Source organism: Mesoplodon densirostris, chromosome 4 (assembly GCF_025265405.1).
Source record: "Mesoplodon densirostris isolate mMesDen1 chromosome 4, mMesDen1 primary haplotype, whole genome shotgun sequence".
Classification (NCBI taxonomy): Eukaryota; Metazoa; Chordata; class Mammalia; order Artiodactyla; family Ziphiidae; genus Mesoplodon; species Mesoplodon densirostris.
Window position 1 is genome coordinate 157,226,798 of NC_082664.1, and position 143,101 is coordinate 157,369,898.

Below are 143,101 nucleotides of genomic sequence, written 5' to 3' on the forward strand. Positions count from 1 at the left end.
TTAGGATGAAGGGGCATTTCCCCCTGTGGACACGGATGCCACGTCATCCTGCTCTTTGTCCTACTAAGTGGCCCTTTGGGGCCTGGCCCCAGCCTTCAAGGAGTAACAAGAAGACACCCAGCGGGAAAGAAGGGTGGGGGGAGGAGGAGAGAGAAGGAGAACAGATGCACCATCTCCCACATCCGTGTGGGATTTCCAAGTGATATTTTTAACAGATTTACTGAAATATCATGCACTGAAACCATGTTTTACAAACCATGAATCCCACAAAGGAAGGAGTCTTATCTGACTGTCACACCCCTGGAGTGTTTCACAAAACAGCAGTTAGTCCTGCTAAATGTGATGCCTTCATATATTTTCTATCTTCCTTCTTTGCATTAAAGGAAACACCCCGGTCGCCAACCCCCAAGCTGATTCCATCGCCCAGACGCAGGGGTCCTACCACCCGCAGCGGACTTGCCAACCCTTCCCTGCTGCCTGAAAAGAGGCCCCGAGTGTCCTGGCCTTGTGACCACAAGGACTGCAGCTCCGGCCTGTCTAAATGTTCTTCTTCTGCCCGTCCCAGCCTCTGAAATCTGCCCAACACTGCCCCAGACAGACTCCTCCGAAGGGGTCCAGGGCAGGCTCACAGCTCCAGGGTTTGGCTGTACAAGGAAGTCCTGGGCAGGGAGGGTGGGGAGGACGGGGCAGACAAGGCCTCCTTGGCAGTACACACCATCTTGCTCCACTATGTCTTTTGGTGGAAAGTCACAGGCCCTCACTGAGTGACACCTCCGTCCCACTTCTCCCCACCCTGAAAAGAGTAAAGGGAACCACAGGTCTGGAGGGAGGAGAGGGGGGTGTATTAATTTCAGCCCCTCACCACCCAGTACTGCAGAGGTGACAGCATGGGTCTGTCCTGGTCCCCAGGGTCAACAGCAGGGGTGTGGGGACAGCCCTGACTCCACACCCCCAGCGCGAGGACCCCAGGGGCGGCCCCCTGCAGTCTAGACGCTCGGGTTCTCTCCCCAGTCAGCACCTGCCCAGCTGCCGGCCACTCTCCCCCCATGCTTTACCCCCGCACCTGAGTTCTGCCCCCACCTGCCAGCTGCTTCTCCTCCAGCTCTCCCGATACCCTTCCTGGCCACCGCCCAGCACAGCACCCACACAAAGCCTGGCTTTCTCCCCGCTCACATCCGTCTTTCCCGTGGCCTCGGTCTAGAACATTCCCAGCCCTTACCTGTCCCTCTAGTCACAGGTCATAGCACCACTCCTGGAAGCCGGTTTGAAGGCCCTAGGGACCCTGCTGAATGCTCAAGCACGCTACCACACGCTGTGGTCAGCCTCCCTGAGCTGCGGACCCCGTGCTGGCTCGGCGACGGTGGCAGAGATGGGGTATCAAAGACACAGCAGGTGAGTAGGAGGCGGAGGACGCCAAGTCCCAGGAAAGGGGCGCAGGCCTGAGGCCGAGTCCTTGGGAAACGCCCCTGATCCTGGAAAAGAGGCTAGCGCATGGCTGGGAACAGAACACAGGGTGGCAGCTGCCCCTGCTTCACCTCCTGAAAGCTGGGGACACAAAGGAAGCTTGATTCATCACCTGGTGTGTGTGTGTGTGTGTGTGTGTATGTGCACGTGTACCTTTGTCCACACATGCATATATAGCAATGCAGAGAACAAACACGCGTCAGGGAACACCTGATTTGAAGGAGAGCTCAGGAGTCCATAAACACAGTCTAGAATCAGCCGCCTCCAGGGAAGGCTTCCAGGAGCACGTTTCATGGAAAGAAATCCGAGGACCCATTTGCTAATAAAATTGGAGTCATTCCTGGACCATCACCAGGACATAGCTAACGAGAAGTGAAAACAAGCTCCAAACACAGGGCCTCATTTTCAAAATGGAGAGTGAAGAGCAGAACAAGAACAGCCAGAGGATGGCATGTTCTAGAAAGAGAGCTGCAGCACCAGCTATACCAGTCTCTCTCCAGAATGCTTGTGGTGCAGGGGAGGGTGGTCTGGATAATCGGCCCAGGGTCTTTGGGCAAAAGTGATGAACTGCTCTTCTCTCTCTCTCTCTCTCTCTCCCTCCCCGCATTCTCCATTTCACTTTTTTTTTTTTTTTTTTTTTTTTTTTTTGCGGTACGCGGGCCTCTCACTGTTGTGGCCTCTCCCGTTGCAGAGCACAGGCTCCAGACGCGCAGGCTCAGCGGCCATGGCTCACGGGCCCAGCTGCTCCGCAGCATGTGGGATCTTCCCGGACCGGGGCACGAACCCGTGTCCCCTGCATCGGCAGGCGGACTCTCAACCACTGCGCCACCAGGGAAGCCCCCATTTCACGTTTTGGTAGAAAATTCCCATCAGATAATCCATCATCCTTTGTACTCATTCCATTTATACAAACTGCCCTCTGGTCTGCACACCAGCTCCTAATTCTTCTGCCCGCCTGGGAAGGCCCACACTGCTCGTAAGAGATCCTGTTGTATTATTTCTATGACTCCAAAACACTAGAATTTAAGAAAAAGTCTGTAAAACCCATTAAGGACCTGACAGAGAATCTCAGCATTTCCTTACTTTTTGTCTATTTTATTTGGTTCCAGGTGTCAGGAAGCTCACAGCCCAACAAGCCCCCAGTATGGTAGCCACACTGAGTGGTAATACACATGCATATTCCATTTCATCACCTAAACTTTCCACTTGCATCTGACTCACCTTACTTTGGTTGTGTCCTTTAGTTTTTTTGGTTGCTTGACTTAAAAAAAAAATCTGAGAATAAGTTGAAAAAGTTTCTGAACCCTCCACTGAGGTCAAAATCTTGGAGACAGAGTGGAAGACCAGTAGTCAAGCAGCCTGAGACCAGCATCTCTTGCGCCAGAAGCGGGCAGCCAGTGGGGGACAAAGGTTTCTGTGTGTGGCTCCAGTGGAGAGAGTCTTGGGAAGTATTAATAAATGTGTTCTAGCCAAAGAGGCCGAGGTCAGGTGAGGCAATGACAGAATGGGCTCATTCCTTGCCCACCTGGGGGCTGGGTGTGAGGCCCACAGGGTGGGGGAAGTGAGAGCTGGGATCCATTCGATTCCCTTTGTAGGAGAATCTGAGACTCTGGCCCACTGAGCAGGGCAGACCTTTATCCCCACATCCGCCCTGTGAGTGCTGACATATTGAAGATGCTATTTTGAATATTGGTACTTAACCGAATCGTCAGTAACTCCCATAGCTAGAGAACTATCTTCATGTTTCTAGTGACCAGTTACATTGTCTCCAGAATAATTTTGTCTTCCTTGCTAATAGCAGTCCTCCTTCAGGCTGTTTCCTGCCCTACTTATTGGGTCTAAACTCCTAGCCCACAGGTATTCTGAGTGAATCAGAACATGGCAGGGCAAGGTGCATCCCAGAAGGGGCTTCAAGTCCCGTGAATCAGTAATTCTGAGTTAGAATATGTTAAACACCATGGAACAGACTGCATGGGACTAACCAGGGTTTCCCAAATTTTCTTTCTTCCAGAATCTCTGGGACACAGGACACAGGAGGCACCAACCCAGCGTAAGGAAAATTAAAACAAAAAATTTTGGATGCAGGAGAAACCTTGAGATTCATGCTTATTATCTGGCATTTTATTCTCCACAGAGCAAGTCTAAATGCTAAGGTTCTCGTTGTAACCGTGAGGGAAGGAGACCCAACGCTTTCTAAAGAGCACGAGCCCACGAACAGAAATCATTCCTGAAGTGCTTGATCTTCTCTTCATTTACATTCACCATCATTATTTGTGTTCTATTTTAAGGTTAATTCATGTAAAATCACAACCAAAAAACAAACAAAAAAATCCAACCTACAGAGGGTTTTAGGAGGAGGTATTAGGAAATAGCGCCATCGAGTTTAGAAAAATATCAACAAGAAGCAACCGAGTAACTGGTTGCAAAAGCTGTTTTATTGGCTGGCTGTTTGGACAGACAGTTGGTGACATTCAGAAGTTTCAGAGAAGCTGTAGTAGAGGAAAGAGGACTTCAGGGAGTCTGAGGGAGTGGGAAAGATGTGGAAGGGGGCAATGGCAATTTTAAACATTTTTGGTGGTTATCGTAGCACAGAAGCAGGACGGCAGCTTGAGTGAGGGGCAAACTTAAGGAATGTTGTGATTTTGCTTTCTCTCTCTGGCTCTGCCTCTCTCTGTGTCTCTGTCTGTCTGTCTGTCTCTGTCTCTCTCGCCCCATCTCTCATCTCTCTGTTTTCGCTGTGCAAACTCTCTCCACCTGATGATCCAATGACCCCAGAAAGGGTCCTTCCTATGGGCTCCGGCACTAAAGGCTGGGGTGGGAGTGCCTGGAGGGCCTTCATCCTATGCCCCTCGGTGACCTGGACAGAGGAAAGGAGAGAGCCCCCTAAGTGACCTGGAGAGAAGCTCCACTGACCGGCTGCCCCCAGGGCCCTGGGGGATGAGGGTGGAGCAGGGCCATGGACTCCAGGGCAGAAGGGACTCAGATCACCTCACATGACAAAAAGATCAGCCCCGACTGCTGCAGAAATGCCTCATGATTGTGGAAATATGGCTCTAAGTGAATGGCCTATGCTGGTAAAAAGGTTTTATAGACAAAAGAATAATCTGCTCCTAAAGAGGATCAAAGGACCACGTCCTCACCAGAGAGACAGCTGGAGCTCTTAAAGTGATGCTTTCCAAACAGCATCACAGGGGAGGGGAGGGGTGTTCCCCCCAGACTCAGGACTAAGACCCCAGGGCTTCCCTGGGAACGGGCCCCCGGTCCCCATCTGGCCTGGGGTCGGCTTGGGCTCTGAGATAAGCCGAGGTCCCAATGGTGAACAGTGAGCAGCCAGAGGGAGGATGCTCGGGAGGACTCAGCTTTCCGCTGCTTGGACCTGTGACCAGGCCCCATCCTCTGTCCTTGGCTGTGGCCTGGTCAGTCACCAGACTCATGAGTTCCCTAAACCGTATGCAGCATGCAGGGGGTTGTGTGTGTGTATATATGCACATTCGGGTAGAGGAAGACATCTGTGTCTTATATGGGAATCTTAGAAGTTTTACACCCAAAAACGTTCAAAACTCCTGCTATATGCTGGCATTGCCAATCACACACGCATGGTCCATGTGTGCCCGTCTGCGAATTGGAAAAGCACTATTTTTTATAGCTTTGGTTTCGGATATTTCAGCATGTTTGCCCTTGAATGCTGGCCATGAAGCACTTCGATTCTGATACAGAAGTAAGGGAGCTTTGAGAACTTGTCGTCACATTCAAATTCAAACGTGTAAATACCATCAGGGACACAGGACTCTGTATAGACCATATGCAAATTGGTATTCAGATTTAGCATCTCACAACTAAAACATAGAATGAACATATTTAACCTGAATGTATGTACTAGTCAGGCTCCTCCAAAGAAGCAGAACCAGTGATATATATATATCCTATATATATGATATATGATATATCATATCATATATATATGATATTCCTGTGATGTATTTATATATATACATGGGGAGAGAGAAAGAGGACAAATTCACCCTTCCTCTGGCCCTCAGCGGGCTGGCTGAGCCTCACACCTCCACATCAGGGAGGGGATCTGCTTCACTCAGTTCACTGATTCAAATGTTAATCTCATTGGAAACATCCTCACCATCCCATCCAGAGACAATGTTTTGCCAGCTATCTGGGCACCCATGATCCAGCCAAGTTGACACATAAAATTAACCATCACATGGCACACTGCTAAAATCATCATAATTTCCTTTCCTAACTGGGAAATTCCTGTATAACTCGTTTTTCAACAGACAGCCATCTCTCCTATCCTCTGTTTTCTGAAATAACCGCAATTACGGAAGTTCCTCTGAAAAAACAGGTCCGTTTCTTCTACCTTATCAGCACCTGTGCTCTCCTGTTACGACAGAAGTGTTGGAATTTTGAGGAAGTCTCCATTAATCAACTTTCACCAACACAGGAGAAGGAAATAGTTGTGCTGTGAGAGGGTCCAGTGCACATCACCGATGACATTTCCTGGAGGGGTTAAAACTTTTAATGGCCACATACTTTGCAGAAATAATGAGACGGGCTTTCTTTCCTTTTTTTTTTTTTTTGAAAGTGTTTAAATATTGACTTTAATTGGTTCAGGACAACATGATTCTGCGCCAGGGTCTTGGAGGGCATCCAACTCTTTTATATATAATTTAAAGTGTAGCTGCCAGGTATAAAGCAGAATTATTTCTCAGTTTGCACAAAGACACTGAAAGACAACTGGCGGGCGGGGGGAGTTGAAGGCGGCGTTTCCTTGTTTAGCAAGTGGTTGCATTTGTTCTTGGGCTTTGTAAAGCCTAGGGAAGAAGGACAGGGAAGATGAGGCAGCGGGAAAAGGGAAGATGGTTATGCCGCTGTGCTTGTAGATTAGCTCAAAGTCAGCTCAGGGCTGGGGACAGAAGGAAACTGCCAACATGAGGGATCAGATGAGACTTTGGACCCTGGCCGATACCTTGTTGCAGCTTCTGAGACAAGGAGCAGAGAGTCCTGCAAAGCCCTGGGATGATGTTCCTGTGATGTAAATGGGTGCTCATATAAGCCACAAAAGCTCGGGGTAATTTTTTAGGCAGCAATGGAGAACTAAGGCACGTGGCATGTCCTGCTGGAGGTAAGCTGTACCCTCCACATGCCCTGCAATTCTCCCTCTTGTATCAGAGAAGCCTCTTCTAAGGCCAAAGTTAAAACAAACAAACAAACAACTCTACCACCAGTTGAAGAACTACTAAAATACATGTACTGCAAAAGAAAAAGCAGGGAGAGATGGCCATGTCTTTCCATAGTTGCTGCAGCCATCTGTATCTTACACCCTGATAGACTGAGCGATGGGTCAGAGCTCATGGGCCTAACTGGAAAGAATAAGGAATTACCTGCCTGAACCACAATGCCGCTAAAGACCTCAGCTTTTGTAAAACAGACATAACCTTAGTGGTCTGACAACTCTAAATGTTATTGTTTTTAATGAAGTATAATATTTTATTCCAAAAATAATACTTGTTCATTGGAGAAAAAGACAATACCTATAATAATAATAAGAAAGGAAATTAAAATATCTAAATTTATTTACATCTAAATTTACGTGCGTGCTCACACGCGCACACACACACACACACAGGTTCACGGTATTTCTGACCCTGCTTCTTCATTTATTAATATATCCTGAATATACTTCCATGTAAATGGATATTTATCTTCATAACCACACCAGCAATAGAAAATGACTTATATATTTGTATCAAAATTTACTTAACCCATTGTTTGGACTCTTAGTTTGTATCTATTGTTTTCTATATGACAGACAACTCGATGACAAATGGCCAATCCTCTAAATTACAAAAATATCAATTTTATAAGAAGATAAAGGCCTTTTGGCGAAAATAAAATTCAGTGTGCACCAACTTTGGAAAGTGTAGAATGCCCTAGAAAGGGATGGATGATTCTACAGCACAAATCCTGGGCCGGGGACACCTCTGGGCGGAGCTGCACAACCTGGCGCCACTCTCCTGCGCCGGGAGAGTGAAGGGCACCCCGGGGACACCTTCAAGATGCCCAGTATCTTCTCAGCATCACTCGCTCAGGCTCAACCCGTTAGAACAGGTGCTCTCAGGTTCTGCAGTCATCAGAATGCGTTGGAACTTGTTAAAAATACACCTTTTCTGGCAGCACTCCCAGAAACTGGACTTCCGTGGTTCTGGTGGAGAGGGAAAAACCAGGCCAGGCGATTCAGATGACCACGGGTGTTTAGAAGTTGCTTCACTACCTCCGGCCCAGGGCAGAGATCAGATCTCTGGCCTTGTCCACAACAGGTATTTGTTTATCTACTGCAATACATTTTTGATGCTCAGAGGGATGAACAGGAGGATAAGGCAAGAAAGAGTGCGGCTTAAGTGCGCGCACCCCCTCCCCCTCCTCTGTCCAGGGTGGCCCGCAGTAAACAGCTGTCAGCCGACCACAGGCTGCTCCGGGTGGACGGGACAGACTTGACTTAACCTATTTTCCCTTTGTATCCACCTGACCGCACATCCGTTGCGCAGGTAGTACGGGATACTGTGTCGCCCCAACTGGAACTGCTGATGCGGCCGCTTATGAAACTCTTTCCTGGGGATGACCCTACCCCAAGCTCAGCGCTGTGTGCGCTGCAAGACTGCGACCGGAGAAGCATCAGTTCGCACATCCGCGGCTGGAAACCAGCCTAGATTAAGCTCCCGGAAGGGTCGGCTCCTTGTTCATCCATCACCCAACGGACTGGACGTGAGCGCCTCAGTCCCGGAGCTCCCAGCGGAGCTGCGAGCATCAGGCTGGCGACACAGGACACCGCGGTTTCCTTCGCAAGCACTTATCGCCCCTCCAGGACTTTCCTGCCCTTCTCCCGCCCCTTCCATTCTCAGCGCTCGGCCTGGCGCCAGGTGTCGCCAGGGTCCCCGCGCGTCCTCTAAGGCCACGTTCCTTCTCCTCCTCGTGCGGCCAGAGCCTCTCTGGGGACGGAACCGGCGCTTCGTCGTCGCAGCCAGCGCCGCCCACGTTCGCCCACCGACTGGAGGATCCGATGGTGTGTCCTTCCTCCCTCACCTCAGGCCTGAGGAAAAGCTGGGGTGCCCGCGGCTCCGAACGCCGCCCCCAGAAGGAATCTTGCGGGAACGGGCATGCGCCTGCGACGGTTCAGTCCCCCCAGCTGCCGCGGGCCCGGCGCTCCCACCTGCGGCGCTCCGCACCCGCCCCCCCCCGTTTACTGCGCTCCCCGCGCGTGATGCTGCCACGCTCCCACAACTACGGTGATCCAGCCCACCTGTAGCGCCCCGCCTCCCCCCTACTCCCCCCACCTGCTGCGCTCCCCAGAGATGCTCCCACCCAGCTGCTGTGCTTTCCCCCTGACTGCCGCGCTTCCCCCTCTCGATGCTCCTCCCACCTTCGCTGCACACCCTCCTAGGGTGCTTTCCCCTCCCCAACCAGGGATGCTCCGCCCACCTGCGGTGATTTCTCCACCCACCTGCAGTGCTTCTCCTTCCCTCTGAGATGCTTCCGGCTCGTAACGCTCCTCCCACCTGCGATGCAACCCCCCCCACCAAGTGGTGCTCCCTGCAGGCCAAGCTCCTTGGCCCGCGCGGCTCCCTGAAAGCTGGCGCCCCCGGTCCCGCCTGCCCCGCCTAACCCGCGCCCCTGAGCCCGCCCTTGACCGCCCATTGGCGCGCGCCGCGCGGGCGGGGCCGGCGGTTCCAGTGGCGGCGGCGCAGGAGGGCGCAGTGCCTGCTGAGCACCCTCCCGAGCGCGATCTCCGGCCTGCTCGCCATGGGCGACCACGACGTCTCCCCGAACCCCAAGGGCTCCTTGCGAAAGTTCCTGGAGCAACTCTCCGGGGCCGGCAAAGCCATAGGCGTGCTGACCAGCGGCGGGGATGCCCAAGGTGCGCCACCACCTCCCCGGGTCCCGGGCCGGAGGCGAAGGGAGGGGACTAGGGAGAAGGGATGTGGGGGTAACCGGGAGAAAGGATGGGGGTACCTGGGAGAAAGGATGGGGGTACCGGGGAGAAAGGATGGGGGTACCGGGAAAAAGGGATGGGGAGCAGGGACCAGAGAGAAAGGATGAGGCTCCAGGGAGAAGAGATGGGGGAAGCAAAGAGAAGAGAGGAGGAGAGCGGGTACCGGGGATAAGAGAAGGGTGGGGGAGAATCCCCGCTCCCAGGAACCTCGGGGGTACCTTCCTGTGGCGGGAGGGGGTGCGGGCCGTGCAGCCTCAGAAGGAGTCACTGCGGAGTCGGGGCGGGGGGGAAGGGAGGGATATGGCAGTAGGATCCCTTACCAGGAAGGTCAGTTTTCCACCTTCACGTTTATTTTTTAAATTGCGACTGGCTACGGGGTCGCCCGGACCGCGCTCGGAGGTCATTTCTCTTCCGAGTCGTAGGATGAAGCCGGACGCCCCTCCAAAGCTTGGCTACAGCGCGGCCACTTCCGATGCCGCGGCTCCCTCCCCAGCTCCCCACCCCCAATGTCGTGGAAAAAACTGCTGGGTCCCTGAGACGCTTCTGCAACCTCGCGACCCCCGAGCGGCGCGGGCGGCCTCCCCGCTGCTGTCCGGCGGGACGCGGCGGGGGACGCACGGGGGTCCCTGCCCGGGGTTGCCCGGCGGCCCGGCACCACCTCGCGTTTCCGCTGGGAGATTTTAAAAACGGTTCTCCTCCTCTCTAATCTCTTGTCCCCTTCCGGCTCGTCACCAAACTGAAAGCTGAAATGGGTCACTGAGCCCTCCCCGCCAGCCTTCCCTGGATGGGAAGGAACAGGAAGCGGGGACTCCGGGGCGTCACCAGCCCCGCAGGCGCGGACTCCAGCAGCCGCCCCCCACCCTCAGGCGTGGAAGCTGATTGCGGGGAGAAGGGGACCCAGGCTCGGTGCCCGCGGACACACGAAGAGAATATTTCAATGTAAAGCGAGGGTGACACAGACGTGCCCCGGGTCCCTAGCGCTGGGCGCACATGGGGGCGCAGGGGTTCCCAGACGCTGGGATTTCCTGATCCCGGTGAATACCTGGGTGGGGCGAGCCAACCGCTAGAAAGTAGCAGGGCTGTGCTCAGGCGGCTGCGTCCTTGGAGCCTGAGGATCGCAGGCCGGAGACGCCTCTCGAGCTAGGTTTTGGTTTTTATTTTACCTTCTTCCTCCTGTCCCGGATGAGTTGAAAGGCCCTGATGCCTCCTTTTCACCACACACGGTGCAGGGATGCTTAAGCGTTGGGCCCGGCGCCCTCGCCTGCCGCCCACCCTGCCCGTGACTTTCCCTTCGCCCTTGAGCCGGGGGGGGGGGGGCCTGGGGGGGTGCGACAGGTGGGGCGCTGAGGTTGCAGCCCCGCCCGCCGCGGGCGCGTACGTGATGCCTGGCCAGTCACCGCCCGTGCGCCCCGCGCCCTTGACCCTGGGCACCCCGCCTGCGGCGGGCAGGAGGCGTGGGGGTCCCCGGCGAGTGGGTCCCTTGGAAGCCCCTCCCTGTCCTATTGAAGGTGGCGCTCGCGACATCAGTCACTGTCGCAGCCCCACAAGCCTGCCTTTGCGTCAGCGCGAGGCAGGGCTGGTCTAATTTGGTATTCTAGTAAAGTGGCCCCTGGTATAAACATTGAAGAGAGAAAATGTTGTGATATAAACAAGGCTGGGGTTGGGGAGGTGGCAGAGTGAAATAGATAACATCGCCCAAGTTACTTAAATGATGTGCCGGATGGGGTCTGGCGGGGTCGCGGTGGGGCTGAGAGAGGCTTCCCCGTCAAAGGGCTTCAAAAGCACGTGCCTCTGGAGACGTGGGCTAGCCCAAATTAGGAAGCATCTTGAGTGACTCTTACCCCGGTCTTGGAAAGAGTCTCTTAACCCTCCAGGCTTCAAGATCAGAGTTTCAAGGTCATTTTAGAATTAAGGTGCTCTGTCTGTTGAAAAAAATATGGGTCATTCTTTTGAGTTCCTGTCCAAAACTCTGCTCAGCTACCTGGTAGCTGGTGCAAAGGCAACTGAGGTAATGATGCAATAGACAGAACCAGCATTTTTTCTGCTACTGATACTTACCTGCTACTTCTCTCTGCAGCTTGTGAGCAGTTATGAATAATAGAGGTCAGTAAGTCCACAGCTCTTCTTGTCAGTGGAAAGGATACTTTGAGAATCAAAATTATATGAGAACGTGGCTTGGTCAGTGTATTGTCAGGTTAATGGGAGATCGCCTGATGCTCTGAACTGACACATCTGGGCGGCCCCTGGAGAGCCCACCATGGCCGGGCGTCTGGGCATTTTCCCTCAGGCAGAGCTGAGGCTGTAGCCTCCATTTCTTCTTGGACTTCATGCCAAGAGCCACCTCCTCTTTTGATCCTACCTGAGACCTGACTGAACAGTTGAATGCATTTCTTTCCAAGAAAGTTCACCTTAAGATGTGCACCCAGGGGCTGGTCTCGGCAGGCAGCAGCAGACTTACAGCCCCTTGGAGGAGGTTATTCCTAGAGATGCTCCCTGTTATACCCCTATCCTTTTACCATCTTATCTTGACTCTAAATGGTATCAGTGCTTGATTTTCCCTGAGATAAGAGAGTTTTTCTCACAGCTAATAAAGACCAAGGAGAATAATCACAAGTCTTAATTTCAGGATAGTTTTCGAATCAGATGTGAAATTATGGTAAAATTCCATGTTGAGATGACTATAGCTTCTAGTTATTGAGCTCACTTGATTTTCTAGGAGCTTATGGTTCTTATCTCCAGGCCTGATTACCTGGCTCTAAGACACACACATCCTCATTTCAGAGGTGACGAGAGAGGCTGAAGGGGAGAGAAGTAACCTCATTAAGGTGGCAGGCTCATAGGTGGCCCCATGGCAGGATTTAAATGAAGTTCTGTGAGGTCTCAGCCCCAGACACTTTTCAGTAAGCCCTGCTTTTACGGTTGTAACAACTAATTAATACTCAGAGGAGCAAAGCCTGGTTTGCTCAAAATTATGCAGATTATTTTTTATCATAACACCAGAATTTTATTTGGTAAGGCGGGTGGCATTTTCTTTCCATTTTGCAGATTAAAAAATCAAGAAGTATTTAAATAATTTGCCCCAAATCAAATATTTTTTTCTCAAATTAGAGACAAAAAAACTTAAAAGTTTTTAAAAAACTCAAGTGGAATTTAAGATTGTGCTTTACAAATTACATTGGAAAACAGGACCACTGTGTGAAATTCCTCATACTAAAAATACATAAACTATTTAATTGGTATAAAATTCCTTAATGATTTCTTCACTAAGTTAATGAAGAGGTAAATTATAATCATCTAAAACAAATAGTGAACCTAAAATTTCAGATAGATATTTAAACATGAGACAATAGCTACCCTACTTACTAGTCAAAAGAAATGGAAGATATTACATAGATTATACAGATGATTTTTACACAGCTTTGATAACAGAAAACACATTTGTACAGTAAGAGCATTGGGGTGGCTAAATTGATGTAACACCTGATACCAAAGTGATGAAATGCTTGTTTTCCAGTGGAATTTGTATAATATGATTATTGAACAAAATGAAAATCCCCCAGCTATATTCCTGAATCCCCCAGCCCTGGCCATTAAGGAAGACTATTTCTAAGACTAATTATTGTTTTTTTCATTCTTTGGGTTGCTTCCATTGTCACAAGGAACGTCTGCAAGTTTAAATTGATTTTCACTTTAACTAAAAATAAGTTCCAGGTCAGTGGACAGACTTACCATGACTAGGTATCTACCCCCAAGCAACATTATGTCATACGCCAAAAATGACTCATTGTCTTAGACACAAATTGAGGGCTTCTGGAGGGCCCAGTGCAGCTGAGAATGCACAGAAATGGACCCAGAGGGTAGACTGAACAGGAAAGCTGAGTCCTTTTTGGCCTGTGGCAAAGTAAGCATGAAGACATTGTTTACAGAAAGCTCACATAGATGGAGTCTATATAAGCCTTTCCACTAATAGGAAGAATTAGCCATAAAAAAGAATGAAATATTGCCATTTGCAGCAACATGGATGGACCTAGAGAGTATCATACTAAGTACAGTAAGTCAGACAAAGACAAATATCATATGATATCACTCATATGTGGAATCTAATTTTTTTTAATGACATAAATGAACTTATTTGCAAAACAGAAACAGATTCAGATTTAGAAAACAAACTTATGGTGACCAAAGGGGAAACGTGGAGGCGGGGGGAGGGATAAATTAGGAGTTTGGGATTAACACACTACTATATATAAAATAGACAACCAACAGGAACCTGCTGTATAGCACAGGGAACTCTACTCAATACTCTGTAATAACCTATATGGGAAAAAGAATCTGAAAAAGAATGGATATATGTATATGTATCACTGATACACTTTTCTGTACACCTGAAACTAACACAACATTGTAAATCAACTATACTCCAATAAAATTAGAAAGAAAAGAGTGACTAACATCGAGTGACCATGTGCTTAGCAGTAGGCACTAATGCTTCCACGCAGTGACTCCTGTTTCACGCATGAGCAAGTGAGCTTTGAGATGAACTGGCCAGGCCACGTGGCTGCAGTGAGAAGGGGTGGCCCAGGACATATGTCCGTTCACCAGGGTGTGCCCCAGCACAGTACGGGGCACTCAGCAGGTACCCAGATGTTTGCTGAATGTCTCCCTCCTGGGATCTCACTGAGTGTGGACCACTTCCTTCTGCAAAATGGTGGGCGACTAGATGTTCTGGCTGTCTTTTCTCATGAAGTCTTTTTTTTTTATATGCTTTTTAAAAATTAATTAACTTATTATTTAGTTTTGGTTGCATTGGGTCTTTGTTGCTGTGCGTGGGCTTTCTCTAGTTGCAGCAAGCAGGGGCTACTCTTCGTTACGGTGCACGGGCTTCTCATTGCAGTGGCTTCTCTTGTTGTGGAGCACAGGCTCTAAGCGCATGGGCTTCAATGGTTGTGGCGCTGGGGCTTTGTTGCTCCGCGGCATGTGGGATCTTCCCGGACCAGGGCTCGAACCCGTGTCCCCTGCATTGGCAGGTGGGTTTTTAACAACTGCGCTACCAGGGAAGCCCTCTCATGAAGTCATTTTGACGGATTAAGCCTTCACTAATCAAAAGCACTCTTTTTTTTTGGCCCCCCCGAGTGGCTTGCAGGATCTCAGTTCCCTGACCAGGGACTGAACCCGGGACAGGGCAGTGAAAGCCTGGAATCCTAACCACTAGGCCACCAGGGAACTCCCACACAAAAGCACTCTTTTATCTGCAGAGCTGTATCTGGGAACAACTAATGTCTCAAGATAAGAACTTGAAAACCGTCCTCAGAAATGTGAAGTACTAGTCAACCAGTACTAGTCAACTAGTCAACCAGAGCTGGGTGCTGGTTGGTTCTCCCCTGAACACATGTTTCTTGAACACAGCATCTGGGCCCCAAAACTTTGAGGGCCTGAGAGCCCAGTAAGATGAGAACAGTGGGCATCTCACCTCACACAGCTCTGGGGCCCTCCCTACCCTGGCTCTGAGCACTTACATTCTGTAATGGGATCTTTCCCACTGACAATGTAATCATTAATTTAGCAAAAATTATTGGGTCCAGGAGGCCGTGCACTAGAATGCTAGTGTTCACCCCATGGGTACCGTGGAAAATCCATGCAATTGCACCCTTTTCTAGGAGTGCAAATACCGTTGTGTGACACACTTAGATGACCTTTAGAAACTAGACACTTTGCCATCTTTCCAAAAAAGCATGTTTTCCCCCTCGTTTCCAGAACACTGAAAGCTTTGATACAGGACTCAAACCTTTTATCTGGGAGAATTGGGGCTGTTTGAACACGGATCTGATGGGGTGCCAGAAGCAGTTACAGTAGAAGTATGGGGATAGGGTAGTGACATGTTACAGGCAGACTTAAGGGCACAGATGTATACCCGCCATGATTGCAATCATGTTGGAAGGTGTCTTTGCGTAAAGAACAGATGGCTTTATGTTAAGAAAATAGCTGAGTCACCTTTTCGAGTTATTCTTTGCAGCGAGCTCTGTATGGTGGTGTATTTTATTTGTGAGAAAGCATCTTCCGGGGCCTCAGTTTCCTCCCACCCTCTCTTCCACATGTCTTCACCACCACACACTTAGGGTGTTGGGAATCACAGCCGTTGTGCTGTCAGGACAAGAGGCAGCATAGTGTGTGGCCAAGCGGCGTCCTGAGCGTGAAGGGACTTCCTTACAGGGTCTGGCTCTGCTCTGCAGTCCTGGTGGGACAGGGCCTGCGACTGTTGGTTTGCAACGCGAAGTGGAATCACGCTATCCCTGTCTTCTCCCCCGTCTTTTTTTCTCCCCTTCCCCTTCCCCCCAACCCCTTCCCCTGCCCCTAAGACAACCCTGAGTCTCAAGCAGGACCTGCTGGAGAGAAAAGGCAGCACTACTCAGGCCCAGGGAGGCCTTGCTGCCCCCGAGGGCCCTCAGCCTCCTTCTTTATCCTGGATGCAGACAGCTGCCTGAGGATCTGGCTGAGATGCAGATTCTGATTCTGTGGGTCCAGGGAAGGCCTGACAGTCACACCCGCGGTTGGCCGAGGACCTCGCTGGAGTCCTGGGTCCAGGTGGCGGTTCAGACCATCTGATGTTTCCTGTGATGGTTTTCTGGTGAGGATTCTGACGGGGAGATCAGTGAATGGAGACCCCTTGTGTAAAGGTGTGAGCAAGTGGTCGGGCCAGGGTTCTTTTGATTACGAGTGTTGAAGGCTGGCCAGGGGGACCTCGAGCTGCCATCCCTCCTTATTTTTTCAGCTCTGGTCGAATATTCTCAGGTTTTGTTTTCTCTCTCGTTAAATCGTCCCCCAGATGAGTAACAGCCTCCTCGACCTGCCTTAGGCTGACGGTGGAGCCCCTTCTCCCAGGGACGGCCCCCCCACCTGCCACGGGAGGGGGAAGGGATGACCAGCAGGAAGTAGCCAGGAGCAGGCAGGGCTGGGAGAGAGTGGCTGGGCCAGTGTGAGGGGTGGGGACGGGGCCAGGAGGGGCCACAGGGAGGACTTTGGATTTACCTCGTGTGACCTGGAAGCCACCTGGGTGCCAGCTGCCTCTGATGAGGGCAGCTTTGCGGAGAGAGGAGGGGAGGGCTGGGGAGGGGGCCCCAGCGTCCTGAGGAGCCAGACTGGGCCGTGGAGGGTGAGTTGGGGGTGGGCTGTGTTAGTGGAGCCTCAGGCTGGAGCTGGTCCCCGCAGCAGGAAGAAGGGCCAAACGAGGAGCCTAGGTGGGGACAGGCAGGTTGGCAGAAGGACATTCCTGACACAGTGTTCATACCAGTGAATAGTGGGAAAACTAGCGGAAAATCATCACAGGGAATGAGCTGCATTAGGATCCCAGATAGAATATGCATCGCTTCGCGCTGGTAGGTGTGGCAAGATAGACTCACGTTGTTGGGGGTTAAAAGCAGGTTCAAGATCAAGGGAACTGGCAGAGACAAGGCTTACGTGTGATTGTGTAATTTTAAACTAGTCACCACGTTTGGAGATGTAACAGAAACAGGTGAAATTAATTTAAGCCTCTATTTTATTCAGTCCAATGTTTCAACCCATTGTCAATTCAAAGGTGATTAATAAGCTGTTTCACATTCTTTTTTCCATCTTGAGCCTTTGAAATCCAACGTATGTCTGCCCCAGTGCGTGTTGGTGTGGTCTGTGGGGATCCCAGTGGATGGGGGTCTAGAGGGAGGGGTGTGTGAGGCGCTCAGGTTCAGACGGTCCCTCCTGTGTGTTCATGTCACAGTCAGGCGCCACGCAGGGGACCTCTGGCAGCAGTCTGGTGCCCGCAGTGGCCCTGGGCCTGCCGTAGTCCTCCTTCCCAGACGTCCAGATGGCCACTTGGCCAGCCTCCGTCGCCATCTTCCATTCTCTCCCAAATGGCGCGTCTCAAGGCGGCACACCCCCATGGCAGCCCCCAGCCCTGCTCTGCTTTCCTTCTTTCTCCTCCGCCTCTGGCTGAAATGTGTGTGTGTGTGTTGTGTGTTGTTTACTGGCTGCAACAAGCCCCACCAGGGCCACGCCTTCCCCTCTTTTGTCACTGCATTGCCCGGCAGTGCCAGCAGAGAAAAGACACCCCATCCGTGTGTCCTGGATGGACGGACAGATGAATAAATGAATGATTGAACCCGCTCAGAGATTTATGTCACTGACATCTAAGACAAGACTCGGTGATTTGGACACTGCAGGATGATGAGAAACCCCCGGTTGGTAACTGATTCACAGGGGATCCAGCATCCCGACACTTTCTCCTGAGGACGTTTTCTCCCCTCCCACACCTGAATTATTAAACAAGGAAGCTTTATGGAGAATGTCAGTAGCAAGAGCAAGATAAGGTGCGCTTTAAGTTTGTTTTCTGACCTATGCTAAGCGACCTATCCTCGCTTTGGTACAAAGGTGAAAACTCCATATAGTCAGGGAGAAACCAGTAAGAGGATTAAGCACCAGATCTTATTTTTCAAAAGGGAACTTAAATATTGAAATTAGTCAGGGAGTGGTTATGAGCACTGAGAAATAAGCAGGGGAAACAGCTCCACACGGTCATAAAGGGCTAAGTAAGGAGGTTTATTAGACTCTTCAGACCACATAGGAAGTAAAACAAAGCCCCAGTTATTTTACTGGAATCAACACAGTCCTTGTTTCTAACAAATTACTTGAAGTTTAAATTTTATCAGAGGGACTTCCTGGTGGCGCACTGATTAAGAATCCGCCTGCGAGGACAGGAATAAAGACACAGACATAGAGAATGGACTTGAGGACACGGGGAGGGGGAAGGGTAAGCTGAGATGAAGTGAGAGAGTGGCATGGACATATATATACTACCAAATGTAGAATAGATAGCTAGTGGGAAGCAGCTGCATAGCACAGGGAGATCAGCTCAGTGCTTTGCGACCACCTAGAGGGGTGGGATAAGGAGGGTGGGAGGGAGACGCAAGAGGGAGGGGATATGGGGATATACATATGCATATAGCTGATTCACTTTGTTATAAAGCAGAAACTAACCATTGTAAAGCAATTATACTCCAATAAAGATGTTAAAAAAAAAAAAAAAGAATCCACCTGCCAGTGCAGGGGACAAAGGTTTGAGCCCTGGTCTGGGAAGATCCCACATGCCGCGGAGCAACTAAGCCCGTGTGCCACAACTACTAAGCCTGCACTCTAGAGCCTGTGAGCCACAACTACTGAGCCCACCTGCCACAACTACTGAAGCCCGTGCTCCACAACAAGAGAAGCCACTGCAATGAGAAGCCTGTGCACCGCAACGAAGAGTAGCCACCGCTCACCGCAACTAGGGAAAGCCCACGTGCAGCAGTGAAGACCCAACACAGCCACAAATAAATAAATAAATAAATAAATGTTACCAGGACAGAATCTCAGGAAACCTTTGGGTCCACGGCCTCCCTGACCTCAAGGAAGAAGTTCTCTTAATGACTATCTTACGTGCATGATACTTTAGTAAGAACCTATTTGAGAATATGTCACATCAAGAAAACAATATGTCTCTTCTTCCTAGCTCACCTAAAGTAATTTTCTCACATTTTCCACTTAGCTGCTCCCTGGTTCTTTCAAGATTTGTTTATTTTTGGTTCCCGTAGCAAGTCTGCACATTCCCTGAGGACGAGGGTTTTAATTTTTGCAAGTGAAGAAGAGGATACTTTCCAAATACTAAGATTCTTTCCTGGTGGCAGGATGATGGTTTCCCATGGAAACAATTATGGAAGTTGTTTGAACTCCTGAGCCTGCCTGCCAAAACAAAACCAAAAACAAAAGGAAGGAACCCAACTATGTCTGAACGTTTATTGAAAACAGCAGCTGGAGTGCCCTGTGCTCTCTGTGGACAGTCCAGGACAGGACAGCATCCAACAGAACCAGAAAATCGGCCCTGCTCACCCAGGAGGCCCTCAGACCCCAAATCATATGTCTGAATCCCAGTCGCGTGTGTCAAAGAGGCTGTCGGTGAAAACTGGCCTCTCCTGTGTCCTTGGTTTCTGTCCTCTGGGCCCTTCCTTGAAAGCACCCAGCTGTGGGCCCAGCACCAGATAGCAGCTCTGTCCCGTTCTTCCCAAATTCAAGTGGAGAGCCGGCCCCTCCCCAAACAATTACACAAGAACTGGGCCCTCATGGGCATTTTTTTCTCCAAGTTTCCTTCCTACTAGAGGGAATTATAATGGCTTTTAAGTTAAAATAAAAGGAAGAATAGGGTTTACACTCCAGCTTTGCCTTTTACAAGTTTTGTTCCCCCGGCTGTTAATTTATCCACTTAGAGCCTGACTTCCTCATCTCCCAGGAGGACCCAGGCCCCGCACGCTTTCTGGGAGCATTAGCTCAGGTGCTCAGAGCACTCAGCCCTGTTTACCACTGAGAACAGCTCCTCTCAGGCCCCAATCAGAAGGCGGCCAGCTCCGTGCCGCCCGTGACAGCAGCAGGTGTAGCCAAGTTACCTTAACGACCCTGGTATAAAAGCCTTGGGGGGTGGGCGCTGAGGCTCAGACGTGCGGAGCCTCCTCTCCTGGGAAGTTGGGAGAAATACGGTGCTCAGGACCCTCCCTGACCTGGGAACACCCCACCCCCCCACCCCCACCCCCGGCCTGCTGCAGGCTGAGGGGGGACCAGCCCTGAGGGCCGCTTTCCCAGGTGAGTCCAGGTCAACCCCATGGGGCGGGGGAGGTGTTCAGGCCCCAGGCCTGCTGTGAAGGTGGTCAGAACTTTCAGGCAGGGGTCACCCTGGGCACGTTTTTCTTCCACACGGGGACCCCTGGGGTCACCTCTGGATTCTGTCCCACTTGTCTCCTTCTGCCGTTTTTTCTCCACTTGCACTTTCTAAAATCCCCCAACTCCTCTTTGTTCATGCCTTTATGAAAGCTTCCCCGCCCCCCGCCAGAAATGAGGTCTTCAGAAGCTCGTGGGCGAGGGCGGGGGCCAGGGAGTCGGCGTTACCCGTGCGCTTGCATCCTGGCGATGGAGGGTTGGTAGGGCTCCAGCGTTTGGTGGTCAGTCTCTCGATTCCAGGGCCACAGAATGAAGTCCTAGAATCGTGGGGTTCGTGGGAAGGGGCCGAGAGGAGCTCGTTTATCCGTTCGGTTAAGGCTGAGGCTGCCTGTATGAGATGCAGGTGTGTCGCCCAGGTGGGAGCCATGAAGACCGGTGAGGAAAGGCCGGTGGGGGAGCCTTCCTGGAGGTGCAGGAGCCCCGTCCCTCCTGGAGGTTGAGAGAGGGCGGCTCCGGGACGCGGTGGCAGTTCTGGGGGAGCTGCAGTCCTGACTTGTAGACGGGGCGTCCAGGTGGGACTGAGCAGGTAGGAAGAGCCCGGGGGGCTGGAGATCTCACCTGAAGAGCTTGGTTTTACGAGCACAGGCCCTGGGGAATCCAGGGAGGAACGTGGGCGTTTTTGAGTTTGAGAAAGAGAATGCTGATGCTAACATAGAAAACATCTCAAAAAACTGTGTGAGATTACAGCTGGCACAAGGAGAGCGCGTCTACAGGGTGTATACACTGGGCTCCAAAGGGGCGGCCATGGGAAAGCAAGACACGGCCTCACCTGTGTTTTTTGTGGGTTTTTTTTTGCGATACACGGGCCTCACCGCTTCGGCCTCTCCCGTTGCGGAGCACAGGCTCCAGACGCGCAGGCTCAGCGGCCATGGCTCACGGGCCCAGCTGCTCCGCGTCATGCGGGACCCTCCTGGACCGGGGCATGAACCCGCGTCCCCGGCATCAGCAGGCGGACTCTCAACCACTGCGCCACCAGGGAAGCCCTGTGTTTGTTTTTTTAACCGTGTTTTTCAGAGTTTTAGATTTTAGAGCAAAACCGAGAGGAAGGTCCAGAGATTCCCCTCTATCTTCTGCCCCCACCCATGCAGACCCCCCCATCAACACCCCCACCAGATGGTGCATTTGTTATAACTGATGACCCTACATGGACATGTCATCCTCACCCAGAGTCCATAGTTGATATTTTAGGGTTCACTCTTGGTGTTGCCCATTCTGTGGGTTTGGACAAATGTATAACGAGGTGTATCTGTTATTATAACGCCATACAGAGCAGTTTCACTGCCCTGAAAATCCTCTGTGATCCACCTGTTGATCCCCCCTCCTCTGCCTGTTCATCCCCCTCCCCCAACCACCATTGATTTTTTTTTTTACTGTCTCCACAGCTTTGCCTTTTCCGACATATGTAATTTTTTTAATAAGAAGAATACATTTATAAATTACTTGTATGATAACAAAAGAGGAAAAGCTGCTTGACTCATTCTGGCCATAACGTGAATAATGTTAGAGGGAGATAGTGGATTCAGGGGAAATTTGGGGAGGGAAATGTCAGTTTTATGAGCAGGAGCTGTGGAGGGTATCAGGAGTATCCAGCTTGTGCGAGAGTGAAAAGTTTTGCTGATCTGAGTGAGAGAATACAGGAAAAGGAGGAGAAGGTGATGCAGGTGAAATGATTTATTGCATCTTGAAATGCTGAGTTTGAGGGTGCGAGAGACAGCCACCAATTAATCAGTAGGTCATTAAAATCCTTCGTGTAGGGCTTCCCTGGTGGCACAGTGTTTGAGAGTCCGCCTGCCGATGCAGGGGACACGGGTTCATGCCTCGGTCCGGGACGATCCCACATGCCGCAGAGCGGCTGGGCCCGTGAGCCATGGCCGCAAAGCGGCACGTCCGGAGCCTGTGTTCCGCAACGGGAGAGGCCACAACAGTGAGAGGCCTGCGTACTGAGAAGAAGAAAAAAAAAAATCCTTCGTGTAATAAACTAGGTTTGAACATGAAGTGGTGAGACTACCAAATACATAATGTCTACGTGTGCATAGATGTTAGATAGACATTTAACATGGATTTATTTCCAGCTTTTCCGGCTCCGTGAACACTGTAGCCTTGCAAAATTGTCACCTTTCAGAGGCAACAATCTCATTCCAGATTTCCAACCTGGCTCAATGTAATTGGAAAATTTGTAACCATCTTCTGAGCAGGTTTACCATCCAAATACATACAAATTTAATCTCCTTGTCTGTGGAGTATATTCCCTGGGACCCAAGGTGCCTTCATTTGTTTATTTACTTACCAGAAGTACCACTTACTGTATGGTCCACGTTCTCCAACACCTTTAGTCCTGAAGTTTGTTCCCAAAATTTAAATTTACAAAGGAGGCAGATTGGAACTATTGGGGGCCCAGGAGCAGTTAGGCTGGATGCCCAGGTGCTGCATATTCTGAGGCTCAGGGCTGCATCCCTAACGAGGGGAATGATCCTCCCTTCTCACTGCTCTCCTGATGGCCTTGCTCATCAGCGGATATGATGATACAGGGTTTTACAGATGTGAAATTCTGACCTGTTCACGTAGGTCTAGACTTATGGTCCATCGCACAGTTGGCTGCCCCAAAACGGCGCTTCAGTGGAAAGCAAAATGGGGTGTAGCAGTTTTATACAAGGATACATTGCACTTTTAACTTCCTTCAAGGCCCTCTGGGGAAGTGTGGAAAATGGCCTAGATTTATCTTGATTAGGTATTATTTATAGTATACTGGTTTAATTTGATCTTTCTTTTAATAAAATGGCATGACTTATATTTAAGGCCACTGACTAAATTATTTTCTTTTACACTAGTAGCTGGTAATAATTTTTCATCTCCTCCCCAGACCAATGGCATTTTCAGGCCTATTTTCTTTGAATTTGGCTACCTATAAACAAACATCTCTCCTCTTTGTTTTGCAATTGGATGGAATCAACCTACGAATTCACACCAAATTGAGGTCGCTCATATTCCGAGTGTGTTTACAGCGATGTTCTAAACAAACAGTGCTCCAGGCTCTGTTCATCTGTGGACTAGGCCACAACATGCTGGTCCCTGACTTGTACTTTTTTCTCTTTCTCCCTGCACTAATCTTGGAGGTCTGTGTTGTGACCACTTTTCATAGGAGGGGCCGTCCGAGAGGTTACACGGTTTTCCCACCATCACAGCTAATTAAATGGCATCACTAGATTCTCCCCAGCCGCCTCAATAACTACTGTCCCTATTCATTTACAGGTATGAACGCTGCTGTCCGAGCTGTCGTGCGCATGGGAATATACGTGGGAGCCAAAGTGTACTTTATCTACGAGGTCAGTGTCACGTCCCCTTCCCGCTTTCTCTGACTCTCGCTGGCTCAATGTAATTTGAAAATTTGTAAGTGAGTATGAGGAATCGCTGCCTCATACTCACTTGGGGGCCTCACGCCTGCCTGGGGCTGCTGACTGCAGGCGAGAGGCAGCAAGTGACAGGCACACTTGGCTACCAATAGGGGAGCCCAGGTACCAGGAGAGGTTACACCCCCGGTCTAGATGCACATCTGTGAGATTTGTATTAGGGAACAAGGGAAGAAAGGTGATGAGATGGGGCTCAAAATGCCATTTTGATATCCACCTAGTGTTCTTGTAGGATTAATGATATCAAACTGGTTGTATTTATTTGTAGTTCTCATTCCTTATAGAAGTGATATAGTCACTAAAAATGGGGGCTGAATTTAAATAAACATTAAGCTGAATGGGGGTAGAGCGACCACTTTGGGCTTTTCATCATTAATGTAAAACCCAGACCACCTCCCTAGTATCTATGCCTTAACTTCAAAATGAAGCATCTGAAAGCAAACAGATGGCCCATTATCTCCTGCTTTTGAGGTCCTGGCAGCTTAGAAGTAAGTTGTGTTTGGAGGGAAGGCACCCATACAGCTTGGACCACATGATTTGTTTCAAAAACTATTAGAAAAAATAACATATTTAGTTTTTAAATTTATAAAACAGAATAAAGCTTAAAAATGGAAATAAGAGAATCATTTTTTTAATTGCTTATTTCTTCCAAAATCACTGTTAGTGTTTTATTCTGATACTTCCCAGTGTAATACATGTGAAATACTGGAAGGAAATATATACATTATTAGCACCATAGCAAATGTATTTTGTATACTATGTTTTTTACCTGCCAGTATGTTATGACAATTTTGTATGTGTTAACGTACATTCCACAACTATCGCGTTAAATGTCTGTGTAAAATACCATCAACCTGATGTCTCATCATTTACCTGACCTCTCAGCTACTTGATCCTTGCATTCCTATGCCACCAGAAATATTTAGGTCACTGCCCATTTTTCAACTATCCTAACACAGCAAGCTCTAGATTTAATATTTGAAGCTGTTCTATGCTTTGTATCGTTGCTGTGATCCCAGGATACGGCATCTGCCGAGTTAAAAGGGGTGGTCGTCCTAACGGGTCTCAGTGTGTCTCGCCCAAGTGATTTCTTTGTTCCATCCCAGGCCCACGCCGGGCACACAGGTGGCACCAACCCTGCCAGTTCTGTGTGTGCGGCCCACCTTGCTGAAAGCTGGCCGGGGCTCCAGAATCTGTTTACTGAGTCATTTTCTCTACTTGAGAAGTAGCTGCTCACAGATTTTGCTCGTTGGTCCAAATGACCATGTGTTTCTCCTTTGCGGGAAAGATGGTTTTTCCTGGGCTTAGGTTTGCTTTTTATCTTTTTATTTATTTATTTTATTTATTTATTTTTATTCAAACAGAAAGTCACAAAAATTATAATCATCCTCATCAGTTCACTCAGTCCCATGTAATTAATTTTTTTTCATCTTGATCTTTTGTTAGCACTTTTATGAATTCATCAGTTTTCCATTAGAGTTCTGAAAATGCTTACTCATTCAGTTCAGCAGTATAGTCAGTTACCAGAAACCTGTACTTGTCATAGTCTTTTCCATGAATTCCTTGAAAAAAAAAACCCTTTTATAGGAACATTTTTGCGAAAGCATCAGAGTACACCCAGAACTGTCTGTAAATGACAAAAGACTTAAAACTGACCACGGTTAAAGATTTGATGAAAGTTCTTAATAATGCAATTGACAAGGAAATTTAGTTTTCTGAGATATACAAATTTATTTCTGAGATATACATTTTAAAGTAATAACTAGAATTATGACTTATAACATTATACCAGAACATACAAGATTTTTAGAAATTTCATGTAATGTCTGAAATTTTTATATTAACATATTTCCATAGAAATAACCCAAAGAAAGTTTAGTATTAGTTGTTTATTTTTTTGTTTGTTTGTTTGTTTTTGCGGTACATGGGCCTCTCACTGTTGTGGCCTCTCCTGTTGCGGAGAACAGGTTCCGGACGTGCAGGCCTAGCGGCCATGGCTCACGGGCCCAGCCGCTCCGTGGCATGTGGGATCTTCCTGGACCGAGGCACGAACCCGTGTCCCCTGCATCGGCAGGTGGACTCTCAAACACTGCGCCACCAGGGAAGCCCCTATTTGTTTTTTTATACTGCAGGTTCTTATTAGTCATCAGTTTTATACACATCACTGTATACATGTCAATCCCAATCGCCCAATTCAACACACCACCATCCCCACCCACCGCGGTTTTCCCCCCTTGGTGTCCATACGTTTGTTCTCTACATCTGTGTCTCAACTTCTGCCCTGCAAACCGGTTCATCTGTAACATTTTTCTAGGTTCCACATACGTGCGTTAATATACGATATTTGTTTCTCTCTTTCTGACTTACTTCACTCTGTATGACAGTCTCTAGATCCATCCACGTCTCAACAAATAACTCAATTTCATTCCTTTCTATGGATGAGTAATATTTTGTTGCATATATGTACCACATATTCTTTATCCATTCATCTGTCGATGGGCATTTAGGTTGCTTCCATGTCCTAGCTATTGTAAATAGTGCTGCAATGAACATTGGGGTGCATGTGTGTTTTTGAATTGTGGTTTTCTCTGGGTATATGCCCAGTAGTGAGATTGCTGGATCATATGGTAATTCTATTTTTAGTTTTTTGAGGAAACTCCATACTGTTCTCCATAGTGGCTGTATCAATTTACATTCCCACCAACAGTGCAAGAGGGTTCCCTTTTCTCCACACCCTCTCCAGCATTGGTTGTTTGTAGATTTTCTGATGATGCCCATTCTAACTGGTGAGAGGAGAGACCTCACTGTAGTTTTGATTTACATTTCTCTAATAATGAGTGATGTTGAGCAGCTTTTCATTTTCTTCTTGGCCATTTGTATGTCTTCTTTGGAGAAATGTCTATTTAGGTCTCCTGCCCATTTTTGGATTGAGTTGTTTGTTTCTTTAATATTGAGCTGCATGAGCTGTTTATATATTTTGGAGATTAATCCTTTGTCGTTGACTCATTTGCGAATATTTTCTCCCATTCTGAGGGTTGTCTTTTGGTCTTGTTTATGGTTTCCTTTGCTGTGCAAAAGCTTTGAAGTTTCATTAGGTCCCATTAGTTTATTTTTGTTTTTATTTCCATTTCTCTAGGAGGTGGATCAAAAAAGATCTTGCGATTTATGTCAAAGAGTGTTCTTCCTATATTTTCCTCTAAGAGTTTTATAGTGTCCTTTCTTACATTTAGGTCTCGAATCCATTTTGAGTTTATTTTTGTGTATGGTGTTAGAGAGTGTTCTAATTTCATTCTTTTACATGTAGCTGTCCAGTTTTCCCAGCACCACTTATTGAAGAGACTGTCTTTTCTCCATTGTATATCTTTGCCTCCTTTGTCATAGATTAGTTGACCATAGGTGCGTGGGTTTATCTCTGGGCTTTCTATCTTGTCCCATTGATCTATGTTTCTGTTTTTGTGCCAGTACCATATTGTCTTGAATACTGTAGCTTTGTAGTAGAGTCTGAAGTCAGGGAGTCTGATTCTTCCAGCTCCATTTTTTTCCCTCAAGACTGCTTTGGCTATTCAGGGTCTTTTGGGTTTCCATACAAATTTTAAGATGATTTGTTCTAGTTCTGTAAAAAATGCCATTGGTAGTTTGATAGAGATTGCATTGAATCTGTAGATTGCTTTGGGTAGTATAGTCATTTTCACAGTATTGATTCTTCCCATCCAAGAACATGGTATAATCTCTCCATCTGTTGGTATCATCTTTAATTTCTTTCATCAGTGTCTTATAGTTTTCTGCATACAGGTCTTTTGTCTCCCTAGGTAGGTTTATTCCTAGGTATTTTATTCTTTTTGTTGCAATGGTAAATGGGAGTGTTTCCTTAATTTCTCTTTCACATTTTTCATCATTAGTGTATAGGAATGCAAGAGGTTTCTGTGCATTAATTTTGTATCCTGCTACTTTACCAAATTCATTGATTAGTTCTAGTAGTTTTCTGGTGGCATCTTTAGGATTCTCTATGTATAGTATCATGTCATCTGCAAACTGGCAGTTTTACTTCTTCTTTTCCAATTTGTATTCCTTTTATTTCTTTTTCTTCTCTGATGGCCGTGGCTAGGGCTTCCAAAACTATGTTGAATAATAGTGGTGAGAGTGCACATCCTTGTCTCGTTCCTGATCTTAGAGGAAATGCATTCAGTTTTTCACCATTGAGAATGATGTTTGCTGTGGGTTTGTCATATATGGCCTTAATTATGTTGAGGTAGGTTCCCTCTATGCCCACTTTCTGGAGAGTTTTTACCATAAATGGGTGTTGGATTTTGTCAAAAGCTTTTTCTGCATCTATTGAGGAGATCATATGGTTTTTCTTCAATTTGTTAATATGGTGTATCACATTGATTGATTTGCGTATATTGAAGAATCCTTGCATCCCTGGGATAAATCCCACTTGATTGTGATGTATGATCCTTTTAATGTGCTGTTGGTTTCTGTTTGCTAGTATTTTGTTGAGGATTTCTGCATCTATATTCATCAGTGATATTGGTCTGTAATTTTCTTTTTTTTGTAGTATCTTTGTCTGGTTTTGGTATCAGGGTGATGGTGGCCTCATAGAATGAGTTTGGGAGTGTTCCTTCCTCTACAATTTTTTGGAAGAGTTTGAGAAGGATGGGTGTTAGCTCTTCTCTAAATGTTTGATAGAATTCACCTGTGAAGCCATCTGGTCCTGGATTTTTGTTTGTTGGAAGATTTTTAATCACACTTCCAATTTCATTACTTATGATTGGTCTGTTCATATTTTCTGTTTCTTCCTGGTTCAGTCTTGGAAGGTTATACCTTTCTAAGAATTTGTCCATTTCTTACAGGTTGTTCATTTTATTGGCATAGAGTTGCTTGTAGTAGTCTCTTAGGATGCTTTGTATTTCTTCAGTGTCTGTTGTAACTTCTCCTTTTTCATTTCTACTTTTATTGATTTGAGTCCTCTCCCTCTTTTTCTTGCTGAGTCTGGCTAATGGTTTATCAATTTTGTTTATCTTCTCAAAGAACCAGCTTTTAGTTTTATTGATCTTTGCTATTGTTTTCTTTGTTTCTATTTCATTTATTTCCCCTCTGGTCTTTATGATTTCTTTCCTTCTAACTTTGGGTTTTGTTTGTTTTGCTTTCTCTAGTTCCTTTAGTAGTAAGGTTAGATTGTTTACTTGAGATGTTTCTTGTTTCTTGAGGTAGGCTCGTATAGCTATAAACTTCCCTCTTAGAACTGCTTTTGCTGCTTCCTATAGGTTTTGGATCGTCGTGTTTTCATTGTCATTTGTCTCTAGGTATTTTTTGATTTCCTCTTTGATTTCTTCAGTGATCTCTTGGATATTTAGTAACGTATTGTTTAGCCTCCACGTGTTTGTGTTTTTTACGGTTTTTTCCCTGTAATTGATTTCTAATCTCATAACGTTGTGGTCAGAAAAGATGCTTGATATGATTTCAATTTTCTTAAATTTACTGAGGCTTGATTTGTGACCCAGGATGTGATCTATCCTGGAGATAGTTCCATGCACACTTGAGAAGAAAGTGTAATCTGCTGTTTTTTGGATGGAATGTCTTATAAATATCAATTAAGTCTATTTGGTCTATTGTGTCATTTAAAGCTTCTGTTTCCTTATTTATTTTCTTTTTGGATGATCTGTTCATTGTAAGTGAGGTGTTAAAGTCCCCCAGTATTACTGTGTTACTGTTGGTTTCCTCTTTTATAGCTATTAGCAGTTGCCTTATGTATTGAGGTGCTCCTATTTTGGGTGCATATATATTTATAATTGTTGTATCTTCTTCTTGGATTGATCCCTTGATCATTATGTAGTGTCCTTCCTTGTCTCTTGTAACATTCTTTATTTTAAAGTCTACTTTATCTGATATGAGTATTGCTACTCCAGCTTTCTTTCGATTTCCGTTTACATGGAATATCTTTTTCCATCCCCTCACTTTCAGTTTGTATGTGTCCCTAGGTCTGAAGTGGGTCTCTTGTAGACAGCATATATATGGGTCATGTTTTTGTATCCATTCAGCCAGCCTGTGTCTTTTGGTTGGAACATTTAATCCATTCATGTTTAAGGTAATTATCAATATGTATGTTCCTATGACCATTTTCTTAATTGTTTTGGGTTTGTTTTTGTAGATCCTTTTCTTCTGTTGTGTTTCTCACTTAGAGAAGTTCCTTTAGCATTTGTTGTAGTGCTGAATTCTCTTAGCTTTTGCTTGTCTGTAAAGCTTTTGATTTCTCCATTGAATCTGAATGAGATCCTTGCCAGGTAGAGTAATCTTGGTTGTAGGTTCTTCCCTTTCATCACTTTAAGTATATCATGCCACTCCCTTCTGGCTTGTAGAGTTTCTGCTGAGAAATCAGCTGTTAACCTTATGGGAGTTCCCTTGTATGTTATTTGTCATTTTTCCCTTGCTGCTTTCAAAAATTTTGTCTTTAATTTTTGTCAATTTGATTACTAGGTGTCTCGGCATGTTTCTCCTTGGGTTTATACTGTATGGGACTTGCTGCACTTCCTGGACTTGAGTGGCTATTTCCTTTCCCATGTTAGGGAAGTTTTCGACTATAATGTCTTCAAATATTTTCTCATGTCCTTTCTCTCCGTCTTCTCCTTCTGGGACCCCTATAATGCAAATGTTGTTGCGTTTAATGTTGTCCCAGAGGTCTCTTAGGCTGTCTTCATTTCTTTTCATTCTTTTTCTTTATTCTTTTCCTTGGCAGTGAATTCCACCATTCTGTCTTCCAGGTCACTTATCCGTTCTTCTGCCTCAGTTATTCTGCTATTGATTCCTTCTAGTGTAGTTTTCATTTCAGTTATTGTATTGTTCACCTCTGTTTGTATGTTCTTTAGTTCTTCTAGGTCTTTGTTAAACATTTCTTGCATCTTCTCGACCTTTGCCTCCATTGTTTTTCCGTGGTCCTGGATCATCTTCACTATCATTCTGAATTCTTTTTCTGGAAGGTTTCCTATCTCCACTTCATTTAATTGTTTTTCTGGGGTTTTATCTTGTTTCTTCATCTGGTACATAGCCGTCTGCCTTTTCATCTCGTCTATCTTTCTGTGAATGTGGTTTTTGTTCCACAGGCTTCAGGTTTGTATTTCTTCTTCCTTCTGCTCTCTGCCCTCTGGTAGATGAGGCTATCTAAGAGGTTTGATGGGAGGGACTGGTGGTGGGTAGAGCTGACTGTTGCTCTGGTTGGCAGAGCTCAGTAAAACTTTAATCCACTGGACTGGTAATGGGTGGGGCTGGGTTCCCTCCCTGTTGGTTGTTTGGCTAATGGCGGACTCTGGGAGGGCTCACACCAAGGAGTACTTCCCAGAACCTCTGCTGCCAGTGTCCTTGTCCCCACGGTGAGCCACAGCCCCCCCCACCCCCCGCCTCTGCAGGAGGCCCTCCAACACTAGCAGGTAGGTCTGGTTCAGTCTCCCCTGGGGTCACTGCTCCTGCCCCTGGGTCCCAGTGCGCACACTACTTTTTGTGTGCCCTCCAAGAGTGGAGTCTCTGTTTCCCCCAGTCCTGTCAAAGTCCTGCAATCAATTCCCACTAGGCTTCGAAGTCTGGTTCTCTAGGAATTCCTCCTCCCGTTGCCGGACCCCCAGGTTGGGAAGCCTGACGTGGGGCTTAGAACCTTCACTCCAGTGGGTGGACTTCTGTGGTATAAGTGTTCTCCAGTCTGTGAGTCACTCACCCAGCAGTTATGGGATTTGATTTTACTGGGATTGTGCCCCTCCTACTGTCTCATGTGGCTTCTCCTTTGTCTTTGGATGTGGGGTATCTTTTTTGGTGAGTTCCAGTGTCTTTCTGTTGATGATTATCCAGCAGCTAGTTGTGATTTTGGTTTTCTCACAAGAGGGAGTGAGAGCACGTCCTTCTACTCCACCATCTTGGTTCCTTCTCCTGGTTTGCTTTTTAAAACTGTTTCTGTGGGCTTGGGGTTTGTATTCACCTGATTTGGACAATGTTGAAACAGTGGGTCTTATCAAAGCCTTTCTAGAGCTATAGTTTGGTCATTTTCTATTGGGATGTGTTTAGGGTCAAATTGCCCTCGTGCCTGTGTGTCCTGGGCCTCACCTGGCAGGCATGGCCCCACCACTGACATGGAGGGAGCACGTTAGCCGCCGTGATGAGCTTTCATACCTTGCTTCTTCCCCTTTCTCTGACCTTGAAGCTGATTCTTTTCCTGCTGCTACTGGAGAGTGTGCCTGGCATAGAGTTTCCTCTGCCTTTTTGTTTTATTTTACTTGGGGAGGGGTTGCTCTGCTTTAGAAACTGAGAGAAGGCACCCCAGGCTGGCCTGATGAGTGAACGTGCTTTAAACATCTGAGGGTGGAGCACCCTTAGATCAGGCTTTTGTGTTCCGAGTAATAAAAGGCTTTCAGACTCACAGTAGACGAATGTCCTTAGGCTTCCGGTTTGCAGCCTGTTCCCCAGGAAACCTTTGATCACCCAGCCCACTGCCCGTCTTGTTGCCTCCCTGGCAGGGGTGCAGTTCCTTCCCTTCAGTGACTCACTTGATCTTCAAGACCACCTTGCAGGTCCGGGAGGGAAGGGAAGGAAGTCGGTTGAGTTACTTCATTGAAGAACCGGACTGGTTGTGGGTGGTTCAGTTTCTCTGTGTCACTCCTCGGCACTGGCAGGGCTGAGATGGGAGCTCACACTCCCATCAAACCAGTGATGGGGTGCATGTCTCACCCCCAGACACTGGTGCCTTGGAGACAGTTTTTGATCGGCCCATTATTAGGGGGCTGGTGATGCCACTGGCATCTCGTGGGCCAGGGATGCTGCTCAGCATGCCACATCGCGCGGCATGCGTCAGGGATGCCGAGAGTTGGTGATGCCCTGCCTGAAACCAAGGGCCGCATCTGTGTCTGGCATGAAAGTCGGTGGGACGGGTGGGGGGGTGGGGATTCTGTGGGTACTGGAACCAATGTAGTGCCTGGTCAACTTTACATCATCTTTCTCAGATCAAAGAGTTTTGTTGTTTTTGTTTTGTTTTGGTTTTAGTTTTTTATTGGCACTGTGTCCTGAGGCTGTGTCTGTATTCTGGGGACATTTTGATGTATTTTGGCTCATACCTACCAGACTTTGCACATTTCAAAATGAAGGAATTGAGGGGGGATGTATCATGTGGGCCTGAGCCTACCAACACTTGGACTCCCTTTTAAGAACATTTGGACTCACTTTGGAGAAATCTCGACACAGAGAAGCTAGATTTATTCCCATGTTGCCAACCAGAAAGGGCTCCTGGGCCCACTTTACTCATGGGTAATGGGGATCTTATTCCTGATGTCCTGGGGCCACACTCTTCACCTCCTCTCAGGATGAGAGTGAGTGGGGGTGAGGGGTCGGTCGGCTGGTGGGAGCCCCGCTTCCTGCCCTCCTTCAGGTGGGCCACAAGGCGTCCTGAGTCTGAACAGATAGACCCCCTTTAAGGGAGCAGGGAATTCTGTGGTTCCTCTGTCAGGAAGATGCCAAAGAGAACCCTTGTGTGGAGCAGCATCGGAGTGATTCTGATTCTCATAATAACTGCTTTATGGGCATCTCAGGGCATCCAGCTGAGCACAGCCTTTGTGGGTCGGCCCTAGGAATGGTCAGAACTTTGAGGTTCGTGTGTTCTGGAGGAAAATAGAAACAGCCTAGAGGTGGACACAGTTGAACCGAAATCACCTGTTAGGAGGTGATGCTGTGCTTCTCATGACACCCCTCCCCCACCCCAAAAAGAGAGTGATTCTAGTGAACGGGGTCTGTTGTTTACGTCCCCATGGAAGGGGGTCCTCAGTGTCACCCTTGCCTCAGGGCTCACTCAACCCAGGGCCTGGGCACTGACAGTATCAACATTATCTCCCTAAATCCAGTCATCCCTTCACTACAGGTGTAACGACTCTGCATCTGTAATTCCGGAATCCAAAAATCTCTAAAATCTGCCAGTTTTTCCCGAACTCATTTGGGCAGCAATCCTTGGTGGAGCTGCGTGTAACCCAGACTCGCCCTCTAGTGTGACTGTCCCCGGGGCGGCAGAGCGGGGAGGAGGGGAATGGGGAGGCTTGTTCACGCTGCTGACAGTGCCAGGTGACATGTAATGTCCATACTGCTTCTTAAAATCCCAGCCTTCCAAATTCTGGCACACCTCCCGACCCTAGGGTTTGGGGAAGCGATTGTGGACCCACATATGTAGCCAGTGGCTGGGAATCAACACGTTAACCTTCTGGCCCAGCTTCCTCGTCTGTCTGGTGAAAATCATATTTGCACTTGGAAAAAATCTGTGCACAAACTGGGCAAGGGGGCCATGATGCTACAGGTGCCTTCGACTCCTCTGGTTGTTGCCAGGCACAGAACTGGGGGCTCAGGTGAATCACTTCCCTGTGGACCGTCTCAGGACTGTGGATGTCCACATGTCTGCAGTCTGGGTCACGTCCCATCGGGCATGGCTTCCTTCCTGGCCGCAGCAGTGTTGGCACCTGCAGCTGGAGGATCTGGGGGGTGCAGGTGCTGGGCTGTGCACCCTGGTTAGAGCCTCTGCCCACCGGAAGCCAGGACCACCCCCGAGCCCACAGCAGTGACAGCCAGAAATGTCTCCAGACGTCAGCAGGTGTCCTCTAGTTGGGGACCACCATCCTATACCCACTGGGGCTCAAATTTAGAAGACGTTTGGTTTTGTGTGTGTGTGTTTTTTTAAAGAATCTTTTGGTAATTTATCCAACACATTTGTCCATGCCTAGTCTAGTTTCTAAGTTCAGCTAGAGCTTTCCAGGTTACCAACACCAAACCAGTTAAACAGGTCAGCATCAATTATTTAAATGGAGGTTTTTTTTTTTGCTTTTTCTTGAGTAGAAAGCATGTGGGAAGCATATTGATCGGAAGACACTGGTATTTCTGCTAAAGGTCTGGCACGGGATTTGTTCTGTCTGACTGCCACCGGGCCTGCTGTGAATCTGGGACAAGTCTACGTGTGATACATGCCAGCCTTTGGGGGCCATTCCGGGCAGGGATGGGGCAGGGTGTGGATTAACCCATTCTTTCCACCTACCAAGCTAGTTATAGATTTATTTCTGTTTTTTCCTTTTAAGATAGGGGTTTTCCTTAGAAACTTACAGGTGCCTTCAGCTTCTTGGAGACAGTGAGGGTGAGTACATTACATACCTTTTGCAAAAGACTGTGCTCAGGGTGGACTGTCCTAGGTTTAGGTGGATGAGAAGCAGGGTGGGGAGAGTCCTTAAGTTACCTGCTGCTCTGATCTCGGCTACAGAAAGAGTCTAGATGTGTTTCATTTAATATGCAGGTTCAACATCCTATTAAGTGCAGATTTTCCTGCAGATTAAAAGAAGTCGTTATTCTTATTATAGCTCTTTAACTATGACTAACTTAAAAGTCTTTCCTCTTTAAAATAACTCTTAACAGCTTGGCCCTCCTCAAGCCCAGCATTTGTGAATATCAGGCCCACCCATCGTCACCTATTGAAGAAAGGCTAGGAGTTAGAGCATCACTTTCAGCAGCTAACCTTCTTATTACAAACAACACATTCTAGATGGGTGAGGTGAGTCAGGACTTCCTACTGTAAAAGAACAGGGACATCAGAACAAGATTGGGAGCTAATGTTCTGGTCTCCTTGGCTGTCACAGGAGGTCCAGTGAGTGGCTTTCTCACGGGAGCCCTGGGTCCCTCAGTCTCTGGAGTCTGAGCTGTACTTGGTCAGGGCCCTGAGCATCCCGGCCTGGCATCCTACGATGATGAGCAAGCTTTAGTTGTCAGTTAATAGACTGGTACCCTGTCTCCCTTCCTTGCCTCTGTTTGCCACAAAGGCACGTTATTTTTCTTCTTGTATATGGTGAACTGCCCGCTTTCACAATTTTTCAAGTGAGAAATGTCACATTGTGGCCAAACGACAACAAAAACTCACTTTCCCAGCCAGGGCAGCGTGGGCCGTCCTGCCCAGAAGCTGAGGTTCCGCTCTTCTTCTTTTTTTTTTTTTTTTTGAATTTTATTTTATTTATTTTTTATACAGCATGTTCTTATTAGTTATCTCTTTTATACATATTAGTGTATATATCTCAATCCTAGTCTCCCAGTTCATCCCACCACCACCTCCGCTCTTCTGTGGGAACCCCCGGGCTTGTCCCTGCAGGGGATTCGAGCAGGAGGGAGGGAGGGAGACGCAGGTGGCTTTGCTGGGTGTCCTGTGATCCTGGGGTGTGGGCAGGACAGATGGTAAAGCCACCCCCCCGCACAGAGAGCAGGTTAGAAGGTCAACTTTGGGGACGTGTCTGGCTTTGTCACCCCTTTGCTCTCGCCTGCGGTCACCACCCTCACCACCCCCAATAGTTCTGTGAAGGCCAAGAGAGTGACCAGAATCACGTTGTCTCATTTCCTTGAGGTTTTACACGTACCATTTCTGCATTTTAACTTCTTTTTTTTTTTTTTTTTTTTTTTTTGCGGTATGTGGGCCTCTCATTGTTGTGGTCTCTCCCGTTGCGAAGCACAGGCTCCGGACGCGCAGGCTCAGCAGCCATGGCTCACGGGCCCAGCCGCTCCGCGGCATGTGGGATCTTCCCGGACTGGGGCACGAACCCGTGTCCCCTGCATCGGCAGGCGGACTCTCAACCACTGCGCCACCAGGGAAGCCCCATTTTAACTTCTTTAAAGACAGAACTCCTTAACCACTAACCGCCCATCTAAAAATAGTAACAGTGATGCCGGAAGGTATATGTAGAAGCTTCGCTGTGCAGCTGGGAGAGAGACGGTGCCGCCTGGCCCTTTGGCTGATGTGCCCCTTGCTGGTTTGTTTGAGTTCTTTAATTCACAAAAGGTGGATGACCTGGGGAATGCAGGGCGAGACCTACCTTCTAGGCGGCAGGCTGGCTTGTGCACTCCTGGAAGAGTGAACTGTTACGGCCCTGAGCACCCTTTTTACCTGCATATGCCTGCCCCCTGCCAGGTCCAGCTGAATCCTTCCTGTGTGATCTGGCTTGATCCTCACACCTTCAACATCTGCCTTGGGCTTAGACCACCTAGTTCTAGGTACCGTTTTAGTGCCCAAGTTGCAAAAAAGATCATCTCCCTCCCTGCCTCTTCCCTGCCAGCTGATACCACTAATTAAGTACATAATTCACTGTGAGCTAAGAGGGCTGGCTTATGCGACTGGCTTTATCCTGCTGTGACTTTCGGTTTATAACCTACCAGGAACTGTGTATTATGAGCTTTGGCTTAAAGAAATCTAATAGCACCAGAGGGCTCAATAAATCATTGGGTTTCCAAAAGCACAAAGTTCAGGGCTGTACCATGACTCATAGTGTTGTAACCCATTCAGAAGTTTGGAGTTGACAAAGTCTCACCAAGGACAAACCCAAAGGCATTTTCCCCAAAGCTGGGAAATCAGCGATCAGGAGTGACTTGGTTCCCTGGACCAGAGCGTCTGTGCATTTAGAACCTAGTGGGGGCCGAGCAGGCTCTGGGTGAGGGAGGAAGTGTGTGATCTGAGGTTCTGCGCGTGAGTCTCCTATGCGCTGAATAAACTCATGATTTCCAAACCTTGAAAACCATCAACACGGAGAGCTGTCACCGCCTGTCTCTCCTGCACCCACACCTGGCTCAGCACAATGTACTTACTAACCCTTGAGCAGTTCAGAGCCAACCCCTCTATGTGCTGGCTCTTAAATCCTATAAGCAAAAAGTTTATTTATTAAGGAATTAACTTGGAAAAGCTTCATTCTGTAGGAAACAAACACAGGTATTTACTTGGAACCCCTGGAAATGTTTCTGAATGTCAGTGATAACACACTTCAAAAGTGTTTTCTAGATACTGTTATCTTTTTAGCGATTGTTTCCTCTGGTCCTTGGAATGCTTGACATTCAAACAGAGTTGCTGACTGAAGAATCCAGGATTCGGGAAAAGCATCACTAAGTTGAGAAGACATGGGGACCCATCCGACACTTTTCTGAAACAAAAAAGCCAAGACTGAACGGAGCAGAAGCATCTTACCTGGCTTCAGCGCAAGAACTGGCCTTAAGGCTTCTGTATTTAATTCAGCTAATTCAGTGGGCTATAAGTAGAAAGGACTAGAGGTGGGCTATTAGACTTCGTCTCTTTGAAAGTAATCAGAAAAATGGAGGCAAAGTTGCCATCAGGCGGAGTTAAAATACCAGTAGTTTTCTTTCACCTTCACCTTTGTCTTCAATTGGTATATATTGCAAATATCTTTTTTAAGTTTTATTAAGGTATAATCGATATACAAAGGACTGTACATAGTAAATATGTACGGTTTGAGTCTGGACAAATGCAAACACTAGTGATACCATAATTATATATAGATATATACCTCCCAGAAAAAATGAAAATAAGATAAATTAAAAAATTTTTAAAGCCAACTTTGTTATAGCATAAAACTGTAATTTCTCTCTCAGAAAAAAATAAAAATGAAATAAATTAAAAATAATTTTTTTTTAAAAAGCCAACTTTGCCATAGCACAAGATCGTAATTTCCCTCTGGGGCTTTAATTTTAAACAATACACCTGAGATTTCTTGTAAGAGAAAGCCACCCACAGGTGGACTCACTCTTACCCTATTTAGAACAGATTTAACGAATGCCTATAAATACCCCTACATGTGGCAGCGTCTCCTACATAATCATTTGGGAGACTGTGCCTGTTTTGCTCAAAACAATTCCAGACAAGAAGTCAAGATGTTTTCAGAGCCTCTGGCATGTTCTTAGACGGATCAGCGCTGGATTTGATACAACCAGCCTAGGGTCTCCTGGGGTCACCTTATGAACCAGGACCAACGAGACAGTGTTACTTTTAGTCCAAAACTAAGTGTGGCTTCCAAGGTTTTATGGTTTGCCTTTCTTGTGTGAATCATAGAACTGGCTCGGAAGGCAGATCCTGAAACAGAATTTGAGAAAGTATTTTGGGCTCTGGCTGCGTCAGAATGAGTGTTCAACCTTCTAAGGAAACTTGAAAAATCTCCTCTGAATTTATAAATCGTGGTACATTTGTGTAAATCTAGTCTCCCTCACTTAGTAACATCTTCTATGTTAGCAAAAGACAACTTAAAACTGTAATTGGTAGTGATTCTTCAGATGTACCATGGGCCTAACAACTTCACAAATTACAAAGTGAGTCATTTCCTATGACCCAGCCCATGGGCGTAATAGAGAGCTGCTTTGAGTGCATCACTGGCAAAATCATCCACTTTCTTAGTCACTTTCTTTATTGTATGTATTTAGGCTACACGAAAGAAGCAGATTCTTTCTGGAGAACGTTTTACTTCTCAGAATAAGCGTTATGGTTTGTAGAACGATGTGCCATGTTCTCAGTGTAGGAGCAAAGGGATTTGCAAATGTTTTTATTAAATCCGTATTTAAAGTCTCAGAAATGATCAAGGGAAAGGAAATGTTTCCATTCCCCACAGGGCAGGTATTGAGCAGCTAACCGTCCGCGGTGCTTGGCTGAGGAGCAGGTGCTGCAGGAATCATCTAGAAGTTGCTGCTGTCACCTGCACGGCTGACACAGCCCCTCGGCAGTCCCTGACCCTGTAGCTATGTCGACGTCATCTTTATAAGCATCCTTGTAAGAGACTAGGGGACTGGTTCCCTAGTCTCTTTATTTACCTAGGTCCGAGTGTGTAGAAATCTCCCCGGTGGCTATCAGTGTGAGGGCATTAGAAGATTTTCACTATCTGTTTTGTCACAGCCTTCGGGTCAGCTCAGTTCCCCATCCTGCTCCGCCAGAGTCGGTCTGGGTTTGTGCCGGCTGTTTGGACTGAATTACCATCAAGTTTCCTCTCGTTCTCAGAAGCACTTGGGTTTGGATGATTGAACATCACCCCTCCCCGCAGTGTGCATGTCAGCACAGCAGTCGAGGGTCTGAAACTTGGCCCCAGGCCCCGGGGCTGCTCGCCTTCTCCTTCCCTGCCTCCCAGGCATCTTAGAAATGAAAGTCCACTGACTGTGGTTTGTTCAGTTGCCCTGTGCACGCAGGGTGAGCATCATTCCCACCAGAGGCCTGGGAGTCTGGAGGAGGGAGAGGTCGTTGAAAGGGCAGCCCTAAGGCCACATTCTCCCTCTCTCTCCCGTCTAACCTCTGCCAGTATCTCTGATCCGTGTCACCTGTCACCTACGGTCGGTTATCTGTCCACCACTGTCTAGCTGCCTATCATCTGTCTGTCTACCTATTTTTAATATTCTGTGGAAAGAAGCTCCCTGGGGGCCACTTAGAAGAGGAGAGGACCTTGTTTTGCGCCCGCTCCTAGAGCGGCAGGGTGGTCTGTGGGCCAGCCTGTCCCAGGTAGCTTACATGCCGGGATGCAACTTAAACTACACCTCTGATAAGCACTCCCTCTCGGGGGGATGGGGGTGCTGGATCACATCACACTCACGCTTGTCACCCTTGCCCTCCACGGTAACAGCCATACCAGGCTCAGTACTTTAAATGGAACAGGCTAAAAATGTACACCGTCTACGGTTTCCAGAAAGAAGGGAGATGGGGACAAAAAGATAAAAGTGATCTTAGAGTTGGACCAAGATGTGTCTGGAGGAAGTTCCACTGCTTCTCCATGAAGGCCAGGCTGTGGGAGTCCCTGTCCCAGCCCGTCCTGAGGCCGAGGGAGCATCTGTCACATGTGTAGCACTAGACTGTACACACACACATGGGTATAGATGTATTTCTATACAATATTGATATTATATGTATTGTATTGTAATTAATATAATGTGTGTAATATAATTATACTGTATATAATGAATGATATTTATTATATATAATGTATCAATATATAAATACATATGTGCATGTGTGTGTAGTCTTGTGTTAATATGTGTGACAGCTAGGAAAGGGAAAGAGCATGGAATCAAATAGAAAAGGGAGAACCTGAGAGCAGGTTCATTTATAGAATGTACAAAAGTTTATGATATATAATATGTGTATATTATATATGAAATATATAAATAATAAATGTCTATAATCTAGTGTTAGGTTTTATAACATAGTGTTATACGTAAGAATTATAATGTCATATATCATATATAATATGTATTATATTTTGTTGGAAATCTTACACTTATAAATATGCAAATTAAGCACCCATAAAGGTGGCTGCACTGTTGATTAATTTTTGCTCCGTACTCCATGGGCTGTTTCATCTTTAAAAATCTATATTCCTTTTTTTCCTTCCCTCTTGACTTCCACTAGGCAGGAGGTAGGAATCCACAACAATAATCTATTATGATAAACTTTTCTAAATGGCTAATGCCTATTCCTTTTCAGGGGTAAATGCCCTGGAAGGTGAGTCACATAGATAGAGATGCAAATGAACATTTCTGTCATTCCTTTTTTTTTTTTTTTTTTTAAGTATTTATTTATTTATTTGGCCATGCCAAGTCTTAGCTGTGGCACAGGATCATTCTTGATCTTGTACAATCTGTGGGGAGAATGAGATGCGTTTAGAGTTGAAATGTAATTGTCTTTGGTCAAATGTGCATCGCCGTCCAGATTCACTCAGGGTCTCCCCTCAGTGTAGTAAACTGGCACTAGTTGGAAGGTAAGGCAGATGAGGATGGGGTGACATCCAGCTGTGCTTTTAGACCGTACTTCATGTGTGTGGAGAGTCGCAGATTACCCCGCAGATGCTTTCCTGTACGCGGTGTGATTGACACCACTGCTCTCCGTGAGTTTGTGTTGAGTCACCAACAGTGTTAGGGTAAATACGTCCCTTTTCAATCTCTCAAGAGCCAGTAGACACCAGGCAAACTATCTGACTCCCTGTGCTACTCTGGATGAGTCTGGCTGGAAATTCCCAGTGTTGGAGTTGAAACTTAAGAGGCTTTCCCACAATGTACCACTTGGAAAGAGCACTAATATTACACTGTGTCTTCTCACCATTGGGCTCTTAGGAATTTGGATGCATTGTCATCGGAGTTTCCATTTTATGTAACTCATGGATCAATTAATGTCTCAACACAGTTGAACCCAGTCTTAAAAAGATGTTCCTTCCCTCCCCCAGGGTTACCAGGGCCTGGTGGATGGTGGCAGCAACATTGTGGAAGCCGACTGGGAAAGTGTCTCCAGCATCCTGCAAGTGGTACGTGCTGAGCTTCCATCCTGCTTCTTTCTCTGAGTAACACTTCGGTTTGAAACCTCTTGTGCTTATGCTCCAGTAATACCTACAATAGATTAAAGTGCTGCCTGGCATCATTCTTATCTACTCGCATGGAAAGAAAACATTCTTAATTTGCCATTTAATTAAAATTTTTAAGCTCTACATCATGCACACTGACGAATTATCCTTGCAAGAAAAAGTTACATGTGGTGGCTAGTGGCACTTGAAGGGGGGTTCTGGTATCTTTTTTTAGAGCAGATTAACGTTGAGGCAGTTTTGGTTTGTTGGTGCTGTGTGTTTAGTGGCAAATCTCCTTGCCTGTTGGGTTTGGGGAGTCATTTGGCATCAGTGTAACAAAGCATGGGAAAGATCCCGACCGGCAGCCTCCAGGGGCTGTGGCTTTAGTGGGAACACAGCATCCCTGTTCTGCCCCGACCCAGACAGGGCTGATGTCCTTGGTGTGCACAAGGATGAAGTAATTACCACTTCAGGCGAAACAGTTGCTCACGTGGAACTTCAAGGAACCTCTTGCCTGAATATTTCATGCCTAATAAATTCCTGGAACAATGTAGCTTAGTGAAGACTCCAAGTCAGTTGAGAAATAAAGAGATTCCATGGAAGGAATGGATTTCATGAGAAGCTCTTTACTTGCGATTAGATCTTTTGAAATGTATGTATTCATGTGTGACTCATGTTGAGTATTTTTTTAATTGAAAGCAAAGAGATCGGTCCCATTCCCTCTGAAGGTGCTAGTGCAACAGAAGAAGGGATGAAAAAATATGGCATATAGATATAAATGGAATATTATTTGGCCACAGAAGAGGAAGTCTGGCAATGTATGACAACACTGAGGACATTATGTTACATGAAACAAGCCAGACACAGAGAGACAAACCCTGCATGATCTCACTAATACGTGGATCTAAAAAAGGCAAACTCAAGAGAAACAGAGTAGAATGGTGGTTGCCAGGGACTGAGGGGGTTGCAGAAGTGCTGATCAAAGGACACAAGCTTCCAGTTATAAGATGAATAAGTTCTGGATCTAATGTACAGCGTGGTGACTGTAGTTAACACTACCGTATTATATACTTGCAAGATGCTAAGAGAGTAATGTTCTCACCACACACACACACACACACACACACACGTAACCAGATGAGGTGATGGAGGTGTTAATTAGTTTGATCATGGTGATCATTTCACAATGTGCACCAGTATTGAGTTATCATGTTCTATACCTTTAAAAATATTAACCATGCTGTATTATATATTTAAAAGTTCTCACCACAAAAAGGTAGCTGTGTGGATTGGTAGATGTATTAACTAACCTTATGGTGGTCATCATTTCACAATATATACATGTATCAAATCATCACAGTGTGCACCTTAAACTTACAAGTGTTGTATGTCAATTGCATCTCAGTAAAGCTGGGGTGCGGGGGCGGATGCTAGTCGGGTGTGAGTTGAAATGCCGGTCACAGACTCCTAAGTCTGCACTTGAGGCTTTTTGCTCTACTGCTCCTGGGAAGAGCCTGAAGGAAAGTTGGACAACCATGGATACTTAGGTAGAGTAATATTTGCAAAAAGTCAGGACATTGTCATCTGAATTCCAGCCAGGAAACCCACGTGTGAGGAGAGCATTTCCACTCTGCTATGGTGATTGTGAAGAAAGATAGGAAATACAAGTATGGTTGGTGTGTGTGTGTTTGTGTGTGTGTGTGTGAGAAAGAGAGAGAGAGAGAGAGAGAGAGAGAGAAGGAGAGGGAGGGAGGGAGAGAGAGAGAGAGAGACCGGTGTCCACTTCTTTGCAACCCACTCGGTCCTGGGTTTCATTCCTGGGGCCCTGTCCATGTTATCTCCTCAATGTTCATGGGTTGCTGACTTCCCGTTGATAGAAATTATGTGACCCTCTAATCGCTCTTGGTCAAATCAAAGTCCAGAGGACTGGCTTATCTTTGTTCTGCACCCTGCACTTTCTACCCAGGCTTCCCAGTGCTGTGCCAGGTCCTGACGTCACCCCTGTCACATTGACCGTCTTCATTAACCCAGGATCACTTCTGCTGATGGGCAGCTTGCTTTATGAAGCAGGCATGCACTTGGAACGTCATGCACAAACTGAAGTTTTATCAGTGTGTGCAGCGTTTGTGTAAAGGCATCCTGCATTTTTCTAAATACAACTAGGGATCCTTTGCTTTTGAAAAACAAAGTATGAAAAACCATGATTTCTCGCTCCCAGAAGTTTGGATAATCCAACTAAGATTTAACCTTGAAAAAGGGGTGTGGGCAGGGAGGGGTGGGGCAGATCTCGTGCAAAACTAAATCCCTTTGGCTCACAGATTTCTATTTTGCTGGCACTTGTGGGGAGCCCTGACTAACAGAAGGGGAGTCTTATTACCTGGGGCCGCTGGACACGGTGCTTCTCTGGCTGCGGCTGTTGACCGGCCTTGGGCCCTTCTTAGGCTCAGAGAGTGTGCGGGGTCCAGCCCTCCCTGTGCTGCGCAGCTTCCCCACGGGACGGCTGTTGTTCCCTTGCAGACTCCGCTCCACGCATTTAGCTGATGGCTGCCGTTCCTCCTTGTTTCCGTCCCCTACTCTGTTCCCCTTGGGAGTGGTGCAGCGTCTTTAGCCATTGAATTCTGGGACAGAGCTAAAAATGGGAAAACTCTGAACTTTCACAGCTGATCGATTCAAAAGCTGAAAAGGAGGGAAACCTATGCTTTGGAAGTCCTGTGCACTCACATGTACCAATCTGTCCATCTTTCTGTCCAAATGGGAGGAAATAGATAAACACGGTTTTCTTTCTTTTCCAGGGAGGGACCATTATTGGCAGCGCCCGTTGCAAGGACTTCCGTTCTCGGGAAGGCCGCCTGAAGGCTGCTCATAACTTGGTTCAGCTGGGCATCACCAACCTGTGTGTGATCGGCGGGGACGGGAGTCTCACCGGGGCCAATATCTTCCGGAAGGAGTGGAGTGGGCTGCTGGAGGAGCTGGCCCGGGAGGGTGTGTCTCTGTCTCCACATACATTACTCTCGTGGGGCTCTGTGTCCCCCCCATTCGTCTCCCCATCCCCTCAGAGAGCTTTGAGTTCATACATTCTGCCTGCTTAACCGTCGCAGAGGTATTTGCTGCTGGTGGCGAGGCAGATCTTACAGTCGCCACCTCAGCACTTATATTCGTGCCTCAAATAATGACAGTAACGATAATAAGAATAACATTGGTTCCGCCACCCTACGTGCCTGGCACGGCTCCACTTTTGACATAGGTGGCTTTGTGCACTGCTCGTGACAACCATCTGAGAGGGTTTGTATCGATCCCCTCTTTACAGAGGAGGGTCAGGGGCTCGAGGCGAAGCCAAACAGCCATGAGTGTGGCTCCGGCTCACACCTGCCCTCAGACGCCCGTGGCTGCCCCCCCAACAGCTCCCCTGGGGTCTTTCTATCAGTTGTTGCAAGACTTGAATTTAGATGGTAGCGACCTGCTGCTGGATGGTCCTTTATCGTAGGAAAGGATTTTCGAGAAACCTATATATTCTGTTTTTTGTCTTTTAAACATGTTGTTACAAAATTCCACTTTAATATAAAATATAGCCAGTGGAAGCAAATTGAACTAATAGCAACCTTGTGAAAAGCATAAACTTGCACTAAAGCGATGACCCCAAGTTCTGTGACGTCTGTTTGGGGAATGGAGAGGGGCTGTCAGACGCCAGCAGCAAAGGACCTAACGATGTCTCTGCACCGTGCTCTGGTGTAAGGCAGGCGCGTGGAGTGGTAACTCAGGAGAGGGATAGCTGCCTTCCCCTTGACCTTGACCTTTCTGGTCCCATTTAAGCAGCTCTACCATCACCGGTGGTCTTTCCTGAGAGCGCTAAGTAGATCTCTACCAACTAATTAGCCCCCATGGGCCTGTAAGGAGTCAATATACCAGTTGTACAATATTCTTTCAGACTTAGATCTGGGGTGGTGACGTGTTTTATTGGGAGCCAGGCCGTTTTCCAAGGCCGTTGCCAGACAGAAGTCAGATTGTATCCACCGACTGCAGCGTGTGATCCTTCCTTCCTTTAATTTTTACACCTGGGTCGGTGCTCTTGTCTGGGTGTCAAATGACTGCTCCTATCTTGTCCTCAGCTCCACCTTTGTGTGGCTTTTCTCTCCGTCAGTATGCAGGATCAGGTCGCGTACAGATCTGATGCAGTGGGCAGGAAACCCGTGTCGAAGCGTGCATTCCCCCCTCCCCGTGTCATCCTGGGCATGCGGCTTGTCCCCCCACAGGCAAGATCAACACGGAGGAGGTGCAGAAGCATGGGTACCTCAACGTGGTGGGGATGGTGGGCTCCATTGACAATGACTTCTGCGGCACCGACATGACCATCGGCACGGACTCTGCCCTGCACCGCATCATCGAGGTGGTGGACGCCATCATGACGACCGCCCAGAGGTAGTGGCTGTGGGAACCCGGCGGGCGGGCAGGCAGCCCTGGGCTTGAGGCATGGGCTGCGGAGACCTCAGTGCCCACTCTGGAAGGTTCCACAAGTCTTGTCACTTGATATTAGAAACAGTTTTGTATTGGTTTACTTTTTATTTTCAATTTTCAAAAGTCACTGCTTCCCAATTGTAAAAGAAAAACGTGTTCATTGGAGAGAATTTAGAAGAAAGAAAAAGACAAAGTCAGCATTACATAAAGTCCCACCCAAAGCTCTCCTGCAGGAATCACAGAAAGTAAAGCCCCGAGTTTGCACAGCTGTCATCAGAGCTGGGCGAGCATCCCGCCTGTTCCGCTTCTCACCTGTGGATTTCCCAGCATGTAGATGAGGCAGAGACCTTCTGTCTCCGTGCTGTAGACTCACGGCAGAACCTTTACCGTAATGCCTTCTGTGGAGCCCTTGGGTTTCCGAAGCACTTTCACAAAAGCCACGTGAGAGAGAAAATGGAACACGTGCCTCCATTTCGTGGATGAGGCACTTGCCACTGTCTCAGGGCCACGCCTGGTGGAACTGTGACCGGTGGCAAACCATGTCCCCTTCGGGTTCCCAGGGTCACTCGTGGCGTTTAGTTTCCCATTTGTGGAAAGGCTGTGGTCCCCGGGTGTGGACCTGACTCTGTGACTGTCGTGTCCTGCCTTGCTGCGGGCGGTCTCCAACCCACGGTTGTGGCCCGAGAAGCAGCTGACGCTGCCCAGCAGAGCCGTTGTCTTGGGAAGAGCACATACAAATGTTCTGGTAGTGTGAGCGTGTCTGGCACAAGCACACCTGCTATAAAACACAACCGGGAGGTGCTGCTCGCTGCCGCAGCCCCTTTGCTCGAAAGAGCTTGAAACACACTCACAATAGCATTTGTTTGTGTAGAAAGTGGGTCATTTGTGGGGCAGCTCAGGTACCTGCTGTAAATACAAAGCAGACTTTTCTGTTTGCTCTCCCTGCTCTTCCCGGTGGTGCTAAGTGGATGTTTCCTTTATCTCTTTTCCAGCCACCAGAGGACCTTCGTCCTGGAAGTCATGGGGAGGCACTGCGGGTATGTACGTGCGGATGCGGCTGGGACGGAGAGGACCCCTAGCACAGTCCCTGCGGAGCCCTGCACCCTAGCATGAAGGTGCCAGGAAGGGTTCCCGAGGAGCCAGCGGCGTCCTGTCCGCCAGGGCTGGCCCTGAGCTCGGGGTGCCCGGCGCAGCCCCATGAGGTCATTGCTGTCTCCGTGCAGGTACCTGGCCCTGGTGAGTGCGCTGGCCTGTGGGGCCGACTGGGTGTTCCTTCCAGAGTCTCCACCAGAAGAAGGTTGGCAGGAAAACATGTGCATCAAACTCTCAGAGGTAAACCCACATTTTGCCTGTCTTAACTACCAGCGATTCTGGTTGCGCTGCCCCAGCCATGATTTGCGGTGGCCGTTAGCATGTTCGGTTTGGACGGAGTTTTAGACGGGTGACAGCTTTCTGCCCAAAGTGGCTTCAGGCTGGTTGCTGGGGGCTTCGACTCCTTACGCGTCCATCCACCTCCCACTGTTGCAAAGAGTGATTTGAGGGAAAACAACTGACGTTTTTGTGTTTCTCGCGCAAAGCAGCAGCTACAACTGTAAAGCGGAGGTGAGGTGAGAGCCCAGGGTCTGGGGAACATGGTGCCTCCCTGACCCCACGTAACAGGGACAGGAGACCTGTGTGTTGACTCCATCCGAATCCCCCATCTTGCCGTGTGGCACACGTGGTGACAGCTCCTTCTGTGGGGTCCCCACCATGCTGGCCTTGCTGTGGGTTGGCTTGCTGTCTCCTCTGAGCCAGGCTTTTCCTTCCTTCTTTCTGTCTGTGGGTTGGGCTTGTGTTTCACTCCGTGGATTATCAGTGTCGGGAGATTTCCTCTAGTTAAGGCTTCTAACTAAGGCATGCGAGGCCTCGTAGAAAACAACGGTTGGCATTCGGGACAGAAATCCCAATGCTTGTGGAATTTCCCTTCTCTTATTTTCATAGCCATCTTATCGCTGTTCCATAGACAAAATAGTAAACGTATGGCAGAGGCTAATTATCGTTGCATTCAGCAAACACATAAGCGTTGCATACAACCAGGACCCACGTTTCATAAGATATGGCCATTGCCTTCAAAGTGATAGGTTCCAAGAAAGGAATTCCAGCAACAAACCAGATAAGCTTTGCTGACCCAGAACCCCTGTAAGAAACTGCTGGTAAAGCTGTCCTTTTACTGGGAAGAATCATGCACCCTTTTGAGGCTGGAGCTCTAGGCTGCAGCAGGCCAGGGGCACGTCCCAGGGATGACTGTGACCATTGAAGTAACAAACGAGTTCATTATCTCTTGGTTCTGACCTGGGGACCTGGGCGGCATGCTGTGCCGGCCAGCTGGTGTGGGAAGGTACGTGGCTGGTTGCAGGAGTCGGGCACTGGCCCTCCTGTTAGGCAGGTCCTTCATCGTGGTGCTGAGGGCATCTGCGTAATTGCTATTCCACGGGACATTACTTGAGGGACGTGCCTGTCCCTGCATCTGTCCCGTCTCCTCCCGAGTCCCTGCCCTCGTTGACGATGACACTGCACAGGCCAAGGTCTAACGCCCTCAGAGAGCCGGAAGCACCCCGGCTGTGAGGAAGCGCCTGGCTGGTCAGAAGATCAGCAGTGAGGCCGTGGGGCTGATGTTTAGGTTTCTCCATTATTTCTGTAACTGTATGGTCTTCTCTGCAGACCTCCTTGAGTTTCGGACATTGTAAAGTGCCCCGTCAGCTAGGACGTGTTTGGATCCCCCCTTAAGCGTTGGCAGAGTTAGGACTAATGGCTTGAGCTCACTTGGGTGGAAACACTTGACATTGTAGTGCCTGTCATTAATTTTTATCGGTTATCAGTGTAGCACTGTGAGAGTTTCTCTAAACACCTTACCAGATAATTGGCCCAGGAAGCAAGCCCCAGAGCATCCCCCAATCATGGGCGTTTCGGTATAAAGTTGGAAAGGACTCAGGGGCATCAGAAGTCCCAGGGCTGGATCCTGGCTCTGCCAACCACGGGGCAAACGATGTTTGGACAGACGACCTTCCCTTCATGTCCTAAGTTCCTCAGCTGTAACTCGGGGTCATGATGCTGCTCCTTAGAGATTTTGTGAGGATTCAGTGAATGAGTGACTCCATCCGGGTGGGGGACCAGGAGGCAGTCAATGAACTACACAGACAAGCTGGCTTGTCTTCCCACCTGAGTAGATAGGTGACCCCATTATTTTTTTATAAATTTATTTATTTATCTTTTGCTGCGTTGGGTCTTCGTTGCTGTGCCGGGGCTTTCTCTAGTTGCAGCGAGCAGGGGCTACTCTTTGTTGCAGTGCAAGGGCTTCTCATTGCGGTGGCTTCTCTTATTGTGGAGCATGGGCTCTAGGTATGTGGGCTTCAGTAGTTGTGGCTCATGGGCTTCAGTAGCTGTGGCTCGCGGGCTCTAGAGCGCAGGCTCAGTAGTTGTGGCGCATGGGCTTAGTTGCTCCGCGGCATGTGGGAACTTCCCGGACCAGGGCTTGAACCCGCGTCCCCTTCATTGGCAGGCGGATTCTTAACCACTGTGCCACGAGGGATGACCCCGACCCCATTATTTTTTTTTTAGCCGCTTTGGAATAGTGTATTGTATGGATGAAGTATGGCTATTTGGCCAATTCCATATTTGTGGACCAGTCATTACTTCCATTTTTGCTGTTTCAAGTGATGCTAAAATAATCATTCTTGTTGTCGTATCTTTATACCTTTTAGAAAGTACTCTGATTAATAAGTTCTTCAAAGTGTAGCACATTTTGGGACTTCCCTGGTGGTCTAGTGGTTAAGACTCTGACCTTTCACTGCAGGGGGCACTGGTTCGATCCCTGGTTGGGGAACTAAGATCCCGCATGCCACGTGGTGTGGCCAAAAAAAAAAAAAAAAAAAAGTGTAGCACATTTAGTATCTATCATAAACCAACAAGACAGTATGTGTGTTTGTGATGCAGGACGGGCCGAGCCCCCTTGGCTGACATCCTCAGGTGCTGCCCACTCTGGGCTCACCGCCCCACACAGCTCACACCCCCCAAAGGAGGGTCCTTGACTGGGGACTTGAGGGAGAACAGACTCCCTGAGAGTGATTTGGGCATCACAGGATGCTGGCCGGGAGCCCGGGAGCACCGCGGCCCCCAGTGTTGGACGCTGCCAGCCTGGCTGTTCCTGCAGGGCGGCTCCGACCCCGCCTGGGCCCCGCATTCCCCTCTGTGCCCCTCCTGCCCAGGCCTGGGGCTGGCGCTGCCCATCACAAAGGCAAGAACCGGTTTTTAAGCACTGATTTTTATTCGCCCTTATGTCTGTAACTGTCTGGTCTTACGTGCAGACCTCCTTGGGGTGAGGTGGCAGGGAGCTCTGCCTTCCAGGGGTGGTTCTCAGGCCTGGTTTGCAGTAGAGAGCCCCCTCCCCGGAGAGCCCAGCCTCGGAGCTCATCGCCGTCCGGGGGTCCGGGTCCAAGGCAGCGGGGGCCGGCCTCCGCCTGTGGTGATGTCACAGCAGCTTCTGCGTCTGCAGGCCTGTCCCCCTTGCTCAGCTGGGGCACCATGACCTGCCTGTGTCCTTAGGAACCACCATGTGTGAAATCAGGTGACCGTTTCTCCCTGGAGAGAGGCCAGTTCAGGTGGGGCAGGGGCCCCCGTTGTGTCGTTAAGAATGGTTTAGGCATTTGAGGATTTCACCTTTTGTTTCCTTAGAACCGAGCCCGGAAAAAAAGACTGAACATCCTCATTGTGGCCGAAGGAGCCATCGACACCCAAAACAAACCCATCACCTCTGAGCAAATCAAGGAGGTGAGTGTCTCAGGCTTCTCACCTCCCGAGCCTGTCTAGAAACGGGAGATTTAGACACCCTGGGCAGGGCGGGAGTCTGGAACTATGCGCTATTGTTTAAATATTTTTTGTTCTTCTTGGTCGTTAAAAATATTTTCGTAATGACTCATAACTTTATTAGCATCAGAATCATACAGCTCCTGGCTTCTGGTGAGCCCCTGCCTCTGGAATACTGTTGGGAATATTCCCAAAGGCCCCGGGCTCCCGCGACAGAGACGGAGGAAATGCGATTGGGTGGGGTTAGAAGGTTCCAGCTCTGGGTCGTGGCTGCCCAGGAGCTAGGAGGTCAGCAGAGTTCCCTCTCCCACCGGAGCATCAGCTGAGCATGGCCTTACTCACAGAGAAAGCCGCTCGGCTGGCCTTAGTCACTGCTCCTCCGCCCTGCATGGAGGCTGACCCCTCAGTCCTGTTGCCCGAGTCCTGTTGGGCTTGGTTGACGGGTGCCGGCTTGTCTGGCCCAGGAGGGATCTGCTGTGCTCCCCAGTTGCCCAGGTAACTGGGCAGGTTCTGGACACAGTGCTGGGGAGACAGACTCAGGCTCTGATGGAAGCTGCCCGTCAGGGCAAAGCATATCATCACCTTGGCTTTGCAAGTTGGTTTCTCTGATGCCTTTTACATATTTATTCCCTGACCAGCTTTTCACCTGATTATCAAAATATCTGTGAAAGTCATCTGCCAGTATTTATAGAAGTAATCAATACAGTCAGGGCAAAGATATTCCTTCCTACTTAATTGAAGTTGAGATTGGATTGTGGAATATTAGAGCCAAAAGGGACCATGGAATTCCTGTGACCCAGCCCCATCATTTTTATAAAGTAAATGAGGGCCAGTCAAGACAGGTAGCCTGTCCCAGCCACCTGGCTGGGTTCACCCGGGCCCTGGACTGAGGGGACACTTTGATTTTACTGTGTCATGCTTTTCAAATACAACCTTACAAATTCAAGGTGATTTCAGGGAAATGTTTATATTTTTACAAAGTATATGCTTGAAATACAAGCTGTAGAAACAGTGATTTTAAAAAATCGTGTTACTTATATTCACTTGCGAGGTAGGAGCACAAAGGTTTTATTTGATGATAAAAGTATTCTTTAAAAAATATTAATTTCAGCAAGCCGTTAAACATTCAGGAAGTGAAATTTAGAAACTAGAACATTCTTCAACATAGATGTGTAGAAAGGGGAGAGAGAACTTCCCCTGCTCCCAACCCCCATCCCTAGAACAAGCTGATGTGCCCGGCCATGTCCTGTGCTTCCCCTCAGCTCGTGGTCACACAGCTGGGTTATGACACTCGGGTGACCATCCTTGGACACGTGCAGAGAGGTGGGACGCCTTCAGCCTTTGACAGGATTTTGGTAAGTGAGGCTGGAAATGGTCAGGCATCGTCACAAGGAAAGGAACACTTCTGGGATTGCAAAGGGACCAGTTTGCTAAGAAGACTAGGTGAGCTTGAGTAGAGCCATCGGTAAAGGGCGTGTCTGCCCACAGCGACGGGTGGCTTGTCCCTAGGGTGCTATGACCCGTAGTCTCATAGGGAGACCTGCTAGCCGAGGGGGTTTCCTAGGCCCCTGGTGACCCAGACACTGAGAGACCCTGCTAAACGTGGGGGACAAACCCAGAAGGTGGAAAGGGGGTGTCCACGGGCAGGTTTCTAGAAATGGACCCAGGGACCACAGAGACCCAGAGTCCAATTCTCGGTTTCCTGCTCCGCTCGCCTCTGACCGCCCCGCCCCCCAGCGCGCCGGTTCCTAGCGGAGTTGATCTCTTCGTTGGAGGTGGGTTAGAAGTCAGCGGGAAGGGCTCTGGGTAACTAACGGGGACTCAGTGCAGGAGAAGCGAGGGGGCCTTGAGGACGGAGGAGCTGAGAACAGGGCTGGGCCCGTCTGAACGAGGGGGACCTCTGTGGGCGCCGGGCTGGTCTCCGGGCGGGCCCGGGGCCAGCTCCGACCATCGTGATCTCATTACCAGGCCAGCCGCATGGGGGTGGAGGCCGTGGTCGCCCTCCTCCAGGCCACCCCCGAGACCCCGGCCTGCGTGGTGTCGCTGAGCGGGAACCAGGCAGTGCGGCTGCCGCTGATGGAATGCGTGCAGATGGTGAGTGCGGGGCCGGGCCCCGCCCAGCACGGGGTGGGAGGTGGGAGGGGAACCTCCCCCAGCACGGGCAGACAGCCTTCCCTGGGACCCAGGGCCCCCTCCCCGGGCCCGTGACACCGAGCACGCAGGCCCCCTCCGCGAGTCTAGTTTGCCGGGAGGGGGTGTCCTCGGGGTGCCTGGGCGCTTCCTGTGGGCGGGTCAGGCCGGAGACGGCTCTGCAGGGACCGCGGGGGGATTCTCGGGGTGGGGAGGGCACCATCCAGCCTCTCCAGGGTCAGCTGCTCCCGCCCTCCCGTCCCCGAGGCCCTCACACCTGTGATGTGACACGGGGATGGCCGACTCGGGGGGACCCCAACGTGCGCCGCCTACTCTGGGTGTGGAGCGCAGGCCGGTGGCTGCAGGGAAGCGGGGGATGGTTTTCCAGTTGACCGTCCAGTAGCTGCGGTGGCCGTGGAGTTGTGTTAGGAATTGTTACCATTTTTTATTTTGCAAAGTCTATTCACGACTCTCATTTTATGTGGTCTTCCCAGTGGCTCTGAGGTGTATTTTATAACATGTACAGAGAGGTAATTAAGTAATTAAGTCACAGGACTTGTTGAAAGTAACCCCTTAGAAACATACTTCCCAAAAGCTGATGGCAGTAAAGGAAGTCTCTGCGTGTGTGTGCATGTGTGTGCACGTGTGTATGAGTGTGTGTGCACGTGTGTGGACTGTGAGGCTGTGGCTCAAAAGAACAGAACGTGGAATGATGAGCAGTTTATTGTGAGCACATTTCTTCTGTCCAGTGTCTCTGTCTGTTTTGAGACAGGCAGCCAGTAGGTACCACTAGCTTGTAGGTACCACTAGCTTGTCCTTGAACCACCGTACGTCGTGGTGCCTCAGCCAGACCGTTCACAAGGCCCCAGCCAGCCCCTCACTGACCACTGCTTGCCAGGTGTTTTCCTAAGGGCCTGGCAGCGTTCACCACCACAATGACATGGAAGTAGAGGCATTTTTCTCACCACACAGAGGAGGAAACTGAAGCTCAGAGCGATGGATGACTTGCCTGGGATCCTGAGGTTGAAGGGGGAGGGGGCCGGTGCTGGTCCCGAAGCGCTCTACCCCCCGGGACAGTCCGCCCCCCGCCCCTGGCACAGCGTCACCTGCGTCCTCCGCTCCCCGGAGACAGGGGTGGTTCTGTTTGTTCTTTCCTCACCAGCGTCAAATGGGGATTTTTCAGAGCCTGGCCTGGGAGATCCGCTTCCTTCCGGCCTCTCTCTCATGGGCCGGAATCCCTAAGATTTCAGGACCCGCTTACTCTGGCAAAGCCAGTGGTCCCACCTCGTCCTTTTCTACGAAGCAGCCTGGGTGGGCGGCCTAGGCTTCCCCCCGTAGCCAGGCAGTGCAGGCTCGCTGACCCCAGGCTGCCGGCTACAAGGTTGGACGTGAAGGGACCCGGATGCAAGGACCAAGCTGGTTCCAGGTCCCTAGCCTGGATCTGAGGATGCACCGTCTTGACATGTTCTTTCTTCCTTTTGTTATTTCCTTAAAGACCCAGGAAGTACAAAAGGCCATGGATGAGAGGAGATTTAAGGACGCTGTGCAACTCCGAGGAAGGTGAGTCTTCTGAAAAAACCTGTTTTGCTGGGAGCCTTTGTTCGTCAGGCCTGGTGTTAGAATGTGCCTCCAGGCGGTGCTTGTTCTGTATCAACATAAGAAGTCAGAAATTAAGACAGTATGCAGTCAAGGCATTATTCCTAAAGGTCATGGTCGGGTGACTAATTACAGAGAAATTTATTTTTTGGCAGGGTGGTGGGGGGCAGGTCGTTTAGAAGCTGATGAAATTAGGATAGAGAGTGGCATGTGGCTGCTAGCATTTGGGGAAAGAAACTTGCTGCATCCTAAACGCCCCTGCCCCTCAGCCCCTTATAGCACATCCATTCCAGTCACTGGGAACACGTGAGGCTGCCTTCCCTGAGAGCCCGGACACAAAGCTGGCACCTGCGGGCCATCTGCGTCCAGCACAAGCGTCCTCTGAGGCCCCTTCTCCCCAGATGAGCCCATACTGCTCCGTCCACATTCTAACCTTTGGTCTGACACCGTCCTTTTCTTCTAGGAGCTTCGAGAACAACCTGAACACCTACAAGCGGCTCGCCATCAAGCTGCCGGACTCCCAGATCCCTAAGGTAGGCGACATTGTGGTGCGCCACGTCCCCGCCTCCGGCAATGCCTGGGTCCTCCTCTGGCCTGGGTGCCCTTCTGCCCTGGCCAGTTCGGGTCTTGGCTCCCAGGAGACCACCCCGCGCCCCGCCGACCCTTTCCTCCTGCCTCCTCCCACCTGGGCGACTCGGCTTTTCAGTTCGGGCGCCTGGGCCCCGCACTCAGCCCGTTCGCTCCGGCTCCAGGGTGCAGCGGTGCGAGCTGTATCCGCCGCGGTCCGCACACACCCACACGCCCCCTCCTCCCGACTTACAGAGCAACTGCAATGTGGGCGTCGTGAACGTGGGTGCGCCCGCCGCCGGCATGAATGCGGCCGTGCGCGCGGCCGTGCGCGTGGGCATCGCCGACGGACACAAGATGTTCGCTGTGTACGACGGCTTTGAGGGCTTCGCCAAAGGCCAGGTGAGTCCCGGGGGCGCCTGGCGAGGGAGGTCCTTGCTGAGAAGGCAGATTCCGGATTTCTCAAAGGTGGTAGGGAGGGCCTCTCTGGGGTCCGAGGACCCGGGCATTAGGTGGGAAGGGGGGCACGTGCGCACGAGGCTGCCGTGAGGTGTGCATGGGATGCCGTGGGTGATGCGCAAGGCCCGTGCGCTGAGCGCCCACTCCGATAAAAACCTAGGGAAACGATTAACTGCTTGAGTGCTTACTGAATACACTTACTGCTCCTCCGCGATTTACTTATTATGTTAACCCATTTAAATCTCTCAAAAATCTAAGATATTATCCCCATTTTCCTAATGAGAAAGCTGGGGCACCGAGACTTAATTCACAAGACCAAGGTCATAGGATGCAGGGTGCTAAACACGTTGGGGAGGCTGCAGACGCTACGCTCTTAGCCGGGTGTTTCCTGGTCCCCTCTCACCCGAGGTTTCAGTTCTGCGGTTTGTTACCTGTGGTCCAGGAATATTAAATGGAAAATTCCAGAATAGACAATCTGTACGTTTTAAATTGCGTGTCGCTGTGAGTAGCGGGATGAAATCCCCAAGTGTCAGCTCTGTTCTACCGGGACATGAATCATCCTCTTGTCCAGGGTACCTGCCCGTTAGTCACTTGGTGATCAGATCAACCCTCATGGTATGGCAGTGCTTAAGTTCAGGTGATCCTTACTTTACTTAATAGTGTCCCCAAAGTGCAAGACGGGTAATGCTGGCAGTTTGGATATTCTTTTACTGCACCTATTTATAAATTAATTTTTATCCTAGGCATGTATGTATAGGGAAAGATGGGTATGTAGGGTTCCAGCATCGCTGGGGGTCTTGGAACATACTCCCTGCAGATAAGGGGGGCGACTGTGTTTATACACCCAGTGACTCAGCAGCTACTTACTGAGTTCTTAGGCTGTGGAACCAAATTAGTGAAGAACGCAGACAAGACTCCCTGCATCTCAGGGAGGGAGATGACAGAGGTAAAAATCAGTGGAGTGAACTCTCCAGCATATCAGAACGTGACTGGGGCTAAAAAGACGCAGGGGAGGAGGTTGGAGTGCCATGGGCATCTTCACTGAGGCCCTCCAGCCAGTGCTGCTGGGAGGTGACCCCTGACCAACGTGTGAGGGGCTGAGCAAGTGCCCTTGGGGACACCGGACCTTGGTTCCCGGCAGGGCGGGCGGTGCAAAGGCCCTGAGCTGTTGGGGGGTTGGGTGGGAGGGGCTCACGTGACTGCAGCAGACGGGCGAGGGGGAAGGAGGAAGGGGGTGAGGGAAAAGGAGGCGAGGGCCGGAGGGTTTGTAGGTGATCCTAAGGGGTCTGTCTGGCCTTTGCTTTGAAAAGACAGGAGGGTTTGGAGCAGGGGCGTGGTGCATTCTGACAGATTTCCATAGGAGGCAGGAGTGGGGAAACAGGAGAGTAGTTGGGGGACTTCTGCAATAGCCCAGGCAGGATGCGGGCGGCTTGGTCCAATCTGGCGACGCCGGAGTCCGTGGGAAGTCTTCCATGGTCTGGGTGCATTTTGAAGGCCTGGCCAATAGGATTTGCTCTAGTACTAAGTATACACAAGTGTGAAGAAAGGAGGCAGGAATGAGTTGCAACTGATGGACATGGGAGATCTGAGAGGCGCTGGGACTTGGATGGAGTGGGAGGTGCCCGGTGAGCAGGTGGCACCCCGTGCGGGGCCTTCAGGAGACCTGGGCAAAGATGCGTGTTTGGAGGCCGGTGATATTCCAAACTGTGGCCGCCCCGGGGGGAAGGGAAAGCGTTTTGCTGTTATGGCTGTGGGGTGTTGTGCAGACACCTAGTGGCCATTTATCGGTGCCTGTAGGTGGTTCTCAATTTTTAAGAAGCGTTTTTTAATCTTAGTTTAATTAAGAAAACTGTAATATTAATTTTTCTTTTACTTCGCAATGGTCGGATTTGGCTAACTAAAGCATGCCTCTGATAGGCATGGCGGGGAATAAGATGCAGGGTCCTTCCTACATGCGGGGGGCTTTGCCTGTCCATGTTCCTAGTTGTTGAGCCTTAGAAAATCTGGTTCAGGCCGCAGCTCATTCAGCCTTGAAATGAAAGCCGTTTCCTAACATTTCTCAAATCCTTACAGACACGAAGCCTGTCAGAGGTGCAGACCTCTGAGCTGTTTTGAAAGCTCTCTAATTCCTTTTTCTTTTTCGCTACAGCTGTTTCTTTCTGTTTGCACATTAGGTAAAAGAAATTGGCTGGGCAGATGTCGGCGGCTGGACCGGCCAAGGCGGCTCCATTCTTGGGACAAAACGGTAATTCTCCTGTCTTGATTCTGACCTGAACGTTCTTGCAGGGAGCAGCTGGTGCAGATGCTGCTGCTTTAAGTTCCCGTAAAGGAACCCAGGAGGAATTGGTTCACGTCCTGGCTCCGGTCCGGGAGGGACCTGGGTTGTGTTATGGGGAGTTGATGAGATGTAGCCTGAAAAAGAGATGAAGCAGGGGACCTGGGAATGGCTTCCTCTGATAATTCCTTGTTTCCATTGATTGGACGAACCCAGTGGTGGCAGAAACTCATCTCGCTTGAGGTGATGCAGACAGGGATGTCTGAGCTGCGGTGACCTTGCTGTGTAGACAGGATTGATGGTGGCTCAGTGTCGTGGGGACTGCAGGCCTGAGCCGCCAGGTCCCCACAGCTGGAGGGGAGGACCTGGGGGGCTCCACACAGAACCACACGTTTCTGAAGTGCAGCCGCTTCTGTTCTCGGGCACAGCCGGGGATGGGGTGTGTTCCCGAGGCGCTGATTTAATACGAAGCTGTTTCTTCTCTGATCTCAGGGTGCAGCCATCACTATGGGGCACATGTTAATGTGGAAAGGAAGTAGTTGGTACTTAAGCCTAACGAGTGTTGCACTCCATGTGAGTGTTAGCCTGTTTGTTGTCCAGGGGAATCGTCCCAGCCTCTGTCCTGCTGTGGAGCTGGGTGCCCACGTCGCCCAGGAATCTGTGGAGCTGGCCTAGTTCTCCAAAGCTCTTTTGGTCCCGTCACCCCCCAGCACCCTCGGGGGGGCGGTGTTCGGACAGCGGAGCTCCAGTTAGGAGCCAGGGCCCTATAGGCTGCCTCCTAGGCCTCTTGCGACCAACTGTAATGCCTCAGCGTAGTCGGCTTCACGAGCCCCACCCCGGGGCTGCTCTGGGGTGGTTGGAGGGGCCAGCTGGCAGCGTATTCTCACGATGCTCAGACGCTGGGAGGGACCCTGTAGTCGACATCATGACCACTCATGTGCCCTGGCCACCCAGGCCCTATGACTTCTCTACATCCACCCCAAGTATAAACCCCTGATTCCCCAGACAGCACAAGGGGAAGATCGGGGTGGGTGCTGGTCTCAGGATGGGGCACGGCTGACTATCGTTTGTCTCTTCCACTTGCCGGCCGTGTTTGAACAGGTGGTAAAACGGGACAACATGAGCAGGTGTGTGTGGAGGTGACTTTAAGTGAGCTTAGATGGGGTAAGGTACATGTACTCTGTACGTGACTCAAAACTGGAAGTTTCCATCCAATTATTGCTGTGAACACTTGAAAGCTTTTGTGGTTCATTTTTTTTTCCTAACCAGGCAGCAGGGTTCTTTGAGATCCAGGTGTTGGACAGCTGCAAAGTTTCTTCCCCTTTTCTTTGGAAAAGACCCTCTTTTGAGACCTAACTGCTAGCCGCTCTGCCGCGTGTGGTCCCCCAGCCCCTCTGTCTGCCAGCAGCGTGGACGAGGGAGCGGACATCCCCCTGCCCCTCGGTGCCGTGCAGCTCAGCCTCAGAGGGTGGGGCACAAAGGGGGTCCTGCCTGACCGCCCCTCCCTTGAACCATCCCCAGCACCCTTCCCGGGAAGTACCTGAAGGACATCGCCGCTCAGATGCGCACCCATAGCATCAACGCGCTCTTGGTCATCGGTGGATTCGAGGTACGTTCTGCTCCCCTGCTGGCTGGCTAGCGCTGTTGGTTTGAGTGGGGACCCCGTGCCGGCTCCCGTAAGCATCGTGCCGTCTGTCCCTCGGTGTGACCGGGGGTCATGCAGCCTCGGGCCCAGCGGCCACTGAGTAATGGTGATGCAGAGAATGAGAGGTGGCCGCCCTCGGGGACAGACACTGGCCCAGCTATGTAAAGGGACTCAATCGGGAAGCGAAAGCTCGACTCCACGTCTAGGGTCCGTCCGCTCAGGGAGTTCTCACCTCTGTCGAGTCTGTAGAGCTGACCTTCTCTCTTGAACTGGAAGCCCACTGGCTCTTCGGAGAGGGGGGCAGTGATGGGGCCAGGTCATTATCTTTTAACTACATGTTGGACTGTCCACCTTCATTTTTGATATTCAGCCGAGATCAGTCCCATGATGACCTTTCTGTTTCCTTTAAAGAAAATGTGAGAACCTCAAACAGTCAGACTCTCACCCGTGAGCGGTTTAGTCTCACCCTGACGGGACGATGCCCGCAGCCTCACCTTGGGTGCAGCGCTGCCCGTGATGGCGATGCGTTTCCCTCCCTACCCCCGTCCCATCCCCACAACCGCACACACCCACCTGCAGGCCTACCTGGGGCTGCTGGAGCTCTCTGCCGCCCGGGAGAAGCACAAGGAGTTCTGCATCCCCATGGTCATGGTTCCCGCCACCGTCTCCAACAACGTGCCCGGCTCCGATTTCAGCATCGGGGCAGACACCGCCCTCAACACCATCACCGACGTGAGTGCTGGCAGCAGAGCAGGGGCCGCGGACACTAACCCAGGGCGCCTGGCCCGCTTTTATCTACCTGTGCACTCGAGGCAGAGCCAGGGCGCTAGGGTGGTTTGTTGAAAAGTTAAAAAAAAGAAAAAAAAAAGGTCCAGTGGTTAAGACTCCGCGCTTCCAATGCAGGGAACGCGGGTTCGATCCCTGGTGGGGAACTAAGATCCCACATGCTGACGCAGCCAGAAAAAAAGAAAGTCTGACAATCACTGATTCGGCTTCCAAAGATCTTTTGCCACCGTTTTCCTGTGCCGCGGCCAGAGTGACATCATCTGTAGCGCGGGTAGTTTTGGGTCACAGTGATGTGGATATTCATTTAAATGCCTTTTTTTTTTTTTTTGCTGAGCTAAATTTACCAAAAGCCTAAAACACATTATTGTGATAAATCCTGGGTCCACTGGCCCGTGCTTTGATATTCGAGGGTAGAAGCTGGACTAAAGATTTTATAATTTTATTCATTGACCTGAATCCTCTTTTAAACAATCGTATTATTTTTGGTTTCGGCCGATAGCCTCATCCTCATCTTCCCCTTTGTGGACTGGGATGCTAAAGCACATCTAAAATAATATTGATGTTATTTGAATGTGTTTTTGTTTTTTTGTTTGTTTTAGCCAAAAGGCCATAACAGAACGTAGAAATACCTCTTAATCATCGTATTTGTAAATCATGCTTGGGAAATCACATTGGAGTTTGAAGATCAGTATCCAACAGAGAATGCATCACTCCCTTTTTTAAAAAATTCGGCATCTAAAATTTTTCACTAAATTCTCACATTTTATTTTCCTTGCAAGACGTAGATCTTGTGACTGTTTCTCTAAGCATTTTTCCTTAAACCCATGGCATCAAATCTGTCTCTATGGTGCTCGTAGATAAAAGAAAAGCTTTTCAAATAGAATTTACCTGGTAAGCAATGCTTGTTTCTTGCTTTGCTGAGCCTCTTAAACTTTCCGCAGTGTCTTTACTAAAAAGCCCTCCAGTGTCGCCCGTGTCCCCACGCTGGACCTCCTGACTCACGTCCCCGCCCTCTTGCCTGCTGCTGCTTGTGCCTCCCCGGTGACACCGTCTGTGCTTTCGCTGCTGTGGGACTCATTCAGCTCCTCATCAGTGCTCAAGCTCTGAGTTGAAAGGTCATGTCTGTCGCAAAATGAATGTCGTCACAGTGTTACTGCTTCTCCTGCATAGCTGGATCTGAATCTGCTCACTCCACGCTTGCAGTAGAAGCAACGGAAGTTCATTTCCTACTTGTCACCTAACTAGACCCCCTTGGGGTGGCGGGGACCCTGGGAGTGGTCGTTGGTGGGTCCTGGCCAAGGTCGGTGCTCCCCCGCCCTGTGATGTTTCACGCACCCTGAGGCAGGACGGGATTCTCCCACTTTATAATTCCAGGCTCCTCTGCTCCAAAGCATGGTTTTTCCAGGTGATGAAGATTTCTTACGTGTGTTGTTGAGAATTTGAAAACCAGAATAAGCTCAGGGAAAATTCCAAATGATCCATCCTGCTTCCCTTCAGGGGATTTTGAGATGATTACGCGATCCTTTACATTCAGGATTTTATTCATTCAAGTTTCTCGGAGCCAGGCTCACAGTTGTAAAGTGGGCAATGCCTGTCCGTGACTGGGCCAGGGCCGTCCTTACAAGGTAGGTGGAAGTGATGCTCCGAGGGCCTAAGTAGGGTGTCTTGTCCTGGTTCATGAGGATGGTCAGGGGGTGGTCAGGATGACCCTCCCCAGGCCTGCTCAGTGGATCCTGGAGCTGGGGGCACAGAAGGCCGGGCTGGCGTGTTGAAGTCGCTGGGTTTCTCCCAGGGTTGTGTGTGTTAAGCCACAGTGAGGCTGAGTCTCTTAGGAGGCCTGGGTTCGGACTGGACCTCGGCTGGGCCGGACACTTGCAAGAAGTGGGGCAGCAGGCAGGACCGTGCTGGGGGAGGGGCCCGAGGTGGCCAGAATGTCCCCAGGGCCCAGGGTGAGGACCCCGAGGTGGCCTCACGTGGTCAGCTGTCACATCCTCTGGACCCTTAACCCCTGCGCTCATGTCAGCTCCTCCTTGTCAGCCTGTGCGCTGAGCTTACAGACATGTCACCCGAAACAGATCCCCGGGGGATTTAATGCCTCGTAAGGTCCTGGCGTCTCTGGGGCGGAGTTATCGCCTCAGGGCAGGTTTTTAGGGACTCCACGGGGTGAGGCTGTGCGTTGCGTCTACTCCTCAGAACCAGCTCACTCGTTCCCTTCAGAAGCACAGCTGAAGCGACCTCGGTGCTTCCCGGGCCCCGGGAGGTGGCCGTGGCTGCAGCTCTGCTGGTGGCCCTGAATTACGTCGGTGTGGGTGGCTCAGCGTCGGCCCCAGGACCTCGGGCTCACGTCCTGGACAGGGTTTGTCCCGGGCCCCCAGTGTCCCTCCCGTTTTCTTGGAGATCAGAGGAAAAGCAGGGGAGTGATGGTGACCAGAGGGTGGAGAGTACCTGCCGGTGTAGAGCCGCCGTCAGACTTCAAGGTGCTGGCGCCCCTGTCCGCCCCCTACGCCGTGCGCCCCCTGACCCAGAGTATCCCGGGGGCGGGGGTTCAAACAGCCCAGGAGTCCGTCTACCTGTGGGGCTCACGTCTGGGTCTGGGCGGCCCTGCAGTGGTCCTGAGCTGCGCTGGGCGGAGGAGGGTCCGTGTAGGGAGTGGGAGCCAGGCCGGGTGGAGGGAGCAAGAGGCGGGTGAGCAACCCTCATGGAGCCCCTCACCTTCCTCCCGGCCACTCCCTGGACTCACCAACTGCGGGTCCTCCATGCACGAGTCCTTGGGCTGCAGCCGCCCAAAACCCGGCCTGTTTGGGACTCTAGGGAATGGAGGGAGGGAGGAGTAGGGGGTGGGCAGAGAGCACAGCCCTCCGGGAGGCCGGGGTCCATCCTGCCTGTGAATTTTCCTGCAGAAGGCACCCCGAAGTGGTTTTAGGCGGGAGGAATAAAGACGGAGAGGGCAGAGGCCCATCGTGCACACGTTCTGCTGAGCATCTGGCCGTGTTTGCAGCTGTGGCTTCAGGACACGCGTCACTAATGAGCCACTTTGACTAACACTGAGGTGGGAGATCCGGACCCCAGACCTGTGCTTGAGAAGGCCCGCTTCTCTGACATCTGAGCACAACAGTTTCCCCTCTTCCACCCCATGTCCCTCACTTCGGAGTCTCCCCTCTGCACCCCATTTCCCCCCACTTCGGAGTCTCCCCTCTGCACCCCATTTCCCCCCACTTCGGAGTCTCACCTCCTGCCTTCCATGTCCCCCCACTTCTGAGTCTCCGCTATGCACCCATTTCCCCACACTTCTGAGTCTCCCCTCTGCACACCATGTCCCCCCACATCTGAGTCTCCCCTCCTGCAACCCTTGTCCATCCACCACTGGTTCCCCCCTCCTGCACCCCAGCCCCACACATGAGTCGCCCCTGCAGCACTCCATGTCCCCCGACTTCTGAGTCTGCCCTATGCACCCATCTCCCCCCTCTTCTGAGTCTCCCCTCCTGCACCCCAGGCCCTCTACTTCTGAGTCTCCCCTCCTGCACACCATGTCACCCCACTTCTAAGTCTCCCCTCCTGCACACCATGTCACCCCACTTCTGAGTCTCCCCTATGCACCCATCTCCCCCCACTTCTCAGTCTCCCCTCCTGCACCCCAGGCCCCCATACTTCTGAGTTTCCCCTCCCGTACTCCATGTCCCCCCACTTCTGACTCTCCCTCATGCACCCCATCTCCCCCCACTTCTGAGTCTCCCCTCCTCCCTTCCATGTCCCCCCACTTCTGAGTCTCCACTCCTGCATCCCAGGCCCCGCCACTTCTGAGTCTCCCCTCCTGCACCCCATCTCCCCCCACTTCTGAGTCTCCCCTTCTGCCTTCCATGTCCCCTCACTTCTGAGTCTCCCCTCCTGCCTTCCATGTCCCCCCACTTCTGAGTCTCCCCTCTTGCACTCCTTGTCACCCCACTTCTGACTCTCCCTTATGCACCCCATGTCCTTATGCACCCCATGTCCCCCCACTTCTGAGTCTCCCTTCCTGCACCCCATATCCCTCCACTGCTGGGTCTGCTCTCCTGCAGCCCATGTCCCACCACATCTGAGCCTCCCTTCCTGCACCCCATGACCCCATGGCTGGGTACCCCTTATTGCCCCCCAGCCTTCCCTATTCTGATTCTCCCCTCCTATACTCCATGTCCCCACACTGATGGGTCCCCTCTCCTGCAACCCAGGCACCCCTACTTCTGTGTCTGCCGTCCTGTACCCCATGTCCCACCACTTCTGAGTCTCCCCTCCTGCACTTCCGGCCCCCCTCCTTCAGAGTCTCCCTTTCTGCGCCCCATTTCCCCCGACTTCTGAGTGTCTCCTCCCACACTGCATGTATCCCACTGCTGGGTCCCCCTCCTGCACCCCAGGCCCCCCGACTTCTGAGTCTCCCCTGCTGCATTCCATGTCCCCCACTACTGGGTACCCCCTCCTGCACACCAGTCACCCTACTTCTGCGTCACCCCTCTTGCAGTCCAGGCCCCCCTACTTACGAGTTTCCCCTCCACACATGTCCCCCCACTTCTGATTCTACCCTCTGTACTCCAGTCCCCCCACTGCTGGCTCCCGCCTCCTGCACTCTGGGCCCCCTACATCTGCGTCTCCCCTCCTGCACCCCATCTCCCCCCACTTCTGAGTCTTCCCTCCTCCCTTCCATGTCCCCCCACTTCTGAGTCTCCCCTCCTGCACTCCATGTCCCCCCACTTCTGACTCTCCCTTATGCACCCCATCTCCCCCCAGTTCTGAGTCTCCCGTCATGCCCTCCAGGTCCCCCCACTTCTGAGTCTCCCCTCCTGCAAGCATGTCCCCCCACTTCTGAGTCTCCCATATGCACCCATCTCCCCCTACTTCTGAGTCTCCCCTCGTGCCCTCCATGTCCCCCGACTTCTGACTCTCCCTTATGCACCCCATCTCCCCCCATTTCTGTCTCCCCTCCTGCACTCCATATCCCCCCACTTCTGAGTCTCCCCTATGCACCCCATCTCCCCCCACTTCTGTGTCTCCCCTCCTGCACTCCATGTCCCCCCACTTCTGAGTCTCCCCTCGTGCCCTCCATGTTCCCCCACTTTGGACTCTCCCTTATGCACCCCATCTCCCCCCACTTCTTTTTTCCCCCACTTCTGAGTCTCCCCTCTTGCACTTCATGTCCCCCCACTTCTGACTCTCCCTTATGCACCCCATGTCCCCCCACTTCTGAGTCTTCCCTCCTGCACTCCATCTCCTCCCACTTATGAGTCTCCCCTCCTACACTCCATCTCCCCCCACTTCTGAGTCCTCCCTCCTGCACTCCATGTCCCCCTACTTCTGAGTCTCCCCTCCCGCACTCCATGTCCACCCACTTCTGACTCTCCCTCATGCACCCCATCTCCCCCCACTTCTGAGTCTCCCTTATGCACCCCAGGCCCCACTACTTCTGAGTTTCCCCTCTGGCACACCATGTCACCCCACTCCTGAGTCTCCCCTATGCACCCATGTCCCCCCACTTCTGAGTCTCCCTTCCTGCACCCTAGGCCCCCCTACTTCTGAGTTTCCCCTCCTGCACACCATGTCACCCCACTTCTGAGTCTCCGCTATGCACCCATCTCCCCCCACTTCTGAGTCTCCCCTCCTGCCTTCCATCTCCCCCAACTTCTGAGTCTCCCCTCCTGCACTCCATGTTCCCCACTTCTGAGTCTCCCCTATGCACCCATCTCCCCCCTCTTCTGAGTCTCCCCTCCTGCGACCCAGGCCCCCTATTTCTGAGTCTCCCCTCCTGCACAACATGTCACCCCATTTCTGAGTCTCCCCTCCTGCACACCATGTCACCCCACTTCTGAGTCTCCCCTATGCACCCATCTCCCCCCACTTCTGAGTCTCCCCTCCTGCACCCCAGGACCCCCTTCTTCTGAGTTTCCCCTCCCACACGCTATGTCCCCCCACTTCTGACTCTCCCTCATGCACCCCATCTCCCCCCACTTCTGAGTCGCCCCTCCTCCCTTCCATGTCCCCCCACTTCTGAGTCTCCACTCCTGCATCCCAGGCCCCCCCATTTCTGAGTCTCCCCTCCTGCACCCCATCTGCCCCCACTTCTGAGTCTCCCCTTCTGTCTTCCATGTCCCCCCACTTCTGAGTCTCCCCTGTTGCACTCCATGTCACCCCACTTCTGACTCTCCCTTATGCACCCCATCTCCCCCCACTTCTGAGTCTCCCCTCTTGCACTCCTTGTCACCCCACTTCTGACTCTCCCTTATGCACCCCATCTCCCCCCACTTCTGAGTCTCCCCTCCTGCACCCCAGGCCCCCCCTACTTCTGAGTTTCCCCTCCCACACTCCATGTCCCCCCACTTCTGACTCTCCCTCATGCACCCCATCTTCCCCCACTTCTGAGTCTCCCCTCCTCCCTTCCATGTCCCCCCACTTCTGAGTCTCCATTCCTGCATCCTAGGCTCCCCCACTTCTGAGTCTCCCCTCCTGCACCCCATCTCCCCCCACTTCTGAATCTCCCCTTCTGTCTTCCATGTCCCCCCACTTCTGAGTCTCCCCTCCTGCCTTCCAAGTCCCCCCACTTCTGAGTCTCCCCTCTTGCACTCCATGTCACCCCACTTCTGACTCTCCCTTATGCACCCCATCTCCCCCCACTTCTGAGTCTCCCCTCTTGCACTCCTTGTCACCCCACTTCTGACTCTCCCTTATGCACCCCATGTCCTTATGCACCCCATGTCCCCCCACTTCTGAGTCTCCCTTCCTGCACCCCATGTCCCTCCACTGCTGGGTCTGCTCTCCTGCAGCCCATGTCCCACCACGTCTGAGCCTCCCTTCCTGCACCCCATGACCCCATTGCTGGGTACCCCTTATTGCCCCCCAGCCTTCCCTATTCTGATTCTCCCCTCTTATACTCCATGTCCCCACACTGATGGGTCCCCTCTCCTGCAACCCAGGCACCCCTACTTCTGTGTCTGCCGTCCTGTACCCCATGTCCCACCACTTCTGAGTCTCCCCTCCTGCACTTCCGGCCCCCCTCCTTCAGAGTCTGCCTTTCTGCGCCCCATTTCCCCCGACTTCTGAGTGTCTCCTCCCACATTGCATGTATCCCACTGCTGGGTCCCCCTCCTGCACCCCAGGCCCCCCGACTTCTGAGTCTCCCCTGCTGCACTCCATGTCCCCCACTACTGGGTACCCCCTCCTGCACACCAGTCACCCCACTTCTGCGTCACCCCTCTTGCAGTCCAGGCCCCCCTACTTACGAGATTCCCCTCCACACATGTCCCCCCACTTCTGATTCTACCCTCTGTACTCCAGTCCCCCCACTGCTGGCTCCCGCCTCCTGCACTCTGGGCCCCCTATGCGTCTCCGCTACTGCACCCCATCGCCCCCCACTTCTGAGTCTCCCCTCTTCCCTTCCATGTCCCCCCACTTCTGAGTCTCCCCTCCTGCACTCCATGTCCCCCCACTTCTGACTCTCCCTTATGCACCCCATCTCCCCCCACTTCTGAGTCTCCCCTCCTGCCTTCCATGTCCCCCCACTTGTGAGTTTCCCCTCCTGCACTCCATCTCCCCCCACTTCTGAGTCTCCCCTATTCACCCATCTCCCCCCACTTCTGAGTCTCCCGTCATGCCCTCCATGTCCCCCCACTTCTGACTCTCCCTTATGCACCCCATCTCCCCCCACTTCTGAGTCTCCCCTCCTGCCTTCCATGTCCCCCCACTTGTGAGTCTCCCCTCTTGCAGTCCATCTCCCCCCACTTCTGAGTCTCCCATCATGCCCTCCATGTCCCCCCACTTCTGACTCTCCCTTATGCACCCCATCTCCCCCCACTTCTGAGTCTCCCCTCCTGCCTTCCATGTCCCCCAACTTCTGAGTCTCCCGTCATGCCCTCCATGTCCCCCCACGTCTGACTCTCCCTTATGCACCCCATCTCCCCCCAGTTCTGAGTCTCCCCTCGTGCCCTCCCTGTCCCCCCACTTCTGAGTCTCCCCTCCTGCACACCATGTCACCCCACTTCTGAGTCTCCCCTATTCACCCATCTCCCTCCACTTCTGAGTCTCCCCTCGTGCCCTCCATGTCCCCCCACTTCTGACTCTCCCTTATCCACCCCATCACCCCCCACTTTTGAGTCTCCCCTCGTACCCTCCATGTCCCCCCACTTCTGAGTCTCCCCTCCTGCCTTCCATGTCCCCCCACTTCTGAGTTTCCCCTCCTGCACCCCATCTCCCCCCACTTCTGAGTCTCCCCTCCTGCCTTCCATGTCCCCCCACTTCTGAGTCTCCCCTCCTGCACTCCATCTCCCTCCACTTCTGAGTCTCCCCTCCTGCACTCCATGTCCCCCCACTTCTGAGTCTCGCCTCCTGCACTCTATGTCCCCACACTTCTGACTCTCCCTCATGTACCCCATCTCCCCCCACTTCTGAGTCTCCCCTCCTCCCTTCCATGTCCCCCCACTTCTGAGTCTCCCCTCCTGCACTCCTTGTCCCCCCACTTCTGACTCTCCCTTATGCACCCCATCTCCCCCACTTCTGAGTCTCCCGTCCTACCTTCCATGTACCCTGACTTCTGACTCTCCCTTATGCACCCCATCTCCCCCCACTTCTGAGTCTCCACTCCTGCCTTCCATGTCCCCCCACTTCTGAGTCTCCCCTCCTGCACTCCATCTCCCCCCACTTCTGAGTCTCCCCTCCTGCCTTCCATGTCCCCCCACTTCTGAGTCTCCCCTCATGCCCTCCATGTCCCCCCACTTCTGACTCTCCCTTATGCACCCCATCTCCCCCCACTTCTGAGTCTCCCCTCGTGCCCTCCATGTCCCCCCACTTCTGAGTCTCCCCTCATGCCCTCCATGTCCCCCCACTTCTGACTCTCCCTTATGCACCCCATCTCTCCCCACTTCTGAGTCTCCCCTCGTGCCCTCCATGTCCCCCCACTTCTGAGTCTCCCCTCATGCCCTCCATGTCCCCCCACTTCTGACTCTCCCTTATGCACCCCATCTCTCCCCACTTCTGAGTCTCCCCTCGTGCCCTCCATGTCCCCCCACTTTTGACTCTCCCTTATGCACCCCATCTCCCCCCACTTCTGAGTCTCCCCTCCTGCACTCCATCTCCCCCCACTTCTGAGTCTCCCCTCCTGCACTCCATTTCCCACCACTTCTGAGTCTCCCCTCCTGCACTCCATGTCCCCCCACTTCTGACTCTCCCTCATGTACCCCATCTCCCCCCAGTTCTGCGTCTCCCCTCCTCCCTTCCATGTCCTCCCACTTCTGAGTCTCCCCTCCTGCACTCCTTGTCCCCCCACTTCTGACTCTCCCTTATGCACCCCATCTCCCCCACTTCTGAGTCTCCCATCCTACCTTCCATGTACCCTGACTTCTGACTCTCCCTTATGCACCCCATCTCCCCCCACTTCTGAGTCTCCCCTCCTGCCTTCCATGTCCCCCCACTTCTGAGTCTCCCCTCCTTCTCCACATCTCCCCCCACTTCTGAGTCTCCCCTCCTGCACTCCATCTCCCCCCACTTCTGAGTCTCCCCTATTCACCCATCTCCCCCCACTTCTGAGTCTCCCGTCATGCCCTCCATGTCCCCCCACTTCTGACTCTCCCTTATGCACCCCATCTCCCCCCACTTCTGAGTCTCCCCTCCTGCCTTCCATGTCCCCCCACTTGTGAGTCTCCCCTCTTGCAGTCCATCTCCCCCCACTTCTGAGTCTCCCATCATGCCCTCCATGTCCCCCCACTTCTGACTCTCCCTTATGCACCCCATCTCCCCCCACTTCTGAGTCTCCCCTCCTGCCTTCCATGTCCCCCAACTTCTGAGTCTCCCGTCATGCCCTCCATGTCCCCCCACTTCTGACTCTCCCTTATGCACCCCATCTCCCCCAGTTCTGAGTCTCCCCTCGTGCCCTCCCTGTCACCCCACTTCTGAGTCTCCCCTATTCACCCATCTCCCTCCACATCTGAGTCTCCCCTCGTGCCCTCCATGTCCCCCCACTTCTGACTCTCCCTTATGCACCCCATCTCCCCCCAATTCTGAGTCTCCCCTCCTGCCTTCCATGTCCCCCCACTTCTGAGTCTCCCCTCCTGCACTCCATCTCCCTCCACTTCTGAGTCTCCCCTCCTGCACTCCATGTCCCCCCACTTCTGAGTCTCCCCTCCTGCACTCTATGTCCCCCCACTTCTGACTCTCCCTCATGTACCCCATCTCCCCCCACTTCTGAGTCTCCCCTCCTCCCTTCCATGTCCCCCCACTTCTGAGTCTCCCCTCCTGCACTCCATGTCCCCCCACTTCTGACTCTCCCTTATGCACCCCATCTCCCCCACTTCTGAGTCTCCCGTCCCACCTTCCATGTACCCTGACTTCTGACTCTCCCTTATGCACCCCATCTCCCCCCACTTCTGAGTCTCCACTCCTGCCTTCCATGTCCCCCCAATTTGAGTCTCCCCTCCTGCACTCCATCTCCCCCCACATCTGAGTCTCCCCTCCTGCCTTCCATGTCCCCCCACTTCTGAGTTTCCCCTCCTGCACCCCATCTCCCCCCACTTCTGAGTCTCCCCTCGTGCCCTCCATCTCCCCCAACTTCTGAGTCTCCCCTCCTGCCTTCCATGTCCCCCCACTTCTGAGTCTCCCCTCCTGCACTCCATGTCCCCCCACTTCTGAGTCTCCCCTCCTGCCCTCCATGTCCCCCCATTCTCTACTCTCCCTTATGCACCCCATCTCCCCCCACTTCTGAGTCTCCCCTATTCACCCATCTCCCCCCACTTCTGAGTCTCCCGTCATGCCCTCCATGTCCCCCCACTTCTGACTCTCCCTTATGCACCCCATCTCCCCCAACTTCTGAGTCTCCCCTCCTGCCTTCCATGTCCCCCAACTTCTGACTGTCCCTTATGCACCCCATCTCCCCCCAGTTCTGAGTCTCCCCTTGTGCCCCCCAGGTCCCCCCACGTTTGAGTCTCCCCTCCTGCAAGCATATCACCCCACTTCTGAGTCTCCCCTATGCACCCATCTCCCCCTACTTCTGAATCTCCCCTCATGCCCTCCCTGTCCCCCCACTTCTGAGTCTCCCCTCCTGCACACCATGTCACCCCACTTCTGAGTCTCCCCTATTCACCCATCTCCCTCCACTTCTGAGTCTCCCCTCGTGCCCTCCATGTCCCCCGACTTCTGACTCTCCACTATGCACCCATCTCCCCCCACTTCTGAGTCTCCCCTCCTGCACACCATGTCACCCCACTTCTGAGTCTCCCCTATGCACCCATCTCCCCCCACTTCTGAGTCTCCCCTCCTGCCTTCCATGTCCGCCCACTTCTGTCTCTCTCTTCCTGCACCCCAGGCCCCCCTACTTCTTATTGTCCCCTCCTGCACACCATGTCACCCCACTCCTGAGTCTCCCCTATGCACCCATGTCCCCCCACTTTTGAGTCTCCCTTCCTGCACCCTAGGCGCCCCTACTTCTGAGTTTCCCCTCCTGCACCCCATGTCACCCCACTTCTGAGTCTCCCCTATGCACCCATCTCCCCCCACTTCTGAGTCTCCCCTCCTGCACACCATGTCCCCCCACTTCTGAGTCTCCCCTCCTGCCTTCCATGTCCGCCCACTTCTCTCTCTCTCTTCCTGCACCCCCGGACCCCCTACTTCTTATTGTCCCCTCCTGCACACCATGTCACCCCACTCCTGAGTCTCCCCTATGCACCCATGTCCCCCCACTTCTGAGTCTCCCTTCCTGCACCCTAGGCCCCCCTACTTCTGATGTTCCCCTCCTGCACACCATGTCACCCCACTTCTGAGTCTCCGCTATGCACCTATCTCCCCCCACTTCTGAGTCTCCCCTCCTGCCTTCCATCTCCCCCAACTTCTGAGTCTCCCCTCCTGCACTCCATGTTCCCCACTTCTGAGTCTCCCCTATGCACCCATCTCCCCCCTCTTCTGAGTCTCCCCTCCTGCGCCCCAGGCCCCCTATTTCTGAGTCTCTCCTCCTGCACACCATGTCACCCCACTTCTGAGTCTCCGCTATGCACTTATCTCCCCCCACTTCTGACTCTCCCTTATGCACCCCATCTCCCCCCACTTCTGAGTCTCCCCTCTTGCACTCCTTGTCACCCCACTTCTGACTCTCCCTTATGCACCCCATGTCCCCCCACTTCTGAGTCTCCCTTCCTGCACCCCATGTCCCTCCACTGCTGGGTCTGCTCTCCTGCAGCCCATGTCCCACCACGTCTGAGCCTCCCTTCCTGCACCCCATGACCCCATGGCTGGGTACCCCTTATTGCCCCCCAGCCTTCCCTATTCTGATTCTCCCCTCCTATACTCCATGTCCCCACACTGATGGGTCCCCTCTCCTGCAACCCAGGCACCCCTACTTCTGTGTCTGCCATCCTGTACCCCATGTCCCACCACTTCTGAGTCTCCCCTCCTGCACTTCCGGCCCCCCTCCTTCAGAGTCTGCCTTTCTGCGCCCCATTTCCCCCGACTTCTGAGTGTCTCCTCCCACACTGCATGTATCCCACTGCTGGGTCCCCCTCCTACACCCCAGGCCCCCCGACTTCTGAGTCTCCCCTGCTGCACTCCATGTCCCCCACTACTGGCTACCCCCTCCTTCACACCAGTCACTCCACTTCTGCGTCACCCCTCTTGCAGTCCAGACCCCCCTACTTACGAGTTTCCCCTCCACACATGTCCCCCCACTTCTGATTCTACCCTCTGTACTCCAGTCCACCCACTACAGGCTCCTGCCTCCTGCACTCTGGGCCCCCTACATCTGCGTCTCCCCTCCTGCACCCCATCTCCCCCCACTTCTGAGTCTCCCCTCCTCCCTTCCATGTCCCCCCACTTCTGAGTCTCCCCTCCTGCACTCCATGTCCCCCCACTTCTGACTCTCCCTTATGCACCCCATCTCCCCCCAGTTCTGAGTCTCCCGTCGTGCCCTCCAGGTCCCCCCACTTCTGAGTCTCCCCTCCAGCCTTCCATTTCCCCCCACTTCTGACTCTCCCTTATGCACCCCATCTCCCCCCAGTTCTGAGTCTCCCCTTGTGCCCTCCAGGTCCCCGCACTTCTGAGTCTCCCCTCCTGCAAGCATGTCACCCCACTTCTGAGTCTCCCCTGTGCACCCATTTCCCCCTACTTCTGAGTCTCCCCTCGTGCCCTCCATGTCCCCCGACTTCTGACTCTCCCTTATGCACCCCATCTCCCCCCACTTCTGTCTCCCCTCCTTGACTCCATGTCCCCGCACTTCTGAGTCTCCTCTTTGCACCACATCTCCCCCCACTTCTGTGTCTCCCCTCCTGCACTCCATGTCCCCCCACTTCTGAGTCACCCCTCGTGCCCTCCACTTTCCCCCACTTCTGACTTTCCCTATGCACCCATCTCCACCCACAACTGAGTCTTCCCTTATGCCCTCCATGTCCCCCCGACTTCTGAGTCTCCCTTATGCACCCCATATCCCCGCAGTTCGGAGTCTCCCCTCCTGCCTTCCATGTCCCCCCACTTCTGAGTCTCCCCTCCTGCACACCATGTCACCACATTTCTGAGTCTCCCCTATGCACCCATCTCCCCACACTTCTGAGTCTCCCGTCGTACCTTCCACGTCCCCCCACTTTGGACTCTCACTTATGCAGCCCATCTCCCACTACTTTTTTTTCCCCCCACTTCTGAGTCTCCCCTCCTGCCTTCCATGTTCCCCCACTTCTGAGTCTCCCCTCCTGCACACCATGTCACCCCACTTCTGATTCTCCCCTATGCACCCATCTCCCCGCACTTCTGAGTCTCCCCTCCTGCACACCATGTCACCCCACTTCTGATTCTCCCCTATGCACCCATCTCCCCCCACTTCTGAGTCTCCCCTCCTGCACACCATGGCACCCCACTTCTGAGTCTCCCCTATGCACTCATCTCCCCCCACTTCTGAGTCTCCCGTCGTGCCCTCCATGTCCCCCCACTTCTTACTGTCCCTTATGCACCCCATCTCCCCCCACTTCTGAGTCTCCCGTCCTGCACCCCATGCCCCCCTACTTCTGAGTTTCCCCTCTGGCACACCATGTCACCCCACTTCTGTGTCTCCCCTATGCACCTATCTCCCCCCACCTGAGTCTCCCCTCCTACCTTCCATGTCCCCCCACTTCTCTCTGTCCCTTATGCACCCCATCTCCCCCCACTTCTGAGTCTCCCGTCCTACCTTCCATGTACCCTGACTTCTGACTCTCCCTTATGCACCCCATCTCCCCCCAGTTCTGAGTGTCCTCTTCTGCCCTCCAGGTCCCCGCACTTCTGAATCTCCCCTCCTGCAAGCATGTCACCCCACTTCTGAGTCTCCCCTATGCACCCATCTCCCCCTACTTCTGAGTCTCCCCTTGTGCCCTCCATGTCCCCTGACTTCTTACTCTCACTTATGCACCCCATCTCCCCCCACTTCTGTGTCTCCCCTCCTGCACTCCATGTCCCCCCACTACTGAGTCACCCCTCGTGCCCTCAATGTTCCCCCACTTCTGACTCTCCCTATGCACCCATCTCCCCCCACTTCTGAGTCTTTCCTTGTGCGCTCCATGTCCCCCCACTTCTGAGTCTCCCCTCCTGCCTTCCATGTCCCCCCACTTCTGAGTCTCCCTTATGCACCCCATATCCCCGCAGTTCGGAGTCTCCCCTCCTGCCTTCCATGTCCCCCCACTTCTGAGTCTCCCCTCCTGCACACCATGTCACCACATTTCTGAGTCTCCCCTATGCACCCATCTCCCCCCACTTTTGAGTATCCCGTCGTACCTTCCATGTCCCCCCTCTTTGGACTCTCACTTATGCACCCCATCTCCCCCTACTTCTTTTTTTCCCCCCCACTTCTGAGTCTCCCCTCCTGCCTTCCATGTTCCCACACTTCTGAGTCTCCCTTCCTGCACCCCAGGCCCCCCTACTTCTTAGTGTCCCCTCCTGCACACCATGTCACCCCACTTCTGATTCTCCCCTATGCACCCATCTCCCCCCACTTCTGAGTCTCCCTTCGTGCCCTCCATGTCCCCCCACTTCTGAGTCTCCCCTCCTGCAAGCATGTCACCCCACTTCTGAGTCTACCCTATGCACCCATCTCCCCCTACTTCTGATTCTCCCCTCGTGCCCTCCATGTCCCCCGACTTCTGACTCTCCCTTATGCTCCCGATCTCCCCCCACTTCTGTGTCTCCTCCTGCACTCCATGTCCCCCCACTTCTGAGTCTCCCGTATGCACCCATCTCCCCCTACTTCTGAGTCTCCCCTCGTGCCCTCCATGTCCCCCGACTTCTGACTCTCCCTTATGCACCCCATCTCCCCCCACTTTTGTCTCCCCTCCTGCAGTCCATGTCCCCCCACTTCTGAGTCTCCCCTGTGCACCCCATCTTCCCCCACTTCTGTGTCTCCCCTCCTGCACTCCATGTTCCCCCAATTCTGACTCTCCCTATGCACCCATCTCCCCCCACTTGTGAGTCTCCCCTATTTACCCATCTCCCCACTTCTTAGTCTCCCCTCGTGCCCATGTCCCCCCACTTCTGACTCTCCCTTATGCACCCTATATCCCCCCACTTCTGAGTCTCCCCTCCTGCCTTCCATGTCCCCTCAATTCTGAGACTCCCCTCCTGCACTCCATGTCCCCCCACTTCTGAGTCTCCCCTCCTGCACTGCATGTCCCCCCACTTCTGACTCTCCCTTATGCACCCCATCTCCCCCCACTTCTGAGTCTCCCCTCCTGCCTTCCATGTCCCCCCACTTCTGAGTCTCCCCTCCTGTACTCCATGTCCCCCCACTTCTGACTCTCCCTTATGCACCCCATCTCCCTCCACTTCTGAGTCTCCCCTCCTCCCTTCCATGTCCCCCCACTTCAGAGTCTCCCCTCCTGTATTCCATGTCCTCCCACTTCTGACTCTCCCTTATGAACCCCATCTCCCCCCACTTCTGAATCTCCCCTCCTGCCTTCCATGTCCCCCCACTTCTGAGTCTCCCCTCCTTCTCCACATCTCCCCCCACTTCTGAGTCTCCCCTCCTGCACTCCATCTCCCCCCACTTCTGAATCTTCCATCCTGCACCCCATCTCCCCTCACTTCTGATTCTCCCCTCCTGCCTTCTATGTCCGCCCCCTTCTGAGTCTCCCTTCTTGCACCCCAGGCCCCCCTACTTCTTATTGTCCCCTCCTGTACACCATGTCACCCCACTTCTGAGTCTCCCCTATGCACACATCTCCCCCCACTTCTGAGTCTCCCTTCCTGCACCCTAGGCCCCCCTGCCTCTGAGTTTCCCCTCCTGCACACCATGTCACCCCACTTTTGAGCCTCCCCTATGCACCCATCTCCCCCCACTTCTGAGTCTCCCCTCCTGCCTTCCATCTCCCCCCACTTCTGAGTCTCCCCTCCTGCACTCCATATCCCCCCACTTCTGAGTCTCCGCTCTGCACCCCATATCCCCCCACTTCTGATTCTCCCCTATGCACCCCATCTCCCCCCACTTGAGTCTCCCCTCTTGCCTTCCATGTTCCCCCACTTCTGATTCTCCCTTCCTGCACCCGAAGCCCCCCTACTTCTTAGTGTCCCCTCCTGCACACCATGTCACCCCACTTCTGATTCTCCCCTATGCAGCCATCTCCCCCCACTTCTGAGTCTCCCCTCGTGCCCTCCATGTCCCCCCACTTCTGACTCTCCCTTATGCACCCCATCTCCCCCCACTTCTGAATCTCCCCTCGTGCCCTCCATGTCCCCCCACTTCTGACTCTCCCTTATGCACCCCATCTCCCCCCACTTCTGAGTCTCCCCTCCTGCACCCCATCTTCCTCCACTTCTGAGTCTCCGCTCTGCACCCCATATCCCCCCACTTCTGAGTCTCCCCTCCTGCACCCCATGTCCCCCCAGTGCTGTGTCCCCCCTCCGGTACTGCAGGCCCCTTAATTCTGAGTCTCCCCTCCACCGCAGTTCCCCCACTTCTGAGTCTCCCCTACTGCACCCCAGTCCCCCCACTTCTGAGTCTCCCCTCCTGCACTCCATTACCCTCCACTACTGTGTCCCCCCTTTTGCACCCCATATGCCCCCTGCTGAGTCTCCCCTCCTGCACCCCATGTCCCCGCACTTCTGAGTCTCTCCTCTGCACTCCATGCCCCCCCATTGTTGGGTCCCTCTTGCTGCACCCCATGTCACTGCACTTCTGGGTCCCCCTACTGTACCCCAAGTCCCCCCACTTCTGATTCTCCCCTCTTGCACCCCAGGCCCCCCACTTCTGAGTCTCCCCTCCTGCACCCCGTGTCCCACACTTCTTAATCTCCTTTAACCCCTTGGATGCAGGTTACCTCTGACCCTGTACCCACCCTGCTTCATGCTCTCCACAGCTCGCTGGTGCGGTTGAAGGAGCACGATAGCTACCCTGACTTTTGTGTCCCCTTTTGCATGGTGCCTGCCACCATTAGCAACAACGTCCCAGGCACAGACCTGAGCGTGGGCTTTGAAATCGGCCTGAATGTGGTCACGGAGGTAAGAGCTTCCGTGTTTGCCGTCGTGGTTTGTTTGCCACAAGTAGACAGCCCATCAGGTGGAACCCGTAAGGTTTGTCTTTCCTCCTTAAGGAGAAACGGAAGGGGGACCCCATCCGATCTTCCAGGACAAATGAGCCCAGTTTATCATCAGCTCAAGTTTGCATCACTTCCCACCCAGCTTCTGTGTCTCTCGGGGTGGGGGAGGGGTCAGTGCCGACTGTGCCACTGTGCCGACTAAAAATAGGCTGTTCCATGGGTGCTCTGGGTGATCCCTGTTCCTGCACCCTTGGAGGTGCCTCCCAGTGTGGTGAGGCTGCTGCCAGGTGACGAGCTGGCCGCATGGTCCGCTGGAGGACACGGGACATGGAGCAGGTTGGGGCGGGGGAGTCCAGCCGACTGCGGGCCACGGGGAGGAGACGCCCTTCCTCATGGTGTGAGTGCGCTGCCCTCGGGGGCTTCACCCGCAGCCCCTCCCCTCCGCATCCCAGTGGGGGTCCAGCAGCTCAGGTGTCACCCGCGCTCTGTCTGCAGGGCCAGCACCTCCGAGCCCCGTCCACCTGGCTTCTGCTCTGGGGCGTGTCCTGCCCCATCGAGCCCCCCACCCCCGCAGAGGTTCAGAGCCCTCTGTGCTGGAGGGTTCTTGTGCTCAGCTGGGCACAGACCCCTGGGAATGAGCAGTTCAGTGCAGGCTCTGACTGCAAGGCAGGGAGGCCGTCACCAGGATCTCTGCCATCCAGGCCCACGGGTACATCTGGGGCATTCTGCTCCCCAAGATGGGGGCTCCGTGGGCCCAGCACGTAGCCTCTCCACTTCCATCAGGTAGCCCTGGCCATGGATGCTGGGGGGGGGGGCGGGCATAACCCCCCCACTCCTCCGCAGGGCATTGTCTGCACCTCCAGACGCCTGCACGCACTGTCACCCTCCCACCCCTACTTGGCACGTGTCACCCACCACCCGACCTCAGCCGCCTGTGCCTTGTGGATGGGAACCCCCAAGGGGGTGCGTAACTGGGCACCGAGGTGTCCTCGTGCCCGAGATCATGGGCTCTTTCCCATCTTAACACCCTTCCAAGCGCCACCTCATCTTTTCACATTGGGCTTTATGTTTACCACACCCATGTGGCAAAATGTGAGCAGTTCTGGGACTTTGAATAACTTGAGGATTTTCCTCCAGTGGAGAATTCCCGGGTATTTTTCTTGGGTATAATCCTCTGTCCCCGCCAGAGGGCGCCAGCGCTGGGCGAGAGGGGACGTTCCCGCAGTGGCCATGGCGGCAGGGCTGGTCCGCGCCGGGCAGGGGCGTCGGCCCTCCTGGATGCCCTCCTCTCACCCCAGAAGTCAGAGCCAGCCGGCCCTGGGCCCTGTACCACCCACCAGGGACTGGGGCGCGCGGTCCCGCGGCCTCTTCTGTGTCAGCCCTGCTCTCAGCAATTGGCTGAGACGCTGCCGGGAGGACTTGCTATTTTTAGATCAAGTGAACTCAAGCCTCAGACACAACCTGGGTGAATGAGAGAGTTGACAGGCGTTTAAGCGCCTGGCTCCCCAGGGCTCCCAGCCGCCCAGGCCGTGTCAGCTGCCAGGCGCCCGCGGTTGCCCGCGGTTGGCTCCCTCTTCGCGGTCCGAGTCGGGGCCGAGACGCAGGTACTCGGCTCGGAGGAGAGGGGCTTTGCCGTCAGGTGGTTACAGTGCTGCTCTCTGCGTTAGGGACAGTGACTCTCCGCCTTCAGTGTCAGGCTGGGTCAGGAAAGGAACCCACATGACCTGCAGCTCTGGGAGGGGCCTGTGCACCCCCCAGCCCTGAATTCCTCTGAGACAAAGACCAGGAAGGGAGGTTTAAGTGCTCGAAGGCCACGTAAAGGAGCCCGTGGAAACCCTCCCGCCCCCTGTGACCCCCGCACTGCCGGGAACCCGCATCCCCGCCTAAGTACCGGGAAGACAAGATGGGTGGGTCGCGTTGATGCGATTTCTTCTTCGTATCCTGGCTCCTGGAGAACGCAGAGCTGTCCACCGGCTGAAGCGCGCACTGCATTTTGATTAAATCAATCTACCTATTTGGGGAGGGTGATGATCCATCAAACACATTGAAAGTATAGTGAGGAATGATGGAAGGGAGCCTGTGTTTGTTCATCAAGACGCTCCTTCACGTCTAACCCGAAGCACTGGAGTGAGGACCTCCACACTGGTGGTGGTATACTTTGGTGCACAAACCTCTTTTCCCCGAAATGTGACCCCTGGTCTCCCAAGCCCCCAGCCCCCATTTAAGATTACACTCTGGTCTCAGAGCTGTTCGGACTGATTTAGGGAACCCTGTACGGTTACCCGTGACTGGTTGATGGATGGGGCAGGATGCTGCCTGCTTTTCTTTGATTGTCAGACACTGAGCGCTGACTGTGCGATTCCTGTCTTCATGGGATTCGCAGTCTTGCGAGGAAGGCACCCCACCCCCGAATCAGAGAATTACTGAGTTGCAGAAACCTGCACTGTGGTGACTTCTGTGGAGAGAGGCCTCGAGGTGTCACCAGAGCCCCTGGCAGAGGGGACCTGCAGTCCTGGTGACCACGCATCCTGGATTTCATTCCCACATGAGGGCTCGGTCTCAGGTTCCAGGCACGAGGCCCTGGGTGTCTTTGGGGGCCGCAGTCCAGCCCCCACGAGCAGGGCATGAGAGGCCCCTGGAGCAGGTGGCAGGGGGACTGGTGTGATGCTCCTGAAGGGCTGAGCGAGGCGAGATGTGGACATGAGCGTGTGTGGTGGACAGACCAGGGCAGGGCCTTGCAGGCTCCCCCGAGAGAGGACGGTGGCTGGACGGGTTTCTGTATCCCCGAGGGCCCGGTGCAGGTGTTTCCTTGGGGCGGGGAGGGACGGCCATCTGTGTATCGGCGAGTCTTCCAGGGGCAGGTCTGGAACCATCGTCCGGCTCTGGGGAGAGGTGCCCCACGGGAAGTAGTCCAGGAATAGACTGAGGACAGCCAGATCCAAGCGTCCACGGGGCTTTCCAGGAGAAAATAAAGGGATTTGCCCGCTGCCCGAGCCCGACAAGCCCCGCAGCGCAGCCCTGCGAGGCCGCAGGCAGAGGGTGCAGGGGCCCCAGAGCACCGACCGAGGTCAGGGCCGGGCTGTGGGGTGGTGTCCCACGTGGCCTGTGTCCTTCTGTGCAGACGTGTGACCGCATCAAGCAGTCGGCCAGCGGGACCAAGCGCCGCGTCTTCATCATCGAGACCATGGGGGGCTACTGCGGCTACCTGGCCAACATGGGGGGGCTGGCTGCCGGCGCTGATGCCGCCTACATCTTCGAGGAGCCTTTCGACATCCGGGACCTGCAGGTACGTGGACACAGGGCCGGGGGCGCTGATGCCTGATGGGTCGACAGAGGCGCTGGTGATGCGCCAGGTTCTGGCACCCACCCCCCCCTCCACTGATGGCGCTCACGCCAGTGAGGCGTTAGGGCTCTGTCCGCGGTGACAGGGTAACAGCAGGAACAGACACATTTCAGGGCACCTGCTGCTCTTTAACCCAAGCTTGTAAGTTTCTGTCTCTTACACTTTTGTCTACGAAGCAGTTATTGCCCTTCCTGGGAAGGCCCCACACCCACAGGGATGCGGACGTGTTCAGGGGGCCCGGTGCTTTGCCGGCTGATGGCTACGGATGTCCAGGCTGTGGGGTACACACAAGGCCAGAGCTCGGGTGTCCCTGTGGGGCTGAGTGGGGCAAAATGTGCAGTAGCTGGAGGACAGCACCCCTGCCTGGAGGAGCCCCTCGTCCCCAGGGACTGCAGGATGTAATGAGGGCTGCCCGGTGCCCACCGGGGAGGCTTGACCAGGCAGGGACACAGCAAAGTAGGTGTTTTCAGCTAAAACCAGGACAGGAAATACACTCACTGCCTGCAGCGTGCTTCTTTCTAAAAACGTTTGCTTTTGTGTCACTCTCTCCCTTTCTTGCACATTTCCTTTCTCAAGACACAACAGTCCTTCCTTAGAAAATCTGTGCACCGATTTGACTCTCTAGGTTTCTCCTGGCCTGAAAATGCTTGGTAGGCAGTTTTACGAGTTTCTGTATAAAGTCAGGTAACAGGTGTTTTCCTCTGAGACTGAAAACACTGTCATGGAAATGGATCAGGAGCCGTGGAGGAAAGTAGCAGCTCTAGGCGAGTACATGGAATACACACACTGATGTGTTCAAGGGAAGTCGTTCACCTGGGCATCTCCCATGGACGCCATGCGTGGCACTCAGTGACACCCCCCTCCCCCTGCCGTGGCTGTGGGCTGCTGGGTTACAGGTTCCCTGGCATTTGTCACTAGCTGATACGTCACTCGTCTGCTGTCCTCTCCGCTACGAGGTGAACTCGGAGCAGCTGCCCCGACTTCCCCGCTGCCACTGTCACAGGGCCGGACAGCACCCGGCACACAGTAGGCGTTTAATAAGTGTCCTAAGGGAACACTCTTTCCTAGTCCAACGTGGAGCACCTGACGGAGAAGATGAAGACCACCATCCAGAGGGGACTCGTGCTCAGGTAAGGGACCTCTGGCTGCCCCCAGCTGAGCCCCGGCTGCTCAGAAAGAACCCGCTTCGCCTAACCCCCCGCGAGCGGCCACTTCTCTGCACGATCTTGCTCTGAATCCTGGAGAAATGAGCGGAGTCACTGTGCTGCTTTGTGTTCAGACTTGCAGGCATTTAAATAATCGGATGGTAATTTTTCAAAATTCATTTTTGCTGTGTAGTCAGTTTTCTTGTTTAAGATTCTGCAAGTCGTTTCTTTAGCTAAGCCGGTGACCTTGACAGAGAAGGCCGTGTGCAGCGGCGGGCAGGATGGGAGCGAGCTGCCATGTGTTTCAGGAACGAGAGCTGCAGTGTGAACTACACCACCGACTTCATCTACCAGCTCTACTCAGAGGAGGGCAAGGGGGTGTTCGACTGCAGGAAGAACGTGCTGGGTCACATGCAGCAGGTGGGCCGTGGGCTAGGGAGGTGGCCAGGTGCCTGTGACTTTTCTCAGATGGGTGTCCTCCTTTAGCCATTTTGGAAAGAAATGTGTATTCATGGGTAAATTCCAAGATGCTTAAAATCAACATCTGACCTGTGTTATTGTTACACCAGATATCACCAGCCTCAGGAATCCTTTCCACTGTTTTGTGATATTTGGGCAGATGGGCTTTTTAAGGAAAACCATCCACTTTCATATAAATAGTGACACCAGTTGAGTGGACAGACGTTCAAATTAAGTACTTGATTCAGTTTCAGGCCTTATTATCCATTTAAATTGGAATCTCAGATGATACTTCTTTGAGATTTGCATCAAATTGGAGCGATTTGGGAAGAATCTTGGGGTACACATATAAATGCACCCAGACAAGGCAGGTGGCAGGCGTGGAGGGACCTGGTCCCCTAACAGCAGGCCTGTCCATCACCACCACTCAGTCCTGTGTCTTAGGAACTTGTAAGGGCCCATTAATGCACTGAATCCCCTGAAACTACATGATGGACTGGTGGGCGTGTGTGCGCCTTTGTGAAAGTGAGCCCCCAGAGTTGATCAGATTCTTAAAGGAACTGTGACCACCCCTCCCCACCCCCCGTAACCTACCCCAAAACAAGGTTAAGGAATCCTGCTAAAGATTGTAAAATAACAAAGATGCTCGTTGACCAGTTGGTTGATTAAAAGCCTCCTCCTTGGGGAAGCACGGAGATGCCTGATGGGCTGGGCTTTGGCTGCAGGAGTTATGGGGTTTGTTTTGGTTTGTTTGGTCCCAGCCATATAGAAGGAGATAGCAATATGCAACAAAACCCCCCAAACCCATATTTACAAACTTGAGTCTCTCAGAAATGTGATGTGAATTTTGTTAGTCATTTTAATTTCTATTCCATTTTAAAAAACTAACAGCCAGAAAGGTGTCGCTGTGTAACTAACATTCAGGTAATTCTAACCACCAACAGGGTGGAGCGCCTTCTCCATTTGATAGAAACTTTGGAACCAAAATTTCCGCCAGAGCCATGCAGTGGATCAGCATGAAGCTGAAGGAGCCGGCGGGGAGAGGTACCAAGTGGGCAGCGGGGCGGCCGCAGCGCTGGGGGGGCTGTGCTCTGGGCCCCCGTTTCTCCCTGGCTTCCACCCGGCCTTGGACTGCACGGGACAGAACCAGCTCTCACTCAACTCTGGCTGCTGCTTAAGACTCAGGTTATAATTAGGAATAAAGTAATTAACGAAACAAAATGCTCATTACTGAGGGAGGCATTCCAGTCATGTGGCAACATCTGTCTTCCCTTAATGGAAAACTGCCAGCTCGTGAGGGCTCCGCTAGCAAGACCCCAGATGGGAGCTTTCCTGGCTGTGTTTCTTTGCCTCGTGGATGCTCTGAACTGGCTTTTACTTAAGATACTTGGCTTCTTCATTGATTCCTTACGGCCTCTCTTTTTGGACAAAATGACAGGATGGGGAGGTGCCTGGACTGTGTCCTCCTTGGTGGGTCCTCCCGCCACGCCACTTTTGACTCTGTCCCACTGGCAGCAACCTCGGGATTTGGTGATATAATTCCCCGGCTCTCCTTCAGGGTTTGACTTCGTAGGATTAAACCTTCAAAGGCTCTGGTTTTGTGGTTTAGGTGAGAGAAGCAGAGGGCGTTTCCCTGTAGGGCCGGCCATCGCTGTGGCCCACCCTTGCCCTCCCGCCACCAGGGACCCGGCCCAACCAGGGCCTCTGGGTCCTGCCCTGACCCAGGAGTGGGCCGGTTCTCCAGACCAGTCTCACCCACCCCAGGCTCGCCTGTGGGGCACGATCCCCTCCCTCCCTGGGCCACACCTGATGAATCCGTCACCCTTTGAAGTATTGCTGTGATGCTGGGTGGGACTGAGACAGGCCCCCACTCCAGTGGCTGTAAGTGGCTAAACCTCTAGGTTATGAGGGAAATGCCAGGCCCTTCCTGCCTATGGATCATTCTTGTTTATTCTGTTACTGCTTCATGTTATCTGATGATTTGTTTTGTCTATATCATTTCTTAGGATTTAAAAATATTTTGATTATTTTAGAGGAATTTTTAATATAAGGAAGTCCATATTTTATATTGTCAAAGTCACATGTTGCAGACGTGTGTCTCCCATGTGTGGCAAACCCTGTCATTATCTTTTAATGAGGTGCTTTTTAATTTTTTTAACATTCTTTTTTTTTTTTTTGGCTGCACTGGGTCTTAGCTGCGGCACACGGGCTTCTCTCTAGTTGTGGTGTGCGGGTTTTCTCTCTCTAGTTGTGACGCGTGGGTTCCAGGGTGCGTGGGCTCTGTAGTTTGCGGCATGCAGCACAAGCTCGGAAGTTGTGGCGCCTGGGCTTAGCTGCCCTGTGGCGTGTGGGAACCTAGTTCCCCCACCAGGGATCGAACCCGTGTCCCCTGCATTGGAAGGCAGATTCTCTACCACTGGACCACCAGGGAAATCCCAAGTGCTCTTAATGTACCCAATTTTTTTAACTTTGTCTTTGAAAATTTGAGCTTTTTGTGTTACTAAAATATTCACCTTTTACATTTAGTTCTTTAATCCACTTGAACTGATATGCAGTTTAAAGTGTAATATTTTCCATGTGTACAGTTATTTGAGTGCCAGTCATTGAAAAATCCATTTTTTTCCCCACCCTGCAGTATAAACTCCATCATAGACCAGGTATCCAAAAACTTAAGGCACTATTTCTGGATTGTTAGGTTGATGTTTTGGCATTCAGTTACTGATCCGTGCCAATGTTCCAGTTTTGTGAACAATTACTAATACCTAGTAGGGCAAGTCCTACCTGGGCCTTCTTCCAGTTTTGGCTATTCCTGGCCCTTTGTGTCAAGGTCAATCAATTCTGTTGGATTTTTTTTGGGGGGGGGGGTTACATTTAAATAATGAATCTTTTGGAGGAAGAATTGACATTTTTAAAGTACTGAACTTCTAACTCATGAACATTTAATCTCCATATATTTAGGCCTTTTGTTATCTTATTAAAGCAGTTTTACATAAAGATCTTGCATAACTTTTGATGTTTATTCCTTAGTGAGTTTAAAAATAAATTATTGTATGGGACTTCCCCGGTGGTGCAGTGGTTAAGAATCCCCCTACCAACGCAGGGGACACAGGTTCAATCCGTGGTCTGGGAAGTTCCCACATGCTGCGGAGCAACTAAGCCTGTGCACCATGACTACTGAGCCTGCACTCTAGAGCCTGTGAGCCACAACTACTGAGCCCAGGTGCCACAACTACTGAGCCCGTGCACCTACAGCCCGTGCTTTGCAACGAGAGGCCACCGCAATGAGAAGCCCACGTGCAACAACAAAAAGTAGCCCCTGCTCGCCGCAACTAAGGAAAGCCTGTGAGCAGCAATGAAGACCCAATGCAGCCAAAAATAAATTAAAAACATATTATTGCAAATGGTATTAGTTTCTTATAGCTGGTGTACAGAAACACAACTCATTTTTGTACACTGATTTTTGCAATCCGTAACTTTCTACACACTCTTAATTCTAGTAATTATTTGTAGATACAATTTTTTTCTCTTGGTTTTTATTATCCACACATATGGCATATGTATACGACCTTTTGGTTTTTTCCTTGATACCGTTTGTGGGTGTTTGTGTTCCCTCCAGAGAAATCCTGACATAGTGACAGCAGAACTCCTGTCCTGTTCTCGACCCTAATGGCACAAGGAACACCTTCAATGTTTCATGACTGAGGATTCTTACTAATATTTAACTGAAGTCTTTCTGTCTGCAACTTATTATTTGCTGATGGTCTTTGATCGTTACTGGACACCTCTGATGTTCATTAAGTAGTTTTTCAGTCGTGAAGGCTATGATAACACTTTTGCGTCGAATGAGACGGTCACTTGAAGTTCCTTCAGCCAACTTGCTAGTGCTAAGGCCACCCCGCCTTCCTGGGGTGCGCCCCTGACGCCCCCGGCTGTGCACGCTCTTCTCACCGCAGGCTGGCCCCATGCGCGCTGTCCCTGTCAATTGTAGGGGTGGGCAGCCTTGTTCTAGCGTCTAAGAGGCTGGTGGGGGGGGTTCCCCGGCGAGAGCATTTCTAAGGCAAGTTTTGTTTTGATTTTTGGATGTTTGCTAAACCTCTACCTGCATCCCAGCTCTGCTTTCTGTGCAGGGAAAGCTGACGGCTGAATTTCTTCAGGGTTTATAGACGTGCTGGTGTTTGTTCCTTGAACCTTTCATCTTCTACGAAATTATACATTTATCTAAGTTTTCAGAAGATTCAGCATGAAAACCTTCATAATCCCCTCTTCTCTCTTCAGTGCCTGCAGCCCTCGTCCTCCCTTCACTCCAGACGGTGGTTATTTGTGCCGATACCTTGACTTCACCCCCTCAATTTCTTACATCATTTTTCTGTCTTATAGGAAAAAGATTTGTAAGTGATGATTCCGTCTGTGTGCTGGGAATAAGCAAAAGAAACCTGGTCTTCCAGCCCGTGGCCGAGCTGAAGGGGGAGACGGACTTCGAGTAAGTGCACGGGGCCCTGTGGGAAGGGAGGGGGAGAGAGGCCCACTGGGTTGGGGGCCCAGGCCCTGCTCAGCCACCCATCCCCCTCCCGCAGGCACAGGATCCCCAAGGAGCAGTGGTGGCTGAAGCTGCGGCCCCTCATGAAGATCCTGGCCAAGTACAAGGCCAGCTTCGAGGTGTCGGATGCGGGCCCGCTGGAGCCCGTGCAGCCCCGCGGGCCCGAGGAGCCTGCCACCATCTAGACGCCCCACCTGCCCATTTTGTAACGTTTAAGTTATTTATGAGCACTTTACGCGAGCATCGTCCAAGTGAACCCTGAGCGCGGCCCGCCTTCCCCGTCCCCTGGCCCCCAGCACGGGGTGTCAGCTGTGCTGTCTTGTGTGTCCTGCTTCACAAACTGCGGATCCCGCAGAATTAAACGTTTGCTAAAAGCCAATCACGGTGCCCGGTTTCTTTGTTTTCTAAGCGGGACTTGAAAACCTCAGGGTGTGTGAGCTGCTCTCAGGGTTTTGTCGGCAGATACAGGCACACATTTTCTAGGGAACTGGGGAGCCAGGAGACAGGCAAGGACAGAGGCACCCGGAGGAAAGAGGTGACACTCTGACGGGAGGGCACGTGGGTGACTCGCCCAGTGCACCAGGAGGGCCCTGGACCAGGGCGCCAGGTAAGGTGATCCCCCCGGGGGGGTGGGGGTGGACGCGCACCTGAGTCTTTAGACATGAGCTCCTCTGCCCCTGCTGTGCGCCTGCAGGAGGCGGAGGAGGGGATTCAGTTCCTTTCAAGGCAGGGCGGGCAGTTTCCTTTCTGTCCAACAGCCTGACGGGGTGGAGGAGTCAGATCCCGGAGTCAAAGGTGATGCCAGCCCCACGTCCTCCAGGCACGTCCACCGCACCCGCCGCCCCGCGGCCCCACCACCGGGGTGAGTGGAAAGCAGACGTTGGGACACCTCTGTCCCTTTGCTCGTGCATTTCTCCATAAAGGCCCTAAAAACTGCTTTAACAAAAAGTGATTTAAAATGATAATGACTATAAAGCACAGGCAGGTCAGAGTCACCTTTTATTTTTAAAATACATGTTCTAGGATTAATAGGTAAAATAAGCATTCATAGCACTAGGAAGTCTTAAAAACTATAATCTGTGCATCTCTGGCACTTAGTGCATGATTATTTCAATTAATTTCTTTGTGATCACTCTATTTCCTTCTTCAAGACAGAAGAGTTTTCGTCTGGCTTGCCAGGCAATACCTTAGGCAAAATCATAAGAATGATATATACATATATATGATCACATATACATATGATCAAGAGTTTTGCAAAAAAAATAATAAAGGCCAGAAAAGCACAGAGCTCAGTGTCAGGAGGCCTAAGGCTGGGCCAAATCCCATGGAGTCAGGGTCATTTGCTACCTAACTATCCACGACGGGTCCTTGGTGATGCTTGCATTGTCTGGTCCGAGCAGAGCTATGCCATGTGTGCTGCTCCCGGCGCCCAGGTACCTGCAGGTGGACGGGTGGGGGTCACCCAGGCAGCAGTGGGGGGCGCAGGGTCTGGGCACTAAACCACCTGGCACCTACTCACCTGTTGCTCACATCAACCAGATCTTCGTGGCGGACAGCAAAGAGCTGCTCGCGGTGCGCCTGCTTCGCCTCATCCGAGAGGCCATACAGGAAGCAGTCCAGGCCTGAGTGAGCACAAGTGACAGGATGGAGGGGCATGTGGCTACCTTGGCCCTTTACAGCCTGTTTCCACCAAAGGTCACACCGCTGCCCATCACGCGCCCGCAGCGCGCTCTCCTCCCGACTCGGCTGAGACGCATAGTCTCATGGAGGCTGGGAGGGCCCGAGCCGCGTGGCAGGGGGTCCCGGCTGTTGACACCACCACAGCTCGAGGCACGTTACCTACGCCAGATACCTTTGTCTGAAGGAGCCACCGGAGCGTCCACGGCGGCGAAGACAGAGAGCTTTGCCTCGTTGATGTCCTGCTGCGTGAACCTCCCAGACTTGGCCCAGTCGACGGCCTTCAGGAAGGACTGCAGCGTCTCCGTGGAATGCGGGTCCCTGGAGACCCAAGGAGTCAGGCTCACATGTTTGGCAGAAAACGTATAGGGGACACCCAGGCACGACTTCAGTTCTTCCATGCTTCGGGGTTGTTAATGCTGTTTTAACAGTCCAGACAACCCAGTACTCTGGAAATTGACATGTGGCCACACAAGCCACCGACACTCTCCCTGCAGACCTCGCCTGTGACCCGCACTTCTCCACCTGATCACTGACTACACCGCTGTAACCCAGGAGAGCCGGGGGACCGGCCGGAAGGAACAGAAGACGCTCATAAGATGCACCCAGACAGCGCAATGATCACCCCTCAGAGGCGAGTTTCCGGGGTCTTCCCCTGAACAGAAAGAGCTCCAAGGCCCCTCATTCACACGTGCATGTGGTCCTGAGGGCGACTTGTGGGAAACGCCTTGTTTTTCATGTCCCTCGAGACCCACAGCCCCCACATGACCACATCAGCCCATGTCACGGGACGTGAAGCGGTCGGGGGCAGAGAGAAACCCTCGGTCCCTGAGGTGCCAGAAAGGCAGCAGGGCCACAGAACAGAGACGTAAAAGGGTAGAACAGTCTGGCCCTGAAGACCTAGCCCCGGAGAGCTTCCAGGTCATCTCCTTACACACCCTGGTTACCAAACCCCAGAGCTATTTTCTGTCCCCTCCCGCTATCCCTAAGGCCTGCAGCTGAAAGGACCTTGCTGGGTGGGGTTACACGCCGGCCCAGCAACGACAGGGGAAGCGTTTTTCTGAAGTTTGCTCTGCGTGTGAGGACACCGGGGCCAGACAGCCCAATTCACCTGTACGAGTAGAGTGTGAAGATCCCGCCGTAGCTGAGTCTGGCGCCTCCACCATAAGCACCGCCTTTTTCTCGAATCTCCGTGTGCAAGAATTTAGCTGTCATCAAGCGTGCCAGGATCTTGAGACTGAAAAGATGAAAAAAACGTGAGTTAAGAACAACGCGGCTGGCAGGGCAGTACTGAATATATAACACAGAGTAACCCAAGACGATGGCAAGTGTGTCTGAGTAAGAACAAAATTAGAACCAAGTAAAGCGACACATACATCATGACCTTTTTTTAATTTTAAAATAGAAGCTAAGAGAAAAATGTGAGGAAGATGAACTTTCAGAGGCTTGGGTGACGGGGGTGGGACAGGAACGTCCCTCCTGCTTGACCTGCCGCGGCACACAGAACGTTTAGCAGTGAGTGGTTTCCATGATACAGGCGAACGTGTGGCCCATCACTTACTTAAACCCCCTGCGTCAGCCTGTGCGCTCATGTGTGTACACACGCGGCGTCCCTCCCTCAGAAAACACTCCAACAGCGTGAGCTTCTATCGGGTCCCACGTCCCCATGACTTCCATCGTGAGCAGTGACAGCTGCTGCCCCAGCGCAGCCGAGGTGGTTCCGGAAAGACAGCAGCCAGGCCGACCCGACGGGGGCCTCGCCCGCTCATGCCCACCCCCCCGCCCGACTGGTCTTTTCTACAACAGAGCAGGCGGCACAGGCAGAGGGGACGCGAGTGGAGGAGCGAACCCGAGGCTCCAGGAGAGGGTGGGGACCCCGTGCAGACAGGCCCTGATCCCCAACAGGGACGGAGGTCCACCCTCCACGCATCTTTTTTCAGAAACTTCTGTTATTTCTGTTACGTAAGGTAAATTATAAAATACAAAAGAATGGAAAAAACACCTATGATCCCAGCACCCAGGAGTAGGTACCTCTTGTTTTTGTTTCTGAACCTACATCTTTCTATTCAATATAGAAACATGTTCCTACTCCTGATGGCCTGGCAGAGCGCGTTTGATTCCTGTAAACACGGAAACAAGCTGACGGAAAAGCAGAGCTGTGATGACACTTCCCAAAGACACCCTTTCCCGTGAGCCCGGCAGCAGCGCCATGCTCCGGAGCTGCTCCGCACCCACCATCAAGCGTCCCGGCGGCGCCCCTCCCCCTCGCACCTGGCGTGGGCCGGGGCCGTGTACGGGGCGGTCCGGATGCACTCGGCTACGTAGTTGACCGGGAACGGGAGCAGGAAGTGCGTCTTCATCGGGCAGGGCTTGAAGGTGGGGTCCTGGGGGCAGAGGCTGTCACCACGTGTGGCCCAGGGGCCAGCTGGGCAGGTGCCCCCAAGTACCCAGCCCCCCACACTGCGACGCCCTGGGCGGCACCAGCCACGTCCCCACACGTAACAGCCAGGCGCTGATGACCTCGTCCCGCACAACTTCACCTCAGAGCTGAGGTGAAGTATACTACCCCCAACCCAGACTCCCCTGGGACCATCTTATGCCACGCCATTCCCAGGGCAGTGTGTGTGACCTTGCTCAGTCACTCCCCCGGGACAAGCCAGGCCAGCCACCAGAGCTCAGGGGCAGCAGGGTGCACAGGAGGGGAGGTGACCCCCATGTGGCAGTGATGTTTAAACGCAGGTGGACTGAACACGAGGCGTCCATACAGACAGCACCTGGCGGTCCTACCCGACGATGCCCAGCTGGTGACAGAAGGGCCCACGGATGCGCAGCAGGCAGGGCATTAAGCAGAAGGGACTCACCGTCACCAGCTTCCTCGTGACTGGGGAGTGCCTGCCAGGTCCCTTAGGTGCAGATTTCTGAAAGTAAAATGTTTCCCAGAGAAATGAGAAAATGCCCAAGCTCACGTGGGCAGGTAAGGTACGTTCCAGGAAGTGCACAGAGCTCACGACAAGCGTCAGGGTACATCTGATCTGCTCGAGGCTTCAAGCTCTGAGGCTGCTGCATCCCCAGCTCAAGTGGTCCTGCAAACAGGAGACTTCACTGCAAGGCCCAAGTGGCTACCGGGGAGCACAGGATCGAAGGCCAAACTACAGGGTTTGGATTCACTGGCCCCGCGGGCAGGCAGGGGACACCACCTCACCTCCACCACATGTGGGTGCACAGGCTTCCGCTCCTTCTTACTCCGGCTGAGGGTCCTGAGGAAGTTATCCACCGAATTCTCCACCTGAGACATTTGCTGGGGAGTAGCATTCACGGAACATCTGTTTAAAAAAGTCTACGTGCAGAAAACCATTACTATGAAAAATAAAAATGTTACATTTTGCATAATTAAAACAAAAAATGAATCACATACAAAATAATGCTCAAAAGTGTAAAAACGTTTACATGTAAACGTAAAAACAAAAACTGAATAAAACAGCAGCCAAACAAGGCACCACTACAGCCGTCTTCCTTCACCACATGTTTTCCAGGTACGAAAAAGCCTGTCCCTTATCTCAGTGTGTTCCAGACAATAAATAGCCAGTTCCGCTAAGCTCTGTGCTCTCCTGAGAACGAGGAGGATGCAGAGACTAGATCTCCAACAGTGCCTTCAGGGCTACAGTATCAGAGGACTGAAAACGCAATTATTGTCTGGAACAGAATGAACCGGTCATTAAAGTTGGAAAGTGTAAGTAGGCAAAGAACTGCCTCGCTCCCAAAAAACATTTCTCTGTGGCTCTTCGGAACTCTACAGAATCACAGATACCATCATACATACAGTACACTGACAAACTGTATCCTTTTTGGTTTTGGCCATAAATCCTAAGTCTATTTTGGTTGAAATAACAGGTACCATGACAACACCACTGTGTTCTAGGCTCTAGACCAACTGCTTTGCAAACATGCTCTCCTTCCTTGCCCTAAATCTGCAAAGGACTGTTTTATGGAGGAAACAGAGAAGGTCCCTGTGGTTAAGTTCCCCGAGATGCCAGCCGTGAGTGCACAGGCAGCCCAAGAACTAACTGGGCGCCGGCTCTGCTGGCCAGAGGCCCCCAACCTCCTGCTGCCCAGATGGTCCAGGAGGGCCTGCTAGTGACTCCCAAGAACTGCCGGGCCAAGGTCCGGGGCGTGTTCCACGGACGGAGCTGCAAAGCTCAGCTAAGGCGGCGGTGCTGGCGGAGAGGCAGGTGCTACCAGCTCAACAGCCGTCGTCCTCTTTTAAGTCTCGCTCGTGTCGCAACCTGAGCTGAAGGCCGACCACGTGCAGAGGCTGGTGTTCACCCCAAACTGGTGCACAATTACTCTCACAAGAACCTCTGCGCTTTCACCGTGGCCTCGGGCAAGAGGACCTCGGCGGGGTCTCGCTGAGGCTCATTTACGGAACGTCGGCTGTTGAGTCATGCAGCAGGGAGTCCACCTGTGGCTCCAGGTTAAAGCAGCCTGCCCTCCTCCCCACCTCCCAGGACACTTGTTCAACTTCTGTATAAAACAGCTCTTTCACAGTTAGAACATCTGGAGTCTAGAACGATTCTGTAGCCTCCACCAAGCGTTTTCTAAAAAGCATCTAAAACTACACGTGGTGACACAGGATGAGGATGGAATCTTTGCTTAGAAACAAACTGCAGCCCCACCTGAAGTTATCACAGTTCAAAAGATGCTTCTTAATGCGCGGGAGCTTCCTCAGGATGGGCTTGATGTCCGTCATCTCTGCGATTCTCTTCATGAGCCTCACCTAAGCCAGAGAACCGACAGGTAGAGATAGACGCGCCTTGGCTTGGACCAGACTTCCCTGACATGGTGTCCCGTGGGGACATGGGGTGGGGCGGCGGCAGGGCCAGGTTCTGTGCCCACGGGGGACGCACACTTGCTCCGCTGGGGGTGGGGGAGGGGCTGCAGGCTGGAAGGAGGAGGGTGAGCGAAAAAACTTTTTCCCCATGAAACCTGGCCAGTTTGAGTTAGCCTTTCTGAGACGTGAACAATCTATTACGAGCCCCGGAGACCCAGCCGCCCCTGAGCGCGTCACCTGGTCCATCCCCCCGAAGGTCTCCTGCAGGTCCCCCGCGGGCGCCAGCGTCCTGCCCGCCCTGATGGACGCGTAAAGGTGGCCTGCGTCGGGGACCCCGTTGGACAGCTCCTGAGCTGTCATCTTCACCAGCACTCGGAAGTGCTCCTCGTCCTCGAAGCGGGGGCTGTGGAGAAAGAAAAGGCAGTAAATGAGACCCAGTCATGCCCCCTTCAACAGCAGGGAAATTTGCTAAGTGTAGGTTCTTAGATGATATAAACCGTCCCTGGAGATGTCATGAGTCCACAGGAGTCACAGGGGGAAAGAAACCAACAACCAACAAAGGCATGTAGCTTCCGCTCTCAGGACCCGGCAGACTCGGGTCTCTGGCATGTCCGGGGATTTACGTCTACTTACTTGTTAAAGATTTCACTCCACAGATGCATCATGTCTGGTAGGTTTCTATCGAGGCAGAAAGATGAAAAGAGCACACCCTATATAAATCATGACAGAAGAAAAAGAATAAGAAATTATGATGTAATTTAAAAGACGCCGGAGAAGCCAACCCTCACCACCCTGAGCTGAGGAAATGGCTACCTGCTCGTAGGTGTCGAGGTGCGAGTCATCAGGGAGCACATGGGGGGTGGCAGCCAGGCCCCCCGTCTTCAGGTCCACCTGCTGGGCCAGCTCCCTGTAGTCGAGGCTGCCGCAGCCCAGCCTGTGCAGGGAGAGCACAGAGTCACCGGGGCGGGCCGGGTTCCCATGTGGCATGTCCCCCCAACCACCGCCTGCCAGCCCAGCAGCTGCTCCCGCCTCCCCCGCAAACTCTGCAGCCTGCAGCCGCTCTGGTCAGGTAGTCTTAGGGGTGAAATCTGAAGAATGAGCCTTAAGAAAAAAAAAGTCACTTCAACTTCTTTTGGAGGAAACATTCTAATCGCTGTTCCTAATGTAAGAACTAATTCAAGCCAAGGTGATGACTGAGTTTTTCCTGAATCCACGTTGCCGTGGAAGGGCAGGCGGTGGGAGCCATACTGATAAAAGGGCAGAGAACTCGGGAAAGGTTCACCTCCTCCGGGGGTGACCCCAGGCCTATGCGTCATATTTAAAGGCTTACATTTTCTGATGAAAATAATCATCTCTTCATAATCTTAAAAAGAACTCAGTTGTTGAGATATAGCTATACCTGTAATACCTTGCGCTCTACATTTATAAATATTTTAATGTACTGTATTTTAGTAAGAAAGTATGATTACCATAAGGAAAATTCTCAACAAATATACCATCCACCTTTCTTTTTTTTTTTTTTTTTTTTTTTGCGGTATGCGGGCCTCTCACTGTTGTGGCCTCCCCCGTTGCGGAGCACAGGCTCCGGACGCGCAGGCTCCGGACGCGCAGGCTCAGCGGCCATGGCTCACGGGCCCAGCCGCTCCGCGGCATATGGGATCCTCCCAGACCGGGGCACGAACCCGTATCCCCTGCATCGGCAGGCGGACTCTCAACCACTTGCGCCACCAGGGAGGCCCCATCCACCTTTCTGTAACATTACTGGATTTGAAAATTAAAATGACTCACTGAAAATTGATTACTGATACATTGAAACAACACACACAGAAAACATCCACTAATAAATTTGCAATGACATGCAGAGTTCTATAAATGCGTATCTTCGCCCCAGAAGGAGCCCCTTACTTGGTGAGGACGTTGCAGAAGAGGGGCACATAGGGCCGGAGCTCCTCGGGCAGGGTGTTCAGACTCGAGAAGGCTCTGAAGTAGATCACGCCGTTGGTGGGCTGTGTGCAGTACTGGACGGGTGTGTCCCCAGCTGCAGGAGCAAAGGCACCTCTTTATAATTTTTACCAGTAAAGTTTTAACCATGTAACCATCATTTAATATTTTTAAAATGCTAAAGCTTTTCAAGGATGGGGGTTTACATTTTATATTAGCAAAAAAACACTATTCATTTGCCATAATTCAGACAAATTTCCCTCTTGTACTTTCATCACAACAAAAGCTGAAAATCTTCAACGCTAAGTAACCCTTGTGCTTCTTGAAAAACGAGAGCAGAGTATGAACGTTCTTGGGGTTTTCTAAACACCCCACAGTCCAGCTGCAGTCCAGCTGCCCTCCCCACCTGCACCCAGACCCTCCTTGGGTATCGGCAGGGACTCTGGCAGGCCACTCCCACAACAGGTGACCTCACTTTCACCCACCCCAAACGCAACTCACCCCCTAACAAGTCCTGTCCCCAAACCCGAGGACCCTCATGCCCCACAGCACACTGGAACCCACCCCGCTCGACACCCCAGGCCTCTGTGGCCCCAGTTCCCTCACAACTGTGTGTTCTACTTTTTATATCCCGAGCGCAGTGCCCTGAACCAGCGGAGGAACTAAGGCATCTGCTGACGACGAATTACTTCACTGATTCCTTCCTTGAACACAATGAACTTCACTGATAAACCAAACCTGAGGGGGTTAAACGATCAGTGGGACGTGAACCTCGCTTCCCAGAAGCCTGGGCCAAAAAAGAGGTTTCATTTACATGCGCAAATGAATACATCAGGTGTGGTAAACCGGACAGGCCCCGGGACAACAGACATGCCACACAAGTCAAAGGGATGCTTGCACACAGCCTGAATCCTAAACTAGATGCGGGAACCAGTGAAGGTGTAAGGCTGTCGTCAGACCTGCTCAGGAAGGAGCAGCAAAGTCACATCACGGCCATATAGAGAAACGTCAGCACCACAGGGCACGTCTCCTGTGTCCAGCAGAAGTGAGTGACGGGCGCAGATGTGGGGGGATGCCAGGAAGGAGCGGCTGCCACCCACTCCGTGCCCACAGTGCAACACCTAGTGCTGTGGGCCTCTGGACCCTGGCTGGGCTAAGGAGCGGGCGTGGGCAAGGGGCCCAGAGGACGCCCGTGCCCTTGAGAACTGCATGAACACACACACAGCGGAACCTGAGGCCTCCCCGCCCCCAGAGGCGGCTCAGCCCTGTCGGACCCACCCAGGGAAAAACACACGCAGGCCCTCGAGTCCACATCTGCCGTCGCTGAGCTGGACTAGGAACGGGGCTTGAACGTCCTGTGAAGACACCCACTGGTGACTCTCCCCAAGGCGCAGCCTAACCCCCAGCCGGGGCACCAAGACCCGCCACTGACCTGCCAGAGCTACCTCCACCTCCGTGAACGGGATGCGGGGCTCGATGTCCGACACCTTCAACGCGGGCAGACACGACACGTCCTGAGGTTGGCTTTGCTGAGCCTGTAATTCCAAACCTAAGAGGGGAATGAACATCCAGGACGATACTTAGAAGGTCTTACTCGGTTCAGCTCCTATTTATTAACTTACATTAAGACTCAGCCTCTCCCATGCCAAGCGTGGGGAGCCCGTCAGCACTGGGGTTCAGAGGTTTCCCAGGAAACCAGATTTAGAAGCATAATAACCAGCTCGGCAGGCAGCTCTCTTCCTAATTCTCATTCTCAGCGATTTAAGAGAACGATTTTGCTGGGGAAAGGGGGGAGCAGTTTGCTCTAGCAGTTTCCTCTCTGCCCCCAACCAAAATTTTCTACTAGAGACTGAACTAGTGGATTGAAACTAACTTTTGTGCTTGTTTATTCTTATGTCATTTTCACAAACCTCAGCAATACGCTTGTGTAATCACATAAAGTTCACAAATTACAAAAATGGAAAAAATACCTTTTCTGGGCCTGATCAGAGGGTAGATGCCCCTTTTGTACAGACTGGGCAGCCCATGGGGAGGGGCCCCAGGCTGTAGCTGGGGGATGTCACGGGGTAAAGTCAGTGCTCCCGCTGTCACCTCACCCCCCACGCCCGCCTCCCCGAGTCCCCAGCACCGGGTCCCCGAGCCCGCAGAGGGGTTTCAGCGCAGCTGTTCCCGGGCACCCACCTGTGCCCCGTGGAGGCCTGAGGACCTGGCTCCCCAGGCTCTGAGGAACCCCCTGCACTTTCAAGGCCCCCCCACCTGGCCCTCTCCCCGCAGTCAAGCAGAGCACCCCAACGCCACCCTCAGACGCTTCCTCGTTCTCTGCGTTTGGCCTCCTGCCCTTGTCCTGGAGAACACGCCCAGCGGCCCCGGCTCAGCTCCTCCTGTCAGGATGCTGCTCCTCTGGTGGGGGCGGGATGCAGATGCATCAGGGCAGCAGAGGCTTCGAGCACTGTCCTCCACCAGACACGGGCTCCCAACGGCCCAGCCCCGCCCCTTCACACAATACACACAGACTCCCAAACTGGAAGATTGTTTGATGTTTCCAATAAATTAATCTCCCATTCCCACTTCTCATTGGTGTTCATCTCCAGATTGGACCCTGACTCACTGATTCTTTGCACTGAAGTCCACACTCAAGACTTACTGACCTAACGGTAAATGCTCTAGCACTGTGTCCTCCCTAAGGGACTGTGCAGTGATCTGGAAGACAGAAAGACGCTCTTTAACCAGGCCCTGCATTCCTTCACATGCACCTCCACGGCCAGGCCAGACGCCTGACAACTCAGCGAATGCACGGTCTGTGCTGAGGCATGGAATTACCCTCTGTGCCACAAATGGCTATAAGCACAGACGGAAGATGGGTGGGACCACATCAAACTAAAAAGCTTCTGACAGCAAAGGAAACTGTCAACATGAAAAGGCATGTACACAGTGGGAGAGAAAACTTGCAAATCAAATATTATCTGGTAAGGGGCTAATATCCAAAATATTTAACGAACTCAATAGCAAAATACAAACGATCCAACTAAAAAATGGGCTGAGGACCTAAATAGGCATTTCTCCAAAGAAGCACACAGATGGCCAACAGCTATAGGAAAAGGTGCTCAACATCACTCATCAGGGAAATGCAAATCAAAACACATGAGACATCACCTCACACCTGTCAGAATAGCTATAATAAAAAAGACAAGAGATAACAACTGTTGGTGAGGATGTGGAGAAAAGGGAACCCTTGTGCACTGCTCGTGGGAATGTAAATTGGTGCAGCTACTATGGTGGTTCCTCAAAATATTAAAACTAGAACTACCATATGACCCAGCAGTCCTACTCCTGGTTATTTATCTGAAGAAAATAAAAACACTAATTTGAAAAGATATACGCACACCAATATTCACAGCAGTACTATTTACAACAGCCAAGATATGGAAACAAACTAAATGTCCACTGACGGATGAATGGGTAAAAAAAAGATGCGATACACACACACAAACACACACACAGTGGAACACTACTCAGTCACGAAGGAGGAAATGCTGCAATTTGCAACAATGTGGATGAACCTTGAGAGTATTATGCTTAGTGAAATAAGTCAGATAGAGAAAAATAAATACCTACGATCTCACTTATAGGTGCAATCTACAAAACAAAAACACAAAAAAGCAAGCTCATATATACAGAGAACAGACTGGTGGTTGTGGTGGGGCGGGGAGGAGAAATGGATTAAGGGGTCAAAGCTACAAGTTTGCAGTTCTAAGTAATCCCTGAGGGTGTAATGTACAGCACTGTTACTAAAGTCAGTAATACTGTATTGAGATTTTAAAATTGCTAAGACGATAAAATTTTAAAGTTCTCATCACAAGACAAAAAACTCTACATGTGGTGACAGATGATAACTAGACTAATTGTGGTGACCATCTCACAATATACAAATACATCAAATCAGTGTGTCGTACATCTGAAAACTAATACATTATGTCAGTTATTCTTCAATTAAAAAAAAACTTAAAAAAAGGAAGATGGAACTTCTCAATTGGCACTCACAAAACACAAGTTTATCATATTAATCACAATTAGCATGTTAAATTTATGGAAGACATTTGTAGCAACATGGATGGACTTTGAGATTATCATATTAAGTGAAGTCAGACAAAGAAAGACAAGTATCAAATGATATTACTTATATGTGCAATCTAAAATATGATACAAATGAACTTATTTACAAAACAGACAGACAGAAAACAAACTTCTGGTTACCAAAGGGAAAGGGAAGAGGGATAAATTAGCAGTTTGTGATTAGCATACACACTACTATATATAAAACAGATAAACAACAAGGTCCTACTGTATAGCACAGGGAACATATTCAATATTTTATAATAGATTGGTTCAAGATGGCAGAGTAGAAGGACGTGCGCTCACTCCCTCTTGCGAGAGCACCGGAATCACAACTAACTGCTGAACAATCATTGACAGGAAGACACTGGACTCAACAAAAAAGATACCCCACATCCAAAGACAAAGGAGAAGCCACAATGAGATGGTAGGAGATGGTAGGAGGGATGGTAGACAGTAAAATCAAATCCCATAACTGGTGGGTGGGTGACTCACAGACTGGAGAACACTTCTACCACAGAAGTCCACCCACTGGAGTGAAGGTTCTGAGCCCCACGTCAGGCTTCCCAACCTGGGGGTCCGGCAACGGGAGGAGGAATTCCAAGAGAATCAGACTTTGAAAGCTAGCGGGATCTGACTGCAGGACTTCGACAAGACTGGGGGAAACAGAGACTCCACTACTGGAGGGCACACACATAGTAGTGTGTGTATCGGGACCCAGGGGAAGGAGCAGTGACGCCACAGGAGACTGAGCCAGACCTACCTGCTAGTGTTGGAGAGCCTCCTGCAGAGGCGGGGGGTGGCTGTGTCTCACCCTGAGGACAAGGACACTGGCAGCAGAATTTCTGGGAAGCAATCCTTGGTGTGAGCCCTCCCAGAGTCCGCCATTAGCCCCACCAAAGAGCCGGTAGGCTCCAGTGTTGGGCAGCTTCAGGCCAAACAACCAACAGGGAGGGAACCCAGCCCCACCCATCAGCAGACAATCGGATTAAAGTTTTACTGAGCTCTGCCCACCAGAGCAACACCCAGTTCTACCCACCACCAGTCCCTCCCATCAGGAAACTTGCACAAGCCTCTCAGACAGCCTCATCCACCAGAGGGCAGAAAGCAGAAGCAAGAAGAACTACAATCCTGTAGCCTGCGGAAGAAAAACCACATCCACAAAAAGACAGACAAAATGAAAAGGTAGAGGACTTTGTACCAGATGAAGGAACAAGATAAAACCCCAGAAAAACAACTAGATAGGCAACCTTCCAGAAAAAGAATTCAGAATAATGATAGTGAAGATGATCCAGGACCTTGGGAAAACGAATGGAGACAAAGATTGAGAAGATGCAAGAAATATTTAACAAACACCAAGAAGAATTAAAGATCAAACAAAAAGACATGAACAATACAATAACAAATGAAAAATACACTAGAAGGAATCAACAGCAGAATAACCGAGGCAGAAGAACGGATAAGTGACCTGGAAGATAGAATGGTGGAATTCACTGCCGAGGAACAGAATAAAGAAAAAAGAATGAAAAGAAATAAAGACAGCCTAAGACCTCTGGGACAACATTAAATGCAACAACATTTGCATTATAGGGGTCCCAGAAGGAGAAGAGAGAGAGAAAGGACATGAGAAAATATTTGAAGAGATTATAGTCGAAACTTCCCTAACTTGGGAAAGGAAACAGCCACCCAAGTCCAGGAAGTGCAGAGAGTCCCAGGCAGGATAAACCCAAGGAGAAACACAACCAGACACCTAGTAATGAAATTGACAAAAATTAAAGACAAAGAAAAATTATTGAAACCAACAGGGGAAAAACGACAAATAACATACAAGGGAACTCCCATAAGGTTAACAGCTAATTTCTCAGCAGAAACTACAACCCAGAAGGGAGTGGCATGATATATTTAAAGTGATGAAAGGGAAGAACCTACAGCCAAGGTTACTCTACCAGGCAAGGATCTCATTCAGATTCGATGGAGAAATCAAAAGCTTTACAGACAAGCAAAAGCTAAGAGAATTCAGCACCACCAACCAGCTCTACAACAAATGCTAAAGGAACTTCTCTAAGTGGGAAACACAAGAGAAGAAAAGGATCTACAAAAACCAACCCAAAACAATTAAGAAAATGGTCATAGAAACATACATATCGATAACTACCTTAAAAGTGAATGGATTAAATGCTCCAAGCAAAAGACACAGGCTCGTTGAATGGATACAAAAACAAGACGCATATATATGCTGTCTACAAGAGACCCACTTCAGACCTAGGGACACATAAAGACTGAAAGTGAGGGGATGGAAAAAGATATTCCATGCAAACAGAAATCAAAAGAAAGCTGGAGTAGCAATACTCATATCAGATAAAATAGACTTTGAAATAAAGAATGTTACAAGAGACAAAGAAGGACACTACATAATGATCAAGGGATCAATCCAATAAGAAGATGTAACAATTATAAATATATATGCACCCAACATAGGAGCACCTCAATACGTAAGGCAACTGCTAAGAGCTCTAAAAGAGGAAATCGACAGTAACACAATAATAGTAGGGGACTTACTTACCCCAACGGACAGATCATCCAAACAGAAAATTAACAAGGAACACAAGCTTTAAATGACACAATAGACCAGATAGATTTAATTGATATTTATAGGACAGTCCATCCAATAGAAGATTACACGTTCTTCTCAAGTGCGCACGGAACATTCTCCAGGATAGATCACATCTTGGGTCACAAATCAAGCCTCAGTAAATTTTAAAAAATTGAAATCATATCAAGCATCTTTTCTGACCACAATGCTATGAGGTTAGAGATCAATTACAGGCAACAAAACGGTAAAAAACACAAACACATGGAGGTTAAACAATACATTACTAAATAACCAAGAAATCACTGAAGAAATCAAAAAATACCCAGAGAGAAATTACAATGAAAACACAATGATCCAAAACCTATGAGATGCAGCAAAAGCAGTTCTAAGAAGGAAGTTTATAGCAATACAAGCTTACCTCAAGAAACAAGAAAAATTTCAAATAAACAATCTAACGTTACACCTAAAGGGACTAGAGAAAGAACAAACAAAACCCAAAGTTAGTAGAAGGAAAGAAATCATAAAGATCAGAGCAGAAATAAATGAAATAGAAACAAAGAAAACAATAGCAAACATCCATGGAAATAAAAGCTGTTCTTTGAGAAGATAAACAAAATTGATAAACCATTAGGCAGACTCATCAAGAAAACGAGGAAGAGGACTCAAATCAATAAAATTAGAAATGAAAAAGAAGTCACAACAGACATCGCAGAAATACAAAGCATCCTAAGAGACTACTACAAGCGACTCTATGCCAATAAAATGGACAGCCTAGAAGAAACAGACAAATTCTTAGAAAGGTATAACCTTCCAAGACTGAAGCATGAAGAAAAAGAAAATATGAACAGACCAATCACAAGTAATGAAATTGAAACTGTGATTAAAAATCTTCCAACAAACAGAAGTCCAGGACCAGATGGCTTCACAGGTGAATTCTGTCAAACATTTAGAGAAGAGCTAACACCCATCCTTCTCAAACCCTTCCAATAAACTGCAGAGGAAGGAACACTCCCAAACTCATTCTATGAGGCCACCACCACCCTGATAGCAAAACCAGACAAAGATACTACAAAAAAATAAAATTACAGACCAATATCACTGATCAATATAAATGCAAAATTCCTCAATAAAATACTAGGAAACACAATCCAACAACACATTAAAAGGATCACACACCATGATCAAGTGGGGTTTATCCCAGGGACGCAAGTATTCCTCAATACACGCAAATCAATCAATGTGATACACCATATTAAGATATTGAAGAAGAAAATCCATATGATCATCTCAATAGATGCAGAAAAAGCTTTTTGACAAAATTCAACACCCATTTATGATAAAAACTCTCCAGAAAGTGGGTATAGAGGAAACGTACCTCAACATAATTAAGGCCATATGACAGACCCACAGCAAACATCATTCTCAATGGTGAAAACCTGAAAGCATTCCTCTAAGGTCAGGAACAAGACAAGGATGTCCACTCTCGCCACTATTATTCAACATAGTTTTGGAAGTCCTAGCCATGGCAATCAGAGAAGAAAAAGAAATAAAAGGAATACAAATTGGAAAAGAAGAAGTAAAACTGTCACTGTCTGTAGATGACATGATACTCTACAGAGAGAATCCTAAAGATGCCACCAGAAAACTACTAGAGCTCATCAATGAATCTGTTAAAAGTTGCAGGATACAAAATTAATGCACAGAAATCTCTTGCATTTGTATACACTAACGATGAAAAATGGCAAAGAGAAATTAAGGAAACACTCCCATTTACCATAGCAACAAAAAGAATAAAATACCTAGGAATAAACCTACCTAGGGAGACAAAAGACCTGTATGCAGAAAACTATAAGACACTGATGAAAGAAATTAAAAATGACACAAACAGATGGAGGGATATACCATGTTCTTGGATGGGAAGAATCAATATTGTGAAAATGACTCTACTACCCAAAGCAATCTACAGAGTCAATGCAATCCCTATCAAACTACCAATGGCATTTTTTACAGAACTAGAACAAAAAATCTTAAAATTTGTACGGAGATACAAAAGACTCTGAATAGCCAAAGCAGTCTTGAGGGAAAAAAACTGAGCTGAAGGAATCAGACTCCCTGACTTCAGACTATACTACGAAGCTACAGTAATCAAGACAATATGGTACTGGCACAAAAACAGAAATACAGATCAATGAAACGGGATAGAAAGCCCAGAGACAAATCCATGCACCTATGGTCAACTAATCTTTGACAAAGGAGGCAAGGATATACAATGGAGAAAACACAGTCTCTTCAATAAGTGGTGCTGGGAAAACTGGACAGCTACATGTGAAAGAATGAAATTAGAACACTCTCTAACACCATACACAAAAATAAACTCAAAATGGATTAGAGACCTAAATGTGACTGGACACTATAAAACTCTTAGAGGAAAACATAGGAAGAACACTCTGACATAAATCACAGCAAGATCTTTTTTGATCCACCTCCTAAAGGAAATAAAAACAAAAAGAAACAAAGGAGACCTAATGAAACTTAAAAGCTTTTGCAAAGCAAAGGAAGCTGCAAACAAGACGAAAAGAAAACTCTCAGAATGGGAGAAAATATTTGCAAATGAATCAACGGACAAAGGATTAATCTCCAAAATATATAAATAGCTCATGCAACTCAATATTAAACAAACAAACAACCCAATCCAAAAATGGGCAGAAGACCTAAACAGACATTCCTCCAAAGACATACAGATGGCCAAGAAGCACATGGAAAGCTGCTCAACATCACTAATTATTAGAGAAATGCAAATCAAAACTACAGTGACGTATCACCTCACACCAGTTAGAATGGGCATCATCAGAAAATCTACAAACAACAAATGCTGGGGAGTGTGTGGAGAAAAGCAAACCCTCTTGAACTGTTGGTGGGAATGTAAATTGATATAGCCACTATGGAGAATAGTATGGAGGTTCCTTAAAAAACTAAAAATAGAATTACCATATGACCCAGCAATCCCACTACTGGGCATATACCCAGAGAAACCATAATTCAAAAAGACACATGCACCCCAATGTTCATTGCAGCACTATTTACAATAGCCAGGTCAAGGAAGCAACCTAAATGCCCATCGACAGACGAATGGATAAAGAAGATGTGGTACATATATACAATGGAGTATTACTCAGCCATAGAAAGGAATGAAATTTGTAGAGATGTGGATGGATCTAGAGACTGTCATACAGAGTGAAGTCAGAAAGAGCAAAACAAATATCGTATATTAACGCATATATGTGGAGCCTAGTAAAATGGTACAGATGAACCGGTTTGCAGGGAAGAAATAGAGACACAGATGTGGAGTACAAACGCACGGACACCAAGGTGGGAAAGTGGTGGGGGGTGGTGAGGTGTGACGTGACGAACTGGGAGATAGGGACCGACATATGTACACTAATACGTATAAAATAGATAACTAATAAGAAACTGCTGTATAAAAAAATAATATTTTATAATAAACTATAACGGAAAAACATCTGAAAAAGAACCTATAGCTATATCTGAATCACTTTGCTGTACACCAGAAACGAACACAACAGTGTAAATCAACTATACTTCAATTAAAAAAAAATGTATGCAAGAGCTTAAAGTAACTAACTCTTTGTATGTCTAAAGAAGAATTCAGAGATTATAAATAGGTTATAAGTTGACATTAATTGTGTCTTTACAAAATTATATCACCTCCAACTTAGCATGATCAAAGGGAATTACTTACTTTTCACTTAAAGTCATATCCACCTCCTGACAAGCCTGATAAATTCTTCATGTAATCCCAGCCAACTTTTTTTTTTGGGGGGGGGAGTTGGGGGATGTATATGTATTTGTGTGTACTGTGTGTATGCGTATATATATTAATAGACTTCATTAATACATAAGTCACATACGATAAAATTCACAACTTTAAAGATACAACCCAATGGATTCTGACAAAGGTATCATGATGCAGAAGGTGCCATCACCCCAGAAGGTTCCCCGCAGGTGAGCCCCACTGTGCTCCCGGACTCACTGGCCTCTGTCAGTAGAGCATCGCCATTTCTAGGGCTTCAGGTAAATGAACCTGTTCCACAGGTATTCCTTTGTGCACTTAGCACAATGCTTTGAGACTCGTGGATATTGAGTGTTATCAGTATTTTGGTCCCCCTTATGGCTGAGCAGCATTTCACTGTGTGGATATTTCACAGTATTTCCCTGTGTGGACACCATGTGGGTGGAAATGAGGCTGGCTCAAGTTCCATGTGGACCGATGCTTTCACTTCTCTTGGGTAAACGCTCAGGAGTAGGACCACCGGGCTTTACAGGCAGTGCAGGTTAGCACTGGAAGATACCACAGACCCGTTTCTGTGCTCATAGCGCCTGCACCACAGGGAGTGGGGTGGAGGGGGGGGGTTCCATGAGGAGCTCAAGGCCTGTGTCGCCCCCGAGACCTGCCTCTCCTGAACCCACAGCTCACACTGTCCACAGGGCCCGTTTGCAGTTAACTATGTACTGCAACACAACACACATTTAGTAGCCTATTACAGCCCCTGGTATAGAAAAGGCATTTGTAAAATCTGTGAATTAATAAACCTTATAAAGCCACCTCTTTTCCAGTATGCCTGCCTTTCCTGCTGAATCACAGGGTGGATTTTCTAAAAACAGGGTCAATCCTACTGGGGTTGAACCCACTGCACCAAACAGAGAACTCCATAGGCAACCAACAGAGGACTGTTGGCTGAAACGACACTTATCCCTAAACAGCACAGTGGAGTTGGGTGAATGTGAGGGAATTACCAGGCCTGACCTTTTTCATAGATCTGCTGCTTGTCTTCCGGTGAAAGAGAGTTGATCTTTTGCTTCAGTTTTTCTGTTTCCAGCTGCATTTGTTTCTCGGAATACTTGTCGTCTGGTTTCATTGATAAAGTCAACTTATGCTGATTATTCTGCAACAAAAAAGCCAAATTAAAACAAGATTTTATCATGTCCAGCACCGAGTCAGCCTTGAGCAGGGTGGTCTCGGGGCCCTGCAGTTCCATTTTCCCATTTCACACAGTCACGACAACAGAACTCGCCCCAAAGGGCTGTGTGTGGAGAGCCTGTGAGCCACACGCAATCCTCGAGGTCCATGTGCTCTGCGGGGACCACGTGTTCCACACAGGCCGGTGCTGTTACACGACCACTGTGGTTACTACGTCTTAACCACAAACGTGTTGACATTCAACATTCCCTTTACACGTTAGTTGTACAAAGAAACCGCTTGCACTTTTTAGTATTATAAACCTTTGGCTTTAATCTAAATGGAAAATAACGTAGAATAAAGGAATTTAATTTTTATCTAGTCTTCATTATACTGTTAACTTCTCAAAGGCTGGGACTAAATTCTGCACTCAGTATTTTATAAATTATGAGGACAAAACAGATATTGCCCTAACGTGAAAATAAATGTTAGGTGACTTAATGTGCCCCTGATTTACGCAGCCACTAGAAACACACGCATGCAAAAGGCTCACCTGTGGCACTACACAGAGTGGGAGAGTTACAGCACGACAAGCACTTCATGTGAAATAACTCGTAACTCAAGAGAGACTGCTGGCCGAATGGCCCCAAATGCTGGTGCACAGGAACGTGGCTTCCACTCATGGCAGGATGGTGTCGTCCCCCCACCCCCCGACCCCCGGGGCAAGGGAGGTGGATGACATTCTGTCCTATCAGTGACCATCCACCAAGGAACACACACCAAGCACAAAAGCCCACAAATCTGTGGAGACAAACAAGCGAGCACCAGAAGACGCCTTGGTAAAAACAACCAGAACATTTACACATTTAGGCGACTCTTCTCGTATTCTATATATCCTATTACCAAAACACGACAAAAACACGGGCAGATGTTTTGTTATACACATACCTACATGCATTCATATGTAAAAAAACACATGCACATATTTATATAAAACCAACCTAAGAATCTGGAAAATTGAATTTTTAAAGCTAATATGACCATTTACAATTTTAATTAGTAAGTAAGAAATTATGTCACCTGCTTATTAGCAGAAATGGACTTACACAATGTAGATTATATTCCTAATGTTTCCTTCATTGTTATAAAATTCAACTTCAAAACTACAGACATAAATCCTCCAAGTTTCTTACCTTAAAATACTGTTTTACTTTTTCTTGCAAAAACTTTGGATTTTCCTCCAGGCACTTCCGGAACCGAGCCACCTGACTCCCGAGCTTGAGGAGCTCCACGGGGTCCCCATCGTGATTCCAGCAGGAAGCTACGTACTGCAACGGGGGTCACAACATGTGGCATGTTACCTGTGAACTCTGCGTTGGTTCAGCAAACATCCAAGCCTATCTTTTCATTAAGACTCAGTTTCTATATTTAAAAATACCACAGATGACTGTTCATGACAAAAATTAAGTCATTCTTTGGCTAGAAGAAGGAAAACTAAACTCATTCTATGTGAGTTTTTTTCCTAACAAATTAAAAAGCACAGGTTCAAAAATTACTTTTTGGAAAATATAATTACTAATAGTTATCATAAATACCTATCCGTTTAAAGCACTCTTCATAAATCTATTAAAAAATAAGACATTGGAAAGCTAATGAAGTAAGCTAGTAAAAAGACAAGCCAATGTATTATTAAAATTAAATTAACAGTAATTTTATATCCGATCCGAAACACCGTAACTTTCAAGGTTCAAATGAAAGGTGCTGTGAATAACAATCTATATTTTCGAGAACCACTAATTATAAAGGTAACAAAAAAAAGAGAAATGAGGTGTTTAAGCAATACACACAGACGTCAGGGCGAGTCCAAAGCTGACAGACTGGTGCTTCATCTGTATCTCAATTTTATGAAGTAAGGCTTCAATTCGATCATCTTCAAATCCTTTCCTATAGAAACACCAAGAACTCAGATGTTGAGAAGAAATCCATGTTTCTGAACAAGGCAGCTCCCATGAAGAAGCATGTGTTCTGTGACGTAAAGTGCCCCCTGCACTCAGGAGGGGGGACTCCAGCCCAGCCCCACAGACACCGCACGTACTCGATGATGTCATCCAGTGTCCTATCCACGAGGTCCTGGACTGTCTGAATGTCCTTCTCTGCAATACCCTGCAGGCCCACGCTGAAGTAGGCCTCCCGCGTGCAGCCATTGTAACTGGGATACAAAAGCAGGTAATGCGTTAGAATCTGTACAGCCTCCATCACTCGTTTATAAGATGCTCTACTGAGATCAAATCCTCTACAGGACACAGGCAAGGACTCCCCCATGAGAAAGCCAGTTAAGCAGCATCCTTGGGTATTTGCTGCTCAGATACAACTGGTCACATTTACATTCATGCCCTTGTAACATTTCTAAAAATCACAATTTATATTTTAGATTTAAGGCAGAATAAATCTAGAGAGTTTTACAAAATCTTAAGACTTCAAAGAATATTTAATGGCCTGATTTTTAAAACAGGCAGCAGTATGCCATTCTGAGATCTTGGAAGAGCTACCTTGTTGGGTTTTGTTTGGTTTTCTTTGCCAAATGTCCCCTGCAGGGGACACAAACAGCTTGTCCTGGAACCTTAGCTGGGTCGGGAAGAGGGCCGTCCTGTGACTATGGAATGTGGAGCATCTACACCCGACCCCCGCCCATGAGCTGCCAGTTGTAACAACCTAAAATGTGTCCAGACATTGTGAAATGTCAAAATTGCCCCTAATCGTGGACTAATGATCTGATCTGATAATAAAACGTACCCAACGTCAGGGGAAAAGTCTGTGCCGAGTCCAGATTCAATGAGGGCTTTGTAGAAGGGGGAGTTGGGGCCACTGATCAAGAGTGAAGACAGAAGGTTCAACGTGAAGGCTTCAAATGTGTCAGTGATGCTTCATTTATAAAAACGGGAGGGGGGAGGAAAAAACGGGAAATGGTTGGCCCTTATAAATGTTTTCAAAATTATTAAAATCACTACTAAATTGATACTTCTTTCCCCCCAAAACTGAAATTCTACTGGAAATTCTTGCATTTCAACCTCTATTTTAACAGTTACGTGGGTAAAGAGAGTATTTTTTGATATTCAAAGCTCTCATATGCTGGGATTCTGGGGCTTCCAAACCCTGAGGCTAACAGAGCTGCACATCACATGCTATCGCACGACAGGGTTGCCCAGCACTCTGACATGCACTGTTTCAGTATAACCGCACCGCCCACACGCAGATGCGACACACACAGGAAACGGGGCCATTCGGTCAGGCTGTGCAGCTGCAGAGGGCAGACACCGACAGCGCGGCAGGACCCCTTCCTGCCCACACGCCCTGCGGGCCCAGGCCTCTGGGATTACAGTCTCGTGTGAACAATGTTCTTTCAAGGCCACAGTTCACAGTGCTCTTCTCACGCGCAGAGGCATCCCCGACCCCAACACTAAACCCAAACCATCCCAGACGTTGTTAAAAACACCCCACACCTAACACTGCTGGACTCCCAAATTCTTGCCGTCCACTCACTTACGCCCAAGTGCAGTCCTCCGCCCCCGACCTCCCAGCTACCCCGTCCCCACTGGGTCGGCAGCATGAGCTCCACGCACACTCACTCTGGCAAGAGGAAGCTGATACTGATGGTCGTCTGCCCTGAGGAGCCCGCAGCCAGCGAGGCCGGGGCACACGTGGTCTGGAACTCCCTCTGGAAGAGGACAGAGCATGTGTGAAGGGCTTCAAACCAGCACAGGTTACCTGATGTGTAAAACGGTCCACGGGATACTCTTCACTAGATTAACTTTCCTCCCAAACACATAACTGCTCTTCAGGCTTGAGAAGCTGTTACGTACATGGCACAGCCCACGGCTTCTGAAAACCCTATTAACACACGCCCGCGCCTCCGTCCCCGTATCTGACGGGCCTGGTGACACTGATGTCTCTGGGCCCGGCACTTACAGGCTTATCCCAAGGCTTCTGGGCCGGCACCGCGGTACATGGCTTGATTCTCTGAAATTTACTCAGTGCTTCTTCATGAATTTGTTTCAGATGCTGTTCTAGCGGAAAATTACCATAAGTGAAGAACCTGAAATTTTGAGGGAATACCCTAGTTTATTTTAGGTTAAAAGATTAGAAATCAACACAGACGGCTTTGTATGAACTGGAGGGTGTGCAGGACATGACAGCCGATAACGAGCCAGTTTCCACGCTGAAGTGAACTTCATACAGGAACACCTTTTTTCACTTAACCACAAACAACAAAGAGGCTTTTGCTCTTTTTACAAGATGTGGTTCAAACAAAACACAAATTGTACAAAACGGATTAATTAAATGTACTCTGGCAAAAACTGCTCTTCATTTTGAATCTACTATAAAGGTGTTTCAAAAACCAAATAAGTGGCACATTAAAATACTGAAGACCTCAGCTACAGTAACACAATAATCCACCTAAGGCTACCAAACAAAATTTAATTCACTAACTTCAAACTTAGGCTACAAGTTTCAGGTCACACATGTTTTTAAGACAACATATTATTCATCGGGGATAAAGAGGACAATGACAGACTGCATCTTTGTAATAGAATGCTGTGTGAGCTACGCTTAAGGGCTAGGGAAGTAGCAACCTAAAGATCCCGTCACATCTCCCACTCGGAATTTAGAATGTGATAATCCAGTGGCAACAAGCACCCCTGGTGCCGTCTAAACACAGTCTCTATATGCCCGTCTGCATTTAGCTCCAAACTCCCTAGAGAAAAGGCCAGCTACGGACTGGGGGCAGGATGAGCCTGGATTTGGGGCTGGGGCAGAAACCAGTGAAGTTACTGAAGACTAAAGACCTTCAGAAAGACAGGATGACTGTCAAGGAACTTCCTTAGGCCACAGTGGGGCAAATCTGAGCATTAAAAAAATTTATTTTAATTTCACTTGATCACACCTTAAATATACACATATATGAAAACGTTTCCATGAGGTTGTAACGATATTTTAAAAACTGAAATAATTCAAACAAGACTAAAAAGAAGTCCTTTCTGTCATCACTGCAGGAGTGCCCACCCCCACACCTGGACAGCCGGGGGAAGCCTCACTCCCACTGCCCACCCCCCGCCTCTCCCGGGAGAACTGTGCTTCAGGGTAAACTCTTCTTTACAGAAACCCAGCCAATAAATATAGAAGAAATTACAGAATTCTTCAGAAAATTTGCAAACCCTATCACAGGAACTGCTCCAGGCAACAATTATCACTGAACACGAGAGCCGCTCCCAGGCCGTGAGGAGCCTGAATATTCTCGGGGCCAGCACGCCACCCCAGCAGACGGCCTGGGTCCACAGGGGGAGCGGGCTTTCAGTGGAGCGAGGTCGTCATCACCATCCCACCAGCCCTGGCATCCCCGCTGGGTGCCGCAGGCACGCAGGCATCACCCACGAGGGTGCAGGCAGTCTCTGGACCCACGTCCAGCTCTCAGGAAACACAGGAGCACGTCCGCCGATACCAGAGAAGCGGCGAGACACCCCAGGAGGCGAGAAAGTCAAGAGGGGGCCTGGTCCATGAGAATGAGGAGGGGGCACTGTCCCACTAGAAAGGGTGCTTAGGAGACACGGCGGGGAAAGGCAGTTTGTGGGCCTTATCTGATCAAACATTTCGGGAACAACTGGAAAATCAATTTGGGCTGAGGTATAGGTGGTTTAAATCAATTATTTTTTATTTTGTTAAACGTGAAAATGGTAGTATCTTATGTAAAAGAACATCCTCGAACATATCTGCATGTATCTACATGTACCTACTACGTACACGTCCAAAGGATGAAGCTATGCGGTAAGTGTACGGAGTTCGTTTTTCTACTCTACACGCTCCTGGATGCTTTAGACTTTTCATAATTTAAATTTAAGAATTTTGCACTTAAAATAATCTTGCAAGTATGACTTTACGTGAACGCCTAATGTATCTGCAAACACGGCTATTAGCGTTTTATTATTAACGGTATCTTACATAAGCAATCTATCAGGAAGTAAATCTCTGATGTTTACTGATGCAGCCGCCACTTCGGGGGCACCTCTCCAGCGTCCGTGTCAGCCTGCGAGGAGGACCTGCCAGCCTCCCGTCACCCGCTCAGCACAAAGCTGAGCCGCAGAGGAGGTGGGCGCGCAGGCTGGGCCCTCAGCGTGCTGGGTGTGTGAGAGTTACGGCTGCAGACCTGAAGGAGTGTCTACACGCACACAATTGTTAAGCAAACCTTTCCAAGCCGAACTGAAGAGAAGCGTGACAGTGCAAGGAAAGCAAACACCTGGCACCGAACTTCACAAGGCAGTCACCTGGCGTTGCTGGGATGGTAGTGTGTGGCATGGAACTGTCTGAGCTGCTCCCACGTGAGGTCCGGGATGCACAAGGGGTCCCCTCCGGAGACCACTGAGTACGTGTGGTCGGGAAGCAGGCGGCTCTGAACGTGCTGCGAGAACATCCTCTCGTTATCTGTCTTCAAGTAAAAGTACACGTGTACGTGAAGACCAACGCAGGGACTGTTCGTGTAATTCAACAAATCAGCCACGTCCTGGGAGCACACCCACCAATATCCCACAAGGACAACCGTTCTCGTGGTACAGGAGGACGCCCACCGATGCATCTTTCAGCCATGAAGTGATGTTAATTAAGGTGTGTACGGTTTGTTCAGGCGTGGTGCTACCACACACTTTAAAGCCCTACAGTAAAGTGTACACGTAACTTTTACACGCACCGGGAGCCAAAAATCCCTGTGACCCGCCTGACTGAGACGTTCACTCTATGCAGTGGTCTTTACTGATACCTTGATTTGTAATTAAATCTGTAAACCCCACCGTATACTCAGGCAAGAGAGAGTGGAAAAGACACTCGGGATCGTCAGAAACGCGGTCTTCACCTGGCTGACGCCCTGCAGGTCACAGGTCACTGTGGCTCCCACATCACAGCTGGGAACTGCTGTCCAGCTCACCATCCTGCAGTCCCTGCTCACGGCACTGTGCCCGCTAATTCCTGTTCTCACAGTGAGGAAACTGTGACATGGGGAGGACGCCAACTAACTACCAAGCCTATTTGTACTTCAACACTTCATACAGTAAGATAATCTAGCCCAACATGAAAAAGAAAAACACTCACAAACGCTCCCTTCATTTCGTTAAAGACGACTCCTTTGAAGACCAAGGGCGTCTGGGGGTCATTGGGATCCTCATGTTCTAGTCGCCATCCTTCCTGACTAAAGAGTAACAAACAATTACATGGGGACGGTGACTCTATCACTAAGGTAAAGATCAATTAACCAATCACAACATACCAGAAATCCAGTTCCCGCAAGCAAGGGAAGAAGGCTGCATCCAAATACACGGATAGGAGGTTCCGGAAGTCCTTGGGGTTTTGTGTAGAAAATGGGTACAGGGTGTAATCACTAGCTGGACACAATGAAGAGGGCGATTTTAAATACAGCAGTTCCCGCAGGACTCCTCCACCTCAGCCCCGTCTCAGCCTCACGGCAGGCCTGACCCGGCAGGGGCACAGAACCAGCAGCGCCCACTCTGGGCGGCAGGTCTGGTGCCGGGGTCACCGTGGGCCCAGAGGACGGCCTGGCCCATGGAGCGCCCACCGCGTGTGCTCAGCCGCCCCCGTCGCCAGCCCGTCACTGCCCGGCTTCCTGCAGTCACCACCCAGACACCGGCACCACCACCGCTAACCTAAGCTCCCGAGGCTGAGCTTTCTACCTTTACTCCCCAAAGAAAATGGCTATCACCTTTTCCACACAAAACTCAGACACATTTTTCCTAAACTCCAGGTTTTATAATCAACCACAATTTGGCTTTCCCAAATGATTAAGCTTCTAACGTCCTCCAGACAGGGAATGGGAAATCTACCCCAGTCTCCTGAGTGCCAACACCCCAACCCTCCCGCAATCTCAGAAACTGCAGGAAGGCAGGTTGCGTCCCCAGACCGCGTCTCACCCGTGAAGGCGTTCATGAACGTAGACAGCGACCTGTTCAGCATCTTGAAGAAGGGGTCCCGGCAGGGGTACCTCTGAGAGCCGCACAGGACCGTGTGCTCCAGGACGTGCGGGGCACCGCTGCTGTCCACGGGGGTGGTGCGGAACTGCACGCTGCGGGGACAGGGCCCACCCCCGGTCAGCCGCCGCCCGGCCGTGGGGAGCAGCGGAGGGAAACCCCTCCACTCTCCCTGTGAACTGCTGAAGGTGCAGTAGATGCTCAAAGCAGAGCGTCCAGATCGAGACCTCAGGACGCAGCACACACCTGAACAGGTTGTTTCTGTCCTCTCTGGCCAGGTGCAAGTGCCGTGCTCCCGTGCTGTCATGGCTGAGTTTCACGGCGGTCAGGGACAGCTCAGGAACAGACGTTACCTGAACCAACGAGGAAAACAGGGACGACTCAACTCGGCTGGAAAGGCGTCCACGACGGTGACAGTGCATCCCTGGCTGTGGGACCAGCTCGCCTGCCTGAGGCTAAGGCAGTACTGGCAGGAGCCACCATGTGCAGAGCCCACAGGCCAGGAGGGCAGGACCCGGGGCTGAGGACAAGGCACACCGTCTCTCCTCAATGCTGCTGGCTAGGGATTTCCTGACTGCGCCACAGGTAACGCTGGGGAGCAAGCATTCCCACCCCATCAGGGCGATGAGACGGTTTGCTAAGACCACAGAGCCTGGACTGAGACCCCTTCTGTCACACCAGGCCGCCCCGAAGGAGATCAGGCTTTCGCCGGGAATGTCTGTGGTGTCTCTCGCACACCTCATCTCCGGGGATGCTCAGAACAGCCCCGCCAGGAGGTAAACCCGGGGATGGACCTGAGCCTGGGGCAGCTGAAGGATGCTCTTGGGGCTAAACTTTGCCTCTACTGGTTTATGAGTTCCTGGCGGTGAGCTGGGGCTATCACCATTTACGTGTCCCTGGTGGGAGGGTCCATGACGGTACACATCACTCCTCACGGAGGCAAACCCGTTCTCCCCCCGCTGGAGGCTGTGTATGCGTGCGTGCCCCCGTAACTTCCACTGTCCTCGGTACTAAAGCAACTGTGTCAAGGCCCCTCTCCTTCAACCGCAGCACCGCGTCATCGTAACCACCACACAGCCGTGAGAGTGACTTGTCTTCGCTGACAACTTACTGGCAGGGCAGAGATGAGAACTCGGGTGTCCTGAGCCTGCTCTGGGGGCCCTGCCACAAAAGCTATGTGCTTCAAGTGTTCTACTGATGCCCACGTAAGCTATACCTATGAAATCATTTATGTCTCGAAATGATTTATACCTCAGAGTTCACAACTGTGCTTTGTAAGATGTGATCAATGAACTTAAAACCAGTCTGCCTCATCAACAGCTTTCACAGTAACTGTTTCTAAAAAGCATGATAGCTTACCATAAACTAAGTTTCTACAAAACTTGAAACATAAAGGAAAAGAATCAGCCTCTGAACAAGGCATTATTAACCACAACTGTACTAGAAATCCCAAGTCCCCTGAGAAGTCTTTAGAGGCCTCACAAATGCTCTCGCCCACAGCCATGAACCCCTCTAAGTGGCTCAAAGCTCCTGGACCCTGCCTTGAACACTCCCTGTCCCTGTGCTGGGCCCGCTCCCGTTTCCTGGAGACAGATGGCGGCTCTCCTTTCCTGCTCCGCAAACCCGTCCCCACCCAGCGCCCAGCAGCCCCCTCTCTTGCGTCTTCCTCTTGCTCTCTGCACCTCAGCAAGCTGTTCCTTGTCCTGCAGCTGCACACGTGTCCTTCTGACTGGGAGCTGCTTGCCTCTGTTCTCCTTAGAGTGTCAAGCACAGTGTGAAACCAGCAACCAGTCAATTATATGATGTGCATTGTTTTCAATTATAGCGTTAAAGAAAAAAACAATGTGAAAGTTTAAGCCAAACAAAGCAATAACCAAATAAAACCCATTTTACATAAACTTAAGTACCTACAGGCCCACAATCTCTTTTCTATAATCCTGAAACCCAAATGGCTCAAAAACAGAAAGATTTTGCCTAAGTTTGGAGCAAACTCAGCCGATGGTGAAACTTGACCTGAATAGATGTGGGGCCTTCAGTCTTCATTACCGGTCACGACTGATGCAGAAACAAAAATGCGTTCATTTACTTTCCGAGCTCTGAAAAGATGTGAGGCGTCTAGGGGTTCAGGGGAGGGGTTAGGGATCTGTACTCATTTAAGAGTCAGAAAATCCCTTCATTTGCAAACTCTGCTCCTTTGAGCACGGGGCCTGGGGACACAGATGAAAACCCCCTGCGGTCTCCGCTCTGGGACCTGACACAGGAAGAGCGCACAGGGCCTACCTGGCTGACAGTGAAGCCGTGGATCTTCTCTCCGACCCGGTACCGCAGCAGCGCCCTCTCACAGGCCATGGTGCTCGCCCACCTCCATGCTCCGAGGCTGCCGCTGCTATGTTTTAGGAAAGTAATCAAAGTTACATGATTTGCAGGGAGATTAGCTAACACAATTCAGCAACATAATGAAAACGCTGTCATGGGATAAAGAATTCAAAGAAAAATGAAAACCTGCAGCTTCTAAACACATTCCAGGAAATTTCCATTAAAGTTCTTTCAGTTTTATCTCAACTCATGCAACGTCAACTAATAAATAAATGTTGAAAACCTTTTATTTGTACATGTCCATAAATAACTATAATACAATTATGACACCCATTTCCCTTGTGTAAAAAACAACTCATGTCAAAATCACAGTATCCCAATAAACTCAGTCTACAATGAAGTCCCATTACGTACCTACCAAATGGGTGAAAACCAAGAAGTCTAGTTATTACCAGGGACTCACACACAGCCACTGGGTGGGCACACTGAATGGAGACTGCGGAAGAACACTGGCCTTATTCAGATTAGCAGTTCATTCCCCTGGATGTATGTGCCCTGGAGACCTGCGCTCATGCCCTGGTGCCCGCACCCGTACGTGTACAAACACACACACACACGCATACACCATTCCCAAGAGTCCCAAACCCCAGCGGCCCAGATGTCCAGCAACAGAGAACACATAAATTGTGGACTATTCAGTTGATAAACTTAGTCCTAAGAATGAATGGACTACAACTGTATGTATCAAAGATGTGGGCACATGATGCTAAACCAAAAAAAATTACAAAGGACAGACACAATATTAATCTAAACAGGTACTGTTCAATCAGGTAACGCTGTATCATGGGAGTATAGGTGGATGGTAAAAACACAAAGAAAAATAAGGAGGTTATTTCTGTAAACCAGAAGGGCGATTTCATTTAAGAGGGAGGAGAATTATGACGTATGATGGATGGGTAAGGGGTAATCTTAAACTGGGTAATGGTGACACAGCTTATTTTTAAATAATTTTTCTCTCAACTGCATTATACGCTTTATGGTGTTTTCTACATTAACGATGTATCCCCAAAATATTTCTTTTATATAAGATAAGCACAGAATACACTGACTCATTCAATATCAGGCAATAGTACGAGATGTTCTATAAACAACCAACACTTCCCTCCCCGATTTAGCCACTCTTAGAATTATGAGATAGAGGATTTAAACCCAAAACACTAATAAGGGCAGCCCAACAACAGACAACCCCCTGCTCCCTCCCCTGGGCTAACAGCAGCTAAACTCCACCACAAACTCAACAAGATTCTGTGAATTAGCGTGAAATTAAACAACTCATCTTCCTTTAAAACGTAAAATGTTGCGGTATTTTACAAACTCAACAAGATCCTGTGAATTAGCATGAAACTAAATTCATCTTTGTTTAAAAAGTAAAATATTGTCCTATTTTACAAACTCAAAACAAATGATACTCATTCATGGTTTGCAGCTAAACACACTCTTTTTCCATAAACCTTCTCATTAAACACAAACCTCCTCCACTCCCCGAGCCGCCACTCTCATCAAGGCCGCAGGTAAGTAAGCGCAGCTGCGGAGCCTGAGGCCTCCCTGCCCACAACTACACACAGGGAAATGGAGTTAACGCCTAATTAGACCCGTAACTGCCGCCTATTTTTATTCTCGCATTAAAATCCACACCAACGACAATCTTCACCTCAAAAACCCCGACAACCTGCACGCAGGCCCACCGCTCTGGGAGGCCCGGAGTGAGCGGGGTCAGGCCAGGTCCTCGACGGCTGTACCCCAGTCTTTCCTGGCTGCAGCACCCCAACCCTGGTAACTGGACAGGAACTCCGTTTCTCTGGGGGGAGGCCACTGGAGGGGCTGCTCTGCCATCCCGATGGGCTCTCGGAGCAGGAGGTCCCGGGCGAGGGGCCCCGGGGTGCACAAGCCACCAGACGAGGGAGCCGGGGATGCGGGACGCCACAGCAGAGGGGCCCCGGGGTGCCGGAGCCCCCAGGCAGTGACCCCGGGAGCCCCAGAACAAGGTGCTGAGGTGCGGCACCCCGGACCAGAGAGAGACCCCGAGGCCTAGAGCGCCCGCCCGCCGGGCTCCCGGCGCCCTCGCCGCCCACCTTCCCTCCCCGCTTCACTTTCCCCCCCCCTTCCTCGCTCCCAACAAACTTCCCCCTTTCCTCCTCCCCGCCCCCCGCCGCCTCTTACCGGCCACTCAGCCTCCACAGAGGCATCCTGGACCTCCACCCGTTGCGCCACATGGCTTCTGACTAGCGCACCGCCGGCCGTGACCCCACTTAACCCCACGCACGGCGCGGGGCGGGACGAGCCGGCCGCCACCCTATTGGCCAGCGCGCAGGGCGACGGCTCCTCCAATAGGCTGGCGAGGAAGGGGGCGGGCCCCGCTGCGGCGGGGCGGGACTCGAGGGCGGGGAGGGCGAGGCGACGGAGGGGCGGGGCTGAGAGCCACGGGCAGGCGTAGGGAGGGGCGGGGCCTGCGCAGGGGAGGGGCGGGCGTGTGCAGGGGAGGGGCGGACTTACGCTGAGCCAGGTGAATTGCGTGGTCCTCTGGCCACAGGTGGGCGCTGGTCTCCGGAATGGAGGTTGTGCGTGCAGGCGTCCATTAGCAGGTCTCCGGCAGTGAAGTGAGAAGGGCGTCCAGCTTCAGGCTCCTGTCGGGTGCCCTAGCCCCGGGCTGTGTAGCTTCGTGGATAAGGTTCGAGGACTGCATCACCTGCTTTCCACGGCCACGACTCCATGATGTCATGCTCTTACTTACGAACGGTCCCAACCAGAATATCCCCAGCAAACCGCAGGGCAGCTCCCCACCGGCACTTCGTGCCTGGGGGGACTACACACGTGGACTACTCGAACCTCAGGGATTGTCTCCAGGAGGGCAGAGCATGAGTGGGTGGGCCGGCAGGCGGCTGTGGGCTGTCAAGAGCATTTGGGATTAAACACACCTGGGCACGGTATGGGAGGGACTTGGAAGAATGCAGGACCCGAGTCTGACCTCAGTTTCTCAGAGCTTTTGTTTCCTCCATTCTCTCGACTCCCGCATCCCACCCACCCCCTCCCCCATCCCACGACTTCAAAGGGACTCATATCTCCCTGCCCCTTCCTTCCTCCAGGCTCTAAAGAAAGAACGCTAAGTAGACAGGTGCAATTGATTTGCACACGAAACGCTTTGACAGCAACGTAAAGGGTAATAAGGCAAGAAAAAGTCACCAAAGCCTACAAAAACCTCTCCACAATGCAGAGGATTCTGCAGTTAACCAGTTATTCAGTGAAGAATCCAGCTGAACCAGGACAAACAGGGTAATGATGAGAAGGTACGGACACAAACATACTCTGTGCAAATACCTTTCCTCCGATTAGAATTTGGGTAATAAATGTTAGACCCACAACATCTCTGTGATCTTGGGGGAGACAGTTGGGTGTTATTAACCCTGCTGTGATTGTGCAGGAAACTGAGGCACTGGAAGGTTCTAGAATTTTGATCTCTGAAGAATAAATGCTACAGAAATCCAGTAATTGCCACTTAGTAGAACGTTTCCACAGGATAAACCTCACTGATGGCTGACCCACACATACACACTAAGAATTGATACATAATTATTTTGACCAGCACCAACATAATATTAACATTCATATGTAATCTCAATTTACATTAACACAACTCTTTGCAAGGTAGAAAAGAAACATCAAAAATTGTCTATGCAATATCCTGTGTTACCAAAAAAAATCCTATGTTATAATGAAACGTTGTGCTAGTAAGATTAGCAAGTGAGCATTCTCAGAATAGACTGTGCCTGGGACACAGAAAGGCAATCAAGTGAATATCGGAGTGTCATGTGTAGAATTGTGTCTCCCCAAAAAGATATGTTGAAGTCCTAACCCCCAGAACCTCAAAATGTGGCCTCATTCAGAAATAGGGTTTGTACTGAAGTAAACAAGTTAAAATGATAATCCAATATGACTGGTGTCCTTTTAAAAGGGGATAGTTAGGCACCTTGACACACACAGAAAAAGACCACGTGAAGATGAAGGCAAAGATGCTTCTACAAGCCAAGGTACCCAAGGATTACCAGCAACACCAGAAGCTGGGGGAGAGCTATGAAGAGATTCTCCCTCACAGCCTCAAAATGAACCAATCTGCCAACACCTTGATCTCCAAATTCTGGACTCCGGAATGATGAGACAGTAAGTTTCTGCTGTGCTAAGCCACCCAGTTTGTGGTACTTTGTCACAAAGCCCTAGCAAACTAAGAACCAAGATGTCAAAAGTTCTTTTACCTCCAGAAGAAAAATATGAAGTAGTTTAACTGAATATGTTGTTTTCCAGGATTGCGTGTCATCGATAAAATGCATGCTTTTGCAAATCCCTTATTTCTGAATCCTTCATAAACAGCAATCAAGTGATGACTGCTGGAAATGCAAAGTAAGTGTCTGCAAAGTTGGCATGAAGGAAAGGTATAAAATGTCAACAGACTCAGTGCTGATAACATGAAATAAGGGGAAACAGCCTCAGACTAAAACCCAAACTGCAATCCTAGCACTCTTTATTTTTTTTCACTCAATAAATGTTTATTCTGCGTCACCTGTTTGCAACCACTGAACATTTCTACCAATAAGTTTGCATAAAGCATTTCATCTTTCTGTTGAGCTTCTAAAAACGGGATGGTCTGTAAAGAGAAAGAGGTCCCAATTTTCCCCCAGTTGACTTTCAACCTTAAGGTCCTATAGTTTTGTCATCTTAGGTCTTAATTTTGACGTTGGTCACACACTGACTTCAGCCTTCTGTTTTATTTTGTCTGTTTAAAATGACCCATTCAGAAATTCACATAATTTGGCAGATTTTGATTTCATTTCTACTTCTAGGTACATTCCCTGATGTTCACCTCTGATGCACATCACCTCTTCCCCTGAAACTAGTTTAACTTTGGGTGTTTTAAGTAGTTGTTTTAGAAAACCTAAGATGTTGTTGAGATTCCTCTTGGCTAAAATCCTTAATAATAATACTTAATAAAAAAACTTTACAAATTTACATATAACTATGAGACAAAAAGGCCAGGATTAATGGTTAAGAAAAGGTACATTAAAATAACAATGAGGTATTATCTATCAAATGTAACAGTTTGATAAAACTCAAGGCTAGTGAGGTTTGTGAAGTTACAGGGATCAGGTATTTTTATGCTCTGGGAGCTATACTATATATATTTACCTTTTGGAAAGCACTTTGGCATCATTTATACATATTTTAAATGCATGTACTCATCCACCAGAAATTTCACTTCATGAAAATTACCCTACAGCTATATTCTCACATGGGCACAATAATGTATAAATAAAGATGTTCCCTGCAGCACTGTCTGACTACAACAAATATTGAACAATACAAGTCTACCAAGAGGAGTTTTCTTAAAGTTTTTTTATTTATTATTTTTTTGGCGGTACGCGGGCCTCTCCCTGTTGTGGCCTCTCCCGTTGCGGAACACAGGCTCCGGACGCGCAAGATCAACAGCCATGGCTCACAGGCCCAGCCGCTCCGCGGCATGTGGGATCTTCCTGGACCGGGGCACGAACCCGTGTCCCCTGCATCGGCAGGCGGACTCTCAACCACTGTGCCACCAGGGAAGCCCCAAGAGGAGTTTTCTTAAATAAAATGTAACACATTTATATAAATACTACACAGATAGTAGAAATAGTGATATGCATTATCTTTCATATATCTATATCTACATCTATCTATCTATCTATCTAGCACAAATCAGTAAAAAAAAAAAATCCGGATGCATGCTGAAGCTCTCACTTGAGTGGGGAAAATATACTTGCATTTGAGTGGAATGAGCCAAAGGAGATCTTAATTGTGAACCTAATATAACACTTTAACAAAAGGCATTTAACAAAGACCTAAATAAAGGGCAAGAGGTTCTGTTTCCATGGACAGGAAGCTCAGTATGATAAGGATGTCATTCCCCTCCAAAAATGCAATGCAATTCTGATAAAAATCCCAACAGATTATGAGCACAAGGTGATCCTAAGATAGAGATGAAGGAGAAAAGGCTAAAGAACAGGCAAAGCAATTTTGAAGCACAGTGTGGGAAACTTATTTTAGCAGGAATTTTTTAAAGTCTTATTAAGGACTTTTAGACGTATTAAGTCTACAAAGCTATAGCAAATAAGATAATGTGTATTAACACAGAGGGAGAGAGAGGCAAAGAGGCTGAAGGAATCTAGAAAAAGCCAGGAACAGACACCTAGAATAGGTCACTGGAGAACAGATTCAATAAATCTTGTAAATTACATGGGGAAAAAGTGGAATTGCTACTTCAAATCACTTTGTACATACCTCAAGGCCACAGTGATATTATACTTCTAAGGACTTAAAAGTTTTACTTTTCTCACTTATGATTTTAATACATGTAGTTTGAATTTTGTTTCTGCTCCCTGTAATAGAAAAATCCTGAAGATTAAAATGCCCGTAGAATGAGTCATTAGGTTGGCCCCCTGACTCATGGTGCAATTTTAAGTTGGAGTCGAAGCAGAGAAAGGACCTTCCCTCCCACCCCATCATCCTCAGCATGCATGCACTGATGCCTGAAATAACGCAGTGGGAGAAAATTATGTTCCAAATTCAGCAAAATGCTTAAAATTCAATACCCATTTTCTCAAAATCACACTGAGAGTGAATGACTTTTCTTGACCACGTGTAAGGAACATGACTGACAGGGGATACAGAAAGAATGTCAAAGGATATGGGAAAAGGGTTCATCGCCAGGTGGAAATGAGAAAATGAAGAGGGAAAAAATTATAACCTAGAAACTGCCAAAAACAACATTTATTCTCTTCAAATGTTTCTTTTCTAAGGGTAGCCATTACTCAAATTTTAATTGTTTTATATGTTTCAGATGTTTTAACAGCAACTCAAAAGCTACTGTTTCTTTGTGAACGATTTGGTAACTTGCGAAACTAAACCACGGTTTACTCAGTTGGTTACCACACAGAACCATCCAGTTCAAGGCTCCATGTCTGACCTTTTATCTGCTCCATGGTCATGAATTACTTGCTTTATGTGATAAATCATTTTACAATACTTGTAACACTTTATAATAATTTTGTAATCGGTTTCCAAGGTAGGAGTGCAATGTGTTCATAATCACTCTCTTGCTGGATAAAAATTTTTTGAGCTCCTAGGACAGGCTACGTACTTTTCTGCTGCTAAACTTTGGGTAAATTTTTAGAAATTACCTCTTCAGGCAGAGATTAAAGACATGGCCCCTACTTTTATGGGACCTTTGGTCTAGCTAGGCTAAAATCAAGGTGTCAGCAGGGGTGTGTTTCCTCTGGAGGCTTTGGGGAGAATCCTTTTTCTTGCCTGTTCCAGCTTCTAGAGGATGCCCACATTCCTTGACTCATGGCACCTTCTTTTCAACTTCAAAGGCGGCAATGGCTGGTCCAAGTCTTTCTTCTGATGCCATTTCTCTGGATCTGATGCTTCTGCCTCCCTTTTCCCTATCTAAACACCCTTGTAATTACACTGGGCCCACCCAGACAATCCAAAATAATCTCTTTTTTTTTTTTTTTTTTTTTGCGGTACGCGGGCCTCTCACTGTTGTGGCCTCTCCCGCTGCGGAGCACAGGCTCCGGACGCGCAGGCTCAGCGGCCATGGCTCCCGGGCCCAGGCGCTCCGCGGCATGTGGGATCTTCCCGGACCGGGGCACGAACCCGTGTCCCCTGCATCGGCAGGAGGACTCTCAACCACTGCGCCACCAGGGAAGCCCTAATCTCCTTATTTTAAGGTCATCTGATTGGCAACCTTAATTCCCCCTTGCCACAAATCACAACAGACTCACAGGTTCCAGGGATTGCGAAGTGGCATGTTTTGGGGCCATTATGCTACCTACTACAATGTTAAAATAAATCACCTCCTATATTATGAAATGCCAGAAGTCTTTAAAAACAAAATATTTAGTTGTAAAAATTAATGCCTTACTAATCTGTTGTTGATATATGAGAACAAAATTGTCGGGTTTCTATTCCTAAAAAGAGACAGTCTGTTGATATCCATTCACTCTTTTTTGTTTTTCCCCGGAGCTTCTTTCTTGACCTTATTTACTGGTCAAAATCATTATTTCATGAAACAAATGTGAAGTTTATTCCAAAATTGTTGTTTGTTTCAGCAAAACATTCTACAATATTCTAGCTTACTTGTATGAAGGGGGAATTTTAACACACCAGAAATAGAAAAAAATATATTGTAATTGAATTTTCACACATCACTTTTTGGAGCTTTGATACAAGTATCTGTCAGAGAAAGAACAGATGAGTACTATTGCAGGTTGGAGGACGGAAAAGAATACGCATGATAGCATTTATACAGCATTTTAATGTATTATTGTTTGTGGCAGTGAAATAAATATTCATAGTGAGATGGCTTTTTACTGGAAACAAGCCAGAGGCAACAGCATACTTATACAATAAAAAGCTCAATGGGGGAAAAGCTGTTTTTAATTAATTCTCAATTGGTCCTGTTTTAAACTCAGAGACCATATCATCATTCAAGTAGATTGATTTCAACAGATCTCTTAACGTACTAATCATTACAATTGCTTTTGTATCAATAATATTGATAATGTTATCTATATTATCAATTTGGGAACTGATAATTATCAAATATTAAATAATATCAAATTTGGGGAATACTGATAATATTCCCAAAGTGGGAAGAGCAGAACCGGTCTTATTTCTAATGTGAGGGTCTTTAGGGCACCTGAATTTGAAAATACAAAGTTGGGAAGGACTACATTCCAATATGAAATCCACATCCAAGGAGAGGGAGAACTAAGGCTCAGCGACTGGAGCAGAAGGAAGTTGGTCAGAGGCAAAGCACAGGCTGCTGAGGGATTTTGGCATGTCCTTCTCCACTGTGCTGCTTCCCCGCAAGTGTATGGTGTGCAGGGGAGGGGGGAATCTGGTCCTAAGAGATAAGCTGGAAGCAGATTCTGTCCGCTGTGACTCATGGGCCCACTTCTATCCTTGTGTTCTTGTCTAATGTATTTCTAGGGAAACTAAAAGTTGGACTATCCATTTGTGATCATTTAGTAGTGCTTTGAAAGTGGACAATGACCCAAGTCACCACAGATTAAACAGACAGGAGTTTATATTCTAACTGATTTTAGCTTCTGCTGGACCCATCTTTTGTCTATGGTTATGAGATGCTGTTAGAAGCTGAATTGTGTCCCCCCCCACCCATGCATATTGTAATGCCCTGACCCCCCCCCGGGACCTCGGTATGTAACTGTGCTTAGAGATGGGGTCTTTAATGAGGAGATTAACATAAAATTGTTTAGGGTGGGTGGGACCTAATCCAAGTTGACTGGTATCCTTAAAAGATGAAGACACAGACACACACAGAGGGACGACCATGTGAGGACACAGGGAGAAAGCGTCTACAGGCCAAGAAGAGAGACCTCCAGAGAAACCAGCCCTGCCGACACCTTGATCTCGAACTTCCAGCCTCCAGGACTGAGACAATGAATGACTGTTGTTTAAGACCCCAGGGTGTTGTATTTGTCCCCCTGCGACCCTAGAAAACCAGCATAGATGGCTACTGCTCAAGAGGGGAAAGACAGATTGATCTCAGGGACCCAGAATACTGTGTCCAGAAATAGACCCAGAATATATGAAATTTCATATACGATAAAAGAAGCATTTTAAATCATTGAGGAAAAGATTGTTTAAGAAATGAAGTTGAGATAAATCAGTTCAATACTGACCCATTCTTTACACCAAAAGAGATTCCAGATAGGTCAATGCGTTTAATATAAAAAGGGCTCATAAAAACATAAAAGATGAGTAAATGTAAAACATAATTTAGGAATTATTTATAAGTATGGTATAAAAATCCAGAATCCATAAAGAAAAAAACTAGTATATTTGTCAGTAAAAATTCGCAAATATTTGTGCAACAAAAGTATCATTACAAACAAAAGAGCAACAAACCATTAAAAAAATTTGCAAATCTCATGAGAGAAAAAGGCCTCAGTATACAAATAATTCTTACAAATCTCTTAGAAAAATGCCAATCAAAAAATTGGGAGAGTTGGTTCAAAAACAGAATTACAAATGACCAACAAAAAAGAAAGACCCTCAGTCTCAGAACTAAGAAAATTAAAATGTGAAACCATTTTTAGCCAATCCAGTTGGCAAAGATTTAAGGTTTGAAAACGGTCGCTATCTCGAGTTAACTCCTCCCACATAATTTGGTGGGAATATCAATTGCTAAGAATATTTTAGAGCAGTACTTGGCATGTTACTCAAATGGTAAAATAATACACATTCCTGAGAGTGGCGGTTTTACCTCTCACAGCTTACTACGTGCATATATTCACGAAAGATTGTGGAAAAATATACGTGCAGGGAAGCTGTAAATGCAGATACGCCTAAATGTCCTCCAACAGGTTATTTTATGTTCCTCTAATGGAACTTCCATCAAGATCCTGCTGGGGGGGAGTGGGGGGCGTGTCATCTCCCTGACATGGGACAGACACTCTCCTACAGATTCTTGGGAGACAGGAAAACCCATTCAATATCCTCCTACGATAACAATGGGGCAGGGCTTCCTGTGCCCGCAGGACAAGATGGCCAATCCACTGTGTTATGTAAACATCGCAACTTGTGAAAAGTATCTTTACTTTTTTAAATTAACTTTTAATTGTGACAAAATATACATAACCTAAAATTGACCATTTTAACCACTTTTAAGTGTACATTATGTGGCATTAAGTACACGCACACTGTGTGTAACCATCACCACCATCCATCTCCAGGACTTTTTCATATTCCCCCAATTGAAACTCTGTCCCCATTAAATAGCGACTCCCAATTCTCCCTCCCCCAGCCACTGGTACCCACCATCTACTTCTGTCTCTATGATCTTGATGACTCTGAGTACCTCATATGAATGAAATCATACAATACTCATCCCTCTGCATCTGGCTTATTGTAATCAGCATTATGTCCTCAGGGTTCATCCATGTTGTAGAATGTCACGATTTCCTTCCTTTTTTTTTTTTTTTTGCGGTATGCGGGCCTCTCACTGTTGTGGCCTCTCCTGTTGCAGAGCACAGGCTCCGGACGTGCAGGCTCAGCGACCATGGCTCACGGGCCCAGCCGCTCCGCGGCATATGGGATCTTCCCGGATCGGGGCACGAACCCGTGTCCCCTGCATCGGCAGGCGGACTCTCAACCACTGCGCCACCAGGGAAGCCCTCCTTCCTTTTTAAGGCTAATAATTGTCAGTATTTACATTATTTTGTTTATCCACTACTCTGTCCATGGATACTTGGGTTGCTTCCACCTTTGGTTATCGTGAATAACACTGCTGTGAACATGGGTATGCAAATATCTGTTTGAGTCTCTGCTCTCAACTCTTTGGGGTACGTGCCCAGAAGTAGAATTGCTGGACTGTATGGTAATTCTATTTTTAATTTTCTGAGAAACCACCAGTATGATCCTTTTTAAAAATAAAAATGTTTAAAATAAAAATATAGGAACAGACACAGACCTCAAAGCAATCAAAAACGTCTGGAAGCATACAAATCCATGAATAATGGTTATCTAAAAGTAGACGTGAAATGTGGGGATCAGAGAACATTTTCCTTTCAATTTACACCTTTCTGAACTGGGTTTTTTTTTTTCAGAACTGTATATTACTTCAGTAATAACAATGAATAAGAATGTGTACAATTGCCATCGATATGCTTTCCAACAGATTAATAGAAAACATTAAACAGAAAAGCCTCAGGCTTCTACCCAGCTCCTTTCCTGGCTGAATTTAAGGTATGCTGCTCACAGCTTCTGATTTTCTGCATTAATTTTTCCGGGAAAGAATGATATTCATTCATTTGTCTGGGGGCTCCTTGAAGGCAGGGGTGGTGCATAATTTATATTCATGTCACCCGTGCCTAATGCCATTTCTAGAACGTGGACAGCACTTAGTGTTTTCTGTTGTTAGTGGCTGTTTTGGCCAATCCCTGAGAACATCACCTGGGCTGTGAGTAATTCCTACCTCTACAGCCTCTGCTTTGCAGAGGAGATCATTTCTCCTCTGTCGCTCACTTTCTCTCTCCTGTTTCCCTTCAGACAGAAAAGAGGCATCTTTGTGCCTCAATTCTATCATGTGGCCTTTACTCCCATAAGAGTTCTTCATCTGACTTCAACCTGCATAAAATATAATTTCCATCAAATTGCTGAGGATTATCCTTTAAGTTGAGAGGAAGTTGTTGTATTGAATAGTTTCGTAGTTAGAAACGTCTGGATTTAGATCTCTGTCCTACCACTTGGAGCCATTTGGCCTTCAGCACATGACCTAAATTCTTTAAATTTCAATTTTCTGTAATAGATAATATCACCTACCGCATAGAAAATATACAATACTTACCATAGTGTCTTTTTCATAGTAGGAACGGAATAAATGGTACTGTAAAAGGTTTAAAGTTGACATTACCAATTACTACCATTATAATGATAATCATCATTCTAATCATCTAACTTACTCTAAACAGATTTCTTAAAGGGTCTACTCCTTAGTAAAGAAATGTCACTTTAAAATACATAAAAACAGAACACAAGAGTTTATAATCTGTTGTTTCTTCACAAATGATAAACAGATTTCTTAGCTTGAAAATATTTAAATTGGAAATTGATATTTTAGAGATTGTTTCAATTAACTCAGAAGAATAGATTACCTTGGACTTGTCAGGATGTATGATTAGCCCTTTAACTCACATCATGTAAAACTACTCCCCTTTGTGAAATGAAACGGGGGCTGATCATAATAGAATTCATCTCACGGGATTTAGCTAAAATTTAAGGAGATAATGTATCTGAAGCACTCATCAAAGTGTCCCACAAATAGTTCTCATAATAATTTTATTTATCACTCTGATAAAAAGAGTAAAGCTGTTCACCGTTCATTGTTTCCACCCTTTCTTCCAGCACTTCTGTTTCTCAGGACATTATCCACTTAATAAGTACCTTTACCAAAGCTTCTGAATTATTCTCTCACACTACAGCTATGCTGTTAATTGTGTGATACTACAGAAGGGCATACTTAGAAAACTATCCAGAATCAGTACATTTTTTTCCCACTAGGAATAAATATGTAATTTTCCCTACTAATTCCATCACATGAACCATCATGCTCATTGTTGTGTTTATTATTCATTTGTATCAGATAATCTAACCATTGAATTAAAGTATCTCATTTAGATTTTTCTCTTTTTCAACATAAATTATATATAAATGATTTAAACAGATTCTGGCATTTAGAAGACATTTTGAATATTCAAATTCTTAGAATATTATAAGGGGAACATTAAACCTAATATTCAGAGAAAACAATACATGTTAAGGGTGAACCAGGTGAGCCTGCTGTCTTGGTTGTCATTATAAATGATTCGGATCAACTACTTGGTGATCTGATTAGTTGCCTTACAATCTTCTAAGTGAATTCCAACAGAGTTCATGCATTGCTTTGCAAAGACTTAGCCTCCAAATCAATATGCAGTGGTTATAGATAAATTTACTTAATTGAAAAACCAGGTTAGGATTCAATGGCTTGTTCATGATCAATCATTATGTGAAATAAAACTGGGCTTCAAAATTTTAATTTATTCTTATTCAGTAGGCCTGGTGTCTAACGATATGAAATATAATTGTGTAACTTTCATGAAATTGACATGACAGAGTTAAACCGTGAACCTCCCCCATGCTCTGCCAAGTTCAAATCACTGCAAAGAGGTGTCCCGTTCTGGGCTACTCACTATGCTCCATGAGCAGCTGCTTCTGGTCTGAAATAAGGTAAATTCAAAACCTGAGAGTTTAGAAGTTAACGTTCTGAAATTAAGAGATTAGAAAATGAAGAAATTAAGTGTAGAAATTGAGTTTCGGAAGTTTAGAAGCTTTTATAACATTCTAACTCAGAAACGTTTCTTTAAATCTAATATTAAAAATTCAAGATTCCTCTTCCGTATTTATTTTGCCCTTTTAAAATAATTCCTTTGGGCCTCCCTGGTGGCGCAGTGGTTGAGAGTCCGCCTGCCGACGCAGGGGACACAGGTTCGTGCCCTGATCCCGGAGGATCCCACATGCCGCGGAGCGGCTGGGCCCGCGAGCCATGGCCGCGGAGCCTGTGTGTCCGGAGCCTGTGCTCCGCAACGGGAGAGGCCACAGCAGTGAGAGGCCCGCGTACAGCAGAAAAAAAAAAAAAAAAATAATAATAATAATAATAATTCCTTTTTTAATTTTAGAAAAGTATCAGCCCATCAGGATTGGACACTTGAAAAAAACAAAACTTGTCCTTCATCACAGGTAGTTTGGGAAGTATTGATTTGGAGGAGTGATTTCAGTGAAGCCAGAGACACATCTTCCAGGGTCCTTCAGCCACCTGGAAATGACTCTCATCCACAGAAAAGATAAAATAATTTCCTCGCCAACAGAGCTGTCTTCCCAAAGCCTTCAATTTGGTTTTCAGCGACAGTGTGAACAGAGGCAGCCACTAGGTGGTGACTTTTCCTTAAATTTCACTGTTTCTGCGGCAAGGATCTTGCTTTTGCATAAATACTCTTTTGCCCCGTTTATTTATTTTCACTGAAATTGCTTTCATGGCAGTTATTCACACTTAGAACCACTTCAGCCTGCTTGGCTGGCACTGTTCAAAGGACAAGCCATGGTCGCTGTAAATAAATGAAAAGTAACAGGGAGTTTAGAACCACAAGGAATTCCTATTGTGCTTTATGTGCTTTTACAATAAACAAATTATTGTTTATTTGAAGCAGTGCCTCATGATGGAGAAGTGAGTCTTGCACTATTGGCTTCCAGGGCATCCGTGAACTCCCCCCGACGCCCTCCAGTCCTGCTCTGCACGAACTCATCCATCTCCTCACGGAGGCCTGCCAGAGCATTCTATGCCTTCAGCTACAGAAACTGGCTAAGGAATAGGCCAAAGATTCAAGCAATTAACTCATTTCTTAGAACGTTTTTGGACTCTATGGAAGGATATTTTCACTCTTCACTTGGGGGAAGAGAACAGAGTCTGAGTCCCTACTTGAAGAAGCAGCGGCAAAGCGGGACAGGGCAGCCTTTGTGCTCCGAAGCGCTCTCTGTTCTTGGGTTTTGGGCAGTTTCCTGATTTTAAGCCATCTCCTTTTACTGGCAGCCCAAACTCCTGGAGAAACAAAGTCAAAATTCAGTTGTCGATTTTCTGACCTGACTGCTTTCTAGCTGTGGTGTTGGAAATACACCTCACCCCATCTTCACCCCCATCTTCACTCTTGTGTTTCTGAGGTTCCCTGGTGTGTGCTGGGGTCAGAGCCTGGCGCCTTCTTGTTGGGACGACAGTTTCTCATTGGACTTCGTAGCCGCAGCTCCGTCTGCTGGCTCTCAAGAAACAGCACGCCCATTTCTCCGACCCAAGGGTGTGAGGACTCAGGACGGTTCAGGCAGGGCTTCTTCTCGTCACCCTGGTGGCTTAACATTCCATGAAAAGGGGGATGTCGAGAGGTGAGGGTACAGAGGCTGAAATACATCCTCTACACGGGGGCGCTTGTCTTCTGGGTCTCGCGTCTTTATCTCATAAGCCCTTGATTGTCAGCTGAGTGACGCCTGAAAGCCGCCCTTTGCACTCACACTTCCTGGTACCAGCCCAGGTCTTCAAAATAACATGACAGGTCCATCAGTATCCTACTCTGAGAGCACATTGTATCTGGTCCTATGCTTGCTGTTCTCTCACGCAGCACAGTCTTTCCCCAAACACCCATGGCTCCCCCTTCACCCGTACAGGGCTCTCCCAGCCGTAGGGACTTCCTTTAATTATAACAACCCCTAAGCCTGACCCCTCTCTTCCTGCTACCCATATGCTTCAGTACTTCTCTATGTACATGTTTGTAAAGATACAGTCATACTTAGTATTTCTACGCTCTTATATATTCTGCTGTGTCATGATCTTTAATGGCCGTGCAGCATTCCATTCTACAGTCGGACTACTTATCCCTTCACACTCTGCTGCCTCTCCCGCATCACCATTGACAGAACTTCCGAGTATCAGTTTGTCTCTTAGAATACCCTCATCCAGAGATTCACAATATAACTTTGAATATTCAAAAATAGCCTTGGGCTTCCCTGGTGGCGCAGTGGTTGAGAGTCCGCCTGCCAATGCAGGGGACACGGGTTCGTGCCCCGGTCTGGGAGGATCCCACGTGCCGTGGAGCGGCTGGGCCCGTGAGCCATGGCCGCTGAGCCTGCACGTCTGGAGCCTGTGCGCCGCAACGGGGAGAGGCCACAACAGTGAGAGGCCTGTGTACCGCAAAGAAAAAAAAAAAAAAGAAAAAAATAGCCTTAAATGACCCTAGGAAGCTCCCACTGGCTTTTCTAACATAAGACATTTTTCCTACTAGTAAAGAACTCCTCAAATCGCAATTATTTTGAGGAGAAAATATGCTAACAGGGAGTCACGAAGGCATTGAACTTTGGCAACAAGTTGAACCACACCTGCAGACAGAAGGATGCCCGTGCACCCTCACCTGCAGATCAAAGTGATGCCCGCACACCCTCACCTGCAGACAGAAGCGGTGCCCACACATCCTCCACCATAGGCAGCTCCTCCGTCCGGGGCAGGAGGCTGACAACAGCACCCGTACTCTCTTCGGTCAGAGAACATCATTCATTTCTCGGTTCATTTCTCCATTTGTCATGGGTAATTCATTTCAGGCACTTACATTAATTTGAGATTGGATTTTGTGTTGAATATCTTGGTGAATTGTGAACTGTTTTACAAAATCATACTTGGGAAACCTCTCCCGGGAGACTGGAGATTATAACGAGAATTGAATATTAGGTGAGTAAAATTAAATAGAGTTAACATTTTGGTATTTAAGGGTTCCTAATTAATGAAAATGCTGTGGTGATTTCTATCTTCAGATTTTCATCCTTATTACAGCAGAAAATGGAGTCTGACAACACTTCAATTTATGTTAGCCCATGACTATTGTCTCGTTTTTCCTCAATTATGTTTCTTTATTTTAAAAAATACAAATCAATGCCCTTAGCCCAAGACAGCCACTTCTACTTCAATCCACATGGATGCACACTTACTTGTACCCCCATTTCTAAACTGAATTTTATTCCACATGCAGTTTAGAATGTGGATGCTCACAGATTTTAATTTTCCAAAGCAAGAATCAAGTAGGCTTTTTTTAAATAACAGCTATATTTCCTTGTGCTGCACAAGACATCCTTATCGCTTACCAATTTTTTTAAAAATTATTTATTTATTTATTTATTTTTGACTGTGTTGGGTCTTCGTTGCTGTGCGCGGGCTTTCTCTAGTTGCAGTGAGCGGGGGCTACTCTTCGTTGCGGTGCGCCGGCTTCTCACTGCGGTGGCTTCTCTTGTTGCGGAGCACGGGCTCTAGGCACGCAGGCTTCAGAAGTTGTGGCAGGCGGGCTCAGTAGTTGTGGCTCGCGGGCTCTAGAGCGCAGGCTCAGTAGTTGTGGCGCACAGGCTTAGTTGCTCCGCGGCATGTGGGATCTTCCCAGACCAGGGCTCGAACCCATGTCCCTTGCATTGGCAGGAGGATTCTTAACCCCTGCGCCAACAGGGAAGCCCCAAGAATCAACTAGGCTTCTAACTCTAATAAATTAGAGTTTATTAATTTGTTTGTCTAAAGTAACCACATAGGGACTTCCCTGGTGGTGCAGTGGTTAAGAGTCCGCCTGTCAGTGCAGGGGACATGGGTTCAAGCCCCAGTCCGGGAAGATCCCACATGCCGCAGAGCAACTAAGCCCGCGCACCACAGCTACTGAGCCCACGCGCCTAGAGCCCGTGCTCCACAACAAGAGAAGCCACCACAAAATAGAAGGCCGTGCACCACAACGAAGAGTAGCTCCCACTCGCCACAAATAGAGAAAGCCCGCACGCAGCAACAAAGACCCAATGCAGCCAAAAATAATAAATAAATTTATAAAGTAACCACATATTTCCTGTACAAAATGTAGGGACATGTGTTTGGCACTTGGTCATATGACCATCATTTTGTGAACTTCTGCTACATGAAGATCTTATCAAACATGCCGTGTAGGTCCATGCAAATCGTCAGGTTTCCGTAAATATTTATTGATTGCTTTATGTTTGCCTATCAAAGCAATCACATAGAGGAGGATCAATATTGCATCCTTCCTATATATTTCATGCCTTCCTGAAAGAAATGTTGGTTGACTCAGGGAAAGCTAGTGACTGGAGGGAAAACGGCTTGAGAGAACAGGTGGAGGAAATAGGAAGCTCTTGTAAATTCCCTTAAAGAGAGATTTTACTGCGATTTTGTGGAGACGTTTGTTAAAGTAGTCCAAGACTGAGCTAGGACATTCAGACAGGGGTGGCAGGGGGTGGTTTGACAGAGGGCTCAAGAGGGTGGTCTCCTGGGATGCCTGTCCCCTGCCTGGGCTGGAACCCAGTTCTGCCACCAAGAGAGTTTGGCCCCGGGGAGTCACGTACCCCGTGACTCAGTTTCCTCTTCTGCAAAACGGGGCGGGAATCGCAGTCCCTAACTCAAGGGTTGTTGTGAAGATCAGTCAGGAAATTTATGCAAAGTGCCCGGCACAGAATAAGTGAGATGTAAATGTTTACTCCTATGACTATTACCCCTATCCCCACAGTTGGCACAGAAACCGCCATGTCCCCGTGTCCTGGGTGAATCCCCGATGGTGAGTGAGGATCCGTGAGTGGTTCCCAAGTGCGTTTCCTGTCTGTCACTTCCTGTGACTCGCCCTGCACGCGCCCTGCCTGGACGCCTCGTCGCAAGGGTCCCTCTGCTGCTTCTGGAGGTCCTCCCTTTGACATAATAATTCTAGTGGAACTGAGAACAGCTTCTGCTCACCTGACCCCGGACACTGGTCATGAATCCAGAAACCGGCCAACTCACCAAAAATCAGTTCACGGTTGACCCGTTTCTAGAATGTCCAGTTTGCCAAAACTCAATTTGCTCCATTTACTGATGCACTGTTTCTCTGAAGCCAGTTTATCCCAACCAGGCCCAAAGTGGAATACTCTATTCAGGGGTACAGAGGCCGCCTGGCATTGACATTTCATCTTTTAAGGCCACATTCGCAAGACACACAGACAAGGCCCCAGGCTGGGCCTGGGAGGTGGCCCGCAGGCTGTACCCATCTTGGTGATCTGTCTGCCCCAACGCTGTGCCCTGAGGGCTCCCCCAGTTTGGGGAAGAAGGTAGCGTGTTCTCGTGGGTCTAACACCTGCCTGAGGTACAGGCACATCCTGGCCTGCCCACCATGGCCCTCTCTCCCCTGGGAAATGCACCTTGAGTTTCTTCAGAATCTGGGCGCTTTTCAGTTGGTCATCTTTCCAAAGAGGGCGTGGTTCCCATTCTTGTTTCAGTCACGTTTCCTCCGGTCAGTGAACTATGAGCATGTCATTCCAACCTCAGCGTGGTCTCTGTAAACTTCTTTGACTTTCTGGCGGTTTCCCAAGACCCACCCCAGCAAGCACTGGGGACACTTTCGTCCAGGGACAACAGCGGGCACCATATCTGTGGTGATGGTGGACGTCCTGCCCACTGGGGCCCATGGGACTCGTTTTCATCCACGGAGGAGAGGGTACTGCAGGTCAGTCCCAACCCAGACACCCGGGGGCAGGTGTCCTTGGTGTTTTATACTAGAAGGTCCCACCCCCTGAGGGGCACGTGCAAGGAAAGAAGAAAGCCGAGAATAAAGGGTTAATCCTCACACTGTCTTCCAAGGATTCTGTTTGGAGTCTCCCACCTTGAAGGCTGCCTTTGTGGGTTCATTTCACCTGGTTTTACCAAGAAAGAAAAGTGCCGGGAGAAGGGAGACCCAGAGTTCGAGGGCTCAGTGGTTCCTGTGAATCTTCCACATCCTGGGGGCGCCCGGCACTCACCCCCAGAGAGAGCTCAGCAGCCCTGACCTGCAGCCCCACCTCCATCAGCCTGGCAGCCGAGGGACACTGGGTGGCAGCAGAGGCCCAGCTGACGTGCCGACCAGGGCGAATGCAGGGAAACGCCTGGAAGCTCTCCGGTGGGACCTCTGCTTCTCTTTGGCCAGCTTGTGCGGGTTCCTCCTACAGGCCCAGCGGTCAGCACAGGCCCTTCAGGAAGCGGCTGGAGCAACCGTGGCTCAACACGTCCTCTGGGATCTTCTCGAAAGCACAGTAACATAGGGACATGCCCCTGTTTGGGTATTTCTGTGACTAACAAGGCTTATCAGGGACAAAGGTCTGTGCTTGGTGTCACTGGAGAGAAGAAGCAAGGAGAAGGGCCTTGGGAAAGAGCTCACTGTCCTGTCCCTGTGACGGGGCCGGTTGCTCTTGCGGGGCTGGGGGGCTCCGTGTTCAACCGAGCAAACAGACTCTAAAGCGGGTGCAGGTCACGAGACCCCACAAAACTGTCTCCTCAGGTGACACTTAGGAATACAGTTTCCCTTGTGCATCTGTGCAAATACATACTTAAGAAGGTGAAAACCCAGTCAGTTGGATACATGTGGGTCACTGACATAACTCAAACCTTACTTTCTTTTTAAACACTGCATTTCCTTGTTTATTCTCTGGCATTTGAGCACAGTCTAAAGTAGAGTCAACTCTATTATCGGAGAATGGAATAACCAGGTTTTCAGAACCAGGCTCAGGGCTAAACTCTTTTCCAGGAAGCACTTGTTCTATCATGGAAACCACTGTTTATGAGGTTGCCTTGGTGTCTCACTCAGCCCGGGCTGCTACAACAAAACACCCCTGACTGGGGGCTGGAAAAACAGGCACTTAGTTCTCTCAGTTCTGGAGGCAGGAAGTCAGAGATCAGGGGGCCAGTGTGTCCAGGTCTTGGTGAGGACCCACTTCCTGGCCTGCAGACAGCCAGCTTCTCACTGTGTCTTCACATGATGGAGACGGAGCTCTGGAGTCTCCTATAAAGTCTAAGCACACCACGGGGGCTCCATCCTCATGACCTCATCACCTCCCAAAGGCCCCACCTCCCGACACCATCACACTGGGGGCTGGGGCATCAATATATGGATTTTCTGGGAGATGCATTCAGTCCATGGCACTGGTGAACCCTGTGCCTGTGTTATGGGCTGATTTATACCCCCTCAAATTCATATGCTGAAGCCCTAAACCCATGTAACTGCATTCAGACATGGAGCTTTTAAAGGAAGTGATTAAGGTAAAATGAGGTCAAGGGGTGAGCCCTGATCCAGTCTGACTGGTGTCCTTACAAGAAGAGGAAATTAGGGCACAGACACACACAGAGGGCTGCCACGTGAGGACACAGGGAGAAGACCACGTCTACATGCCCAGGAGAGAGGCCTCAGAGGAACCACCCCTGCTGACACCTTGATCTTGGACATCCAGCCTCCAGGAATGAGAGAGATAAATGTCAGCCTTCTACAAGCTTCCGTACGTGGTACCTGTTAACGACCGCCCGAGCTCATGACACAGGTCACTCCCCACCGCCCCCAACCCGGCAGGAGGAGATCGCTCAGCCTGTGCAGAAGCAGCAGAAAGGCTGTGAGGGGCAGGGGGTTGGGGGCACAGAGCCAAAGCCCCCAGCCCTTCTGCTTCCCCTCCACCCCTGCAGAGCCCCAGATACGCTCCCACCTGCTGGAAAGTTGGCTGCATTTAGTTTTAGCAGAAACCAGAGCAACATTCCCAGAGGCAGGCAGGTAACACACCAACAGAACACGTGGTCACCTGTGTGACCTTGAGGGCAAAGTGAGGCAGCGACAGGAACCACACCTCGAGATCTCAGCATGGCTGTGGCTCCCAGAAGTGGGAGCACCTGGCCGTGGCTCGGGCTGTACAGCCTAGCTCCTGCAAACTCCTGCAAACAGCACCAATGAGGGCCTTCCCTGGCGGTCCAGTGGTTAGGACTCCACGCTTCCACTGCAGGGGGCACGGGTTCAATCCCTGGGGGAACTAAGACCCAGCACTGGGGAGGCTGGGGCAGGGGATGGGGGCGATCCCTGATGTCCCTGAGCATGGAAGCTAACTGGAACGAAAAGATCCAGACTCCTGCGGAGCCATCCCACGTGGAATCCTCACTTTCCCATCGTCCACAGGAACCTGAAGGGCTGGGGGAGAGCGAGCTGGGAAAGGCTGACTTCAGAGGGAGGGCAGGGGGATCCACAGACAGATCCGGTCCCCCTTGGCAGTGGTCTGCTGGGCAGGTAACAGGCAGAGACTCACAACCACGTGAAGCATGGTTGAATTGCTCTGCTGTGAAAATCAGGTCAGCAGTGACAGCTCAGAGTGAGTTGAATGGTTGGTGACTTCAGGGCAGAGCTGGTGCCAGGGGTAGTGGTACGGGGGGGCTGGAGAGGTGGGAAACGGGAGGACATGGTCTGAGGGAGATGTAGCATCACAACCTGTTCAACTAAACAAGGAAGGACACCAGACACAGTGGGGAGGAGGATGCTGAGTGGAGAGAGGGTAGCTGTCAGACTGCACCCTGACCTAGTGCACAGTTTACAGTAAAGGGTGGGAAAGTAACTGCCTCAGAGGTGCCCCTACCTCTAAACAATGCACACGTGGTAGAGCTACTTTTGAAACACAACGAATCACTTAGTTTTCATTCATACATTCGTTTATTCATTCACTCAATAAACACGTTTGGGGCACAGAAATTAGTGTGTCAGGCCATGCACGAAGCTCTGAAAATACAGACATAAGTAGGTTAGTTCCGGGGTGCGGTGGTTTGTATTCCAGCAGGAGAGGGAAGGTGGGAGGTATGTGTTCCATGCTTTGGGAGCTGAGAAGGCTGGGATTAACCTGGAGAAAGTGTCCGTGCTCAGACTCCTGCAAACAGCACCAATGAGGGACTTCCCTGGCGGTCCAGTGGTTAGGACTCCACGCTTCCACTGCAGGGGGCACGGGTTCAATCCCTGGGGGAACTAAGATCCCGCATGCTGCTCGGTGCAGCCAAAACAAACAAAAAAAAGCACCAATGATAATGACCTTCCTATTTGTGCTGGTTCCTATAACTCGGTGACAGCAACAGCCGGCTGCTGCTTCACAGACAGCCTGGTCCACACCATCCCACACAAAGGATCCTAGGTCGCCTATTCAGAGAGTTTCAGAGCAATCACTGCCCAGTGCTCACCTCTGTCAGGTATCCTGGATGTACTCCTTCCTGTTGTTCTTATCCAGCTATTACACGACAAGCTTTCAAGCCAACATGTGAATAAGATATCTGATATGTAAGCCCAGGGAGAACCTGCACAATAATTTTGGAAATATTTGCCATGACATCTGAAATGCACTCATGCTTTGGTCTTCAAAGGATCCCAGGCAAACAGCCTGAGTGACTCTTGACACTTGCAGGTAATTTCTCGTCACCTGATGGAAGATGGAGGATACAGGGCCCTGGTGACACATCTTCATGGCTTTGCTTCAGCCAAGCTCTCCTGTATCCCAAACACTCTCTTTACCTGCTTCTCAGAAAAGTTTTCTTTTTTCCCTTGAATTCCTGTCACCTGGGTAGACTCCATTTCCTGAAATGGCCACTAAGAAGTTTGTGAAATGAAAAGAAATCTCCCAGATTTCTTCCTCTTTGAAAAATGTTCATTGTTCTGTGTTCCAAGTTTGGCACAATAGTGAGACTGTTTCTTTGGGGCAAATAACAATGGAATATCCGAAACCTTTGACCGCAGTAAAGACCCGGAGACGGTGCACCCACAGGAGCAAACAAAAATCAGGCGTTATGAACAAGGCAGAAATTGAAGAAGATAAGCTCAAAATGAAGAGTGCCCTCCTCAAAGGTCAGGCCAGTCAGATGACTCAACCTTCAGGAATGCAGTTGATCATCTGTCCAATTTTCTCTCTGCTAATGAATGCTTTCCCCCATCCTTCCACACCACAAAAGAAAATTAAGAAACCAAACATAGCAAAATATAAAATAATGTCCTAGAGAGATGCTGAGATAGATACATTTTGTTCAGTTTTATTAAAAACAAATATATTACTAACTGAAGCTGCAGTCTTAAACAACTTTCTTAAAAACAAAGTCCTAACCTCTTATCAGAAACCAGGCAAGTAAGAACTGTGCTAGAATATTACTAAAGGCTTCTTTCTTAGGTTAGAAGAACTCTTCAAATCCCCCGAGAGTCAGGGATCCAATTTTCCCCCCGTGATCTTTTTGTCTCCCAATCTGAGAATACCTTAAGTCATAAATAGAAGACCTAAAACTCTGTGGCCATGAAGAAGATCTGGCAGCAGAAAACACAGAACAGGCTGCTTCCGGAATCCCTGTGTCATCAGACAGGTACTGGACAGTAGCTGGTAACCCGGCGGGCACTGCCCCGGGATGCCAACCTGATCTGACGTACAGTAAATGCTGTACCATAATATAATAAAGAACACACACTCCAGCACCCACAGACAACATTTCAATAACTCTGCATTGAAACATTGCTCAGGGCTGTAATTCTGGACAGGGAGGTGGTTCTAAGACCTCCCAGGTACATTGGGAATGGGGGTAAATTAGTGGGTGGAACAAGTGAACAGTTCACTGTAATCTACTCCTAGTCCACAAAAAAATACTTAGCCAAAATTTTCCTAATTTTTGGGGGGGTTTGGAATTTTTTTGCTCACCTTGTTTCAACCTGGAAATCTCAAGAATTATTCAAGCTTCTATGGACTTTGACCTTCTAAAGTCAGCTGCAACTTTTTTTGCATGTATCTATATCCACATTTTTTTCTAAGAGGGTCAAATAGCTTTAATCACATTCTCTGTTATAAAAAGCCCAGAGCTCTAAGGACTCACTAGGGTGTAGACAATAGACAGGAAATTAGAGTGTGAATTCCAGACAAAAAAAGGAAAACTAAGTTTCTGACAAAGCAGGCTGCAGTGCATCCCAGCCAAACCCCAGCAAGGGCTAGACTAACAGCAGCTAAAAGGTGTACTAGCTGCCGGCTGCTGACCTCCCAGGAAGGCATCGCAGGGGTTGTGTCAGAACCCTGGAGGTTCCACTGTCCTGGGAACCTCGCTGTCTGTTTGGTCAGGGCAGTGAAGAGCTGTTCCAAGGACCCAGGGCACGTCCACGGTTGAAGA

The 143,101-nt window shown here is 49.7% G+C and overlaps 2 protein-coding genes across 3 annotated transcripts; one reads left to right on the forward strand and one right to left on the reverse strand.

The window, feature by feature from the left end:
* Window positions 1-9,197: 9,197 nt before the first annotated feature.
* PFKP (phosphofructokinase, platelet) lies at window positions 9,198-87,866 on the forward strand. Its single transcript, XM_060097559.1, has 22 exons — window positions 9,198-9,391; window positions 23,489-23,562; window positions 41,655-41,732; window positions 44,561-44,750; window positions 46,019-46,184; window positions 47,213-47,257; window positions 47,444-47,552; window positions 50,931-51,026; window positions 52,325-52,417; window positions 53,031-53,156; window positions 54,688-54,752; window positions 55,252-55,321; window positions 55,611-55,757; window positions 57,989-58,059; window positions 59,611-59,698; window positions 60,314-60,466; window positions 81,125-81,289; window positions 82,415-82,476; window positions 82,800-82,911; window positions 83,895-83,994; window positions 87,328-87,430; window positions 87,525-87,866. The coding sequence occupies exons 1-22, from the start codon at window positions 9,277-9,279 to the stop codon at window positions 87,670-87,672; spliced, it is 2,376 nt and encodes a 791-aa protein (XP_059953542.1). The 5' UTR covers window positions 9,198-9,276; the 3' UTR covers window positions 87,673-87,866.
* Window positions 87,867-88,479: 613 nt separating this feature from the next.
* On the reverse strand, window positions 88,480-120,260 carry PITRM1 (pitrilysin metallopeptidase 1). 2 transcript variants are annotated; one of them, XM_060097557.1, is made up of 27 exons: window positions 120,178-120,260; window positions 117,922-118,027; window positions 115,888-115,994; window positions 115,585-115,736; window positions 114,927-115,041; window positions 114,752-114,848; window positions 113,935-114,095; window positions 111,584-111,710; window positions 111,244-111,332; window positions 110,411-110,539; window positions 109,713-109,826; window positions 109,465-109,561; window positions 108,811-108,945; window positions 107,465-107,603; window positions 97,366-97,482; window positions 95,898-96,030; window positions 94,806-94,926; window positions 94,626-94,702; window positions 94,230-94,395; window positions 93,838-93,938; window positions 92,367-92,487; window positions 92,026-92,082; window positions 91,436-91,548; window positions 90,276-90,401; window positions 89,340-89,485; window positions 89,007-89,109; window positions 88,480-88,924 (listed from the first exon to the last, which is right to left on the reverse strand). In XM_060097557.1, exons 1-27 carry the CDS (start codon window positions 120,228-120,230, stop codon window positions 88,831-88,833), a joined length of 3,096 nt encoding a protein of 1,031 aa, XP_059953540.1. In that variant the 5' UTR covers window positions 120,231-120,260; the 3' UTR covers window positions 88,480-88,830. The 2 variants fall into 2 exon arrangements, with proteins under 2 accessions (XP_059953540.1, XP_059953541.1); XM_060097558.1 differs by lacking the exon at window positions 120,178-120,260 and adding an exon at window positions 119,669-120,069.
* Window positions 120,261-143,101: the final 22,841 nt, after the last annotated feature.

Coding starts and splice junctions, on each gene's coding strand:
- PFKP (XM_060097559.1), top strand. CDS start 9,277: ATGGGCGACCACGACGTCTCCCCGAACCCCAAGGGCTCCTTGCGAAAG. Junction 47,258..47,443: donor GTCATGGGGAGGCACTGCGG/GTATGTACGTGC, acceptor GTCTCCGTGCAG/GTACCTGGCCCTGGTGAGTG. Junction 82,912..83,894: donor TGCTGGGTCACATGCAGCAG/GTGGGCCGTGGG, acceptor AACCACCAACAG/GGTGGAGCGCCTTCTCCATT.
- PITRM1 (XM_060097557.1), bottom strand. CDS start 120,230: ATGTGGCGCAACGGGTGGAGGTCCAGGATGCCTCTGTGGAGGCTGAGT. Junction 118,028..120,177: donor CTGTGGAGGCTGAGTGGCCG/GTAAGAGGCGGC, acceptor CCTAAAACATAG/CAGCGGCAGCCTCGGAGCAT. Junction 114,849..114,926: donor TTGCGGGAACTGGATTTCTG/GTATGTTGTGAT, acceptor GTTACTCTTTAG/TCAGGAAGGATGGCGACTAG.